Here is a 144179-nt window from a genome sequence, read left to right as displayed (position 1 = left end):
ACTTGGTTATACTGTGGTGAGAATTATTTTGGCCCCTCTCGTCGAAAAAACATGACTAGTATTAATATTGTGTGTGCTGGATGTCTGTGTGTGCGCTAAAATAATAATAATAATGCTGACAGGGTATTTTTGAGGGGGAATTAAATCTTTTCTTTTCCTCTCTTTCCTCCTTTGCTGCGCCTATTCTGAAGCAAAGTCTACATTTTTGTGTCTGCAGGTGACACACTTTGATTGAAACTAAAATTAATAAATCAGCGGAAATGCACACACCTACCGCTCACAGCGGGACCTGCAAACATGTTCCTGAAAGCAGCTTTATGCCCTTGTATAAAGCTGGAATAAATTACAGGAACACTTGTTGCGTTTGGTCTCAATTCTGCTCCGCAGACTGGTATCTTATTTTTTTATTTTTTGAAAGCTTATTCGTAATCAACAGGTCCCTTGGTGCTTTAGCAGGTGACTTTGTTATTAATCTCTTATTTGACCATTCTGGCATATTAATGAGGCAGGCGCCTCTCTCTTCTGCATAAGGAATTAGTTTAAAAGGTGCACTTGTGGCTAAATTGCTTGCAGCTCGCACGCACGCAAGCAATGGTGCGGCAGTCCAAAGGCAAAAGAGCATTTTTCCCCCCAGCCTGGGTCGCGTTAAAGAGTATTTGACTAACATTATGTTCCCAGCTGTGCTTTTCTTCCCCTGCATACTTATTTTTTCACCATGGCGCAGTCTCTCACCCGGTTTTGCCAGTCTTTTGGGGAAGGGGGGGGGCGGAAATCTCTGTATTTTATTACACATTTTCCTTGATGTTTCTTAAACAAAATCTAGAATTCAAGTCCACGCCGAGCCATAATATCTTGTTCAATTAAAAGTCTGCCTCTCCTTCCTCCACACCCACCTCACATTTTTTTTTTGGTTGTTAATTAAAGAGCTCCTCAGCCCATTTGAGGTGGAGTTTTTTAATATCTCAATGAAACACCGTGTGCTTCTTGAGTTCAACATTCCCTTTTCTGAATGACTTTAATAAATATCATTATATTTTGAAAGAAGGGGTTTGGAACTCAACCAAAGCTGTTCCACCTCGTGTTTGGGTTCTGATGGGAGAATTCCTATGGGGTCGTTTAAGAACATTTAAGAAGAGGGGGGTGGAGGCTAAGTCTTAAATTTGTGATTACTACGATCTGCCAAAATATATAATATTATGACTTCAGGCAGACTTGGCTGAGGGAGGAAAAAAAACCCACCTCTTACACTACAGTAAAAACAGTTTTGCTGCAATACAATCATTTACTCATTTCCAAAAAACGCTTCCAACAATACATCTGTTTTTATGAGTGTGCGTGTTTTCCCTTTCATAATTCCAAGGCACCGGTGGAGGCATGCCCTCAGCTTCTGAACTAGAGGCGCTTCTATTTAAATTTGTGATAAAACATTAAAAAGTGTTACATATTCATATTTTCATTCGGAAGAGGAGGAGAAAGAAGCCTGCTTAAAAAAAAAAACAAGCTGTGTTTATGTCGTGTTTCAGGCAGAACAGCAAAAATGGGCTGCTTTGTGCAGATTAAAAAGTCGAGACGATCACGCCATTTCGGGCTCTCTTGGAGGGTCAGAAGGGGTCTCTCTTCCTTTGTCGGAACCATCTTGGTAGAAGGAGGAAAACAAGAAAGGAGGGAGAACCTGCTTCGTCTCAGAGGTTCGAGAGTCAAGGGTTGTCTATCTTCGTTGGCTGGAGAGGAAGCTCCTGATCAGATCTTGGACAGAGGCCGCCATTTTTAGGATTCTGCAGCCAGCGTGGCTGTGGGCCAAATGGGCTGAGGGCCTTCTGGGAACTGTATTCCATAAAATATAAGAGCTCCAAGCTTTGTCTTGGGTGGCCTCTATATTTTCTTTGTCTTGGACAGCATCTATATTTTCTTCTTCCTATTCTGTCTGGACGGAAACGCCAAGGACCGGCTACTCGTAATCCCCAATGGCCTAGGGACTGGCATGATCAACGTAATCGTTAGAGGTGGTATGAGAGAGAACAGTTGTCATACTCTTCCAGTAGTCCTCGATCCATGGTTGAAAACTGCCCGACTCCACTTGTGGCACTGCATAGCGCTATAATAACCCATACAGTATAGTTATAACACATGGCAAAGCTTTCTTGGTGATGGCACCCTGGCCGTGAATGTTCTTTCCACTAGAGAGCCACTTTTGATCCACATTCCTGTCTTTTAGACAGCAATTTAAAACATTTACACAGTGGTAATACCTTTTTGATTGTGGTTGGTAAGAGGTCTCCATGTGATCTCCCCAAAGAAATGAATGGTAGACGGGGGTGGTGGTGCAGTCCTGTACAATATTTGTTAATCATTGGTGCTGCTGTTTTACCATTCAGTCCTACCCCTTCTCAAAAGCTTTTTAGCCAAATTAGAATGGCTATTATGGGGTTGAAAAATGTGGTTTTTTCCCCCCCAACCTCCCCCCCCCCAGTGTAGGACTAGCTTTTTGGTGGACATTGTGGAGCAGAGAGAGAGAGAGAGATTGTCATGATCACAGTGGCTACAGTTTCATTTAATGTTGTTCCATACTGCTTCAGAGGCATGGACTTCAGCTTTCAGGATGTGGCCTTTTTTATAAGGTCTCGAATCACCTGCTCCTTGAGATTTCAGGATCAAACCTGAACCTGGGCTGGATGTTTGTGATATCATAGGTTGTGGACACTGGCAACAGCCCTATCAAAGTAGAGATGTGGTGGTTAATTTAAAGGCCAATGTACAGAGGTGGGCACAAATCGCCCAGTACAAATTTGGTGGTTTGTACTGATTCGTTGATCGGACAAACAGGTGTTCGATGCTTCATAGCTCCGCCTCTTCCAGTAGGCACCCACTCAGAGGCAGCACCCTGGCTTCCCAGCTCCGCCTCCATCAGGCCCCGCCTCTGAGTGGGTGTCGCCCAAAGGAGGAGGACTGCCAAGTGCCAAACGCACATTCGGCCACAAAACGAACTGCCACAAATTGCCAAACCGGTGATTCATGATCATCTCTACTGATGTATAAATTCCAATCGCTATAGAGCAAAGCGAAGTGTACTGCCCTGCAATGTTTAAAGCACCCTCTGGGCAGTTTACAATTTAATTATGCAGGCTACACATTCCCCCCCCCCAGCTAGTGAGCTGGGTACTCAATTTACTAACCTCTGGAGGTGGGAAGCCTGAGTCAACTTTGAGCCAACTAATTGAACCTGTCAGAATCAAACTCAGGTAACGAGCAGAGTCTTCATTGCATTACTGCAGTTTAGCCACGGTTCCCTTATAGCTCTGCAATATGGAAGGTATGAAAAAAAAGACAAGAGTCTTAATGAGTGCATCTAAACGGCATGTTCTGAAGGTATATATTAAAAAGACCTGGGCAGGTTGGCAATATCATACTCCTGGAGATTTTAGGTCCATAGCTGAATACACCTCCTAATATGAATGTCATGGCAAAACTCTAAAACATTGTAGTGATTCACTGCCAGCCAGTGTTCATAGTCCTTTTACAAACTGGTTTGATTTCATGCACATGCACACATACATGCACACCCACCCACCCTGCAAAAAAACTTAACATCCACCATCTCTCTATGTACCTCTTAGGTAAGAAAGATAAACCTAGAGTTATATGTCTGGAACATGACTGGTGAGTTGTTAGGCCTAAAAAAATTGAGTTATGATTCTGGGAGATGTACAATAAAATGTAGGGAACCTTGTCACACATTGTTTTTTCCACGGTATAGATGCATTGTGTACTTTTTTAAAAGGGCACAATATTTGAACATCTGTAATCTCGAGAAAACCCCAAAGGCTTGTATGTAAATCTCTGTTTCACACCTGTTACAGTAAGCAGGCAGAAATCATTACATTGAATGTGTTTTGCTGTTATTATCCTTGTTTGCATCCTTATCCCCTGTTAGAAAGAATGAATGATATACAGTGGTGCCTCGCAAGACAAATTTAATTCATTCTGCGGTTAATGTTGTCCTGCGAAAAATTCATCTTGCGAAATGCGTTTTCCCATAGGAATGCATTGAAATCTAATTAATGCGTTCCTATTGGCAAAAAAAAAAAGTCAGAACAAAGTCAAATTTGGTCTACAAAGGGTTTAAGTGCTCTTTAAAGCCATACATATTGTGCAGATGATTTCAAAAATTTCAGTTAAAAAACTTCAACTTTTTAAACATCCTAGAAAAACATTTAAAAATCAGCAAACATGAGGCAGAAACAAAAAACGGAACACATACTTCTTGCGAAGCACAGCCATAGGAACATTTGTCTTGCGAGTCATCCACCCTCCATTGCCAAAACCATTTGTCTTGCGAGTTTTTTTGTCCTGCGAGGCATTTGTCTTGTGAGGGACCACTTACCTTTTGCTAGGATTCTTTTGAAAATAAAATTAATTAATTAATTAGGGACACAGCAGTGAGCCCCGTCTTGATTATTTCTGTCTCCCACGATTTACTCACAGACTGAATAGAGGTGGCACTGCACATTCGTGATTTTTGGAAGGCGTTATTTTACAGTGGTTGCAACCTCTAGCAATTCGAGACTTATCCTTAAAATGATGGCAGGTACTTCACTGAAGTGGCCCTAACGGGCCACGGTTCTCCAAAAGCATGTGTCTAAGGAAACTTTCCTGGAACAAGGCCTGTTTGTCAACCCTCCGTTACTCTGCCTCGAACCCCTTGGAAGTTTCCAGCTTCCTTCTCGTCTTTTCACGACTGAAGCAAGATCAGGCACGATTCTCAAATGAATATGCAGATTTTGCCTCTTGTTACTTTTTCTAATGAGCCTTCACAAAATCATTTCGACAGTGGCCTTTATCCCCCTTCCACCTTTTCCTTTTCCTAACACGCACCGACCAGGCAAGTATTTCGGGAAAGAGCGGTGCGCGGTTTCGTGGGGTATTAGCAAAACGAAATCGTGACACAGCCAGTTTTCAGAGGATTGGGGAGAGTGTTTCCTTTCAAGAGAGAGGGGGAAGGAAAGTTAACACCAGAGGAGCAATGATCCCCACGGAAGTATGACTTGCAAAAGCATTGAAATGACCACACAATTGGAGTATAATTAAAAAAACACAACCCATACCACCACAATGCTGCTCTCTCTCGTTCGCTCTCTTGGAATGAATAAATCTCTTTTTCTTTACAAGGCTGGACCAGTCAAGACTTGTGTTACAATCCAGTCCCTCCAGTGGGCTCCGGCGGTCCAAGCCAGCAAAACCTGACTTTTGTATCTTGACGGTAGGAAATGAGATCACATCAGCAGGGCGCTTGTTATGTGACTGCACGAAGCCCCACTAGGATTTGGATCGAGGCCACAAGAGCTTGCGTCCACACCATGGCGTGACTTTTGGAGCGCCAAGCCCAGTGTGTACACTTCAGCCTGCAAAATCAACACAAAGAGAGAGAAGGACACACAATTTGCAGCATAGTGCTCTGGGGAGGCCAAGGAGCTGCCAGAAAAAGGGGTAGAACTTGACAGCCTTTATTTGGGAGCTGGTGGGATTAAACTCCCAGAATCCCCAGGCTACCCATGGTTGTGCGTTGTTCTCTAGTTTGGGGAAGACTGAGAGCTGTTAGAAAAAGCAACTTTTGCAAAATCGGAACGGGGTGCGTCAGAATGCCACCAAACCCAAAAGCAGCCACAGTTCCATGGATTTACATTATTATTATTATCGTTTCTTTCAATAGCTTTGGTTTGCTTTTGAACTATAAACGCTCAGAGCTGTTTTCAAGATGAAAACACAGGGCAGGAGAGGTTGAATAGCAATCATAGAATCATGACGTTGGAAGAGCCCCATAAGGCCATCAAGTCCAACCTCCAGCTCCGTGCAGGAATCCAAATCAAAGCCGATCTGATAGATCAATCAATCAATGTAAATTTGCCTTTCTGGACTATAACTTTCTGAGCTCTTTGCAGGCACAGGATTCTATTGCAGAAGCTAGCTGGTAATACAGACTGGGGGAATTCTGGGAAATGTATTTTTTTAAAAAAAAACAAACCCTCTGCCATGTTTTGCAGTGAAAAGGCCTTCCTGGGAGTCCGATAATTCTGTAAAATTCGGGATATTAAAACCAACCTTTATAAAGCAAGGCTGGTTTTGTGAGGAGGAGAAAGAAAAAGAAGGAAGCCGTCCTTTCAACAGAAGCTGGTTTTTCCTCTTCATTTGTCACAAGAGGAAGAGATTGAAAGCTTGTCATTAGAATCTCTCTTCCCCACCCACCTCCCATTCATTCATCTGCATAACTACTGAAATTGTATACAGTAGTTGGATGAATATGCTGGATGTTGGGGTGGTCTGAATATGCTAGCATGTCATAACTTTTAAAAAACAACAACACTCTCTACCAAATAATGAGCACCAACAAAACCTTTCTTGCCCCAAAAGAGATGAAATGCATTTGATTGCAAGTCGGATCAGCATCAGGCCCTTCCATTACAAGTGGCTGCACACCTTGTGCTGTATTATGAGTTTAAAATCCTCCTAACTTTGTCTTATTCCAGTTGTCTGCTCTGTCCAACCTCTGCAACAACCTGTGAATTTTGAAGCAAGCAGGTAGACGCAAATGTCCATGTATTTCCGAGATGCAACTATGCAGTATCTTTCTGTATGTGGGTTCCACTCCTGTACAGAGTTTTGGCGCGGGGTTTTTGAACCCAATTGCAAAACTCTGAAAACGGTATAATCCAGAGGATAACCATATTTTCACACACCCTCCCAGATCGGTCATAAGATTAGAAATGAGGCCCAAGCAAACAAAATCTCGTCCCTTTTTTCTTGCAGGCACCAGAAAGGACCCCTGGCTATTCTGACTCTCCTGTTCTCCAAGCAATCAGCAGAATTTTGTCTGAAGAGCCAGACCTCTAGCAGAAGATTTCCTCCGGTAAGTTTTGGGTTTGCGGGGGGGGGGGGTTGGGGAGGGGAGAGACATGGAGCACAAAATGCATTTTGTTTCCTGGATGCCACTGTCTACAACTCAAGGGGGTAATCCTTCGCTTGTTTCATCCATGTGCGCAAGAGAATAAGGCACTGCAAAATTTATTTTCCTCCCTCTGCAAGAGTGACCCTCTGAACAAAAGAAGGGGAAGGGAAGGAGCAGGGTTTGGTGCTTCCCCTGGCATGTGTTATTGGGGAGGAGGGTTTGCACAGATTAAGCAACCTTGCAGGGAGAATGCTTTTACAGAGGAAACACTAAATGCAGACATCTGCTGCTTTGTTGCATTTTTTTTGGGAACAGAAGCACACGAGGGTTGCTTGCAACTTTTGAAATATCAGTCAGGCCTTATGTGCTTAATATGTGAAGGGTTTATTTTTATTTTTTTTGCTTGAAGCGAAAGAACACTAGTTCTACACAAGGATGATTTGTGCAAATGATGGACACCTTTACGAGATGGGGTTGGGAGGGGGAAAAACCATATTCCTTGTGTGACTTTCTTTCCTGGAGGCAAGCAACATGCCAAAATGAAATTCTTCTTCTTGAAAAGTCTTCATCGGGATTCCCTGTTGACTCCTGAAAGGGCCACAAATCTAGCAGATATCCACGTTTTGGTAGACTTTGTGATTTCCTGATAAGCCAAGAGATATTTAGCTGGCCGGCTCCTGAACTTGTAGAGGCGTTCATTCAAACAAAGGCAAAGGAAGCCGGCGACATTCAATGTAAGAAAAGAAACAAGGAAAGAAGAACCCCATGATGAAGCATCAAGTTCAGGCTAAAGAACATGAAGAGTTTCGACGTTTACCTCAGAAATCCTTTATTTATTGTAGACCACTGAGGGTCTACTAAGAAAAATGATATATTTTTTTAAAAAAATAAACGACCCTGTGTATAAGTTCAGCTTCGAATGCTCCTGATTCACTGCCTGCTATGGACACATGTTGGCCGAACTAAGGGGAAAATAATTTTTTTTAAAAAGAAGACAAAACTACAATGGCACTTTAAAGACCAAGTACTATATTTTAGATGTGGGCTTTTTGTGGACAAGTCCGCTTCCTCAGTCACAAGAGTCTGAGGCACATATTTGTACGTCGTTCGGCCGTCCTCAGCTGAGTGCCGAAAGAGGAAAGGAGATGATGACGACTCTTTTCTTTCTGTGCTATGACAAGGAGATGGCTATGAGGCCGTCGAGGCCAGCCGCTGATTCTGCTCAGGCGGAAGAACAATAACGCCATTGTGGGAGTGACCCTTCCAGTTCTGGAGTCTCCGACAGTCCAAAGAGGATTTGCCAACTCCATTTCCCACCCACCCCCTTATTTCACCTCCTCGCCACAGAGAGAGCTTTTCTCCGAAAGGCTGAAACCACGGAGCATTTTGCAAGCGGACAGAATATTGTTCGCATTAGCGCTCCCAGCAAATGAAAAAAATCACCACAGCGGCAGCAAACTTTTTCACCCTCCGGAAGGTTCCGGCGGCCATTTTTACATCTTTTTGTGTGTGTGTGTGTGCGGCTGTCAGCGATATGTGGGCTATTTTAAGAATGTAGGGCAGAGTTAAGGATTAGCCGCCACATTCTCTTCACTGTGTATCAGAGCTTCTTAGCCATAATTAATTGGGACACAGAGCTTTGTACTCTGTGTTCAGGTCATCTGCCTATGAGCTCCCCAAATCTGTTTCTTCATCATCATCATTCTTCTTCATCATCATTCTTCTTCCTCCTCTCTGTCTCTCTCTCTCTCTCTTCTCCTGACAAAGACACACTGCATATGTTCCTGGGTACCTTTCTGAGGAGGGATTTAAACTTGCTCCTCAGAATTATACTTCCCTGGAAGAGTTTGGCCCCAGGCAAGAAAGCAAAACACACACACACACACACACACACAAAAACCACACGAAAGGAGGGAGTGAAGAAGGAGCGAGAGCCTGCGAGAAAGAATAGGTTTCCTTCCTCAAACCAGCGCCTGGAGCTACATTTCACCCCCCTTGAGTTTGATGCAACTGGCCTCACACCGTCACATGGCAGTGATGTAAGAGCAGGAGCGCCCTGTGTCAGACAAATCTGGATTTAGGGGAATTATAGCAGATGTTGTAAAATGGCAACAGTTTAGCGAGCCCCTTTCATCCCACCGTCAGGGAGGCAGGTCTGCTAAGTGTACCAGACAGAAAAGAATGTTATCTTTGATCCCTAACGCTCAAGGGGAACGGGGGCCACCGGTAGGGCCTTGCTAGTTAAAAATGTACAGAAGGGCTCGGAATATAATAGAGACGCCAAGGGAACAGGCAGCCGTAGTGCAGGGAGGAGGGAAAACTTTCATTTTTTTCCCCAGGAATCCGAATTCGGAGCAGGCTCTGCCCTGGTTCTTTAGAAGGAGTGCACGCAGATCATTTTTTTAAGTTTTTGGAGGGATAGAATCTACACAGCTTTTGGTATCTAGCAACATCAGGAAGCAGAAAACGCTGATCAGGTACCAGAAAAGGCCTGGACGTCAGCTCCGTTTAAGATGGCGGTTTTCAGAGGCTAGAAGGCTAGCCTGGGGTCTCCGAGCCGGATCGGCCCCTCCTGGGTTGTGTTAGGTGGCCATGAGGTGCTTCTCAAGGAGACCCCCCCCCCCAATTTGGTGTTACAGAGGAAAACAAAGTAAAAACACACAAGGAAAAAAACTGTGGTGGCACCTAAAAGACCAACATTTACATTTCTTTAAATGTGAGCTTTCATGGACGAGTCCCCTTCATCAGACGTGAAGGGAACCAGTGGTTTGCTAGCTTTTATAGGGGTATTTCTCCTTCCAAAATGTTGCACCTTCTCTGTCAAAGCCCCGTTAAGGAGAAGAGCTTCAGCCTAATATACACTGGGCATTTTTGATCTCGCCTGTTCGCGTTTTGTTTGTAATTTTGTTTCCTCTGTCCCTTTTTTTGCCTTATTACCAGGATTTCTTGCACCTCCCGAACACCCTTCCCCGAGGCTAGTGACTCTGGTTTCATCCGGGGAGGGGAACGCTCAAGGAATTCACTCTGGATTTTAGCCTGAACTTTGCAGCAGCTAAACAAAAGGCTGGACCCGGGCCCCGAAATAAGTTTAGCAGACTTGGATAGCTCCACGAAAGCTCAACTAAAGTGGATTCATGGCCTCCGTGAAATTAGAGTCACTCCAGCCTTCATTGTGACACACTATGTGGAACATTAAGTTCTTCACAGGGAATGCTTTAAAAAAAGAAAGAAAGAAAGCTTCTTTATATAACAATAAGACTGCAGCTTAGTGGAAGAGGTCAAACATCAACGAGGAGAAGGTCCTCAGCTCAACTTTTGCAATTAAAACATTCCACCCAGAGGAGGCGCCAGTTAAAGTAGATAATTTTGGGTTCAACGAATATGGTATAAAACCTGATTGAATGGGTTTTTGGACACCGTGAGTTGTCTTCTCCCAATAACGGGGTCATCCGTTGGTGGTCTAAGAATGTGCGGTATTTTCTGAGAAATCTGTCACCCTTCTCAGTCCTTCATGTGCTAACCAGATGGTGATGGAGGTGGTGGTGAAGGATTTCTCCTACTCTTGGCTTCTTAGCCATGGGGTCAAGAAGTAGGATCACATTGTGAAAACGATGTTTCGAAAGAGGTGCCATCCCTTCCATGAGTGTTTTCATAGAATGATAGAACAGTGAAGTTGGAAGGGGCCTCTAAGGCCATCCAATCCAACCCCTTGCTCGATGCAGGAATACCAATCACCCTTTGAGCCAGGCTTTCTACCTGCCATTTATTCTGAATGTAATTTCAGCTTCTCACCCTTGTTCGACAAAGGGTGTCAGTTTTCCTTGCAGAAAGTTGTCAACACAGTGGGGACACGTCACTCCAAAATTCTTAATAATCATGCTAGCAAAGAGTCTTTAGGCACCTTGAAATCTAATGTGCTTTATTTGACCTAGGCTTTTGTATACTGCAGTCCAGTTTGTCATAGGGACCTCGGGAGGTGGTGAGTGCTCCAGCGCTGGAGGCCTTCAAGAGAACATTGGACAGCCATCTGTCACATCTGCTTGGATTTGGATTCTTGCATTGAGGAGGAGGTTGGACTCTATGGCCTTATTAGATCCCTTCCAACTCTATTATTCTCTAATGAAAAGAGAATGTTTTAAATGCTTTTTGTTACTGTGCCCCCCTTTTTTTGCAAGGGACTATATCACAACATCGGTATGTGGTGGTGCTGCGGGTTAAACCACAGAAGCCTCTGTGCTGCAAGGTCAGAAGACCAGCCATTCTAGGATCGAATCCACACGACAGAGGGAGCTCCCGTCGCTTGTCCCAGCTCCTACCGGCCTAGCTGTTCGAAAGCATGCAAAAACGTGAGTAGATAAATAGGTACCACCTTGGTGGGAAGGTCACAGTGTTCTGTGTGTAGTCGCGCTGGCCACGTGACCAAGGAAATGGTCTTTGAACATAATGCTGGCTCTACGGCTTGGAGATGGGGATGAGCACCGCGCCCTAGAGTCGGACACGACTGGACTAAGTGTCAAGGGGAACCTTTACCTAGTCCAGTTTGTCAGTTAAACACACTGATCTAGTGGAACCAGAGTTCACAGGGTCAAATCCCCAGGCAGTCTGATTCGTTGGGGCTCTGATATCACCTGCTACTCCCTCAGGCTTTCCTGTTTGAGTTTAGCTGCAGTCCTTATAGTAGCTGGGGAAAAATAGATTCTCCAGGAACTCTATATTGTTACAAGCTCTCTGTGTTGTAATGTGAAGTATCTGAGAGTGATTTTGCTTTGATTAGGCAATTGAGAGCCATTAGCTTTACAAATCACCGGCTTCTCTCTCATTTCTTTTTTTAACGTGGATCGATCCAGCGACCTGCAGTTATTGGAATCTTCCAGGTGAGGGGCTGCTCTGGAGATGATTATTTCCTGGAAATTTCTGAAGTGATAGTAGTAATGATGATAACTGCAAAGAGGAGGGCAAGGAGGAATCACAAACTGAGTCTTGTAGGTTCAAAAGACTGATTTTGAAATATTTTCAAATTTGGTGCATATTTGGAAATACGGTGTGTGTTATGGGGTGTTCTTCTCCACCTTTGCCTCATGTCATCATGCATTCCACAGGACCCATTCCCTGCCATATTAGATCAGCATTTGCAGGAGAAGAAAATACAGAGGCAGGAAGAATTTTTTTTCCTACCAGGGTTTGCTGCTATCAAGGAAGAGATGACAAGAGTTTGGCACGTAATGCCAAAGACAGGACAAAAACAAACAAGCAAACCTTCAGGTGCTCCATCTTGTTTTAAATTACAAAATGAGAAACTTGTTGGATCGAGGTCAAGGCTAGCAGTACATTTGAGAACTGCAACCCTCGTACAGTGGTGCCTCACTTTACGATTGCCCCATATTACAATGAATCTGCTTAACGATGATCTTTTTGCGATCACAATTGCGATTGCAAAACGATGGTCTGAATGGGGGAAGTTCGCTTTGCGATGGTTGGTTCCCTGCTCGGGGAACCGATGCTTCGCAAAACAACGTTTTTTGAATAGCTGATCGGCAGTTTCAAAATGGTCACCAGGTGATTAAAATGGCTCCCCACTGTGTTTAGGGACGGATTCTTCGCTGTACAGGCAGCGAAAGTGGCCGCCGTATGGAGGATCTTCGCTGGACAGTGAGTTTTTACCCCATTGGGATGCATTGAACGTGTTTCAGTGCGTTTCAATGGGTTTTTTTTCCCCTGCTTTATGATGTTTTCGCTTAACGGCGATTTTCCTGGAACGGATAATCGTCATTAAGTGAGGCACCACTGTATGTAGCTTCGACCCGTTTTGAATTTTGGCAGCCTCGCCAATGTAAAGCTTTTGCAAATAAACTGGTCTTCAAAGATGCGGAGGCCTCTGACCATCATGTTACTGAGTTCGGCAGAACACACAGCAAATATGTGAAGCAACCTCCGGCAACGAGGCACTCTCTGGGTCTGTTGGATTACAACTTCCATCAGTTCTAGGCAGGTGGCCTGGGATAATGAGCATGGTAGTCTAAAAAGGAACAGGATCCAAGTATGTCCACGGCCAGGATTGGGGGTCAGCTGGGAATCTTGTGTGTATGTTGTTGTTACTGCTATATGTCCATCATGGAAGAAAAGCAGAATGGTACCTAGAGGTGGAAAGATGAGTCTTTTTGGCTTCCAACTTCCACCTATGCTTCCTGGGGGATTTTAGGATTTGTAGTCCAAAAACACTAATCTGCACATTTCTGCTAGAAACCTAATAAAGAAGAGGAGATTTTCCTGAGCAGGCTCGGATCAAATCTGGGTTAGCCTCTTGCTCCTAATCGGGGACTAGTTAAAACACTCTACCTTTACTCTGTCGTCCTGAGAGATACTCTTTTAAACACCTCTTTCGTCTCCTCCAGGGAGCAGATCAATAGGTCTGGGTTGTTCAGAGGAGCGCCGGGAAATTTGACTCTTGTTTTGGCACTCGGGCCATTGTTGGCTGGGAATTCTGGGAGCGATAGTCCAAAAGGAAAACCGGTGCCAAGCTCTGGCGGAGACGGCGCCTGTTCGACCCACAGTATCTCCCCCTCGCACGCGCCTGCAAACATTTTTGCGACATGTCCAGCTGTTTATAAACTGTGTTCTGGAAGCCATGGCCGATCCAACACCAGCATCTGTTGTTCTCAGGCCTCCTAGTGTGTGCCGTTTGCCAAACTACTAGAGAGCACCAATCCTTTTCATATTCCCCCCACCCACCCACCCCAAAAAAAAGCAAAAAGAGAGCGGGAAGGGAAAACCTGGCAGGCTGGACTTGGAGGCTTCGCAAAAAGTGGTAGCCAAATGTGGGTTATACTGTAGTTTGTGCTGTCAGCTGAAGGGAATCAAAAATAGAGGGTGGTAATAAGAAACACTGTTCTCTCCATATTCACATGCTCCGTTTGGCTAACTGCACATTATCCCTTTGTTAGATGCCAGGGCTTTTCCATCTTGGCCATTCTCTCCCCCCCCCCCGCCACATCTTTCCAAACTCCCTTTAAATTCTTTGGATTTTGGGCTGGAACATACTCAACATTTTTCAAAAGGGTCCCTTTCCCCCCCCCCTTTCTTTTTCTCATCCATCCTATTTATTTATTTATTTAAAATGGTTTTTTTCCTCCCCTTTTCTCCTTACAAAAGGACCCAAGTCAGCTTGCATCCATGAAAGACAATATTTAAGAACAAAATAACAAGCATACAAAGGTAATGTACATCATTAAATGACAATATATCCAGGGGGGGTGGAGGAGGGGGGGCTAGTTTGTTCCATTTTCTGTGAAAATATTTATAGTACACACCATATTCTTCCTATAATGCCACAAATCACTGGGGGGAGTGGGAAAAGCTTCAGTGGAGGAGAGGTAACCCTAAGCCAGATTTAAAGAATCCTTGGAAAATTCTCCCTCAATATAAAGAAACTTCATTCTGAGAAAAGGGCAATAGCAAAACCAAGAATGTATCATTTCTGTCCTACTAGAGGTTGCATGTCATCCTAAGAGAAGTTTCTGCCCTTCTTCCCCCCCATTTTTTTTACCTTGAATGATCAAATGTAACAATCTGCACCATTCTGATTACACGGTCAAAACAGTCTAATTTTCTGCACTGTATGTGTTTTCTGATTTCTTGTTCTTTCTTCAATATTTCTTTGTTGGCCACCCACCCTATGCATCGAATAAGTTCTTTTCATCTTGTGAGAAATCCACATTTCAAATGCTTTTTATCTTTTTCATGGTGGCTTGGTGTTAAGGGCCATGATTCTGTGTCATATGGTAGAACTGTGGATATAGTCTACAATACATGTTTTCAAAGCCAAATTTACATTTTTGCTGCAGATTACATTCTTCCTTTTAAGAAAACTAATCTGGGCCATCTCTATTCCACCTTTTTTTCTCTTAATGATGAACCGACCTATTCCATGAACACCCAATGGGCCTGTAATTTCAACATTTCCATTTCGGAATTTTCACTGACTTTTTTGGACAGCTTTTTCTTTCGAAAAAGCTTTCTTTCGATTCAGCCTTCAAGAATGCAGCTTTTTCTTTCCTTCCTTCTTTCTTTCTTTCTTTCTTTCTTTCTTTCTTTCTTTCTTTCTTTCTTTCTTTCTTTCTTTCTTTCTTTCTTTCTTTCTTTCTTTCTTTTCTTTCTTTTCTTTCTTTCTTTCTTTCTTTCTTTCTTTTTCTTTCTTTCTTTCTTTCTTTCTAAGCAGCCATCACATTGGCTTTTGCTTAACATACAGCCAGACCAAGAGCTCTGTTGAACTCAGAAACGGACCCATTATTTTGTGACCTTCTAAGTGGTCCCAACCAAGATATTACCCTCCTGTTGCCTTGAGGCATTTTCCCTTTCATGGACTGACAAGGTTTACCTGCATTTTTTTAAAAAAACTACATCTGCAAACAAGTGACAAGGGTAAAGAACAAAACTGGTCTTTGGAGGCCTTTCTCAACAAATTCGAAAATATAAGCAGGCATCAGCAAGGAGGGCGTTCCTTTCCCTTCCACCCCCTCACCAAGCACCCTACGGCTGTCCATGGCTTAGACAGCAAACTGTTTTCTTAATTGGAAATGCACCAATTGTTTAAAAAGTGTTGTCGCCGGTGAAAAGATTTAGTGAGGGATGAAGAACATTTCGTGAACCACAGGACCTAATCTGTTGTCCCCAATTCCTGCCACTGTGTTGGTGGCTTCTGAGGAACGCTGGCGCTTCGGGTCCCACCTAGATGATCTCTAGCCGCTGCCCCCCCAACCCCTGTGGCCTTTTCTTCTCTCTGCCTCTCCCCCCCCCCCCAGTTTAAACAAGAGAGGGGGGTGCAGAGGGCAAAGCCAAACATCAGGAGATGGTGTAAAGGCTTGGGAAGAAGGTCAGAGTCTGTCTCCTTCTGCCAACAGTTAAGGGGGGGGGCGTCAGAGGGTTGGTGCCCCCCCTCCACAGTGTTCAAAGCCTTTAGGCAGCTTTGTTCCACAGTGTATAGGGATTAGGTCGGGCGGTCGGAGAATTTGCCTTCTAATTAAAAAGGATAAAAGATAGAAGTAGCATTAGACTAAAACATAGCCATGATACTTCGCAAGGTTGTGTGTGCTCTCTCTCTCTCTCTTTTGGATGACCCCCCCCCACGTATCCCACATGCACAAAACCAGTTGATCACAAGGCAGTGTAAGAAGTCACCCTCTCTGTTGCTTTCTGCCCAAATTTAAAGGAGGTAGGAGAAAAAGAGAGAGTTTTTTTAAAAAAAAAGTTTTGGAAGCTCTTCCTCATTGTTGCTTTTGTGAGTCCCAAATCCTCATTATGTGGGCACAGTGGCCTATCAAGAGCTTCTTTTGTTTTTGAAATTGCTGGTAGGTTCCACGGGGAGGTATTTGTGGCTTTCTCTTTTCTGCTCCCTAGGTGTAACAAGAGACACCTAAAACGGACTGTGACATATTTCCATCCCCCGCTGAAGGTGCCTGCAATGAATTTCATTCCATGCGTCTTTAAAACAAAAACAAGAAGAAGGCTATACCCTTCTTTCTAACGAGTAGTTGCGAGCTGCCGTCTTTTATCCCAGCGGTGTCCCTGAAATAAGGATTAGGGACCACAAGATTCAACAGGAGTTGTTCTTGTGGTATTTACGATTATTTTTGTGTTTGGAGTCGGTGGAGATAGTGGGAGGGAGCAGAACGTAGCTTATGGGAGATGCCTGTATGGTTTCCATCCTGGTCATTCATGCCACCTATCCAGTCTTGAGCTGATAGGATGATCCACTCTGGATTTGGAAAAGGTGGCATGCTTTTATACGTAGGCTTTTTTGGGGTGGGTGGGAGGGAAGGAAACCTTTGTCCACAGAGCAGCAGCCGCTGCTAGACCCATGGGTCACAATGGGGTGTGTGTGGATCCTTCCTTTCCAACATCGTTTTGTTGTTCCAGTTGAGGACTGCTCTATATCACAGATATAGATTGTATTGTATTTCTCAAGGCTTTGTCTGAACGTGTTCGAAAATGCATCTGGAAGGGTTGGATGGCAACTTTTACCTTGCTCCAAAAGAGGAAAGACCTGAGTCAGAAAGAGGGACACAGGTTCGGATAAAAAATTGCATGTCACAAGGTGAGCCCTTAGGGTGAAAAATGTAGAAACCTAGCCCTGTGAGTAATGCCCTCGTTGGCAGGTTACAAACAGAGGTTAGTTCTCTTGCTTCAGCAAAAGGCTTCATTCAATAGCCCGTAGGGTCCCTTCCATGATTCTGTGAACTCTATGAGTTCACAAGCCTGGCTGTAATAAAAGAACAATAGCAAACACGGATTAACTGTTTATGGCCCATTTATTGCACCCAAACCCTCCTGCTTAAAGCAGCTGCCGAGTGGTAGGACTGGCCTGCCTTGACTTTTGCAAGGTACATTTTGATATGGAGAGAGAGGAAGAAAGGAAACCCAGCTGTCAAGGGAGGCAAAATACAATACTGGATAGTCGATACCTTTATTAGACCACTAAATACATACGGTCTACTAGCTTTCATGGATCAGATGTCCACTACTTCATCAGACACTCACCAATGTACGAGCCTGATGAAGTGGGCATCTGATCCATGAAAGCTAGCAGATTGTATGGGGTTTTTTTTAATGGTCTAATAAAGGTATCTTCTAACCAGCATTGTATTTTGTATGGCCCACACGGTTCTCATTGAAATCTCAAAGATTTCTACACATCTTTGTAGGACTGGTGAGATTTTTCACTCCCGCGAGATTAAAATGACAAGCCCTTTTTTAATATCAGCAGGTTCACTAGTAAACAAAACCTCAAGAACATGGCCAGACCACCCAAAAAACCTACAACAAACACAGTGCTCCAAATTCTACTAGTTACATCCATTGTTTCTAACACCGTTAGGATAACTGTTCAGTAGCAAATGACCACAAGTTAAGAAATCTGCACAGGTACTTCCTAGAGCACACCAGTCATGTGACCGGATGCATCGGCTGACTTCTTAACTTGGAACCATCTACCACTGAATATTGCACATTGGCAGTGGGTGCAACTAATGAGATTTTAGCACCTATATGTTCTTTCCTGCAAGAGATTTTGTGCTCTTTTTTAGCAATAAAAAAGGTGCACAGAAATGAAAAGTGCACAAAAGTTCTCATTATCTTGCCCAGCAGGGAGAAGAGTTTCAAGATCTACCATTTTCAATTGTGAGAAGGAAATAAGTAAAGATCTAAGAACTGCCTGGTTTAGTTCTCTGGCTGTGGAGCCAGAGGTTGGCAGCTCAGTTCTCTGTTGTGCCTCCTTGACAGGGGCTAGACTCAGTAATCCATACGGTCCCTTCCAGCAATACAGTTCTATGATGATGATGATATCCCTAACTGAAAACAAGGAAAATCTTTTTTACAGAGTCTGTCAGGATCTGTAGAAGCTTTCGGACATAGACACCAGGATCTATGCAAAGGTGGCCTGAGTCTGGGTGACCATCGCTTTTGACCCCATATCTGTGGAACACAGTAAACCAGTCTTTTCTCAGTGTGGCACTGCCCAGATGGCACTGGACTACAATTCCTATCCCATTCAGTATGGGGATGAAGTGAAAAGTGGTTTGCAGCATCTGGAGCATGCCAAGTGGATGAAGACTGCAGTAAAACACACATACATGCAACACATAAAACCCTCTTCTGGACTGCTCTGTGCTTTGCATATGACACTTTCTACATTATGACTAAGGACATCATGGAAGGACAGATCCTGAAGCTGAGGCTCCAATCCTTTGGCCATCTCATGAGAAGAGAAGACTCCCTGGAAAAGACCCTGATGTTGGGAAAGTGTGAAGGCAAGAGGAGAAGGGGACGACAGAGGACGAGATGGTTGGACAGGGTCATCGAAGTGACCAACATGAATTTGATCCAACTCCGGGAGACAGTGGAAGACAGGAGGGCCTGACGTGCTCTGGTCCATGGGATCACAAAGAGTTGGACACAACTTAACGAATAAACAACAACAAAACATCATGACTGCACATCATGGGTTTGTCAGACTGGCATGCAAATTTCAGTAAACAAAGAGAAAGAACAGGGGGAAAAGAGGGGTGGAAGAGAAGAGAGTGCCCTTTAGGGCTTCATGACGTAACATGAGATGTGTGGGAAAGAAAAGGCCATTCCTTCTGTCCTTGTATGTGGAACCGGAGCTGGGCTGTTCTGAAAGCTTCAAGGGCCCAGGCGCATACCCTCCCATCTTGTCTCCTCCAAATACAACTTCTGTAATCTTGCCAGCAGCTCTTGGAAAAAGACTCACCTCCAGTTCCGTACATACACACACAAGTGGTGTGACGGACCTCTCCTAGGGTCACCATCACCAAAAAAAGGAGGGCATGCTTGGTTGAAAAAGAAGACCGAAAAGATGCGGGAATCAAAATTATAAATTATGGTTCTGATTTAAACAGAATTACTGGCTTTGTGCTTCTCACACTGAATGGGCAATTTCATGATCCCTGATTTCCTTCCTTCTGGTTTTTGATCAAAATTTCAGACTTGGAGTGGGCAACTCTTCAAATAAAGAGAACCTTCAAAAAGAGGACAGTCCTCAGGCAGCCTTCAAATAGAGGACTGACCACCCCAAAGCAGAGAGGTAGCCACCCTAACCTTTGCCGGTGGGCAGCAAGAGCAAACAAATGCCTTAATCAAGGGATATAAGCCACGTTGATCTTCCTGCCTTCACTGGTGGCTTCAGGGAAGGGAGTCACCCCTTTTGCCTTGAGGCAAGCCAGGGTGGGATTCTTCATCAAAACAGCATAGAAAAAAATCCAGATGAATGACAGGTGGGGTCCAGGTCATTCTGCTGCCTCAAGCAAAAGAGAAAACCATATTTCCATATTGTGTTGTTGTTTAGTCATTAAGTCGTGTGCGACTCTTCATGACCCCATGGACCAGAGCATGCCAGGCCCTCCTGTCTTCCACTGCCTCCCAGACTTGGGTCAAATTCATGTTGGTCGCTTCAATGACACTGTCCATTCATCTCGTCCTCTTTCGTCCCCTTCTCCTCTTGCCCTCACACTTTCCCAACAACAGGGTCTTTTCCAGGGAGTCTTCTCTTCTCATGAGATGGCCAAAGGATTGGAGCCTCAGCTTCAGGATCTGTCCTGCTAGTGAGCACTCATGGTTGACTTCCTTCAAAATGGATAGGTTTGTTCTCCTTGCAGTCCAGGGGACTCTCCAGAGTCTCCTCCATATTGTACATGGATATAAGCCAACGTGATAGCAGAATTGTATTTCAACACAGCTGTCCTTTAGAAGGCCAGAAGCAATGTGGGGGAACACAGAGGTGGGTGCACAGCACACATATGTCTGTCCCCCAACATGGCCTCACATGCATCAACATCCTACACATGAGAAACCCTAAAGATAGAACTTGCCTTTTTTTTACTAGAGAGAAGGCGGTTTTCAGAGGTCGCCAAGGACAGCAAAAGCAATGTCTTGTGGTGAGTGGGTAGTTAGCCGTTTGGGTGATTTGTGGATAAATTAACAGTATGCTGTGCATGTGTGTAGAAATAATAGCTGTTACATACAGCACTGATGTTACCTGTCTGTCATGGGTTTGGAGGGAAAGTTCCATCCTATGGGGAGTGGAAGGCGGGACATCAGGAGGAGGGGCTGTACTGTATAAATATGTGATGCCTGTGTGGTAAAGTTCACACACTGGAGAGACACTGGGTTGTGACGAAGCAGCAGCTGGGAAGAAGAAGCTGTTGTGGGAGTCTGTGTGTCAGACAGGGTACTACTGTGTGTCAGAGTACCAACCTGATAGGTTCAGGTGTCTGTTGGTTAGCCAGAACTGATAGGTTCAGGGTCTGTGCTTTAAGTTAAGGGTTCTGGGTGAACCAAACTGTATGCTTGTATGAGTGAGAATAAGCCACGTTACTTTATGTTATTCACCTGATTGTTTATTTTTCCCTGTGTGTATTTAAATAAACCTTATTCTTTTTATTGTTTAAAAATCCATCCCTGGTCTGTGTGACTTCTTATAGGGAATGGTTGGTGGCAGCTTAGTGTAACTGTGTGACATATCCCAGTAGGTCTGGGTTTGTCACATTGATTGGTGTCCAGCGTGTGGGATACGACTGGTCCAGTTGTCCAGTGGTCCAGCAAAGCCTTGGCAGGTGTGCCCAGAGCAAGGGGGGTCTAGTCAGGGACAGTCTGAGGCGCGTAGGTAATCTTCTAGGTGTACCTCACGGGGAGGTGCGCTAGTAGAAGAACGTGCCAACTGGGGAGACTTAGATTAAGGTGCTCTGAGGCAGCCTAGTTTTGGCGGGAAAAAGCTGAGGCAAAACTGCGTAGCAACAGCGAGCTAGCTTGCCAGCTGAGAGGCCCAGCAGAGGGGGGTAGGCTCTGACTCGATACTGTTGCAAGTTTAGTGCTGAAGAACAGCAGCAATCTCTATAGGGAAAGCTGGTTCTGAGGCAAGAGGAAAAAAGTGGTCGTTTTATTTTGAGGCTTGACTTTTAAAGCAGCCTGTTCTGAGGGGGGATTATGCCCTTGACTCGAAGCCAGATGGCCGAAATGAGTGAAGTGAAAGACCCCCAGATTGACCAAGGTTCTGAGGATGAATTTGGCTCAGTGCAAGGTGACAGCACAGGAGAGCAGAACCCAGAACTTAGAAAATTGCTCATAGCCCAACAGCATGAACTGAGGATGAGGCAATTTGAAGTGGAGGAAAGGGAAAGGGAAAGAGAAGAAAGGGAAAGAGAGAAACAGCGGCAATTTGAGTTAGAGAGAGAGAGAGAGAGAATGGAGAGAGAAGAAAGAATGGAGAGAGAGAGAATGGCATTTGAATTAAGAAAACTGGAACTGATGAACCAGAACAATAATAACAATAGGGATTCTGAGGGAGGCCAATTGTCTAAGGCTGACCTGAAGAAATTCCCTGTGTACCACAAGGGAGATTGTCCTGAGGTGTTCTTTTCCCTAGTGGAAAGAGCGTTTGTGGACTTCTCAGTGAGGGAAACTGAGAAGATGACCATCATGCGATCTTTAATCAGTGGTAGCCTGGCTGAGGTTTATGCCGAGATGCCTGAGGAACTGATGAAAGATTTTGCAGAGTTTAAAAAACTGGTGTTTGCCAGACATGGGATAAATGCGGAGCAGCTGAGACAAAGATTCAGGTCCCTCACAAAAAAACCAGAACAGACTTTTACCCAAGTGGGGGCCCAACTGGTGAGGCTGCTTGAGAAATGGCTAGCGCAGGAGGGAACAGAGACCTATGAGCAGCTTAAAGACTTGATAGCACTGGAACAGTTCTATTCAGTCCTGCAGGGGGAATTGAAATTCCAGGTGAGGGAAAGGAAACCGAAATCTGTGGCAGCAGCCGCAGAGATCGCAGATTTTATTTCCCAAATAAGAAAGCCCTTGGGTGAGGGGAAATCTGTAGGTAAACCCAAAGAAACCTACAGCAAGTACTCTCAGGGACCAGGGAAAAGCCAGCAAGGGGGAGGGGCCCATGGTGAAGGGAAGCCCTCAGACATGAAACCAAGACCTCAGATTTTGGAGGGAAAACCAAAACAAGATGAGAGAGAATCAAAATACACCAGAAAATGTTATTTCTGTCAGGGAAAGGGTCATCTAATCTCAGAGTGTGAGAAATTAAAGCAGCTAAAAGGAATGGTGCCTCAGAATTCTAGTGGGACCAAGCCAAAAGCTGTGTTCTGTGTCCAGAAAGAGCAAAGCTCAGTGTCACTGAGGGAGCCTGTTGCCATGGCTACTCAGTCTGGAACAGCTACCTTTGCTGATCAGGCTGAGGAAAATGGTCCTCTTATAGAGGTAAAGCGCTGCTTGCTGGTGAAAACAGATTCTCAGTTGTTTGAGACAGCAGGGGTGGACGTAGGAATACTTGACCGTCAGTATAGGGGGCTGCGGGACACTTGTTCCCAGGTAACCCTGTGCCATCCAGATATTATTCCTCGGGAGTTTATAATCCCAAATGAGAGCATGAAGGTGGCAGGGATTGAGGGGCAGGTAATCTCTCTGCCAGTAGCAGAGGTACCTGTCAACTTTCAAGGCTGGAGGGGAGATTGGCGGATAGCGATTTCATCGACTCTGCCAGCAGCCGTGCTCGTGGGAAATGACCTGGCTGAACATGTGAAACGGGTGCTAGTGATTACACGCTCACAAGCCACCACAGGGACAGTTCAGGGGGGTAATGATGAGCCAGAGACGGAAGCAGAGGGGAGTTCAGAAGCTGTGGTGGAAACCTTAACCACAGACAGCAGATTTGGACAGGAGCAAAAGGCAGACGCCACTCTCCAAAAGTGTTTTGAACAGGTGACTGACGCCCAGCTAACACCTGAAACCCCAGTGAGATTTCTGGAGAAAAAGGGGATTTTATATAGAGAAACCCTGAGGAATATCTCAAGAGGGGGAGATGGGATCAGAAGTCAGCTGGTGGTACCTGAAAAGTATCGCCCCATGATCTTACAAAGGGGTCACTCTGACATGTTTGCTGCACACTTAGGGGTGAAAGGGCCCCTTGATTTGATCAAGCAAGATTGGGAGCAGATCACCCAGGATGACCCACAAGACGTTGTGACATACATAGACACCTTGATGAATGACCTAAGGAGAAATCTAGAGCTGGCAGCAGAAAACCTGCAAGCTCAGAAGGTCAGACAGAAAACATGGTATGACCACAAAGCTAGAGAGAGGCACTTTGACCCAGGGGAGGAAGTGCTTTGGCTTAGGCCCTGCAGAGAGAATAAACTGCAGCTCAAATGGGCAGGACCATATAGGGTCATTTCCAAGATGTCAGACCTGAACTACCTAATAGAGCAGGAGGAGAACCAAGCAAGGAGGGTGGTTCATGTGAATGCCCTAAAACCCTACTACAGAGGGGAACAGAGGGTTTTATTCGCGATAAAAGCAGCTGAGAGTGAGGAAGCTGAATTACCCTTCTGGGAGGGTAGAGGGGAAGTAAAATACAACCCAGAGGAGGTAAAGATCAGTCCTGCACTCACCCAAGACCAGCAGCAAGAACTAAAAATGCTGCTTAGTAAATATCAACAGGTGTTTTCCAACAAGCCGGGGATAGTGAAGGGAGTGATGCATCGGATCCACACAGGGGATGCACCCCCGCAGGCAGTATCCCCATACCGAGTAACGGGACCCTATAGGGACAAGGTGCGGAAGGAGCTGGACGAAATGCTGAGGGAGAACATAATCGTCCCCTCTTCTAGTCCTTGGTCCTCTCCGATAGTCCTTGTGGACAAGCCTGATGGGAGCATTAGGTTTTGTGTCGATTACAGGAAATTAAACCGTGTAACCACTCCTGATGCCTACCCAATGCCCAGGCTAGACAACCTGATTGAAACCATAGGGGGTTGTCGGTTCATCTCATCATTGGACCTGGTAAAGGGATATTGGCAATTAAGAATTGATCCCAGGGATCAAGAAAAGACTGCCTTTTGCAGCCCTTTTGGTCTCTATGAGTTTCGAGTCCTGAGCTTTGGTCTCAGAAATGCACCAGCCACATTCCAAAGGCTGATGGACCAGACCTTGGCAGGGCTCAGTGACTTTACAGTGGCCTACATTGACGACATAGGGATCTTCAGTAATACCTGGGAAGATCACCTGATACACCTGGAGTTAGTGCTGCAGAGGTTAAGTGCAGCAGGGCTAACAGTAAAGGCCAGCAAGTGTCAGCTGGGTAGCCCAGAAATAAAATACTTGGGTCACATGGTAGGGGGAGGAATGATAAAACCCCTGGAGGCCAAAATAGAAGCTGTTCGTGATTGGCCTAGACCCAACACCAAGAAAAAGGTCAAATCATTTCTTGGGTTGGTGGGCTACTACAGAAAATTCATCCCGAGGTTTAGCGAGATTGCGGCTCCGCTGACCGATCTGACGAGGAAGAAGGCTGATGACCGCATCCCGTGGACCAGCGACTGTGAGGCGGCGTTCCAGAGGTTGAAGGAGGCGTTAATCAACTATCCAGTCCTGCGTGCTCCAGACTTCGACCGGGAGTTCATCATCTACACCGATGCGTCTAACAGCGGGGTAGGAGCAGTTCTGTGCCAGGAGGATGAGAATGGTGACCAGCATCCAGTGTCCTACCTGAGTAGGAAACTTCAAAAAGGTGAGAGACATTTGGCAACCGTGGAGAAGGAGTGTTTGGCCATAGTCTACGCGATCCAGAAGGCCAAGCCTTACATCTGGGGAAGACATTTTATTCTGTGTACTGACCATTCACCATTGCAATGGTTAAAGACAATGAAAACCCACAATAGCAAACTTATGAGGTGGGCTTTAAACCTACAGGACTATGACTTTGAAGTGAAGGTGGTCAGAGGGTCAGTGAACTGTGTTGCTGACGCCTTATCAAGAAGACCTGAAGAATGAAGACGGCGAAAGAACATGGACTATGTGTATATAATGATGACAAAAAGTTAAATGTACCTGGTTTTGAATTTGGTTTGTATGAATAAAGGTAAATTGATGTAATGTAGATGGTAAATGTTTAAATGCCTATTTGCTATGGTTTAACTTGGAATGTAAGTATAAGTGAGTATTATATGGTATGTATAAATGTTGTTGTGTGTTTTATCAAGGTTGTTTTTTGGTGAAAAGCACCTTAGCTTTCCCCCTACAAAACAACTTATAAAGAGGGGAGGTGTTACATACAGCACTGATGTTACCTGTCTGTCATGGGTTTGGAGGGAAAGTTCCATCCTATGGGGAGTGGAAGGCGGGACATCAGGAGGAGGGGCTGTACTGTATAAATATGTGATGCCTGTGTGGTAAAGTTCACACACTGGAGAGACACTGGGTTGTGACGAAGCAGCAGCTGGGAAGAAGAAGCTGTTGTGGGAGTCTGTGTGTCAGACAGGGTACTACTGTGTGTCAGAGTACCAACCTGATAGGTTCAGGTGTCTGTTGGTTAGCCAGAACTGATAGGTTCAGGGTCTGTGCTTTAAGTTAAGGGTTCTGGGTGAACCAAACTGTATGCTTGTATGAGTGAGAATAAGCCACGTTACTTTATGTTATTCACCTGATTGTTTATTTTTCCCTGTGTGTATTTAAATAAACCTTATTCTTTTTATTGTTTAAAAATCCATCCCTGGTCTGTGTGACTTCTTATAGGGAATGGTTGGTGGCAGCTTAGTGTAACTGTGTGACATATCCCAGTAGGTCTGGGTTTGTCACAATAGCAACATCTGTTCTGTAAGCCATGGCTTTCCTTAGGACACCACATCTCTGAAGCGGCTTGGGGCAGTTCATTCCTGTCCGTGACTTTTCATATGCGTTCCGTCAAAGGTTCATTCCATCCTCTTTCCTCTTCAATACACTTGTTGAAAAAAAAAAACACTGCATGAAATTTTGCCTGTAAACACAGTAATTGTTCACTGTGATCAACATTTTACTTTAAAAAAGGAAAAACATCTTAGCTGTTAGAGCAGTACGACAACGTAACCCATGACCTCAGGAGGTGGTGAGCGCTCCAGCGCTGGAGGCCTTCAAAAGAAAATTGGGCAACCACCTGTCAGATCTGCTTGGATTTGGATTCTTGCATTGAGCAGGAGGTTGGACTCGATGGCCTTATTAGACCCCTTCCAACTCTATTACAGTGGGGTCTCTACTTAAGAACTTAATCCGTATTGGAAGGTGGTTCTCAAGTTGAAACGTTCTTATGTTGAATCTGCATTTCCCATAGGAATGCATTGAAAACCATTTAATCCGTATCTGCTCTTTTCCGTCCATAGAAACTACAGTGGAACCTCTACTTAAGAACTTAATCCGTTCTGGAATGGTGTTCTTAAGTTGAAACGTTCTTAAGTTGAAGCAAAATTTCCCATAGGAACGGACTGAAAACCAATTAATCCGTTCTGGCTGTTTTTTTGTTATGTAGAGGTGCGTTCGTACATTGAAGCATTAGTTCCCATAGGAACTAATGCAAAGCTGGTTAATACGTACTCTACCACTAGGGGGAGAATTTTTTTAACCTAAGATGACCTAAGGTTAAAAAAAGAGCAGGAAAGGTTTTTTTTTCCTGTTCTTATCTTGGATTTCTGTTCTCAAGTAGAAGCAAAATTTAGCAAATGGAGCTGTTCTTAAGTTGGATTGTTCTTAAGTAGGGACGTTCTTAACTAGAGACCCCACTGTATTCTCTGATTAAAAGAGTATGTTTTTTATGCTTTCTGTTATTGCGCCCCCCTTTTTTTGCAAGGGACTATATCACAAGTCTGTGATATAGTGAGCAGATGAGCACTGGCCAATCTGGCCAAAAATCCTGTTGCACAAGTATGCATGCAGAACTTGAATTTGCGTGCACAGTATCTGTGTTCATGCCACTGTGAAAAGTGCTATCCAGAAAGCAATTGTGCTGGCACATGGAGCAATCCATCATGCAGGGAATCTGTGACTGACTGCTGGGGAATTGCATAGCACCACTCCTTATTGCTGAGGGTTGCGCCCAGCACATGTATGCTAGTATCACTTTACACTACGCTGACATGAGCATGGTACTGGCCTCTGAGTATTGATCTAGGAAATGTTGCTTTCCATTAGCGGTGCACAGATATGTGGTTTCGGCCCACAGCTCCCAAAACTGACTCCTAAATTCCCTGGGATCAGAAACTGTACTATTCCCATATCAGACTGCCTCTCCACTAAGATGTTTGCCATCAAACCCACGGAAGCAGGGTTGATGCCAAGGGCGCTGAGTTGAGTGGGGGATCTGATCATGATCTGATCATGGGGGGGGGGGGGGTACTGAAGCTACCATTCACCAATGGTGCTATGTGTACTAGGGCCAATCCTGTTTAGCATACTTCACTCAGTGGTGAACCTGCTCTGGGTTTTAGACTGAACTTTGAAGGAACCATTCAAGGCGCTGAATCTGTTTTGGGATAGGGTTTAGCTCCTGGCATGATTTGTAGAGTTATGAAAATAGCAGCAACAAATAGTTTACACAGTATGCTGCACTGTCAATGTTCTAAGATAGTCTTCTCCAGTTGTCTTCTGTAGGGGAGATCCATGAAGTATCACTAGAAAGGAACACACCTCCCTCCAGTGAGACCATAATTATTCAGAACGCAATTGTACAATCCTGCGGTTTGTGGTTTCCAGTGCTAGCTAGTAACTGTTGGAGTTTTGTTTGCCTCTCTTCTAAGTAGATTTCTTGGCAGTTGATTGTTTGCTGTTGATCTGTTTGGTTGCTTGCTAAATGTGTTTGCAGTAAAGAAAGCATAACTTCAAGCAACCGTAAGGAACCAAACATTTTTATTTTTTTTTCTCCTACCAATGTCTCAGAGTGAGTTATTCAGAACTGCCAGTTAATATGTTGTTGTTGCTATCTTATACTGTTATTGTTTTTATGAAATTGTTTTGTGTACTTGTTGTTAGCCACCCAGAGTAGACTTTGATCTAGATGGGCAGGATATTAAATAAATAAATAAATAAATAACATTGCAAAAAATTCAAAACTCTGCAACAGTAATTATATGTCCACCCATCCATCTGCCTATCTACTTACCTATCTACCTATGCATATTTTCCCAAAGTGTATGATACTTAAGCATAATCCTATTACTGGTATGCATATTAAAATGTGCATTAAATCACCCCACTCCACTGAGATTATATTGAAAATGGTCATCGCTGGTATAAATGCACTTGATAATCAGGATTCCTGAAATATCATCATCAGAACACGCTGTCCGATGGCAAGTTAAAAGTCTTGACAGACCAGTGTAGTATTTATACCCCCCACTTCTTTCTTTCTTTCTCTCTTTTTTGCTTTCCTTTTTTTGGCTTTCCGAATGTCATCTTGGAAACACAACTGCTCTCAAACAGATTCCTTTCTCCCTCCGCCAGGTTGGAGTCTCGCCACTGGCTCAGATGCTAAGGCACCTTACTCTGAACTCGAAGGCGGCCATCGCTCTGGATGGCAAACAGAGACCCATGTTTAACTCTTTCTCAGAAGTTACGTTTCAGTGTTTGCTTGGCCAAAGAAGCCCCTCCGGGGGTGTGTGTGTGTGTGTTGCCCAATGGCTAGCAATGGGTAGGGAGGGAGCTGGAGGGAGTAAGAGCTGAAAATGGTACGTTGGTGATATGGGCAACTGTCTCCCACCAATTGAGTTGGAAAGGCTGCCACTGTGTTCTCTCCCTTTTTGAGTCCCCAATTTGGGCAACGACCAAGGTCACGGGTTCAACAGTCAAGGCTTTATCCGCTCTGCCAAACCCTTCCTGTTGTGGCTCCCTTTGATGTGAAGAATGTGAGCCCGCTCGCTCTGAACTGGAGTCCAAGATGGTGAGAGATGGAAGTCTTGGCCGCTTCTTCCCCGTTGGCGGGCCTGGCTGGAGGTTAGATGAAATAACGCGCCTGACCCAAGGAGCGAAAACAAAGCCCACCGGCCCCTGCCAGTGGCGTTCGCAAAATTAAAAATAAAAATAAATCAAGACATTATCTCCAGAGCCATTGCAACACACCCACCATGTCCTCGTTTTCTGCTTTAAAACGGAGCCATCGCTTTGAATAAACCCTTGCCTTAAGCCAACCCTCCATCAGTGAAAGTCAGAATCAAATTCTCACATTGGCTTCCAAAATGTTGCAGGCAGGGGGAAGAATCCAACTCGGATTTTCTTTGATGCGACTTGCTTGACTAGTGAGCGCATGGGGCTGTACTCCAGTCAAGCGGGAGGTGCAGGGTTTGACTGCGGGAACACGCTTGGTAGACAAAGAAGCATTTCCATGAACAAAAGCCACCATCAGGAGAGGACAAATTGGTGCAGACAATGTCTGTCTGTGAGCAGAGGCAGTTTGCTCTCTACCTGTCATGGGGCACAGTGGTTAAACTGCAGTAGCGCAGTCGAAAACTCCGGTCATGGCCTGAGTTTGATCCCAACGGACACATGTATCTGGTTCAAGGTTCACTCAGCCTTCCATCCTTTTGAGGGTTATAAATGGAGTACCCAACTTGCTGGGGGGAGGGGAGCAAAGCGTAGCCTGCATCCTGCATTTTCCAAGGCATGTATGATCTTCAGAAAAGAAGACTGAGGGGAGATATGATAGCACTCCTCAAATACTTGAAAGGTATACAGAGGAGGGAAGGGATCTCTTCTCGATCATCCCAGAGTGCAGGACATATAATAGTGGGCTCAAGCTATAGGAAGCTAGATTTAGGCTGAATATTTGAAAAAATGTCCTAACTGTTAGAGCAGTATGACAATGGAATCAATTACCTTGGGAGGTGGTGAGCGATCCAGCACTGGAAGCATTCAAAGGAAAATTAGACAACCGTCTGTCAGATCTGCTTTGATTTGGATTCCTGCACTGAGCAGGGGTTTTGGTCTCAGTGGCCTTATAGGCCCCTTCTAACTCAATTATTCTGTGATTCTATAATTAAACTGTAAATCATCCAGAGAGTGTTTTAAGCTCTATGAGGCAGTATATAAGCAGCACACTTTGCTTTACTTTGGCTCCTCTTTTGCTCTCCCATACTAACCTCTTGTTATCCACCTCTGGTCCAAAGTCTTTTTCTGCACGTGAAATCACTCTCGCCATCCACACAAATTATTGTGTTGCAGAGTCTACAGGGCAAAGGCAGAAAGCTGTGAAGAGAGCCACATTTTTTGAGACCAACAATTTCAACCAGGAGCCCTTCCCTTTGCCCTCTTTTTTTAATTTAATTTTTTTCTGAAGTGAAATAGCGCTCACCTGGTACAGTGCTTTTTTTTGCAAGCATAGTTTAAAAAATTAGAAAATTAGTTTGGAGGAGAGAAGACAACAGAGGCTCAGTGGAAGGGAACTGCTATAACTAGGCACACCCACTGGCACCCTCATGGCCACTCCTTTGCCATCACATAGGTGATCACTTGCACCAGAAAGCGCAGGAAAGCTATGTCAGCCAAACCAGAGCAAAATAAACCATCCATGTTAGCAGAACAAAAAATGGATTAATTCCCCAGTGAAAAACACCGGGGACACCCTCACTTCATTTTGCATCATGTAATCACTGGTTTTTACTTTAATTTGATCTACACAGCAAATGAAACTCAAACTGCAAGGGGATGGTAACAGCCAATGAAGCCCCCATGACAACCTTGTGTCAAGAATTGGTCCACTATGATCCATTTCATTGGCCAACTTTTGCACACATGGAAACTTCAACATTCTTAAGGCCTTTTAGGTCCTTCAGGTGGACTGGGTGGCCTTCCAAGGAGGAGTCTGTCCTCTGACAGCTTTTCAAATAAAGGCCTGACCTTGATAGAGCAGGACACCTGGCCACCCAAAGACAAAATGTGGGCCTTGAAGTCAGGTTGAGGGTAATCTGGGCCCAGGAATCGTGGGATAAATCTAAGTTATTTGAAATCAGAACCCAGGCTTGGAAAATGTTCTTCTTTTGGAACTCTACTTCCAGAACTGGCCATTCTTGTTAAGAGAATGTTGGGACTGACTTGTCCCCCACCCCCAAACAGGAAAGTGGGGAATCTGGACACTGTAGTACCCCCTCCAGATATGAAAACCCTGATCAGAACTGGCAAGTTTTACCCATCTCCTCTTTTTTAAGATGGCAAAGATCACGCTATTTATCTGGCGAATATATATTTTTAAAAAGCTATTTGAAAGCAATCTTGGTCATTTAGAGCCAGCGTGAAAGCGCTCCGTGTGATAATAAGCTGGAATCAAGCAGTAAGTGTTGCGGCATGGGGAGGCAGCTTTATCACAAGGAGACACCTGGGGTGCCGATAAGGAAGCAGGTAGATTGTTCAGCCCCCGCGAATGTTTATCATGCTGCAGGGGGTGGGGGGCTGTAATCGGAATAACTAAAACAGAAATAAGGGTTTTTCCAGGTGCCTCTGAGATCGAGGTTAAGAGGATGGAGGAAAAACCCTGTCTTTGCTCCACCCTGAAAAATCCTCTTAAAAACTTGATGTTAAGGTTATTAAAATTTTGTTATTTAACAGCCAGTGGAGCGGACAGAGTGACAGACAAGGGCCCAGGGTTGAAATCCCTGCTGGACCATGAAAACTCACTAGAGGATGGCATTATAAAAGCCACTGATGAAATATCTCACGTACAGCGAGCATCCTGTTCAACACGGAGGGGGACTCAAGTGGGGCAACGCACTTAAGTTGGACTTAAGTTGGACTTAAGTTGCACCAGTGACTCGACGTGTTTTTTTTTCCCCAGTGGCTTTCTGGATAGCACTTTTCACAGTGGCATTAACTTCAAGTTGTGCATGCACACTTGTGCAACAGGACTCAACTCGCAACTTGGAACCCACCCATCCATCCCTTTTTTTTTTCTCACTCCGTCGTGTGGATTTGATCTTACGTTGGCTGTTCTTCCGACCTTGCAGCACAGAGGCTTCTGCGGTTTGTGAGTAGCAAAAGACAAACAGAAGACATGGTGGCACAGCTCTGCAATGGAGATGGAAAAATGATAACAGAGGACAAAGAAAAGGCAGAGGTGCTCAATTCCTATTTTAGTTCAGTCGTTTCCCATAAGACAGACTATGAACTTCCAAACAAATTGGAAGTGCAGGGGGGGAGGGGACAGGATTGCAGCTGGAGATTGATAAAGAAATAGTCAAGGAATACTTTACCACCTTGAACGAGTTCAAATCTTCAGGGCTGGATGAACTGAATCTGAGAGTACTGAAAGAACTGGTCGAAGAACTCTCAGAGCCACTATCCATTATTTTCTTGAAATCATGGGAAACGGGTGAGGTGCCGGATGATTGGAGGAAGGCTAATGTTGTCCCTGTCTTCAAAAAGGGTAAACAAGAGGAACCTGGGAACTACAGGCCAGTCAGCCTGACATCAATCCCCAGGCAAAATTTTGGAACAGATGGATCATAAAGCGGTCATTGTGCAAGCACCTAGAAAACAATGCAGTAATAACTAGAAGCCAACACAGATTTGTCAAGAACAAATCCTGCCAAACTAATTTGATCTCGTTTTTTGATCGGGTAACCTCCCTGATAGAAGGAGGGAATGCTGTAGACATAATATATCTTGACTTCAGCAAAGCTTTTGACATAGTGCCTCATGATCTCTTGATGAGCAAGCTAACTAGGTGTGGGCTGGATAGATCAAGTGTCAGGTGGATACACAATTAGCTACAGAATCGTACTCATAGGGTGAGGATTAATGGGTCCTTCTCTAACTGGGAGGAGGTAACAACTACTGGGGTACCCCAAGGCTCAGTCCTGGGCCTGGTGCTCTTCAACATTTTTATTAATGACTTGGATGAGGGAGGGCAGGGAATGCTTGTCAAATTTGCAGATGATACCAAATTGGGCAGAATAGCTAATACCCTAGAATACAGAAACAAAATTCAAAATGGCCTTGATAGGATGCAGCACTGGGCCGAAAGCAACAGAATGAAATTCAACAAGGATAAGTACAAAGTTCTGCACCTTGGAAAAGGAAACCAATTGCACAGTTGCAAGGCGGGGGATACCTAGCTCAGCAAAACTATGAGCGAGCAGGATCTTGGAATTGTCGCAGATCACAAGCTAAATATGAGCCAATAGTGTGATGTGGCTACAAAAAAGGCTAATGCTATTTTAGGCTGCATTAATAGAAGTATAGTTTCCAAATCCTGCGAGGTGTTAGTCCCCCTCTCTTCAGCACTGGTTAGGCCTCACCTTGAGTATTGTGTTCAGTTCTGGACACCCCACTTCAAGAAGGATGCTGACAAATTGGAATAAGTTCAGAGGAGGGCGACAAGGATGATCAGGGAGCCGGAAACCAAACCTTATGAGGAAAGGCTGAAAGAATTGGGCCTGTTAAGCCTTGAGAAAAGAAGTTTGAGGGGTAATGGGATAGCACTTTTCAAATATTTGAAAGGCTGTCATACAGAGGAGGGTCAGGATCTGTTCTCAATCATCCCAGAGTGCAGGACACACAACAATGGGCTCAAGTTAAAGAAAGGCAGAATTTGGTTGACTATCAAGAAAAACTTCCTGACTGTTAGAGCAGTACGACAGTGGAACCAGTGACCTCGGGAGTGGGTGAGTGCTCCAACACTGGAAGCATCCAAGAAAAACTTGGATAATCACCTGGCAGATATCCTTTGATGTGTATTCCTGCGTTGAGCAGGGGGGTGGACTTGATGGCCTTGTAGGCTCCTTCCAACTTCACTGTTCTATGATTTCTATGATTCTATGACTGAGCACGCTCAGTAGGCTGGACAGACAGACAGACAGACAGACAGACAGACAGACAGAGAGTTCTCGGGGAGGAAATGATGTGCTGCACCTTTTTGTTGCAGGTCCGAGAATAGAATACATTTATAATTCATGAAGTAGTGATCTTGCCTCCTACTTTCCCATATTCTGTCTAGGGGTAAACTCAAGTCATTGATAGGAACTAGCTCCTTGTTTTATTTTGTTTTTATTTACTTTTATTCTAAACCATGTACAGCTGCGTTATATTTCATTCATATATGATACTGTTGTTGTTGTTGCTGTTGTTGTTATGTGCCATCAAGTTGTCTCAAGATGACTCTATGAATGAGTGATTTCCAAATTGTCCTGTCCTCAACAGCTCTTCTCAATTCTTGTAAACACAAGCCTGTAGGTTCCTTAAGGGAGTCCGACCATCTCATATTTGGTCCTCCCCCTTTCCTGCTGCCTTTAACTTTTCCCAGCATGATGGTCTTTTCCAGAGAATCTTGCCTTCTCATGATGTGCCCAAAGCAAGACAGCCTCAGCTTCAACATTTTTTGCCTCCGGGGAACGTTCAGCCTTGATTTGATGTAGGACCTCACATGTTCACCTGGTGATAACATTAATTAACTCTAAATATTTTAGGCGACCATCCTCCAGTTAGCTCTGACCAAAAACCTTCTGCAAGCATTTTAAATTTGCCACTGAAATCCAACCCTTCATTCTTGAACTGATGTAAACCTGCGCAACCGATTTTATCTGGGCAATTGAAAATCTCGTACTCATTTGACTCTCTCCCACATTCAGATCTCTTAAACTTCGAGGAAGATTTCATCCCTTAAAGCAATTTGCCACTAAACGTTAACGCTGTTTGCGTAACTACACCACAGGATTCTGGCCATCCTGCATGCAGCTCATATGCTCACCAACTCTGTGAAGAAGACAGCAGGTATGAAGAAATGTGGTTCCACGAGAGTCAACTCTGATCTTCAATGAACGGAAAAGAAAATTCTCCCCCATCTGTAATTTTATTGCACACTGACAGAATGGAGATGAAAATATCGAGCACATGTGAAAATATCGAGGAAAACTGAGGCAGGGGGATGGACAAGATGATTGTTTGTTCTGATCCAGCTGGAATTACATGGGGCAAGTCACAAGTCCTCCATACAGAGCACGTTACCATAGTCTTTCGAGATTGAAGGATGCCTAAGGTCAAGTCACCTTACCCTAAATTGTTCTTGGCAATTATCCTAACCATCTTCAACATCTGTTCAAAGCAAGTTGCTTTGGTTTCGCTCAGCATAGCTGACTGAAAGAAACATGAAGGGGAAAGAAACCCTCTTTGGCACATTGAAACCACAGAATGCATGCAAAACAAAACCCAAAGACTTAATTAAAATGCTCTTTCCAAATCACGCTTCTAAAAGGGGGCGGGCGGGCAGAGAAAACCACATCCAGCATTGTTCAAACGCTGCTGGAGCTCAGCAGAACGCCACTCGTCCTATGTATGAGATGGTAAAACATCAAAGGGAAACATTGACAAAAATGGCATTTCTTGTCTTTATCACGGTATGTAAATTGTCCTCTGCTTCGTTTTCCACATCGGCTCTTGATGTATCGGAAGCCTCCTGCGGAATCGTACCAACAAATAGTATTTAAACTTGCAAATGAACTAGATAGGGAAGAAAGGGGATTGGTTCTTCAAGTGCTGAAGTCACGGTCATGTAATCCACACTAGAGAGGGGATATTCTTATGCCTTGGACTATAGATCCCATTCTGGGAGTCCTACCTGTCCAGCCAACACCTTACCGACATCTAGATGTGGTTCACCTGGGAGAGATCTCTCACCTGGAAAGTTCACTTCCAGCACCACATTTCAAATGAATCACATTTTTTTCTGCTCTGTCAACTTTCTTAATGGTCCAGCTTCCACAGCCATACATGGTGATCAGAAATACAAGAGTGTGGATGAAATTGATCTTGGTCTCCAGTGGCTGATCTTTAGACTTGATGATCTTTTCTAATTCCTTCATGGCTGCTTTTCCGAGTCTCTGCCTTCTCACTTCTTGGCTACCCATCTCCATTTGGAGGACCTTGAAGGGGACAGGAAGTGGAAGTAGATGCCGTTTGAAAAATTAAAGTTAAAAGTAAGCCCTTCAGTCTGAAAAGAGGGAAGATCCCCTCTTGGTCTCCAAGTGCAGTTGGGTGCTTTCCATTCAGATTCCTAACAGCATCCCTCCGAGATTTTCCTGCTGTTACCAATCTGGTATTTGCTACGAGCATATCACAACAGAATAAGCACATGAAAAGATTGAGCACGGGGGAACCCACCCAGTGAGTAAATTCTCTTTTTCAGAAGGGATTTTTCCCCCCTCTCCCTTCATTCCCTGAAATAAATCTCCCAGAGCCTTCCAGCCTAAGGAAAGCTTAAAGACAGTCAATGGCGAACAGGCAGAGAAAGTGACAAAACATTATGACAGCAGACACTGTAAAACAGCCATCGTGGAAATGAGCCCAGAGCAGAACAGGTTTGATGTCAGCCACTGGGTGGGAGATGTCAAGAATAAGTTCTTTCTCTCTTCCTTTTCTCCCTCGCAACCCCCAAATCTTTCTTTATTGCAAACAACAACACAAAAGAAAATACGCAGGACAGCTCAGTGGCAGTGGAGAAATTCAACTTGCTCCCAAATTCAGAATCTTCTGCTACATATAGAATTTCAGTTGGGAACGAAACCCACCAAAATTGAACTAATGAAATGATAAAGTACAGTGTGTTTCTGAGCATGGACAGAGTGCTTGTCCTTCACTGTTAGACTCGCAGCTGACCAGATATGAGGAAAAAGTCACAAGGGAGTCAACAAGATGATGGGAGAAACAGATAACCTTTCATCCTCAGTGGATAATGATTAATTATGATTAGAGATTATTATTAGAGCCTTAGAACCTAAGACATCAAAGTCCATTATTTCTTCCTTAGTAGATGTGCATTAGCAGCGGATTGCTTAATTTTTCTGGGGACTAGATCAGCCACTCTCAACCTTTTTTTTTTGGCCACAGCCACAAACACAATATGAAAGAAATATAGGCTGAATCATGATTGTAGACATTGCATAACAAACATTAAAAGGTGGTGTGTGAAGCATCGTTTCCAGTCTGTGGGTCCCTTCAAATGTGTTGGAGCCTCCCTGGGGTCCAATATGCCCCCTGTTGAGAACTGCCTGACTAGATGACTTTGGAGCCCCTTCCAACTTTACAGTTCAATTATTCTATAATTATGTTAAACGTGACAAGAAGTAGCATTTGTCATTTCCCACAATGTTCACCACCAGCAGCATGGATTTCTCAAAAGCTGTCCTGAGTCAGTCCGTCACAGAAATCACCCTTGGGATCATGTTTTGGAGTTCCCTTTGTTCGTCTGAGTGCAGTGATAAATTTGGAAGAGCAGAAGCTTAGCCTGAGATTGTGTGTATACATATACACACACCAAAAAGGCACCAGTGCATAGCATAATACCCAATTTGTAAGGATCAGCATAACTGCAATCCTATGCATAGTTACTTAGGAGTAAGCTTCATTGCACACAGTGGCGCTCGCAAGCTAACTACGCCGGTTCAACTTGCAAAGCCTGCCGGGAGAAAAGACCTTTAGCCAGCTGAGAGGCAGCCATTTGATTGTCATTAAAAATGTAAAAACTTGCAAAATTAAAAGCCACATCAGAAAGAAAAAGATTTAAAATTCTAGAGTGAAACAGAGGCTCCTTTAAATAAAATAAAAGAAGCCAAGCCGGCTATCAGATTCTGGTTGTTGTAGTCTACAAAGGTAACTTTTCTGAATGTTGTTGCATCAGCTAATCATAGACTCATATTGGAAGAGACCACTGAGGCCATCCAGTCCAAACCCCCCCACCCCCCGACATGTCTAAACAGACAGAGGTGAATTATAGGGACCTATTATTGTCCATGGACCGCTCCATAAAGAAAACTGGGATAGGAATGCAGGCCAGCAAGAAAACCACATCTCCCTGCATGTAGAAAACTACCATCCTAGTGAGAGGGCTACCTCAGAGTGTGCACCTGCACTTCAAGGGCGAAAGACGGAGACAGGAATTTTGGATGTAAATAAATCCCATAAATCTTCATTTTGGGAATTCAACCTGATGGACACCTAATGGTGTCTCACCTGAAAGAAGGGCCTCGACTGGAAGGCTTGGAAACTTAGCTAGGCCTAACTCCATTTTAGCTTCCTGTTCACAAGAGGAAGTGCCCAGCTAGCACCAGGGCCGTGTAACATGCAGCTGACTAAACGCTACACATGTGCACAATAAGTGGTCCGGCGTAGCCTGTAGCCAGGCGTGGGGAAAGGAATTAGGCTTCCGAGCATCCCAGCATGGTGCGCTCCAGATGTGAAGTTTTGAACGGAATAATCCTAATCATCCCACCGTCTCGGTTTTGTTTTCCATAATGGCGCCGTGTCTTAGGTGTGGTGCCGGAGCATTCCAAATATTGGTCACACTGTGATGCGGAAAGGTGCTCCGCAGGTAAAAGACCGGGACTTGACAGCAGCATGGGGCAAGTCTGGTTTGCCTCCCTCAGTTTTTCACCAAACTGTGGCTAAACAACAGTTACAGCGGCTTGAAACTACTCTAACTGTCATGACTCCACCCCAAGGCATTTTGGGATTTGTAGTTCAGGAGGTCCAGAAACTTCTCTGTCGCAGTTCAAGGGGACACCGCTTGAGTTCTGCGGCAGGAAATGCAAAGGCTCTCACTAAACTACAAATCCCAAGATTCCTTAGGGTGCAGCTAGGGTAATTATTATTATTATTATTATTATTATTATTATTATTATTATTATTATTATTATTATTATTATTATTATTATTATTATTATTATTGTTGTTGTTGTTGTTGTTGTTGTTGTTGTTGTTGATGATGATGATGATGATGATGATGATGATGATGATGATGATGATGATGATGATGATGATGGGTGTGTTGTCAGGTCAATTCTGACTTAACGGCAACCCATCCCAGTGTTTTCCAGGTAGAGGGTACTCAGAGGTGGTCTCCTTGTGCCTAACTCGATGAGCTATCCGTGTAAAAACAAGGGTGGGCAAACTTTAGACCTCGACTCCTTTACTTTTTCACACGTGGAAGGCCATAGGGTGCCAACCTACCCCCATGTAAGGGATTTCTTTCTCAGATACTGTTACAAGCATGGGGTCTTCATGGACTTCCTCTCCCTTATCCAAGGGAGAAAGCCAGAGAGTTCCAGAAAAACATCTACTTCTGCTTCATTGACTATGCAAAAGCCTTTGACTGTGTGGCCCACAGCAAACTATGGCAAGTCCTTAAAGAAATGGGAGTGCCTGACCACCTTATCTACCTCCTGAGAAACCTATATGTGGGACAGGAAGCAACAGTTAGAACTGGTCATGGAACAACTGATTGGTTCAAAATTGGAAAAGGAGTACGACAAGGCTGTATATTGTCCCCCTGCTTATTCAACTTATATGCAGAATACATCATGCGAAAGGCTGGACTGGAGGAATCCCAAGGCGGAATTAAGATTGCCGGAAGAAATATCAACAACCTCCGATATGCAGATGATACCACTCTGGTGGCAGAAAGTGAGGAGGACTTAACCGCTTAGAGTGGTTGTATAGACCAGATGGGCGGGATATAAATCAAATAAATAAATAAATAAAATTAAAGAACCTCTTAATGAGGGTGAAAGAGGAGAGCGCAAAAATGGTCTGAAGTTCAACATCAAAAAACTAAGAGCATGGCCACTGGTCCCATCATCTCCTGGCAAATAGAAGGGGAAGATATGGAGGCAGAGACAGATTTTACTTTGGTGTGGGTTTTTTGGGCTCTTCGGCCGTGTTCTGAAGGTGGTTCTTCCTAACGTTTCGCCAGTCTCTGTGGCCGGCATCTTCAGAGGACAGCACTTTGTGCTCTGGTGTAGTTTGCTTGGGAGTGGAGTATTTATGGCTGTGAGATAGGCTTTTGTCCTATTCAGGAGATGGGTGATTAGTGTGCCTTGTTGTGGGTGTATTGTTGTGATAAGGAAGAGAGATTATCTGTCCCTGTGATTGATGGGTGTCATTAGCTGGTATTTTGTGTGTAGTGATCTCCGGTCCTTGTGGCTCGGTAGAGGTCATTGACCTTTTGCACGCTGTATTTTTCAGAGCTGGAAGCCATGTTTGGTTGAGTTTCAAACTTTCCTCTTTTTTGTTGAAGTTCTGCTGGTTCTTCTGGATTTCACAAAGCCTTCGCAAATACACAGATTTTACATGATCACTGCAGATGGTGACAGCAGCCACAAAATTAAAAGACGCCTGCTTCTTGGGAGGAAAATGATAACAAACCTAGACAGCATCTTAAAAAGCAGATACATCACCTCTTCGACAAAAATCCGCATAGTCAAAGCTATGTTTTTTCCCGGTAACAATGTATGGAAGTGAGAAATGGACCATAAAGAAGGCTGACGACCGAAGCATTGATGCTTTTGAATTGTGGTGCTGGAGGAGACTCTTGAGAGTCCCCTGGACTGCAAGGAGAACAAACCTATCCTTTTTGAAGGAGATCAACCCTGAGTACTCACTGGAAGGACAGATTCTGGAGCTGAGGCTCCAATACTTTAGCCATCTCATGGGAAGACTCCTTGGAAAAGGCCCTGATGTTGGGAAAGTTTGAGGGCAAGAGGAGAAGGGGATGACAGAGGACGAGATGGATGGACAGGGCCATTGAAGCGACCAACATCAATTTGACCAAACTCCGGGAGGCAGTGGAGGACAGGAGGGCCTGGCGTGGTCTGGTCCATGGGGTCACGAAGAGTCGGACAAGACTTAACGACTAAACAACAAGGAATGAAAAAAGTAATGAGCAGTGCAACACAGGGGTGTTGGCACATCTTTGGGTCCGAGTCTGAGTCTTTGGTAACACGTCTGAGTCCCTACTAAAAACAAGCTTTTTGCACCAGAAAAAAGGGAGGGTGGGTGGTTCTGAGTCATAGTTGAGTCCATGTCATGGGGGAAAAAAAAAAAACAAGTCAAGTCACTGGTGCAAATTAAGTCCATCTTGAGAGCCAGTCCTACAACTCAAGTCCCCATATCAGGTGCAACATGAGTTGCTAAGTTGACTCACACATGTGGCTAAGATTTTGCCACTTCCCTACTCCATCTGACCAAGATCTCTGTGCAAACCTGAAGCTTCTGATGCCACTGTACAACAAAACACAGCAAAACCAAACCAAACCAACCAGGATCTGAGAGCATACTTTTCAACATGAAACGCTGAAGTCCTGCTCAAGCCATTAAGACCCTTCTAGCAAAACCTCCTGATTTCCAACGTGATGTAGTGACCGACTAGGGCTTTGGAGAACAGGGTTCAAATCTCTGTTTCAGCCAAGGAAACTCACTGGGGGAAAGTGGAACGGGTAAATCCACTCCTTAAATATCTCACTGACCTTGAAAGCCCTCTATTAGGATGGCTACAAGTCGGTGCCAACTGGATGGCACAGAACAGGGGCATGCAGCAAAGCTCCCAACCTGTTCCGGGAGTGGGGTGGGTGGGAATAAAAGTTCCCTCCCCTCTATACTCCTGCTTTCCCTTTCTTGCTCTCCCAATTACTGAGAGTTTGCCTGGGCCTGTTTCAGCTCTGGGAGACCTGAACCAACCTCTGCATTCCACCCTGTACGTCAATCACATCTCTCACCGAACAAGGCTGGCACGTTTGCAAAATGCACGGCGCAAGAAGCGCTCTTCCAAAGCAAGGCTGTGGCCTGAAATTCCACAGCATTCCTGCCAGAGGAGTATTGCCTGCTTCCCCCCCCCCTCCCCAGGCCAGAGGCAACCCACCCGCTCACCCTCCACCTTCATCTTTTTCATTGAGTCCTGCCTAGTAGCCAAGCGAATTCTTTCCTTCAACTTACAGTAGGCATGGAAACTGCTCTCTCCTCTTAGCTGACTTTTTTTTTTACAGGGGCCTTTTATTATTATTATTTTGGCCTCTTCCAGGCAGCTAGCGAGCTTGCTTCTCTCTCCCCTCCCCTCCTTGGGAGGACTTAAATGTGTTCCCTCTTATCGCTAGCATCTGTGTGGTGTACAAGCAGGTGTTTTGTGCCTGTGTATGTGTGAGGCATTGCCTAGATAACAGTATAAAGTTACAGTGGAGAGAGCCGGTGCATGCCGTGAGTCAGACTCGGCTCACCAAATTCCTGAACCAGCGATGCTGATAGCTTGCAGGTACCTTCAAGCTGTTCTCAAAACAGTTGCTATGTTGACTTTGTCTAATTGAAGAGGAGGGATTTTCAGGGAGTTGTAATGGGCAGCATTAAAACCCCAGCAGGGTGGCTGAGAAAGATTGGAACCGCCACCAGAAAGCTAACAATCGGGCTGACAAAGCATTGGGTTGGGTTGGGATGGGTGGAGGGTGTCTTTTGAACAAAAAAAAGGGGGGGGACCTAACCAGATCCTCTTCTCTTGCTGTCTCAGAAAGAAAGAAAGAAAGAAAGAAAGAAAGAAAGAAAGAAAGAAAGAAAGAAAGAAAGAAAGAAAGAAAGAAAGAAAGAAAGAAAGAAAAAGAAAAGATGTTGTAAGGGGAGGGAAACGAAGGCTACGTAACTTTACCCCATATTGGATTTTTCAAATAGCTCGTACATGCCAACTTGTCAATCAAAATTAATAGGGCATGGCGTCTACATCTCGAAGAAGCTGGGAAAAAACGCAGGGGGAGGAGGAGCTGGCGGTCGTTTCTCGCCCATCTTATTCATGTATTCAATATGATGTGCTTCCTAAAAATTTATTTAGGGAGGCGAGAGGCAGGATGCTAATATTTGGATTTCGAAAGAGCAGCTACTCAACCGGGGCTAAGAGAAAAGGTGGGGCTGGCTACAGAAGAAGAAGGACAGATGCAGAGTGATCTCCAGGAAGGATAGTTTGTATATATCGGTGTTAAAAAAAATCACAGAAATGCCATCACATCCCTAGCTCTTGAATAATCACACACACACACACACACACACACACACACACACACACACACACACACACACACACACACACACACACACACACACACACACACGTATGGTTTTTCTCCAACCTGCCTAAGAAACCCCCAAATGGATCCACAGTCATGATGACTCATGTCTCCTCTTTCAACCCATGACACCTTGAATTGGTGCGTTTTGGTGTCATCTCTTCGTCATGCACGGGGCTGTTTATGTCAGGCATCGATTAATCTGTATCATTTTTGCAGGTGATGCGGATTGTCAGCGGCATTGATCGATTAAAAAAAAAAGACCTGTTTACAACAACCGATTCTGTCCTCTAACTGCCAGGACCGATAAACATATGGCTGTCAGGTTTAGCTCTTTTTTATTAAGGCATGTGTGCGTCAAGAGTACAACTTCTCAAAAAAAAATCATGCATAGCACCAGCCATTAAAATCTCATTAAAACATTTCGACAGCAGTTTCGGCTCAGCCACAGGCCCACAAGCTTAAGCTAATATTTGATTTACTCATTGCTTCTTGCATGTTTGGTTTGTAACCATTGTTCTGCCTCCCACCCCACCTCAGGATGCAGAGCATCATCCAGTTTCTGACTAACCCCTATCCGGAGCATATGACTTCTACAAACTAGGTACCTAAAGATTTAGCCTTGAGAAAAGAAGACTAGGTAGTGATACAGAGGAGAGACAGGACTTGTTCTTGATCATCCCAGAGTACAAGACATGGGCTCAAGTTGCAGGAAGCCAGATTTAGGCTGAATATCAGAATAAAACTTCTTAACTGTAAGAGCAGTACAACAATAGAACCTTGGGAGGTGATGAGAGCCTCAGCCCTGGAGGCATTCAACAGAAAATTCGACAGCCCTCTGTCAAATCTGCTTTAATTTGGATTCCTGCCTTGAGCAGGGCGGTTGGACTCCATGGCCTTAGAGGCCCCCTTCCAACTCTGTTCTTCTATGATTCTATGAAATATATTCGGCCCAGGAAAAGGAGACGCTTGCTATATAAGGAAATTTGGAAGTGTTAAAGGCTTTTTTATATATAGAAGGAAAAATGATTTATTTTATTTTATTTTCCAAACCTCTAAACCATCCCTCTGACCAATGGTCACTCAACAATAAACAGGATAAACATGTCAGCAAATAATTCATGTCGATTGGAGTACATAATTATTGAGATCTGTAAGTTACAGCTGTGATGCAGTCAGTGGAATGTTTTTCTTTCTCTGAAACCAATTACTGTAGGTATATTTCAGACCAGGAAAAGGACAATATTGGCCCCACCCTTCCCCCTGGTGACATAATATCTGCGGCCCAGGGATGCGGCCTGATAAAGAATTTGGGAAAAAATTAAAAGCTTATCTTTTTAATGTCATCTTGGCATTCCCTAATTCTTCTGTCTCTCTCTTTTTCTCTCTTTTGAGTAATACAGTAGTGCCTCGCTTGACGATGTTAATTCGTTCCAGCGAAATTGCTGTAGAGCGAAAACGTCATCAAACGAAAATTTAAAAACCCATTGAAACGCATTAAAAACCGTTCAATGTGTTTCAATGGGCTGAATACCTGCTCATCCACCAAAGATCCTCCATATGGCGGCCATTTTCTGGTGCCTGTATAGCGAAAAATAAGTCCTAAAAACAGCGGGGGGCCATTTTCTTCAGCCGGTGGCCATTTTGAAACCCGACGATCAGCTGTTTGCTGATCCTCGTAAAGCGAAAATCGGTTCCCAAAGCAGGGAACCAATCATCGCTAAGCGAAATCCCCCAATTTAAGCCATTGTTTTGCGATCGCAAAAGCGATAGCAAAAACCTAATCGTTAAGCGGATTCATTGTTAAACGGGGTAATCATCCAGCGGGGCACGACTGTATTAGTTACATTTTTCAAGATTTGAACAGTCCATGGCTATTACCTATCAGCTAAAATCTCCAGGTGCCATTGTCTATCTCTAAGGATCAAAGGCTTGCATGTTGCCTACTGGGATTTCTAGATCAGGGCCGGCCCAGTCATTAGGCAAACTGGGGCAGTTGCTTTTTATCGCATGGAACCATCATCACCACCCACTCTTTGCTCCCCCTTGTGGCCACCCCCCAGCAGCCCCTTCCTTCCAACAGACAGTTGCCTGCCCTAAGCTATGGGATGACCTCCCCACCCCAAGCCCTAGATGATTCCTAGGAAGTGGGGAAGGAAAAGATGAGGACCACGAGAGGAACCTGACATCTCTGGAAGCTGAGGAACTCACAAAGAGGGAGAAGGGTGTAACAGAAGTGCGGGAAATTTTATTTTATTTTATTTCATTTTTGGCCACTTCTCCCCCTCACACCTCAGCCACAAAGACCTTCAGGCTGAGGCACTGTTTTCAGAATTGTCTGAGGATCGCCTGTCATCTCAGTGATCAGCAGGACATCCTACCCACACATTTCAGGCCAGGCGGCTGAGGACACGGATCCGAGGGAGGACCAGGAAGGAGAAAATAAGGAAGCAGGACTTCTCTGCAGTTGCTTCTCCGCTGTGGAACAAACCGTCACCCAAAATTCACCTGGCCCCCTTCCTGAAGACCTTTTTAAAAAAATGCTTCTAAAACTTTCTTGTTTAGGCGAGCTGTTTAAATTGTTCCATCACTAAACATTCCACTTTAGGTGCCAGCGAACCCCTGATGAATTCTAACTTCGAAATGTTTTTATGCTGTCTTTTGTATTGCTTATTTTATTGAGGCACACCGCCTAGCGTAACCATTAGCCAGATGGGCGGTCTAGAGAGAGAGGGAGGGAGGGAGGGAGGGAGGGAGGAAGGAAGGAAGGAAGGAAGGAAGGAAGGAAGGAAGGAAGGAAGGAAGGAAGGAAGGAAGGAAGGAAGGAAGGAAGGAAGGAAGGAAGGAAGGAAGGAAGGAAGGGTAGATAGAGAGAGAGACGGATGGAGGGACGGACAGAAGGAAGGAAGGGAGGAAGGAAGGGAGGAAGGAAGGAAGGGAGGGAGGGAGGGAGGGAGGGAGGACTGATGATGGAGGGAGGGAGGCAGGGTAGGTAGGTAGGTAGGTAGATTAGACAGACGGACAGACAGACAGACAGACAGACAGACAGATAGATAGATTAGATAGATAGATAGATAGATAGATAGATAGATAGATAGATAGATAGATAGATAGATAGATAGATAGATAGATAGATAGATAGATAGATAGATAGATAGATAGATAGATAGATAGATAGATAGATAGATAGATAGGTAGATAGATAGGTAGATAGGTAGATAGGTAGATAGATAGATAATATGCTATGATATGATGTGATATGATATGATATGATATATGGGCAGGTGGGAAATAGGCTTCTCTCCTCCTCTTCCTCCGAATCCCCTTTGACATTGCTCTATGGACAGAAAACAAACAAACACCTCTTGCAGCTCTTTGTTACTAGAGGTGTGCTGCTGTAGGTTTTAGTACGCTTAAATCCCAGAATTCTCCAAAAATTCCCCAGGCAGAAAAACACGCTGCTTTAGACCCCAACGTTTTGCTCACCTGGCGAAAAGGCCTACCTTTGAGGCCACACGGCTTTCTTCAGACATGCTTCCTATTCTTTATGGGGAAGAAGCGAAAAACCTCCAGGAAGCTGCTGTGCTGCTTCCTGGGATTTGTAGTTCTTTGGGAGGTGCCTTTTATAGACTTTAATGGTCAGTGAAACTAAAACTCTCAGGCAGCACCATGACAGCTTCCTTCCCCTCCCCACCCCACCCCCATTTTGGACATCAACCAGAAGCTAGGGCCAGTGAAGGCAGGTAGGCTCTTCTCCAGGTGAGTGAAATGTAGGTGTCTATAAGTGTCTGTTTGTGCACTGAAATCCACCTCTCCACTCAGTGAAGAGTCCCTTTCCTCAAGCCCGCTTAAACACCTCCCCATAGACCCCCCCACCCCATGCCCCACCCGTGCCCCAGTTCTCCCCCCTCACCTTTTTGCCCCTCTTGCCTTCCTCCTCCCTGACTCACGTTGAGCCCAGCGGCATCTCCCTGCCCAGGTCCCTCTCCCTTCATTGCATGGCAAACCCCGCACCCAGAAGAGCGGGAGACTCAGACTCACTGGAGTGAAAGGCACTCCACTGCTGCAGAGGCGCCAGTTTTCCAATCCTGCTTCCATCTTGGGTATCGCTGTTCTCAGCGGGCACCTCACGCTTGCCTCCTTTAAGCCACTTTGAGTCAGGATAACAATGAGGTCCAAAGGATGGAGATCAGTCCCACAAAGGTGGTTGGAGAGGAGCAGGGAGAAATGAGCAAGAGGGTTAGAAATGATATGTAGGCATAGAAAGAAAACCCGCCAAAGGGGGGTATAGAAATAACGAAGAACTCTAGGTTGCCTGCCGTTCCGGTTCAGATTGGAACGATCTATCTTTGGGCCAAATGGATTAAAACAAAACAGCATTGTGTGTACTATATGTAATATAATAAATATCTGCAACCAGAAATAACCATGGCAACCTCCCCCCTCCAGACAACACTTTGAGACCCCCTTAGGGGTCCTGACCCCCATTTTGGGAACTTGTGACCTAGAGCCTAGAAAAGTTAATAAAACCCCCCAGAACCCCCTAGTCAGCATGGCTACTGGGGGATTTTGGGAATTGTTGCCCAAAGGTCATAGCTGGTGATGGGGCTGGCTTAAGAACTGGGCTAAAAGTTTACATCCTTCCCTTTCTTCCCCAAATTTCCCCCTGCTCGTTTGGATATCAAGTGCATATCATCAGAATACATAGCCATTTGACTGAAGACAGCACCGTCGTCTATCATTTCTCAATCGAGTTCAACCACGATCAATCAAATCCCATTGCATGTCAACGGTTAGACTGCAGTCAAATACTAAATCCCATTGCATGTTAATTGGGCAGTCCTACCAAAGATATCTGAGCTGAAAAGATCCAATGGGCTTCCAGAAGCAGGGATGACTATTTGGCAAAGATCTGGCTGTTTCAGAGAATACCTGGAGAACCGACATCAAAATCCCAAAAGAAGAAAAATAATTTCAGCTGTGGTCCCTGTGCATGCCTTAAAACCAGTACTGTAGACTCTTTTCCCTGCAGCTCCTCTTTTGCGGCCGTTAACGTTGGGTTCACTCTGCCTGGCTCATTATTTGAGCTGAGAAAGTCACTATATGAATTAATAGCAGAGTTCCCAGCTGAAAATAAATGTTTACCAGTTCAATGGGTCCTGCCGCCCCCATTTTTGGCAGGAATCTAGCTTTTTGTCTAACTGACTCTCCTCTTTCTTTCTTTCTTTCTTTCTTTCTTTCTTTCTTTCTTTCTTTCTTTCTTTCTTTCTTTCTTTCTTTCTTTCTTTCTTTCTTTCTTTCTTTCTTTCTTTCTTTCTTTCTTTCTTTCTTTCTTTCTTTCTTTCTTTCTCTCTCTCTGGCTTGTACATCCCAGTGGTGTGTAATTAAAGCAAAAAGAATTTACACATAGTGCTTTACAGGCTTAATGAATAGGAAACGCAGAATATTTCATTGATTTCGTACACGCTATACTATCAGGGAGGTGCGTTTTCCTTTGTAAATTAAAAAGGGGGAAAGAGTGAAAGGGAACGCAGCTATAATAGTATGTTCATTCAACCCAGTTCAAAGGGGTTGGGGGGAGGAGAGAGAGGGGGGAATTGGTTTTTGTTTCTGCATTCTAATTTAAATAAAACACATGGAAAAAGAGCAATTCAGACTGAATCCAAAGGGCTTTGCAACTTTAATATGGAGTGCTATTAAGCCAGGCCTTTGCCACAGATCAAATTTCACTTAGCGGAGGTGTGGATCTCTCTCGGCATAAATCATTATCCATGACATCAAGGGAATATAAGCTTCTGTTCACTAAGAGCGCTTTAACTTTTCCCGCAAAAGAGCAAGAGAAACACAAGCATGGCGGCATTGGCCTCCTCAGCAAATCACCACTGATTAAATGTGATTTCAGGGTGCACGCAACATGTGCACAGTACGATGAGTTCCCGCAACCTTCACAGGCGCACTTGGTGGGGACACGGATGTGGCTTTCTCTGTGGCCGCTCCTGGACGTTGGAACTCCCTCCCACTGGAGGCCAGGCGGGCCCCATCTTCGCTGCCCTTCCGCAAGCATGCAAAGACCTTTCTCTTTAGGAAAGCTTTCTCTCGGTGACTGGCTGCTTGAGGATTTTTGAATGGATGGTAGGTGAAAACAAAATAAAAAGCAAAATAAAAGGACGAAAAGGTGGTGGCACCTTAAAGAATAAGCTTTATATATATAAATGTGAGCTTTCATGGATGAGTCCACTTCATCAGACCTAAGAGAAGGAGATACAACATGGCAAATATGTATATTGGTGCCTCGCTAGGCGACGATAATCTGTTCCACTGAAATCGCTGTTTAGCGAAATTATTGTCTAGCGAAAAGCATTTTCACATTGGAATGCATTGAAACCTGTTTAATACGTTCCAATGGGGAAGAATCGTTGTTGTCTAGTGAAGATCGGCCATAGGAAAGCCGCTTTGCAAACCGTCGATCAGCTGTTTAAATAGCTGTCTAGCGAAGCTTAGGTCCCAAAAACACCCATTTTGCGAGCGCGGAGGGAGCTGTTAAAATCGTCATCTAGCGAAAATCGGTTTGCGAAGCAGGGACCAAACATTGCCCAGCGAGATTCCCCCATAGGAATCACTGTTTTGCGAATCACTATAGCGATCACAAAAAGCCAATGTCTAGCAGAAAAAATGTCATGCGGGGTAACTGTCTAGCGAGGCACTGCGATGGGAGTGCCTTTGTTATGCAGGCACCGGTCTTTAGTAGAAGTTTGTGCTGTAAAGAATGTGAGAACCTCTGTCATAGATTAACCGTGGTAAAATAACAGTGGTAAGAGAGCAATGGTAAAGTAGCCTGAATGTTAATCAGATCTGGCTATTTACAGCTGTTGATAAACTTTTCCCCTACAAGCTTTTCTCTGTAATCAGTTGCAATAATGTGTGAATTACCCCAGACAATGGTGAGATAACAATGGTAGAGTAACATGAATTTTAATCAAATGAGCTATGGACAGTCTGCGACTACAACTTAAATGGATCATGGTACCTTACGGTTTTGAAGGTTCTTGGATGTTGCTTATGTTTTTTTACGGCGTTTGAGATTTTTTAGTATTTCTATGCTCACTGTGGTTAGCTTTTATATTGTCGTTCAAGGATGTAAGCCGTCTTGGGTCCTTTTAAGGAGAAAGGTGGGCTAAGAACTGAATGAATGAATGAATGAATGAATGAATGAATGAATGAATGAATGAATGAATGAATGAATGAATGAATGAATGAATGTGCGTCTTGAAATCCTGAAAGAAAGTCTTTAATCAGAGGTGATTGGTTGCTACTGCTGACATCATTCTCATTATGCATGTAGTGACAGGATTTGTGCCAGTGTGCTGGACCCAGGCTATGTTCCTTGCACTGTGTTCCCTTAAAACTAGTATGACTTTAACTCCAGGGTGATCAACATAATTCCAGTGGGACTTGAGTTCCACCAAGATGACCTGAATCGAACCCAACACACAATCTGCAGTCAGTCATCAGACGTATGTAAGTGGCGTGAAGCAGAATAAAGCCTGGGAGTTCACAGCAGATGCCTGTGTACTTTGCAGTGGATCTTTGAGCTTCTTCTAGTTGTTGTTCTGGCTCTTCTGTTGGAAGGCAGACATTGTCGTATGGCCACCTGGGCCTCGACACCACAACCGTACACAACGAGGTTGCGTTCCCTCCCAACCAGTCGCCCAGGTTATTTGGAGTTCCTGTGTATTACCATGCCTTACTAGTTACAACCTATGCAGCTATGTGAACACTGTCGCGTTTCACAAAATCGCTTTAAAAAGAATGGCTTGTTTCCATTTTGATCACCACACGTGGGGACCTATCCCTGAAGCTCTACCCAGCTTGTGAAAACCAGCACATCTGCATTTTTGCCTACAGTTTCATGTCATTCCCAATTTGAAAAATGTTGGAGTTTTTTACAACTTAGCATGCCATCTGTGGTTTGTTGGACAGGAGGTGGAATTCTCAAGGCGGGAGTGACTGTCAATCTATCCAGCACTAACCCATGGTTATGTCCCAACATCTGGATTCAAAGAAAGCCCCACCTCTCTGCTGAGTGTTTTTCCTTTCCCTCTCTTTAGTCTGTTGAAGTTCATGTTTTATTTGGTTGTTGGTCTGTCCACAACTGTAAGTCATGAAATGTTCTTTATTCTTTCTCCTACCAATGTCTCAGTGTGATTTACTGAGACCTTAAGTGCCAGTTAATGAGAAAACAGTGGGCTATCAAGGGAACTTGAAGCTATCCTTGTCCGTGAATGTCTTCTGCTGTGTAGCAAAGGCGGAAATTCAAAGTCTTGAAACAAAAACTACCTTAGGGGCCCTGTAGTCTAGGGGTCCCCAACCTCTGATCTGTGGCCCGGTGCCGGTCCGTGGGCTTTGCAGGACTAGGTTGCGGAGACAGATCTCCCCCCTCTGCATGCACACATGGTGGGCATGACATGCTTGCGCACATGTGCAGGTAAGCGGGGTGCAAACCCACCCGCAAGCGTGCCACGCCCACCCACAAACATGGGTGGGTGCCCCCATCCCTCCATGCATGGATCCCGTCCCCCCAACTGGCCCGTGGTTCAGAAAAGGTTGGGGTATCACTGCTCTAGTCTAACCTCCTGCTGAAGGGTGGACTTGAAATGCAGCTACAAAAGGCCTGAAGGCTAGCTTTCAAACTTCAGTGTCTCCCTTAAGAAGTTTCTTTAGCTGAAAACTGCATCCTCATGATTTCTACCTCGTCTTCTCCTGTCTTCAGGAGCGACAGAGGAAAAGCCTGCTCCGTGTTCTCAAAGAAAGCTCCTCAGACCTTCAAAGCCTGCTACTTGTCATTATCCCACCCAAATTCCCTTTGATCTAGGCTCAGTACTTCAATGGGAGACCCAACAGGAACCAGAGGACGTCCAGGGAGGGTTAAAAGCCTGGGGAGCCATTGCTGTCCGTCAGCATCGAGGATCCGGAGCTGGACGGAGCAAGGACGGGACATGGTAAAAAGCAACCTCCTGCACTCTTTTATTTCCTGCTCCCCTTTCCTTCTCTAGGACCCTCCGGGCCAAATGGAAGGGAAGGCTGTTTTTGACTCCGTTGGAAGGGAAAGGGTTAAAGGCGAATGGGAGTCTCCACGGGTAAGGGCCAAGGCCCAGGAGGGTGCAAGGTGCAGGGTGCTGGGAAGAGGATGACCTGTGCTATTCAGCTGACTCAGAAAGTCAAGAGAACATAACTTGCCTGATTGGATGCCATAGAAGCGAGAGCCGGGCTGGCGATATGAACAGTCAGCGGGAGTGAGAAGAGCATCCGTGCATCGGGTAAAGCCCTCCACGAACTGCCGGCTGGTAATTAATATCCTATTGTAACCAGACTTCTCCGTTCAGGAGCAGCTGCGATGCCAGAGCTTAGGCTCTGCCTGCTGCTATGAGTGTTGGTTTCGTGGTGCGCACCAGAACTTGCTTCTGAGTAAGCATGGAGGGAGCTGTGCCACTGGAAGGTAAAACCCGATCCAAGGAGTACCACTTGTCCAGAATCTAATTCGCTCTCGAGACAGGTAACAGGGCGCCCTTTGTAGGCCTTGGGCTCCAACTCCCCAAATCCCCAGAAAGACATGGCCAGTAGTCAAGGATGATGGGCACTGTAGTGCAAAAAAAAAAATAATAAAATCTGAAGGGTGCCAAGTTTCTTGCCCTGAGACTATAAAACAGGCACAGCACGGTGACCTTTCCTGCAGGTTTGGGGGAGATGAACCTGCCTCACAGGCCTAGCAAGTCTAGGTCCTCAATCAAATCAAGCCTGAACTATCTCTGGAGGAAGAAATATTGATGCCGAGGCTGTTCTACTTTGGACACATCATGAGAAGGCAGGATTCTCTAGACACGTTCCTGGAGGAGTGGGCCTAAAGATGTCGGTGCCTGGGTTGGTGATCTCAAAGATCAACTACTGCAATGCTCTCTACCTGGGGCTTCCCTTGAGGCTGATCGTGGAAACACCAGCAGGTCCAGAACCTATCTGCCATGTTGATGCCAAATGTGAGCAAACGTGACTACACTTCCCCAGTCCCGGCTTGCCTACACTAGCTCCCTGTAAGGTTCTGGGCCAGGTTGAAGCTTCTGGTTCTGACCTCTAAAGCCTTTCATGGTTTGGGCCCTCGTTACATGTCAGAGTGACTTTCCCCAAGAACATCAACCCGCACCGCCAGATCCTGGCAGGCTGTGCTTCTATGGGTTTCCACACCAATGGAGGCCAGAAAGACATCCGCCAGAAATCGCACCACCTTCTCGGTGGTGGCACCAGCCCTCTGGGACGGGCTCCCTGTTGAGCAGCACCTGCTCTCCTCCTCCTCTAACTTCAAGAGGCTGCCTCAAGTGGAGCTTTTTAAAGAAGCTTTTAGTGGCCTTCTTTAAGAAATCTGCAAAAACGTCTTTGCCTATTTGACCATTCCGGCTGCCCTTGATCCGCTGTTTATGCTGTTTTGTTGATTCCGTTGTTGTTGTTGTTGTTGTTGTTACTTCCTTTACTGTTTTACAAGTGTATTGGCTTTATAGTTGTTAGCTGCCCAGAGTAGTGCCTTGCACTAATGCGGTGGCATAGAAGTGGAATGAATGAATGAATGAATGAATGAACGAACGAACGAACGAACGAATGAATGAACGAACGAGTGAGCGAACTACCCAGAGTGACCACAGGTCAGATGGGCAGGCAGGAATTAATCAATTAATCAATTCATTAATTGATTCATTCATTCATTCATTCATTCATTCATTCATTCATTCATTCATTCATTCTCTGGGAAGGGTAGAAGGCAGCAGGGAAAGAGGAAAACCAAATACGAGACGGACTGACTCCCTAAAGGCTTGAGTCTGCAGGAGCTGACCAGGGCTGCTGAGGACAGGACATGTCAGAGATAGCTGATTCATAGAGTTGATTGAAGGGGCACTCGAACCACACACAGCTCTATCTGCTGCTCTGGGTAAGCTCAGCTAGTACCTCTCTCAGTGCGTTGGGAGCGGAGGTCCGAGGAGTCGGCATTCACACTTCACTGAGCTAAATCCACTTTCTAGATCTCAGTTAAACCCTAGTAGGTACCGTATTTTTCTCTCCATAAGACGCACCAATTTTTTAGGAGAAGAAAACAGGAAAATATAATCTGTTTTCTTCGCTCCATAAGACGCACAGACTTTCCACCCCCCTGTTTTGTGAGAAAAAAGTGCATCTTATGGTGCGAAAAATACGGTACGTATTGCTGCTTTGAAGTGATACAGCCTCTTTCAAGTGTGACCAAACGGGGACGTCCAGAAGCAATGCAGGCAAATAGGTTCCCCCTTCTGTTGGCATCCATGGATATTCAGAGATATACTGCCACTGAATGTGGATGTTCTTTGAAGGCGCCATGCCTAATAGCCGTTGATAAACCCGACTTGCGCATGGAGTCTTTTGTTAGCAGACAAATAGTTTTTCAATCTAAACATCCAGATCACTTTTAAAATGTATTAGTAACGCTCCAGTAATTTATACCCAGCACATCTGTCCAAACTTTGCAGATGGGTATGTAACAGTAATAATGAGCGCTGAACCGAAACAACGGCGCCAGCAAATGAAACCGTTTATCCTCACGCAAACACAGCCACAGCAGGGAAGCCTAATTAAATACCATTCAAAATGAGATTAGAGCAAATATTGAAAACATGTTTTCATTAAAAATTCCTGGGAAAATTATTTGTGGCAGGCGTCAACTTTGAAAAAAAAAACTGCAGAGGGTGGGTTTCAATGAGGATCTTTAACCCATTGGGTTTCTGAGTCCTGGAGACAAAACGAAGAAGGCCCTGCATTGGCGTGTCCCCACCCACCCCCAGCCAAAGCAGCAGGTATGTAGGGAGTGAAATACTTCTTGGAGTTGAGATTCAGTCTCAGAAGTGGTGAATGAATGAGCAATAGAGCTTGCAACTGATTGGTTGGTTGGTTGGTTGGTTGGTTGGTTGGTTGGTTGGTTGGTTGGTTGGTTGGTTGGTTGGTTGGTTGGTTGGTTGGTTGGTTGGTTTTTGAGAACTAGGGGCATGGTTGTTATTGTTCCAGGCAAAGAAAAGACAAGCTAAGAAACGGGCATGTGTGGATAATAGAATCATCACAGGGTTCAAAGGGACTTTGGAGGTCTTCTAGTCTGACCCTGTGCCCAAGGCAGGAGACTTCATACCATCTCGGACCTCATACCCTCCCGGACAGATGGCTGCCCAACCTTTTCTTGAAAACCTCCAGCGATGGGGCACCCACCACCTCGGGAGGCGAGCTGTTCCGCTGCTTCATGGTTCCCCCCCGTCAGGAAATTCCTCCTTATTTCCAGGTTGGATCTCCCTTGGACGAGTTTCCATTCATGGGTTTTTGTCCTACCCTCAGGCACGATGGAGAATAAATCGATGCCCTCTTCCCTGTGGCAACCCTTCAGAGATTGGAAGACGGCTCTCCTGTCTCCCCTCCTGCCCCGCCAAAGGTGAATTCTCCCTCGACCCACCCCCCACCCCCAGTCAGGGACAGGTTTTTATTCTCACCACGAGGGTAGCTGCCGATGCAACTCATCCATTTCTCCACTGAAATCCTGTTGCTTAGTGTAGAGAGTCACAACTCAAGTAGACCCACTGAATCACTGAGAATTTGGTGAGTCAACACCTCTGGAAGTTCCACTGATTCCATGGATCTGCTCCAGTTGCAACTTAGCACCAGGTTGCAGCCATTACTGGGAAGACTGGGAAAGCTGGTAACTGGTGGCACCACTGGCCACTGGAGCCAAATGCACCCTGAACAAAGCAGCTGTTTCTGGAAGGGTAAAAATTCAGTGGCAAAATAAATAAATTTTTGGTGTCTCAAGAGGGTGACAACCAGAGATGTCGGCAAGTATTCCGGTCTGAGTCCCAAGTTCAAGTCTTAGGTCTTTGGTATCAAGCCCAAGTCGTTTTATTGTTTAGTGGTACCAAAGACTCAGACTTGGTCCTAAGATGTGCCGTCTTCCCTGTGTTGCACTGCTCATTACTTTTTTCATTCCTTGTTGTTTAGTCGTTAAGTCATGTCCAACTCTTCATGACCCCATGGACCAGAGCATGCCAGGCCCCTCCTGTCTTCCACTGCCTCCCGGAGTTGGGTCAAATGCATGTTGGTTGCTTCGATGACACTGTCCAGCCATTTCCTCCTCTGTCGTCCCCTTCTCCTCTTGCCCTCACACTTTCCCAACATCAGGGTCTTTTCCAGGGAGTCTTCTCTTCTCATGAGATGGCCAAAGTACTGGAGCCTCAGCTTCAGGATCTGTCCTTCCAGTGAGCACTCAGGGTTGATTTCCTTCAAAATGGATAGGTCTGTTCTCCTTGCAGTCCAGGGGACTTTCAAGAGTCTCCTCCAGCACCACAATTCAAAAGCATCAATTCTTCCGCAGTCAGCCTTCTTTATGGTCCAGCTATCACTTCCATACATCGCTAATGGAAAACCCATAGTTTTGTCAGCAAGGTGATGTCTCTGTTTTTTAAGATGCTGTCTAAGTTTGTCATTGTTTTCCTCCCAAGAAGCAGGCGTCTTTTAGTTTCGTGACTGCTGTCACCATCTGCAGTGATCATGGAGCCCAGGAAAGTAAAATCTACACCCCTAAAAATCTCATCTCAAGTGAAGCTGTTCAGACAAATTATGACTCTTCCTTCTGGCGCTCCCCGTTCACCCACTTACACTCTCAAAAATATCATATGCCAAGGCAGAAGAAACAGGGCATTTAATGAAACAGTGAACGCTATTTGCTGCTGATGATTATTCAGCTAAAAGGCTTTGAAGCCACCCAATTAGCACTTCACTACAGTAAACAAGATCTCGAGATATGCCGGTATCACAAAAATAATGTATGCCAGCTGGTTTGGGCTCCTAAGAGAAACCAAACAGCACAAGCTCTTTTCTGCAAACCATCATAGCATTTTCGCATTTAGATTCCTCTGCCCTTATTGTTCCCATGCCCTGATTCTGAAGGGCCATTTTCAGGAAACAAACAAATGCCAAGCTGTTTTTGATTTAGGATAAGCCAAGCACGACCCATGCCAAAATGTGACATCCAAGGAGCCGGATGTCATGAAGCTGGCCACAGGTCACACAGAGGACTCGGGGAAATTGCTCTGACTTAGAATGACAATCCCAAAAACTTTTGTCACAATCTCTAGACAGAAGATGTGAGGGAAGTGGATTTCTGCTCAGGCCGTCTCAGGCCTGAGATTAAAAAGAGAGTTGCAGAATTATAGCTTCACCGAATTCTTGATTAGGAGGTAGATGAGATGAAAACGTGCAGCTACAGAGCCAGAAAGGTGCCCATCCAATCTCTGATTAAGAATTCTTTAATGAAGGAGAAGTTGGCTGAATAGCTCAATGAGCAGAGCCAGAGGTTGGGTGTTTTGAGTCCCTACTATGACTCCCAGGAGAACAGGCAGCCTATGTAGCCTTGAGCAAGCTGCACAATTCCAGGGTGACCCCAGAAGAAGGGAATGGTAAGGCCGTTTTGTGAGGTGTTTGGTCTACTGTCAAGTGAGGCAAGGTGTTTGGTCTACTGATGCTGGTACCATCAGGATTGTCCTCCTACTGCTTCATCCAAAATTTCCTTTCTTATTATTAAAGGAACCAACACATTTTGCCATGTGTGGACTATCAGAACAAATCGCCCCGTTATCTATGTGACAAGACAGACCTTCAAGGATTAGAGGATGGCTACCTTATCAACTCTCAGTTGCCTCTTCTCCAGGCTGAACAAGCCCAAGTCCTTCCGCTTGTTTTTCAGGAGAACGATGGGTTCTTGACACACATTAGCAAGCCATAAAGTCAACAGCCTTCACGGGGAGATGGGGAAGTGTTTTTTTTTTCCCATATTAAAGTGGCCATGCTGACTGGGCTCTTATGGGAAGTATAGACCAGAAAAGGAGGTGAAGTAATATATCACATTTAGCGCTGATTCACTACAGCGTGCATGCTCAGCTGAGCATTTCCTGTTGCTTGATGGAGATCTACTCTATATGCTGTACTCCAGTTTATTAAAAAAAATAATCCTATTTAATGCTGATCCATTCTCTTGGAACAAATTATAACCCGAGTGCTAAGTGGGGTGGGATTTCTTCATAGAATCATGAACCTGGAAGGGGCCTAAAAGGCCATCGAGTCCAACCCTTTGCTCAAGGGAGGAATACAGATCAAAGGAGATCTTCCCTCAACTCTAGTTTGCCCCAAGCATCTTCTGCAGGTTCCTCAGAAAACTGATTTCCGATGAGTGATTATGATGCTTGATCACAGCCAGGACACAGATATACCACATTTTTTGCCCACAAGGGCTATCTCTGTTCTGATGGATAGTCTAGAAGAAGCCCATACATGCCCAAGCACATGTGCTTGGGAGAGCTCCATGTTCAACCTCACAGATCTGTTTCTGACAACACACCCTATAAGCTTGGCCCACGTTGACCCAGAAGCAGAAAAGGGCCAATGTCGTGATGCAGAGAAGCTGAAAGGGAAACCATAGAATCATAGAATCGTTGAGTTGGAAGGGGTCTATACGGCCCTCATATCCAACCCCCTGCTCAAGGCACACATCCAAATCAAAGCAGATCGGACAGAGGGTTGTACCATTTTCTCTTGAATGCTTCCAGTGTTGGAGTGCTCACCACCTCCCGAGGTAACTGATTCCATTGTCGTACTGCTCTAACAGTTAGGCTGATATTCAGCCTAAATCTGGCCATGCCAGATTGTAGACTGTGGGAATTGTAGTCCCAGATATGATTCTTGCACACCAGCCAGTGGAGTATGGGGGTTGCAGTTGGACATTTATCTGTGCTGACTGGGGTATTCTGGGAATTGTAGTCCTTCAGGCGGATCAGCTCCAATATAGCTTGAACGCTATCATGAGTGTCAACGGGCTAGGAAACAGGAAATGGGGACTCGAGTCACAAGACTTGCTGTCACGTCGGACTTCAGTCACACTGGTGACTTGACTTGGACTCCTCAGTTTTTTGTTTCTAATGACTCAGAGTCAACTCACGACTCAGAATCCACCCATCCCTCCCTTTTTTTCTGGGGGGAACAAACCTTGCTTTTAATAGGGACTCAGTAGCAAACTTGGGACTTGGTAGCAAAGACTCTGACTCAGACTTGGGACTTGGACCCAAAGACTTGGACTCAGACTCAGGACTTGGACCCAAAGACTTGGACTCAGACTTGGGACTTGGACCCAAAGACTTAGACTCAGACTCGGGACTTGGACCCAAAGACTTGGACTCAGACTCGGGACTTGGACCCAAAGACTTGGACTCAGACTCGGGACTTGGACCCAAAGACTTGGACTCAGACTTGGGATTTGGACCCAAAGACTCTGACTCAGACTTGGGACTTGGACCCAAAGACTTGGACTCAGACTCGGGACTTGGACCCAAAGACTTGGACTCAGACTTGGGACTTGGACCCAAAGACTTGGACTCAGATTCGGGACTCAGAGCAAAAGACTTGCCAACATCCCTGCTTGGAGATTCTTTGAATTGTAAAACTTTGTGGAGGGCCGGGGAGAGAACTTATTCCAAGCTCTACCTATAGCTAGCCAGGTGCCCCATAACTAATCCCACTAAAGGAACCATTGGGGCAAACTTTGTGACCCATTTCATCATTAAGTAGTCATTTTGGCTATGAAAATGCCAGGATTGTTCGGGGGGGGGGGAGAGGCCAGGAGAGGTGGGAGGTGGGGAGAAAAATTGAGCAGGAAGGAATCATGACTTATCTGAAAGGCTGTACACACACTGAGCGCGTCCCCCACCCCCTTTCTTGCCTTTGTTCCAGTTAATTCTACTTTTTAGTGAAATTATTAAAGCTAATTGCATTATTTAATCCCCATCACATGCAATTCTCCAGTGTTTCCCTAATCAGTGTAATCAAGCCAATCGAAACAGATAAAGGAGATCTTTTAGCAGGCCTTGATGAGATTTTATCATCAAGCTCTGTGTGTATTGCATAGCTGGGACACACTTAGAAGGGGGAAAAAACTAACTTAGGAACAGAGAGCTGTTCATATAACAGCAGGCGGGGGGGCGGACGGGGGCCTTCGATATTTTTGCCTGTTGTATGCTGGCAAGGAAGGCAGGCAGGCTGGCTCAGACCTTACTCTGGGGGGTGGGTCTCACTCCTTTACAAATTCTCCAGAAAAGGAAAGAACTGTTTGTTTGTTTGCTTGTTTGCTTGTTTGTTCGTTCATTCATTCATTCATTCGTTTGTTCATTCGATCGTTCATTCATTCAGTCATTTGTTCATTCGTTTGTTCATTAGTTCGTTCGTTTGGTCATTCGTTCATTCATACATTCGTTCATTCGTTTGCAGCCTTTCTCCCCAAAGAGGCCCAGGGCACCTCACAACAGGTAAAATAAGAAATTTTAAAACACTAAAATATAACAATAAAAAACAACAGCAATTAAACAGACATTCAGGTGAAAACAACCAAGTATAAAAACCATTTTAAAGGATTTCAAACCTATCAGTTAAAAACCTGTTAAGTACCATATGTATGTATGTATGTATGTATGTATGTATGTATGTATGTATGTATGTATGTATGTATGTATGTATGTATGTATGTATGTATGTATGTATGTATGTATGTATGTATGTATGTATGTATGTATGTATGTATGTATGTATAAAATATTTTTATCCCACCTTTCTCCTTAAAAAGGACTTGAGGTGGCTTCCATCATTAAAAGACCATGCTTAAAAGCTAAAAATAGCAAACACACGACTATTTAAGAAGAATCAAATAAATACCACACTAAAAAGTGGTAAACAAAATCAATACCAAACACAACGTTTGAAAGCAAGGAGGCACACCACTCCATTTATAAGCTCTTCTCAGGCAGGCAGTTAGTAAAGAAAAGCCTGCCTGAAGAGAAAGGTCTTGGCCTGCTTGCGGAAAGACAACAAAGACGGGGCCAAGTGGGTCTCCAGTGGGAGGGAGTTCCAGAGTTTAAAGGAGCAGCCACAGAGAAGGCCTTCCTCTCCTGTGTCTCCTTCAGATGCACCTTTGAAGATGGTGGGACTGAGAGAAAAGCCTCCCCTGATGATCTTAACAGCTGGATAGGCTCATAAAGGGAGATGCAGTCACTGAGATAGCTTGGACACAACCCATTTAGGGCTTTAACGGCTCGGACCAACACTTTCAATTGTGCCCGGAAATGGATTGCCAACCCCTGGAATGGCTGTAACAAGGGAGGGGGGGTTATGTGGTCCCTGTACATAAAAGCCCTACACATAAAAGTACCCACTTATGGACGATCAAAAAAGAGAACAAAGCCAAAGTGCATGAAACTCTCCAAAGCAAAATTAGAAAGGATTTTGAATGTATTTTTATTATTTTTCTTTGCAGTGGAAGACAGCGAGCTGGATACCTGCTGAAGGGGCTTGTTCAGGTGCTGCTCGCTGGCATCGGATAACTCCAAAGGCTGCCTTCCCCCTCCTTTAGAGTGCTTCAGGCCAGAGGTGTACTGGGTGGCCCTGCTCAGAGAGGTAAGGCATAGCCAGCCTGAGTAATCCTGGGCTCAAATCTCCCCCTCCTCGTTTTCTCAGTTCCATTCGTCTCTCATAAAAGAATAGGATGGTCAGGTCTCAAGGTGCCATCTGGAGCCTCAGGAAACGGGTGTCCTTCCTCATGTTTCTAGCCAGGAAGACACATTTTCAAGGCAGGGGACACTGAAGGAGAAGACAGTTTGATTTTTCTATATGGTGATGGGTGTTGCAGCTTTGAGTTTTTGGTTAAATTCCTCTAGTGGTGCAGGGATTTAAAGAGCAGAATGAGCTTCACATTTCCCCAAATGAGTCCACTCCTTTTTCTCATCAACAGGCACTTACTGTTACAGTAACTTACTCTGAGACATTAACTGGAGAAAGAATAAAAAGTTGCATTACATACAGTTTAACAGATCAAATCGCAGAGCGACAAAACATGACTGCTTGCAGCAGGCCAAGGAGAGAGGGATGGGAAACAGCTGACCCACAATCCTATAAACAGGCATCATAAATACAGGCACTGAGATCCTCAGAAAGCCCACTTCCTCTGTTGCTATAAAACAGTCGTCCCACCCAGTAATGAGGTCCAAACATCTTCCCTATTAACTAGAGATGGGCATGAACCGGTTCGTCCCAGTTCGTAATGGCGGCAGCACAGATGCTGCTGTTCCCCTGCCCCGCCTTCTCTGGCTCCATCAGCCACTCAGCAGGCCCGGCATGGTAGCTTCCGTCACCTCCTCAACTGATATCCCAGTCCTAGCAGCAGCTCAGGTTTCTTTGCCCCGCCTTCTTGGTTGATCTCCCAATCAGAAAAAAAGGGCGGGGCAGAGAAGTCTGAGCTCTTGCTAATGACTGGGAGATTAGCTGAGGAGGTAGGGGGGGAAAAACAAGCCAGGCGTGGTGAGTGTCTGGATCAGCTGAGGAGGCGGGAGAGGGGAGCCAGAAAGATGTACAACAGAAGAATGGTTCAATGAAAGGGGTGTGTGTTTTTTTCCGATCCAAACTGCCCACAGCGATCCATATGCCAGCTCTATACGCCTGTGTGGACAGGCCCTGAAGGTGTATCAGTTTTCACCAAAACAGGGAGAAAAAAATCCTTTCTCAAAAACCATTCAGTTGCCAAAAGTCTGCCGAAGGGGGAAAAAAATCCTTGTCTATACAAGGGTAGTGAGTGTACAGCCAGCCTACCTGCCTCAGGAGCCCCTCAGCCTGGGAACAGCCAGGGAAAAAGATTAATGGGAAAAGATTAAGAGTTAATTAAGTCTCGGTGAGCTCCACGTGTGTCTCAAGAGGAATTCGTTAACAGTTAAATGACTGTTAACTTCCCACACACACACACACACTAAGTTTACCGTATTTGGAGCGACTACCAGGGAGATCCTTCTCTTGTGTTTTCAGCAAAAGGAGGCGGTGATAGGATGACAAGCAGGGTCTCCCTGAAGAACTTAGAAATCTGGGCTGTATCAAGTGGAGAAATGGGTCCACCAAATTGCCTGACCTCACGTTCTCCAGGGCTTTAGACATCAAAACCAGGCTAGAGATGGGCACGAAGCGCTGGTTCAGCGTTCATGCCATTTAGTATCTCAGCTGAACAGGTTTCGATGTTGCCCTGCCTCCCCCAGCAGGTGTCCACTCAGGGCTTCCCTGCCCTGCCTCCTTGAGGGGCACTGCTTCTGAGTAGGCACTCACCTGAGGAGGCAGGGCTGGGAACCACTGAACACTTGTTTGCCCAAGAAATTAGTTGGCATGAACGACCGAACCAACAGTTCGTGCCCAAATGGAACATTAGCCAGTGAAGCTGTTGTACCAAGAAATTTGGATTCAAGGAGCTCCCAAATTAATCTTCCCATGTTCTAGAATCCAAATGTACTTACTTACTTACTTACTTACTTACTTACTTACTTACTTACTTACCGGATTTCTCCGTATATAAGACGCCCCCATGTATAAGACGCCCCCCACTTTTCTAATCCAAAATTAAGAAAAATAACTGGGGCTTAGCAAGTGTAGGGGAAAAGGGATCAAAGCGCTACAGGATCGCTTTGATCCCTGCTTGTTTTTGTTCTCTCCTCAGCTTACTTCCGTGTATAAGACGATCCTCAATTTTTAGTCTAAAGATTTTTAAAAAAGTATAGTCTTATACACAGAAAAATACGGTGCTTACTTACTTAATTATTTTGTGGGAAGTTGTAGTCCAAAACCACAACCAACGAACCAACAAAAATCTCTGCTTTGCTCTCTGTTCAACTGTCCCATCCTCAAGTCCATCGATTTCTGGAGGTAACAAGGTTTGGCCCCTTACTGACCAGCTGCCATGGCTTGCTCTCACTTGTTACCAAGATCTTGAAGTACATGATGTGCTTTTTGCAGGTGCTACGTACATCTTTTCTTCTGAACTCAACCCATCTTTTGATTCTCTCAGGGAGACAACCTTTTAGTTCCAAGTTTATTTTCTCTGCCATTGTTTTCATGGAAGAGGAAAGATTGCTCGAGGGCTCAGGTTTCCTAAAGTCACAGACTGGGAAAACTGGGAGCATGCAAAGAAAACTCATCACTATCATCCACTTTTGTAAACGCAACCACAGGCTCTGCACACAATCTTCCAGTCTAAGAGATTGTGTTGAAAGGGCTAACCGGGGGGGAGGGAGATGTGTTTATCATCATCACAAGTGTGAACAGAAAACAGTGAAGTTACCAAAGGCTTTGGATCTCTCCTCCAGGCCCCAGGTTTCGGACCTGAAATCTCAGAGGCGGAGAACGTCTCATCCTAAAAATCCTACACCTTGGAGTTTGTGGTCATGGATTCACGATATGGCCGTTTGGACAGACTCAGAAGCACACTTGTCTTTTTCATTATCTAGAGCTCCTCGTGGTGGAATTCCAATGTTCGCTTTAAAATTCATCGTAGGGTCTTTACATGGTTTGTCTGTTGGACATGCCTCATTTTACACTTCTTGCGGAAATTTCCAACCCTGATGACCACCGAAGGAAGTGGTATTTGAAAACAAAAGGTGGCTGGGCTCCTGATTCAAAAGCCAGGCTAAAGCAAGGGCAGACAGATACCAAGGCTTCCATCAGACTTCTCCAAAGAGGGTAGTTCAGACGTGTTGAACGACAACGTCCATCATCCCTAACCAGCCAGTGTGGGCGATGGTTGGGGAAAAGTTATATAAGTATGCCTAAATGGGCCCATGGGCCTAACAGTGCAGGTCAGCAGACCTTGGAAAAGTTGCTCGCTTGGACCACATCTCCCAGAATACTGAGCTCCAGAATAACCTGAACCTGTTAGCCAGGGAACTCTGGAAACCATAACATTGGTTGGTTTTTTTTTTCAACCTTGTATGCTGCCTCTACTACATGTGGCTGTTGCAGGCAGTAAGTTTGTTGAAGTCTGTTGCCTAAAGCAGCCAATCATGTTTGTCAGTTTACTGTTTGATCTGGTCAATTGCTTGCAAATGAAGTGAGTTGTTGAAATGTGTGAGTCCCAGGTAATGAGGAAAGGGGTGGTCTACTCTGCAGAAGTTGATGTTATTCTGCTCTGTAAATCCCTGCACTTCTTCTGCATAGCTAGAGGAATTTAATCAAAATTTAAAAATTCTTCGACATGAACTTCATATATTATTTATTTATTTATTTATTTATTTATTTATTTATTTATTTATTTATTTATTTATTTATTTATTTATTTATTTGATTTGATTTGTACCCCGCCTATCTGGACCAATGGGCCACTTTTGCATGAGATCATACCTGGATCTGATAGCATTGCTCACTTTTCCCATTAACCCTGTTTTTAGGTCTACCCTGTTTCTGTCCATGCTGGCTGCGGGATATTGGGAAATGTGATTTTGACACACCGTTTTTAAACCCGACCAAAGAATGCTCATTCAACCTTAGGAAACAATCCATTTGGCACTTTACACTTGTGTAATTGGAATAGCATAAATCACAGCAGTAAACCGTCTTACCCAGTGACTTTCGATTCTTTTCAGCCTGTAACGCCTGATTCCGTCTCCAGGGTGCTTGACCGCTGCCGAGCCACCTCCTCCTCCTTGGACCCTTGCCCGGCCTGGTTAATCAAAGCAGCCAGGCCAATAACAACAGAATGGGCCACAGTAATAATAAATGAGTCTTTCCTTGAGGGTAGATTTCCATCCGCCCTCAAGGAGACACTCATTAGGCCCATAAGAAAGAAACCTAGTTTGGCGGTGGACGAAATTGGCAATTATAGGCCTGTCACCAATGTTTCTTTCATGAGCAAAGTGGTTGAGAGGGTGGTGGCCGATCAGCTCCAGGCTCACCTGGACGAAACGGATGCCCTGGATCCATTTCAGTCGGGCTTCAGGCCGCGCCACGGTACTGAGACGGCATTGGTCGCCCTGTACGATGACCTGCTGAGGGAGGCCGACAGTGGCAAAATCTCCCTGCTGGTCCTCCTCGACATCTCGGCGGCCTTTGATACCGTCGACCACGGTATCCTCCTGGGGAGGCTCTCTGAGTTGGGAATTGGTGGCTCGGCACTTGCCTGGCTCCGTTCCTTCTTGGGAGACCGTCCCCAGAGAGTTCAGCTTGGGGAGAGCGTCTCGGCCCCGTGGAGTCTCAGTTGTGGGGTTCCACAGGGGTCGATTATCTCCCCAATGCTGTTTAACATCTATATGAGGCCGCTGGGTGGGGTCATTAGGGGATGTGGGGCTTCGTGTCATCAATATGCCAATGACACCCAGCTCTATAATTCCTTTTCACCAACTGCAGGTGATGCTGTCCTTTCCCTTCAGCGTTGCCTGGGGGCTGTACTGCAATGGATGCAGGAGAACAGACTGAGGCTGAATCCGGATAAGACGGAAGTTCTGAGGGTGGGTGCCCCCGTGGTAGGTGGCTTGGGTGGCTCTCTCACATTTGGGGGGACCACCTTGGCCGCGAAGAGTGGGGTCCGCAGCCTCGGCATATATTTGGACCCGACGCTCACCATGGAAACTCAGGTGGCGTCGGTAGTCCGCACCGCATTTTTCCATCTTTGGCGGATTGCCCGGCTGCGACCCTATCTTGACATGGGGGCGCTCACTACCTTGGTGCATGCGCTCGTAATCTCAAGATTAGATCACTGTAACGCGCTCTACGTGGGGCTGCCTTTGAGGCTGACACGGAAACTTCAGGTGGTGCAGAATGCGGCGGCCAGAGTCCTTACTGGAGTGAGAAAATACCAACACATCTCTCCAATGCTGGCCGCATTGCATTGGCTGCCCATCTGTTTCCGTGTCAACTTCAAAGTTTTAATGCTTACTTATAAGGCCCTAAACGGTTTAGGACCTCGATATTTGGCGGAACGCCTCCTCCCACCAAGGTCTACCCGGATCACCCGCGCGAGTCAGGAGGTGAGCCTGAGGAGCCTGACGCCGAGAGAGGCCCGGAAGGAGAAGACACGAAACCGGGCCTTCTCGGCGGTGGCTCCTCGCCTCTGGAACAATCTCCCTCCGGCGATTCGCGCGGCCCCCACGCTGGGCACCTTTAAAACCCAATTAAAAACATGGCTGTTTATTCAAGCCTTCCCTCCAGCCAACTCTTGATTTTTTTTCCTTACTTTTCCTTTTTATCTTTACTGCTGTTCTTGTTTGATTATTATGTATTTGTCTATGTTTTATTATTTGATTTTATATTTGGAAGCCGCCTAGAGTGATCCGGTGGGCCAGATAGGCGGGGTATAAATTAAATAAATAAATAAATAAATAAATAAATAAATAAATAAATAAATAAATAAATAAACTGGGCAGATAGATAGATAGATAGATAGATAGATAGATAGACAGACAGACAGACAGACAGACAGACAGATAGATAGATAGATAGATAGATAGATAGATAGATAGATAGATAGATAGATAGATAGATAGATAGATAGATAGATAGATAGATAGATAGATAGATAGATAGATAGATAGATAGATAGATAGATAGATAGATAGATAGATAGATAGATAGATAGATAGATAGATAGATAGATAGGCTCACTCCTTTCAAATGACCAAACTTGGTATAATCATGAGGTCTCCTTCAGTTGTCTTTTTTCTAAACTAAAAAGGCCCAAATGATCAGGTCTCAGTTAATGTCAAATGTTAGCTGCCTCTGCAAAATCTTTGCCACTGTAACTAAGAGATTCACAAAATATTTACCAACATTCAGAAAATATGTGAAGAACTTTCACCATCAGAACTCTGGAGGAATTTTGGTGCTCAGGTCCTCGCCTGTGGTTAACAGAAGCTTCTGGACAAGAGCCTCTTTTTATTCATATAAGCATTTAAGACTTCCCACCAGTGAACCCCATAAAAGTCACAACTAAATAAATTAACACAGTAAAAAATAACTTTAGAAGTCTCCTAAATGTCCATTAACATTGTTATCCTATAATTCAATACTCCTCTTTACAAATGATGTCTCCCTCCAAAACAACTTGGATTCCTTTTAAAAGAAACAGTTAAGCCGAAGTAACTTAATTATGTTTCCTCTTCTTTGAAAAAAAAAACCAAATTCTTATAGACGAGATACATCAATAGAAAACAAAGTTAACCCTTTTGCCTTCCTCTTTTAAAGCCCTCTTGAACAACTGTGGGTGTTTTTGGCTAAGTTTTGATCGCATGAGAAAGTTCTAGGAGATACTTTTTAAATTGCTTTCTCTCCCCCCCCCCAGCTTGAAACATTAGCAAGAGGCAAGGATGATTGTAGTAGGGTTGTGGCATTCCCTTCATCTCTGCAAGCGACGCCACTGCTTTTTTTTTTGGAAGGCGTTCAGAAATCCTGGGCATCAAGCTGTGGACTTGTCTTCCTGAGCATCCAGAAGCATCTGGCCCATTGGCAAAGAGAACGAGGAGTTTTAGCAGCTGATAGTGGCCGTCGCAGTAACGGTGGGAGCCTTAGAGTCGCTTCTGGGTCTGTCGCACAGTTTGGCTGCCACGGATCCTCCCCGAGCTGTCCGTCTTGGCTTAAAAAAAAAACCAAATAAATAAAAGCAAACTGTTCTTTTTGATGCCCCCTTTGTGGCACAAAATTCACTTCCTACTCTTGGGGGTGGGGGTGGGCAAGGTGCCAACATGATCAGGTCTACTCACCTGGAGCCAGTGATCAGGTGATATTTCTATCCTCCGTTCCTCCATCACCTTAGTGGGAAAGGTTGGTTGCCTGTCCCTCTCTCTCTCATTGTGTTGACGCGTATAGGGCATCTCTACAGTTAGACAGGGTGGAGCAGCCACCTCCGGCAGCTAAGCTAGCCCAATAGCTGTGGGTCTGGTGGAGGAGTCTGTTCCACTACCTGTAGTAAAGAAAGGTTCACCAGTTGCACCTGTTGACTTTTGTATGTGGAAAGATGGGGGCGCCATCTTCTCTGACTCTGGTCAAAACTTTACTGGGAAGGCCCTTATCCACATGCCCACCAGGCTGGTGTTTGAAATCCTGTGGTAATGAACAGCTTTTTCCTGCATTAACCTCGCTATGCGGGGCACCACTGTAACTAGTTACTGGTGATAGATAACATGGTTACTCATGGATAGTTACATTTGCATAACAAGTAATGTGATTAGTACTGTAGTTACAATCTTACATTTTAGGTGTAACAAATAACAACTAAGTTACTTTCAAAAGTGATTTTTTAAAGAGCACTTTCATGCATTTCAGGGACATTTTGACAGGAATTTTTTATCAAGTTTTATGACATTCTATTATGAACCCTCTGTGTAAGATAAGCAAGCATCTTTGGTTTTCTCTTCACACTTTATGTATTTTAAGATGCAATATCAGAATCTGTCATTAGAGGGAGCCCCAGAGCATTTCCTTGTGTTTTCTGGCCCATGGTAATAATAACAATCTTAGAACTGCAGGGCTGGAAGGGACTCACAGAGTCCAGCTCCTGTCAAGGAGGCACTGAGGGGAATCAAACTCCTAACTTCTGGCTCTGCAGCCAGATCCCTAAGCCACTAAGCTATCCGTATCTCACAGCATAGCAAATTACTTGAGAAATCAGAGCAAAGATAGCAATGGAATAATTTTGGCTACAGAGAAGTGATGCATAACATTCCCTCCGACTGTACATAAACTTCTAAACATTTCTGTCTGGCTTTTCATCTATTCAAAACTGTGAGTAAATGGAACTTTTATTCTTTCTCTTACCAGTGTCTTGGAGTGAGTCATTCAGACAGTAAGTGCCAGATGAGGAGAACAAACAAAAAGGGGTGGTCTACTGTAGGGAGACTTGAAACTAATTATGCTCTGTAGATCCCTGCATTTTTTTTTCTGCTGCATACCTTGAGTTTTTAGCTGAAATCTCACACTCTGCCAAGACTCCATGGGGCTGGGAGCCAGTTTTACCCATCCCCACTCCCAGTGCAGGCCATTCCACCTGAAGCCAACCTTTAGGGAGGCTTTGGTATTCCAGCTCTTCCACCACCACTAAACAAAGCCGAAAAGTAAACAGAAGTTCACTTCTCATTTTGAGAAAAAAAATTGCAGGAAGGAGAAGAGAACCATCCTGTCGCGTAACTCCGCATGCACAAGGGAGATGATGTCACCAGCAACAGCAAATCGCATGGATTAAAGGAAAGGGCCACTAATTCAAGGTGATTTGTGAGGGCCCATGGTTCAAATTCAATGCAACCAACTCATGCACATACTGAAATGTTGAAAAAAGAGAGTTTTTTAATCAGCAGCAATTTGCCATCACATGCTTGCAGCTGTTACGATCATCCATCAGTCATGAAAAGCAGAGGGAGACTGGATGCCCCTGTCAGCGTATGAAAAAACTAAGGCATAGAAACACACAACAGCGAGTTCATAACATCCCTTCAGGCTCCACGTCTGATGCTACAAATGTCATTACTGAAGAGATGTAACCAACTGTTTCCTTGTAAAACATGCAAAAATGCAAAACCTTGCACCCCTGAGTCACCCCAGAATCACACCCATGCTCCAGTTTGGCCAATTTTGGTACCTAAGAAAGCACACAACAGCTCCCCAGTCTACAAGACTTTTTTTATTATTATATTCTAGAGAGGTTGTGGAATGCTTGATCCAATTAGCCTGAAGACAGCAACGAACGAGGGCTCCGGTTTAAGAGCTGAAACATATTGTAAATGAAATGTGGTGGGGTTATTGTTGTTGTTGTTAGTTGGAAAACTGTCCTAGAACTGAGTATGCAATTGGTTAAGCACAGGGTTGAGTTCTTCTTGATGAATCAGGATAGGAGTGCTTCTAGTCTGTGGAACTTCTTTCCACAAGATGCATATCTGGCCCCTCCCACACTTACCTTCCGCTACCTAGCGAAGAATGTTTTAACTGGGGGGGGGCAAACTGTTTATAGGTTTTAATGTAAATAAACAGAGTGTGAAATTCTCTGGAGGAATATTAATAACACACAGCCTGAAACACAAATTTGAGCAGAAAAAAAATATATCTACTGAGATGTGTTTTTTTTTTTTTTTTTTTTTTTTTTTTTTTTTTTTTTTTACAAACACTCTCCTGAGGAGCTACTTGTACTCCTGTGAAACTCGGATTGTTTTGTGCCTGGAAAACCGGAATCCTGCCACGGGTCTCTAACGCATTCACACCGTCTCCCCACATGAACATGCAAACCCTTATAGGAACACCGTTTTTAGTTTGGTTGCCTCCACTTGTCGTCTGATGAAACCTACAACCCGATTGTGAGGATAAAATTGGCTGCCAGGCCTTCCACGCTTCTGGGGTGAGGGGGACCCCCCAGCTCTCCATCTCCGACAGGGCTCAGCCAGGGTCCATCTGTATGTGAAAAGGAGCTAATAATGGGGACCGCTGTCAGTCGGTCGGTCTGTCCATCTGCAGGGAGGAAAACAGCTTATCCTCTCTGTCTCTCTCTCTCTCTCTCTCTGAAGGGCAGATGGCTTGCAGCTTGCCTCCCTCACAAAGGGACGTATTAATTGGGGCATTACATCTGCCTGCTCGCTGATCCGCCTCTCTCTTTCTGCTGGTGACCCAGCTACTGGGTGTTTTCGTTTCTCTTCCACTCACAGGACTCTGGTGACCTCACTTCCAATGGCCCTGCAGACAGAAATTCAGCCGGTGAAGTTCCTCCGCAGCAATCCTTTCGGAAACGATTCCCTGTGGAACAGCTTCCTGGTCAACCGGCAGTCTGACTGGCTTTGAATATCTGTGTGAAGCCAAGGAGATGTAGAGTTAGTTGTCATCAATACGCAGATGACACCCGTCTCCATCTTTCCTTCATCTGCAGGTGAATGCAGAGTTCAGAAATCCTGCGCATCTGCTGGGAGAGTCATCGGACCTGTTACAAGAATAACCCTTGTCAAGGTCACACACTCCCCCTGAAGGTTCAGGTTTCCAGCTTGAGGTTGTTGATATTTCTTCCTCCAATCTTAATTCCGGTTTGGGATTCCTCCAGTCCAGCCTTCCGCATGATGTATTCTGCATATAAGTTGAATAAGCAGGGAGACAATATACAGCCTTGTCGTACTCCTTTCCCAATTTTGAACCAATCAGTTGTTCCATATCCAGTTCTAACTGTTGTTTTCTGTCCCACGTATAGATTTCTCAGGAGATAGATAAGGTGGTCAGGCACTCCTATTTCTTTAAGAACTTGCCATAGTTTGCTGTGGTCCGCACAGTCAAAGGCTTTTGCATAGTCAATGAAGCAGAAGTAGATTTTTTTTTTCTGGAACTCTCTGGCTTTCTCCAGCGCATGTTAGTAATTTGGTCTCTAGTTCCTCTGCCTCTTCGGAATCCAGCTTGTACTTCTGGGAGTTCTCGGTCCACATACTGCTGAAGCCTGCCTTGGAGGATTTTGAACATGATTTTGCTAGCGTGTGAAATGAGTGCAATTGTACAGTAGTTGGAGCCTTCTTTGTCACTGCCCTTCTTTGGGATTGGGATGTAGACTAATCTTTTCCAATCCTCTGGCCACTGTTACGTTTTCCAAACTTGCTGGCATATTGAGTGTACCACCTCAACAGCATCATATTTTAAGATTTTGAGTAGTTCAACTAGAATGTCATCACCTCCACTGGCCTTGTTGTTAGCAAAGGCTCACATGACTTCACTCTCCAGATGTCTGGCTCAAGATCAGCAATCACACTATCTGGGTTGTTCTGGACATCCAGATCTTTCTGGTATAATTCCTCTGTGTATTCTTGCCACCTCTTCTTGATGTCTTCTGTTTCGATGAGGTCCCTCCCATTTTTGTCCTTTATCATGTCCTTGCATAAAATGTTCCTTTAATATCTGCAACTTTCTTGAAGAGATCTCTGGTTTTTCCTTTTCTGTTATTTTCCTCTATTTCTTTGCATTGTTCATTTAAGAAGGCCCTCTTGTCTCTCCTTGCTATTCTTTGGAAGTCTGCATTCAATTTTCTGTAACTTTCCCTATCTCCCTTGCATTTTGTTTCCCTTCTCCTCTCTGCTATTTCTAAGGCCTCGTTGGACAGCCACTTTGCTTTCTTGCATTTCCTTTTCTTTGGGATGGTTTTTGTTGCTGCCTCCTGTACAATGTTACGAGCCTCTATCCAAAGTTCTTCAAGCACTCTGTCCACCAAATCTAGTTCCTTAAATCTGTTCTTCACGTCCACTATGTATTCATAAGGGATGTGGTTTAGATTATACCTGACTAGCCCAGTGGTTTTTCCTACTCTCTTCAGTTTAAGCTTGAATTTTGCTATAAGAAGCTGATGATCAGAGCCACAATCAGCTCTAGCTCTTGATTTTGCTGACAGTATAGAGCTTCTCCATCTTTGGCTGCAGAGAACATAATCAATCTGATTTCAGTATTGCCCATCTGGTGATGTCCATGTGTAGAGTCGCCTCTTGTGTTGTTGTAAAAGAGTGTTTGTGATGACCAGCTTGTTCTCTTGACAAAACTCTATTAGCCTTTGCCCTGCTTCCTTTTGAACTCCAAGGCCAAACTTTCCTGTTGTTCCTTTTATCTCTTGACTCCCTGTTTTAGCATTCCAGTCCCTATAATGAGAAGAACATCTTTATTTGGTGTATGTTTATTTTAATGTGTGTTAAGCTATGTAAGCTGCCCCAAGTAGATATACTCTAGAGAGCTGGGGTAAAAATCAAATCAAATCAAATCAAATCAAATCAAATCAAATCAAATCAAATCAAATCAAATCAAATCAAATCAAATCAAATCAAATCAAATCAAATCAAATCAAATAAATAAATAAATAAATAAATACATACATACATACATACATAAATAAATAAATAAATAAATAAATAAATAAATAAATAAATAAATAAATAAATAAATAAATAAATAAATAAATGTCAGTTTTGGAAAATGTTGTAAGTCTTCATAGAATTGGTCAATTTCAGTCTCCTCGGCATCATTGGTTGGTGCATAAACTTGGATTATTGTGATGTTGAAAGGTCTGCCTTGGATTTGTATTGAAATCATTCTATCATTTTTGAGATTGTATCCCAGTATAGCTTTTCCCACTCTTTTGTTGACTATGAGGGCTACTCCATTCCTTCTACCAGCTTCTTGCATGTCAATGTTTATTCTTGCCATATCCTGTTTAACCACATCCAGTTTACCAAGGTTCATAGATCTTACATTCCAGGTTCCTATGCAATATTTTTCTTTGCAGCACTGGACTTTCCTTTCACTTCCAGGCATGTCTGCACCTTTCGGCTTTGGCCCAACCATTTCATTAGCTCTGGAGCTACTTGTGCTTGTCTTCTGCTCTTCCTTAGTAGCATGTTGGACGCTTTCTGACCTGAGGGCTCATCTTCCAGCATTGTATCTGTTAGCCTTTTGTTTCTGCCCATGGAGTTTTCTTGGCAAAGATACTGGAGTGGCATTGCCAGTTCCTGCTCCAGGTGGATTGCGTTTAGTCAGAACTCTCCACTATGACCTGTCCATCTTGGGTGTCCCTGCATGGCACAGCCCATCGCTTCTCTGAATTACTCAAGCCCCTTCGCCACGACAAGGCAGCAATCCGTGAAGGAATCCATAGCATATAGGAAATTCCTATATGTTAATAGAGGAAATTGTAGATAATAAAGTGGAAACTATAAATAAAAATAAATAATATCTGTTGTCTCGCTGTAAAAATCACCTAAGTTCTCGCCAAAAGAAGGAAAAAATTGCCACCCTGACTCGCTAGGGCCTTGTCAGGTTGCTTGAAGGAGCAAGTCGCCTCACCGGTGACATTCATACCACTGGTGGAATGAAAGAGTCATCCAGATGGGTACGGAAATTTTTCTTAAGAAACAGAAAGATCCCCTTGTTTTCCTTCAGCTGTGGCATGTGGTGCTGTCTTCACACCTTATGTTTACTTCAGGAATAGAATTTGCCCTCAAGTGATCCAATAATTCTACTAACAGAATTGGGTTATATATATATATTCTTTTCTTCTGTTTGTGTTTATTCCTAGCAGTTCTACTGCAGTTCTTAGTGCCCTTGGGACTTGTTATAAACTATGGCTATGAATACGTTGTGCCTGAGTGTACCCCTGCAAAGACAGATTAATAGGCCTTCATGCAGGGGGAAACGAGCCTTTGGTCCACATGGAAGTGAGAGTGTGAGTTTATTTCATTTATTTTAAGTTGTGCGGTGTGTGTGTGTTTTTTTTTACACCGCCTTTTAAAAAGGGCCCACGTTCTCGGTCGCCCGAGGATGTGACGTGCCGTCTGCTGAAGAACACCCCACCCCCGGTGCACCAAGGGGTTGGCGCCTTTCCACCAATGTCTTCGAGGGGAGCCAGCTTTGTCTTTGGAAGTCTTTGCTGGATGATGGGGGGGGGCTGTTCTCCTTTGGGCCCCCCCTCCCGCTCGAGAAAGAGGTGGAAGGAATGGCCAAACCGGGCAGCCAAAGTGGCTGTGACTCAGCCTCCAAAATGGACAATTGCATCCAGATCACTGGGCATGAAGTGGGCAGGAAGGGAGGGAGGGGGAGAAGGAGGGAGGGAGGGAGGGAGAGAGGGCCAGAGGTCTCTTTGCTCCTGCCTCCCACCCCCACCCCACCCCTCAGAGATTAGCCTGGCTGGAATTTGCCTTGGCAAAGGCTGGGAGGAGGCTGCCCGCTGCTGTTGCCTTTGTGTTGCAAACGGCAGGGAGAAAAAGCTCTGGAGCCGGCATTGTAAGCCCCCAGACGACTTGTCCACATGGTTCCCTTCTTTTTAAGGTGTCAACAAGCTGACAGGGGGGCTTCCCCGTGGCGCTCGAGGCCTGGAGGCTCAGGAGCCCGGCCAGATGGGTCCCCGAGCCGGCGGGACAGGATGGAGGAGATGAACCCACCTCCGGGGATTTGAGGGGCCCAGGTGTGGCCCACCTCTTCTCCCCACCCCATGACCCAGATACTTTGGCCTCCAGCCCTTCCCCTCTCACACACCCCCATCCGTTCGTTTGCGCACTCAGCCATTCCTCGCTCGGGATCTGGATGGAAACATGGTCCCCACCGTCGTTCATGAACCTCTTTGGCATGAAAAGGGACCCGCTGGTTTGCAGTGAGCAGCACCTGGAGAAGCTACGCGTTAGAGCCACACATGAATGAGGCCCATACAAAGAATTTTGTCTGGGATCTGGGCCATATTTGCAACTGAGGAGGAGGCAAACTCACCCGACCTTGTTGTATCCCTCTTAATTCCCGGGGAAAGCTGCCACCAGCCTTCTCTTCCAAAGAAATCTGTTTGCTTACCCAACAGGTTAAAGACTTGGGTGTAAGACCCTTTACACTCTGCACATGCCCCATGAAGTCCATTTAAGTCTGGTCACATGACTTGAGCAGCTTGGGCTTCTGGATCAGTTCAACCAAAGGCAATTCTGCAAGAAATAGACGCCTCCCAAAGAGGAATATTTCTAAAAGCTGAACAGAAATGCAGAGTGAGAAGGGATCTTGAAGATCACCTCATTCAGCCCACTAATGGTGAAGGAAATCTATTGCTACAGGACTGCTGTTAATTAGCCATCTCATCTAAAAACCTCTGTCGGGAGAAATCAAGAATCCATTAAACACCAGATTATTGACAGCTGGTTTTTCAGGGTTTTCCAAGCAGAGAGTACTCAGAAGTGGTTTACCCTTCCCTTCTTCCCAAGACTACACAGGCCGACTTTACTCACAGGAGGCATAGTGGGGAATCGAACTCTTGGACTCTGAACCCCAGTCCTATTCTGCCCTTACAAACCAGGTGGAACACTTACTTTGCTTTAGTTCTCTCCCCCTCCGTATTTGCTGTGCTTCTACCAGTCGAGGGTAACAGGTGTGAAGAGTGACAAGTCTAAACTCCATCGGGGTGCCTCACGTGAGTCGGGAGTCTGGGCCCTCCCTAACTCATGAGGAGAGCTGCTACGGACAGTGGCACTCAACCCCTTGAGGCTCACCACCCTCCACGTGTGGGAGGGCAGTCGAAGTGACATGGGAAGAAGGAGATAAAACACACCACTCTTCTTGTGTACGTTCAAGAGGGTTTGTAACAACTGAATAGGGCTGTAGATTCGAAGAGCTGGAAATGCATCTCAGACATTAGCTGAAATCCTGCTGTGCCGTTACACAAATGGCATAACTTTTGGAAGTGAACTCCCATCAGTTAAGAAGTCTCCGTAGATGTCTGTAGACCTCATCTGTCACACACCAAGTCACGTAATTCAGTATGCAACAGAAAATGTCTGTGGAAATTTCTTAAGTTACGGCAGTTCACTTCCAAAAACTACTCTGTTTGCGTTACCACCTAACAAGATTTCAGCATCTATCTATCTATCTATCTATCTATCTATCTATCTATCTATCTATCTATCTATCTATCTATCTATCTATCTATCTATCTATCTATCTATCTATCTATCTATCTATCTATCTATCTATCTATCTATCTATCTGTCCGTCCGTCCGTCCGTCCGTCCGTCCGTCCGTCTGTCCGTATGTCTGCCAGTCCGTCCGTCCATCTGTCCGTCCACCCACCCATCTACCTTCCTTCCTTCCGTCCATCCGTCTACTTATCTACCTACCTACCTTCCTTCTCTCTCTCTTCATCCATCCATCATCAGTCCTTCCTTCCTTCCTTCCTTCCTTCCTTCCTTCCTTCCTTCCTTCCTTCCGTCCGTCCGTCCGTCCGTCCGTCCGTCCGTCCGTCCATCCGTCTATCTATCTATCTATCTATCTATCTATCTATCTATCTATCTATCTATCTATCTATCTATCTATCTATCTATCTATCTATCTATCTATCTATCTATCTATCTATCTATCTATCATCAGCACCGTACCACCAGTACCTTCAACACTTTTATAGAGCATATATTTAACAATTGTGTTCACAGATCATGAGGCCAAGGACCATTTCACTGGAATGGTGACTTGGCTCTTCAGCCATAGGAACTGCTTGAACAAGAACAGCAGAAATCGGTAGCAACATCCTTCATCTGCCACTGAGCCGCTCTACGCTGCGTATTGGCAGCCACAGATTATTTCTGCCGTAAGATTACAAGTGATGGCCTATATTCTTGAAAGAGCAGTATGTAAAAGTTCAGTGTTCTTTCTGTCTGGGTGGCTTGGCGCTGGCTGTGGAAACAGCACCCCTCAAAATAAAATAAAATAAAATAAAGTAAAAATGAGCCCCTATATTGGGGGGAAGAACATGAAACCTGTCACAATGGTTGGGACTCAATCCTAATGTCATCTAATTAAGTTCCAACTACTATATTTTTCCATGTATAAGACTATACTTTTGTCTAAAAGGCATCTTATACACGGAAAAATACGGTATTCATGAGCCAAATAACATGTTACTTTAAAGATTTTTTTTTTTACTGTAGAGCTGTAGTGATTTGTGTTTTGGGCCAAAACTCCTAGAATTTTCTAAGGACCCATTTTACCATGGATTGAGGACCCTGGGGGCACCCCGGCACACTCATCAACATTTGAATTTTTTTAAAAAAACTTTTCAACCACTAGAGGGTGCAATAAGGCTTTTTCCAGCTAAAAAACCTTTTGTAAGGGGGGGAAACCAGGAGGGAGAACGCTGGAATGGCTGCAGCCCACCAAGATCTAGGATGAGTTGTGTACAACCCATCCACGGTCTAATCCAAATATGTGTATTCTGATTGCCAGCAACTCCCTGCAATCTCGTCAAAATCTGCCTGCGCCTCTCTAAGTAGAGAAGCTATGAACTGAAGTTGGGATCACTTGCAGGCAAAACCCCGCATTCTTTCCTGCTGAACTATTGTCCATGTTGAAGAATCTACCTTCAACTAATCCAGCATCTCTTTCTAGGACTGTCCACCTTGGCTTTCCCCAGCCAGGTACCTTCCAGGGTTTTTGCTGTTCCTATGATCCCCAGGCAATGTCTGAAGGACATCTGGTCGTGGGAAGACAGGTCCACTATGACTAGCAGAAGCCTTCCAATACTGAATATGTATTTCCCATCACTTTTCGGGGGAATCATTTAACAGATGCTACCAGGTATGAAACTTGAAACCTGCTTTAGACTAAATTCATGCTCTACCGAAGCTGTCATCTCATCCTAGTTATCACGACCGCTGTTGCACTGGGAAAGTCATGGTTTTGCTAGAACCAAAGCAGAGCTTGGGGGGGGGGAATCTCTGGTTTGGGGGTAAAGTTCCTAGATTTCTCCAGGTAACATGGTCAGTTACCTGGGGAACCAAGATCATGGCCACTGGTCCCATCACCTCCTGGCAAATAGAAAGGGAAGATATGGAGGCAGTGACAGATTTTCCTTTCTTGGGCTCCATGATCACTGCAGATGGTGACAGCAGCCATAAAATTAAAAGACGCCTGCTTCTTGGGAGGAAAGCGATGACAAACCTAGAAAGCGTCTTTAAAAGCAGAGACATCACCTTGCTGACAAAGGTCCGCATAGTCAAAGCTATGGTTTTTCCAGTAGTGATCTATGGAAGTGAGAGCTGGACCATAAAGGAAGGAAGGAAGGAAGGAAGGAAGGAAGGAAGGAAGGAAGGAAGGAAGGAAGGAAGGAAGGAAGGAAGGAAGGAAGGAAGGAAGGAAGGAAGGAAGGAAGGAAGGAAGGAAGGAAGGAAGGAAGGAAGGAAGTTTAAACTCCACATACAGAACAATCCTATACATGTTTACTCAGAAGTAGCCCACTGAGCTCAATTAGGTGTATACTTCTGTATGCACACATAGGTCTTCAGCCAAACAAGGCTGAAACACTTTGGTGTTGAAACAGTTGCAAGAAACTGGGAACTAAATATTCAGAACTAAATAGGTATAAGCTTAGCCAGCAAAAAGCACAACCAGTCTCTGGGTGGGAGGAATGTTCACCCCCTTCTCAGTTTTTGCCTGTAAAGGAGAGCCTTCAAAACTAATGCTTTTCGTTGTTATTTTTTTTTTTTTAAATGCACTTCATTTTAAAATCTTCCTTGCTGTGTCTGTTGGAGGCATAACTCCATGGGTTCTGTATCTCCACATTTCTCATGCATGCTTCCAGTAAAATAATATCACGGCCGGGAATTTTTATTCAAACTAAACACGAGTCAGAGATGGGATGCAGGGGCGAAGAATGCCATTCAAAGCTGCATCCGCAGAAATTTGCTGCCCAGAGGATGATGAGACAGGATGGTAGTGCCGTGTTGTTAAAAGCTCCCTTGGAATATCATGTGTTTGTTTGTTGTTTGTTTGTTTCCATTTTAATATAGCACTCCACTCCCATTAGTGCACGGGCAGTTTAAAGAGGAGATATTTTAAAGAAAAAAGTCGATGGAGTTGATTAAGCTGGAGAGGAGACAATGAATTTATCATTATAATATATTTTAATAGCCTGTATCCAGTGTTCGAAGGGAGATCCCCAAACATAATGGGTTGAATTGGTTTTTGCTTGCTCCTGACGGTGAGGGTCAAATGGACACACTCAAGTTATAAGCAGATTTCAAACAGAAATTTGGGAGAACTTGGTAGAGTATGGTGGTCTACGAGAGCAATGGATTCATGCTCTCTCTTGACAGAGCTGTTTAGGTGTGATGGCTTATTAAGAATCATGCTGTAGTAATAGGTTTCCTTCATTAGTGTGTTGAATTAGATGACGTTCAAGGCCCCTTCTAACTCTGCAGTTCTGTTGCATCGTATCTCCTTAACCTTAGCAGCCTCTACAGAGGGCAATGCGTGGTTCTTCATGTGAAATTATTCTAGCTCACCGAGGTGTTAAAACACTTCCCGGAATGGCACAACATATTATCTGTATCAGTACAGAATTGTTCCTCCTGTTTTGTTCTATTTTTTTTAATTCCCCCAAATAAAAAAAGAGAGAGAGCAAGACATTGTATTAAAGAGATAAGCCCCAACTTAGCCTTCTTTCTGATATTCACATTAAATTAAGAAGGCTGCATTTTTTTTTCTTGTGAGAGGCGCCTCCTCTTTAGTACTTTACATTAAATACACAGAATAGTGAATGCCACGTTGGTATAACATGATCCACTCCGTGGTGGAAACAATGCTCCCCCTCACCGTTTCAACTTCCATGGACATTTTAAGGCAAATCTGGAAAGATGCCAGTGTTCCTGGCACCAGATGAGTGAAGCAGGCATCAGAAAGGAGATTCTCTGACAATGAAATTCTCTTTAAAAAATTAAAAATCTCCACTCCTCTTTCCTTACAGCATTTACCTATCTGGGACATATTCCCAAAAGTGAAATGTTTTGCCATTGCTAATAGCTATTAGGCAGAGATGTGGGTGCTAGACCGAATCAAGGCGGAACCAGAAGCTAAAACGACTGAACGGAAGCATCGTACTTTGGTGTATCAGCTGAAATCCTGTTGCTTAATGTAGTAAGTCGTCAACAAGAGAAGGACCATTGAATCAGTTAGTGAGTTCACGCCTCCAGAAACGTCATTGATTCCAATGGGCCTGCTCTAGTTATGATTTACCTTAGCATTATAAGTTGTATCTAGGGTGGGCCCATTGGAATCCATGGGATTCTGGAGGAGTTGACTGACTAAATCTCCACTGATTCAATGGGCCTGCTCTGCTGCAATTTATTCCAGGAAGCAACAGGATTTGAACCATTGTATGAAATCAAGACTCACCAGAAAATATAATTTTGGGGAACATTAAAGGCATATGTTGGATTGTCCCAATTAAGGAAGACATGAGTTTACAAGATTTAAGCAGGGTTGTTAACCATATGATCTTTAAGAAGTCACTAATTTGTAGTGACCATATAACCTCTGAAAACTGACTTGATGGCATATTATTATTATTATTATTATTATTATTATTATTATTATTATTATTATTATTATTATTATTATTATTATTATTATTATTATTATTATTATTATTATTATTATTATTATTATTATTATTATTATTATTATTATTAAATACAAATGCAGTCAATAAAAATTATAAAAACATTGACTGATATTATATATACAAGTTTTAACCTAAAACCTAAGTATCTGTTAAATATCAGCAATGTATGTTCCCAATATTGTCGTGTGTTTTTTTTGTAACTGTCAGTGTTATTTCGGAGATCTGCAACTGCTTATAATGCTATGTGAAATTTCTTGATATTGTTCCCAAAGCCCCAATGACTATGGGGACTACTGATGGGTGTTTCACCTGCAGGTGAGATATTTCAGTTGCCAAGTCTCTGTGTTGTTGTTGTTGTTGTTGTTGTTGTTGTTGTTGTTGTTGTTGTTGTTGTTGTTGTTGTTGTTGTTGTTGTTGTTACAAAGTGGCTTATAACAAGAAGGTCCACTAGAGGAGGAAGTACCTAGAAAGCTTATGAAAATATATATTTTTTTCTGTGCACCTTATTGTAGATCAGGGTGCATGACCATCCAGAGATAGATGGGTTCCATTTTCCATCCACCCTAGTCTGCCAAGAATTGGTAAGGCTCATGGGAATTGTAGTTTGTCAACATCTGGAGAGGGGAAGGTTGCCCAGCCTTGTCCTATCTGGGAATTCCCATATTGAAATATCTTAGTGTATAATACAGGAAAAATCGACTATAGCTTCCTTTTGACATCCATATCCCAAATCGCTTGGGGGACCCTTCCATATTATTGACCACTGTCTCTTCAGAGGGAGGGAAGGAGTGGACAGATTTTTCTGGACTTTATGCCTGAAGCAGGCAGGGTGGTAGTGGAATGTCCCTTGAACTGCTCTCTGTCTTCCACAATAACATCACCCAAAAATACTGAACGAACATGCCTTTGCATCCTTGATAAACATTTTTATTTCACAGATTTAAACAGTTATTCCTCCCTATGTGCACACCCATGCGTATATACATACAGCATATACTCAGCCTGAAAAGATAAAGTAGCAAGAAATGTCATCATCCTCATCATCTTAAAACTGCAGAGCTGGAAGGCACCCATCAGCTGGAAGGATCATCAACTCCAGCTCCTCTCAAGGATGCAGAGTGGGCATTTCAACTTTCAATCTCTGGAAGCCACTGAGCTGTGTCCAGAAGTTCATGGTGTGGTCCAAGAGTATGTAGCCCTCACGTTTGCTTCTTGTCTGAACCGACCAATAATTAGTGGGGTGGGTGGGCAAGATTGGCCCAAGATATTTTGATGCCTGAGGCACAGCAGCAAATTTCACCCTTCTCCCACCCACATCAGCCATATTATTAGGCAGGAAAATCTCACAAACACCTCTTCCCCCTCCGTGACGGTAAAAGCAACAACAGCCATAAACCACATCATCAAACATCATCTGACCCTTTCATGACACTTTACTTAAAGGTAGGGCTGGACCTACATATGCACCGGAGTCAAGGAGAAGAAACAGCCCCCGTTGCGTGAGATCAGGGGATGCGCTGACATTTTTATTTCGTTCGCCGGCCCATTTGTCCGATAACAATTTCGTTTGCTAAATGAAATTTGACTTTTGGAGTTTGTGGGACACTAGTCTCCCCAGTTAGCCGCATGACAAAAGCCCAGCCCTAATAGCTGAGGTGGAAATCCAATAATACGTTGCTCACGTTTTGCTGCCAGCAGCAAGACCCCTTCGGAGATGGCCTGCCTGCAGCCTTCATTAGATGTTCTCATTGACCTAGAAGTCAATGAGGAAGGTTTAGAAGGTTCTGTTCCTGAAGAGGGGTGGATGTGGTTTTAATTAGCATTTGGTGGGCAATTGTGGGGGGGGGCTGTGTGTTTTGCCTACAACTCCCGTCAGGCCTCGCCAGCCCGACCAAGGGTGGAAGTAAAAGATCCTGGGGAAAAATAGAATCCAGCTACACGTCTTGCCCCTCTTCCAGAAGCTTTGGAAAAGAAAGGACATTGACAACAAAAAGACAGGCAGGCAGGCAAAAAAAAGAGAGCAAGATCCCTTTTGATCTGCTTGTAGAAAAATCCCAGGCCGAGGTTCATCTCCACATTAAAAAAAGGCTGAGTGACTGGGAAAACTCATTCTAAATACAGTGGCTACATTGACCATTGGTATAACAAGGGCATGTTTTCTCCAGCAACTGCTGTGATCTCTCCCTTTCTTTTTCTGGGTGTTATTCTCTCAGGTCCTTCCTATTTCTCCTCCTGTTTGATTTCACATATTAGGTCAGTTTGCTGCATTTAAAAAACTCATTTATGTCTCTAGGAGGGCGGCCTATTAAAAGGACAGTTTGGGAAGGTCCCTGCCTTTCTTTTAAGCCAGGAGGCAGTGCCAAAGCAAAGCAGCAATCTCTTAGGGAGTGTGCAAACACAAACACACATTTAAAAAAAACACACACACACAAGAAGATATGGCTCCTTCCCCCCCCCATCTTTTTTTTTACAGTACCTGACTGGGCTGAGCTAACTATAGATGGGAGACGAAATGAGGGTATCCCAGCCATCTTTCAGCATTACCAATCACAAGAAAAGTTGACTTAGGAATTAATTTATCCTGTGATTTCTCAGAAGACCCCCAAAGGAAGATCAGGGTGATTTCTAAGTTTGGGGGAGGGAGAGAAGAGAGTCCTTAAGAAGCAAGTTGTGTGGTTGTTTTTAAAATTTGTCGTAAGTTGTCCTGCACCAAAGTGGGCTGAAATCCAGAGAAGCTGAATGCCCATCGAAAATCTTGAAGGCCCATCTGTAATATTTACACAACATCATGTTTTACTGGTGGAAGGAATACTAAATTTAAAAAATGGTTAATAATAGTATATTAAGAGGAAGAAAAGGAGGAGGATGGAGGGAGGGTGAAAGAGAAGAGTAGCAAAATGGGAGATTTTTTTTTCTTAAATTGGCCATTGAGGGTAGCTTTATCTTCGGAGGATTTCGTCCTCTCTCGCCACGTATATGTGTGCGTGCGTGAAAGAGAGAGAAAGAGGGTGTTTTAAAAGTGCACAAGCGCAAAGTGCATAGTCCATTTCCTCCTCCTCCCACCCACCCCCAATCTTTCTGCATCCTCTTCTGAGCTCCCTGGGCCGACGTCCGCCCCCCCCCCCTTCGCCTGAATGGGTTCTGAATTCCAGTTCAGCGGATGTTTACTGGAAATAGGACCATGCTACTGATCAGTGCGGGGCTGACGCGGGAGAATCCTTCTCAACTTAAATCCGTTTAGCCTCCGAAGTGTCTCAAACCTGAACTGGCATCGCCTGCTTTTCCATTTATTCCCATTTTCCACTCTACTTTCCCACCGACGTTCACCTGGCTTAGTTGAAGTTATATATATATATATATTAAAAATCCTTGTTGTTATATTGTTAGTATTTGGAGACCGTGCGTGGCAAGGAAAACTTTGAAAAAAAATTAAACCTGGACAATCCTCATGTAATCTTCACAGCAAAATTATACTTGGCGGGGGGGCTCTCCTATGAGACGGACGCAGCCATGAAGCTAAACAAGGGCACCGCGTTCAGGCAAAAGAACTCACAATTTAAAAGGCACTTTTAAAATTATATATACATATATTTTAAAAATCCGGTCCTTTTTTTTTAAGTGGAGGACATTATCCGTTGGTTAAATGTACACGAAGCCCCGAAGCCCCAGCACTTGCGGGAAATCCACAGCTGGGAAAAGCAAAGGGTGTGTGTGTGTCTTCGTCGTCGTTGTTTTTATGGGATTTTGCACAGTGAGAGTTTTCAGAACCCCTTGGTCCCAAATGCAGAAAAACCAGATGACTTTACCATTTCCAGACTGGGGGGAAAAATGTTGTCCTTCGCAAACACTCTTACATGCGCGGTTCGGGAAGACACCGGTCGCAAGCCCCGCCAACATTGGCTGCATCAATCTCATCGAAGTCAAGGGGAAAGGCGCAGAGATGCGCGGGACTGGATTTCTGCTCCTGTGGGCGTCAGACCGTTCCCATAGGTTCTCTAAAGGAGCCCTTTTCTGAAGCGGAGAAAATCTGCTGAAGTTCAGGGAAACTCATATCTCATGCATAGACTTCCTGCTTCAAGTAGGCTTAGGATGGTGTCCGACCTCCCTAAGAAAGTGTTGCGAAAGGGGCGCACGTTTTATTTCATTTCATTTCATCCTTAAACCCGGCGTTCACAAACAGTCTGAATTTTCAAGTCTTAAGCTCGGGTTTGTAAAGCTAGAAGCCTTCCTGAAGCTTCGGGATCGGACTTGGGCCGGTATCCCGGGAGACGGAGTGACTCGGAAAGAACATTTCTCCTCTCCGACTCCGACCTCAGCTTTTAAGGGGCATCGCAGTCAGAGGGAGCCGGTAAAAAACACAGAAGGCGAAGGAATATGGGCTCCCTTCTTCTGTGGGTTTAAGAATACAGGACTGGGTCCCCACCAATGCATGCGCACATGTTCTCCAAGAGAGTTTGATGAGCGGCTGTCTGCCTTGGAGGTACTGTAGTATCCTTTGCAAAAAAAGAAGTGCGAGGGAGGGAGGGAGGGAGAGAGAGAGAGAGAAGGAGGGAGAAACCGGTATTGCAAAAGAGCAAAATCTCCCTTTAAGCTGTTCTTCTCTGGAGCCGAGAAACTGAGAAACTGGCAAATAAATAAATAAATAAATAAATAAATAAATAAATAAATAAATAAATAAATAAATAAATAAATAAATAAATAAATAAATAAATAAATAACCCCTTCCTCCTTTGAAGACGGCAATGGACCGTATGCTAAAGCGAAGGCCACCTCCTAAAGATATGGTGACCCTATCCTAAAGAAACAGAGAAACAGAGCGGGAAGAAGTGGCAAAAGCGAAGTGCCTCCTCCTTGGAACACGGCAATGGACCGTATCCTAAAGATAAGGCTACAACTGACCCTATCCTAAAGCTTTGACTATGTCCTAAAGATATGGTGACCGTATCCTAAAGAAACAGAGCCGGAAGAGGTGGGGAAACAAAAAAAAACACCTGGGCGCTTCCTCCTTTGAAGGATGCTATGGACCATATCCGAAAGATAAGATCATATCCGAAAGATATCCTAAAGATTTTCGTTGGTCCGGGTGTCCCGCGTGGGAGAATGTTTACCGAGCTCACGTCGAAGATGTCCTTTCCTTCCACCCCCCCAACCCACCCCCACTCCAGGCTGATATTGCTGCACCCACATTAGGGTTAATGGCTCCACTCTCCCCCACCCCCCCAACCTTTATTAATTGACTCCTTGTTTGGATAAAGTCTGTAATCTTCCCCGCAACCGCCCCATTAAAACAGGTCGCCTTCTCTCTCCCCCCCCTCTTTTTTTCAATTAAGAGCCGATTGCAACTGGAGAGGTCCATTCTCCTAATGACAATACATTATATTTCCGGGAGGGGGCTCCTCTTCTCTCCCTCCCCACCCCCACCCGGCCCCGAATTCCGAAATAATGGGAAATCCTACTTTTTTTTTTTTCAGGCGACCTGATTAAGGAGAAAGTCCAGGAGGGAGGGAAAGAGGGAGACTTGGGGGGGGGGGGAGAGAGGGTCCGAACTAAAAGCTAAGGCCTGTTTTTTTTTTTTTTTGTTGCGGCGGCCGCTGTTTTATTAAACCACCACGCTTTTAAATAAATTGAAATGCCCTACAATAAGCCCCTCTGAAAAGCAGAGGGGGGAGGCAGAAAAAAAGCCTGAGTTCCGCTTCTTTCAGATTAAAAGGCAAATATTTCTATATTATCGATCATGTTATGCCCAATGCTCAGGCTCTTTGGCCAACCCGGATCGGGCCCCAAGGTAAAGAAAGGAAATTATTAAAATAGGGAGGTGGGGGGAAGCAAAAACCGGTGTTCTTTCGCGGCGGTGGCTTGGCGTCCTTCGCTCTCCTTCCATCTCAAATCCCCGTTTCGCTTCCAGGCAGGAAACCCCGAACCCAGCCTTGGAAACTGACCCTCACTTTTGCAGGAAACGGGGCTTCGGGGGGAACAAACGAAACCCTTTAATCAGGGGAGCAACGCGCGAGAAATTAGGAAGATCGCCGCGTTCAAAGGGGGGGGGGGGCGGCTCCGCGAGATGGTCTTGTATTGGTTTCCGATCAAATCACCCAACCTCGCCCCCCCCCACACACAAACACACACACCCCTCCCTGTAAGGCTGGGAAAGGTTCGTTTCCCCCCCCCCCCGACCTGACCAGCAAAACAAAAACGAGGTTTTCTGATGGTTTTCGACAACGGGGATAAGCGAATTCCTCAAAGGCAAGGATTTCCCCCTCCCATGAATTGCATTAATTAATTAAGTTGATTTCATTCGTTTCAAACAGCTCTAAAAGAACAGAACCTTCAATCCCATTTAATGTATTTATTTATTTATTTATTTATTTATTTATTTATTTATTTATTTATTTATTTTCTTGTTCCTTTCCTTTCTTTCCCTCCTTTCTTTCTCCCCTACTTTCCTCTCTGTCTCTTTTCTTTCTCTCTCTCTTCCCGCTCCCCCCTTCCACATTTCATTTCCCAGAGGAGGTGAAAATAATTCTGTGGAAAGCCTCGGAGAGATCGATCCCTCACGACAACCACTATCCCTCCTCCTGGGATCAAAACTTTTTTTTTAAAAAAAGTTGTTGTTGTTCAAAATTATCACCTTTCACAAAGCAGAGGCCGTTTCCCGTAGAAGGAGGAAAGATTCGAAACGGTTTACGGTGAAGCCGGTGGCAAATTTAGGATGGACGGAAGACCAACTGCTAAGAGAAATGTGTGTGAGAGTGTGTGTGTAAAAATAAACTAGTACTCTATATGTACTTCTGTGAATGTGCATCTGTGTGTGTGTGTGCGTGCGTGTGTGTGTGTCTATAAATGTGCATGTGTGTGTTCATATACATGTATATATAATATGTGTACATATATATGTATATATAATGTGTGTATGTTTGTGTGTGTGTGTGTGTACACACACACACACACACACACACACACACACACACACAGGCAAACGCGCACGACTTCTCTCCGCTTTCGTTTGTGTCCCGAAAAGTATTTTTGCTGTTGTTGTTATGCGTGTGTTTCGTGTTTTTTTTAAAAAGTCAGCGTTTGACTATTTGTAAAATAGAGGCTTTTTAAATATATATTATATACAGTATACTGTACATGATTATTTCAACTTCTTCTCTCTTCGATTTATACCTTATCCCATCTCCACCCCGAGTGATATAGTATCGGTTCTCCAAAATAATTGATGGTTCCTAATTTTTTTAAAAAAAATATGCAGTGTGTGTATATCTATCTATCTATCTATCTATCTATCTATCTATCTATCTATCTATCTATCTATCTATCTATCTATCTATCTATCTATCTATCTATCTATCTATCTATCTAGGAAACGGAAGGAAGAGCAGAGAAAGTTCTTTGCAGCGGCTCTCGCCGTAGAAAGCAGCTGTTCTGAAGGAGAGAAAGGCGGCAGAAGGGAAGGGCTCCAAACGAAAGCTTAGAGATTGTCTCCAGCGACTTTTAAAAGCCGCACCCGGGTAGCTTTCTTCTTTTTTTCTCACAACCTCCCGACACCCGCCCGGGGCTGCCGAGGCCCCCTCCCTTCCCCTCCCCCCTCCTCTTCTCCCCACCCCCCCAGCTCCCTGCCTGGCCCATCAAGTTTGCCAACACACACAAAGATTGTCCGGTAATGGTTATTTCATAAGGGGACTGGGTTCTTGAAAGTGGCCGGCTGTAGGACGAGGGATTGGGGGGGGGGAGAGAAGAGGGGGAAATGGCACATCTGTCTGAAAGCCCCCAGAAATCCCAGTGGGGGCCAGGCTAGTGTTAAGATCTGATCAGATGACCCTAGAAGCCGGCAAGCTTTCGCGTCCGACAGCGCTCTTCGTCAGAGCAAAAGGTCTTGTGGGGAAGAAGCCAGGGACAATGGAGAGCACCCCGAGAGATTTCAGGCCCACCCTGTCGGGATCAGGTCCTCAGCCTTCCATCCCTCTCCCCCCCCCCTGGAAAGAAGAATCCTCTCCGTTTAAAAAAGCCTCAGATCCCCACCCCAATCCGATTACACACGAACAGGCGTCCCGAATTCGGCAGGGGGGGGGGAGTCTCCGGAGAGCACAGGGATCTCTCTCAACCCCCGGATCCTAACACCTCGGGAGTAAAAGGCTTGGATGGGACTGTGGGGCTTTGCACGTCTAGTTCAGGACACCTGCGTTTAGGGAGGTCACTACCATTAGTGTGCTTCGGAGTTTTTGGTGGTTGTTTTTAAAAGGCTGTTGGTGATGTTTTGCCCGTCAGTTATAAATAAAATAAAATAAAGATATTGTATTTGGTCCACCTACACTGCCAAGGGATTGCGGCGGGGGACATGGGGGGGGGGACGGCTGCGGAGGAGCGCGCCCCCGACTACGCGCGCTCCCGGCCCCTAGGATCCGTCGTCGAATTAGGCACTGAATGTTTGAGACACACAGAAAGACAGACAAACACACACACACACACACACACACTACACAAGAGGCGTCTGGGACAAAAGTTGGCAATTTCAATCGGAGGAATAGGAGAACACAACGGGGGGGGGAGAGGAAGAGAAGAGGCGGGCGTTGAAGCGAAGAAACCATCACCTGGCCACCTGAACCGCTGCTTCGGAATGCAATGGGTTAAAAATAAACCCGAAAGGTTCTTTGATCTTCAGCCAAGATCAGAGCATGGGGCAAGATGCTTTGCGGGGGGGCGGGGAGGGACTACAAGTCCCATCATCCTGGAAAAGCGGACCCCGGCCGTGAGCAAAGCATCCGGAGTCACCACCCTTCAGCCACAAAAGCGCTTTTAAATAAGACGGAAGAACTTTTAGGAAATGCCCGTGGGGTTTTGGGTTTGGGTTTTTTAAAAAAAAAATAAAAGAGGGTGGGCGTTCGTTCAGTTCGTGCATCGCTTCACGGGAAGAGCTCGAAGGCGTTTGAAGAGGCTCCAGAATTCGGGGGATGATGGGAGCTGGGAGTCTCCAGAAGTAACTTTCCCAGGTCCTGCCCCCCCCGCTTCACACACACACACACACACACACACACACACACACACACAGAGGGAGCTCGCTCGCCCTAATTCTCCATGTGAGCCACTGTCTTTAGGAAACCCGTGTTTCTCGGAAAATAAGACAGGGTCTTATATTAACTTTTGCTCCAAAAAAACACATTAGGGCTTATATTCAGGGGGTGTTTTATTAATTTATTTTCAGGTACAGCTATCTACATTTATTCAAACACAGTCCTGTCATCTTCTGTTTGCTGCACAAGGGTGGAGGGCGGGGTTTTACTTAACTGGTGCATATTGGGGGGGGGGGTTTAGGGCTTATATGACGAGCATCCTGAAAAATCCTACTACTGTAGGGCTTATTTTCAGGTTAGGTCTTATTTTCGGGGAAACAGGGTAGGACGGGCTGCATCTGACCACACAGCCTCAGCGATCATCATCCTCATCATCTCCACCACGGCTCCCCTTCTGCTTCTCTTTCGGAGAAGCGGCTTTCCTCCACCAGAGTGATGATGGTTCAACATGGAAACACCGGCAAACAAATATACGCCTAAGAGTGGCTGAAGTTTTTCAAAAGAAATTCTCCGGCTGTTTTGGCCTCGCTCCGGCTCTGCTCGCTCCCTTCCCTCTTTGCGGCGGCTTGCGCCGCTATTTTTTGCCGTCTTTACTCCCCCCCCCTTCTTGACCCGCCACTTTATTTTGGCCAGAAGGCAGGCCCGAGGCGGCCAAGAATTTCTGTAGTTTTGTTGTCGTTTCCTAAGGGGAATGGTGTTCTATTTTTTAAATTGTGTGGGCGAGAAACGTCCCTAATGAGATTTAAAAGAAACAGGGGGGGAAAGGGGAAAAAAAGGAAGGAGAAGTAGTTTTAAGCCGGTCAAAGGAGGGAGCAAGAACCAGCTGGCGGAGCCCGAATATGTGCAGGGATCACAGTTCGTAACAGAGGCGATTAAAAAGGGGGAAATGCTGAAAACCAGCTTGAACGGGGCTCTAGACGAGAGGAGTGGGGGGTTAGAGGCGGGGGGGGGGAAGAGAGAGTAGCCCAGGGTGCCCTTCACCGAATCGGGCCCCTTCCTGCTTCATCACCCCTTATAGTTCCTCACCAGCCCTTTTTTTACAGGTAACAAAAGTTAAGGAAAACTTTTCTTCAAGGGAAAAAAAACAGCGGCATCAAAAGAGAGATGGGGGGGGGACTGGGGAGGGGGAGAGGAGGGGGAGAAACAGAAGAGCGATCGAAAAGAGGTGTGTGTGTGTGTGTGTGTGTGTGTGTATGTGTAAGGAACGGAGCTCTCAAACAGGGGGCAAGAGAATCGCAAAGTAACTTACGGCACACGAGGAAGGGCGTCCGCGCCGCCGCCTCTCCGCTTCCACGTCCCTGGAGGTTCCCCTGCTCCAGCCACCCCCAAGTTTGATCTTGTCGCCGGCGGCGGGGTCGGTCGGTTTTGATCGCGACCCGAACTCGGTTTCTGGGCTTGGGTAGATTTCCAGCTGGACCAGGAAAAACTTTGCGGGGACAAAAATCTGATCTCTCCCCCCCCCCCCCCATGACACATTCTGACACATAAGGAAAAACGACTCCCACTCGCTCCCTCATCTGCGGCTCGGATCACGCTCGCTTTGCTGGTAAATCCGAGTGGATGCTCTCCCTGAAGGATGCCCAGCCATATACAGAAGGGGTTTCTCCCTCCCTCTCTCTCTCTCTCTGTCTTCCTTCCTTCCTTTCCCTTCTCTACCATTCAGATCCAATTTTTTATCCTCTTCCTTCCTTCTTTCTTTCCTTCTCTGTTCTTTTTTTCCTTCCAACTCTGGCTGAGCGTAGTTGGCGAGTGAGGTTTTTAAAACCTAAATCTATATTCAAATCTGGCTGAAGGTGTGTTCTTGGATTTATGAAAGCCTCTTAAAGGGGTAAATTTACCAAACCGTGACAAAATCATCGCGATCTTGCTTTTTTTTTTCCTTCTCTCTCTCTTTTTTCCCACCCCTTTCCCCGACAATCCGAGGTGGAGGGAGAAGGCTAAAGAGAGGGACCCGTTTTCCTTTATTGGAGGGCGCCCAGGCGCACCCCACACACCGCGGCCCGGTCGCTTGGCCGGCTGGGTTTATTTTATTTTATTTTTTTATTGGCCGCGCGGATTATGCCGCAGTTATGGGGCCGGTGGGGGGGGGGAAGCAAAGGGGAAAAGGAGGGAGGGGGTCAAGGGAAAACAGGGGTGGTGGGGGAGTCTTAGCCAGCAGCCGGCTGTGCGCCCACTTCTTCCACCACTTTCCACTTCTGGCCGACTTCATGACCGCCCAGAGGCTGGTTTCGGCTCTCCGGGTGCGAAACGCGGTCCTGATTTATTCTCCCAAGAGCCCCGCCGTCAAATCTTCTCCCCCGTCCTCCTCCTCCTCCCCCTCCTCCTTTTCTCTCTCTCTCTTTTGGCTCCCGAAATTGCCCCGACTCTCCATCCGACCCCAAACCCTGTGGCTTTTCCTTGCCTTGGGAACAAGGAGCAGCATGGAAGGATGCTTTCTCTCTCTCTCTCTCTCTCTCTCTCTCTCTCTGTGTGTGTGTGTGTGTGTGTGTGTCTCACACACGCACACCCAGGGCGTGACACACCAGTGCGCCCACAAAAATACACAAGCACCCTCTACAGCACCGGTTACATGGGATGGATCATTTATTTGGCGGCGGTTTTGTGGGCGCCGGAGGGGGGGTTGGGGTGCTGAACGGTGGGATCAGCTGGAAACCGGGGATTAGGAGAGAAGGACGGGTCCTCCTCCGCTGAAAGGAAACCCTTCCTCCATCCCCTTAAGAAACAACAACCCACAGACACACCAGCATCCCTTTTAGGAACACTAGCGCGCCCGGCTTCGTAATTCTTCCCCTACGTCCACTGCCAGACGCCTTCCACTAAATCCGGGGGGAGAGACGCCGGGTGCCCTCCTCCCCAGACACCCCGTCCGGGCAGGTTTTCCTGCTCCGTCTGGTCTCCCGCTTCTCCCCCCCTGCCCGCCCCCCCGAACCAGCCAAACCCCTTTAAAAGACGGGGAATGAAATGGACCGCCGGAGGAAAAAAAAAAAAGGATCAAGGGCCACAGGCAGCCCAGCTGAGCGCTGGTGCCTTTAAAACACACACACAACACACACACGCACACACACACACAAAGGGGGGAAGAGAGAGAGCAGAAAATCGAAAGTAATGGGTTTGGGAGGGCCAAGTTAGGATGCGTGGCGATAATTCGTTAATTGCCGCGGGAAACTTGTCTGTTTCCCCACACTCTTTTGGAAAGCCGTGGAAAGTGACGATTTAATGGCTAGAACTGCAAAAGTGTTTTTTGTGTGTGTGTGTGTGTCTGTCTATCTTCAATTGTAGGCATCCTTCCTAAATGGAAAAGAAGTGTCCAGGCCGGGCGGGGGGGTGGGGGCTGTGGAGAAATTTTCATTCCACACCTAATCATTTTTGTAGGCTTCGATGTTAAAAGGCCGAAGCAAAACGCGGGGAATCTCTCATGCTGTTAGAGTGATCTGGAGCGGGATTGGGAGAGAGAGAGAGAGAGAGAGGTGGCGAAAAGAAATCCCATTTCAGTCTTCCCTCTCTTTCCACAACCGCAGGTTCGTAGGGCGACTTTGGGCTTCCTTACTGAAGTGTAAAGCTACTCACCTCGAGCCTTCGGGACGGAGAAGGCTGTAAGTTGAAAAACCCCTTCCTCTCTCTCTCCAAAAGACAAATAGATTGATTCTTGGTTTACTGCTTAAAAAAAATAGATATTGCATTTGTTTATTAAATCTCTCTAATATTTCGGAACTGGGAGGATGATGTTGATGATGACGCCTCCCGAGGAATGAAGCTGTTCTAGAGGGATACAGCGCCCGTCCCTGGGATAGAAGGGTTTCCCTCTAGAAGTCCTTTCCCAAACAGAGACATGGACTCTTAGAAAATGGGGGGTGGGGTGGGACTCAGTGAGGACCCCAGAGAGGACCGACCACCCCTTGATTCCTCCGGCTCTCTTTTGCTCCTTTTCAGCCTGGCCATGTCCCTGGTGAGGTCACCCCAGAAATCCCACCACCACCACCGCTTAAAGTGCTTTCAGCTTTATTGTCTTCTAATGATCTAAGCCGCCTTGGGTCCTTTTTGGGAGAAAGGCGGAGTAAAATCATTTCATGGTCTCTGTGGCCGGCATCTGCAGAGGACAGGAGTTAGAACTCTTGTCTGTGTTCTCAACATTTCGAATAAATAAAAATAAGAAGTAAATAAATTATTCCGGGTTCTTCCAAGCAGGCCTTTCTAGAGGTACTTCCTGGTTATTTCCAAACTCTAAAAGGCTTTATTTGAACCCTCCTGCTTGCTCTCCGCACCTTGTCTTTCTTGGACCCGAAGGACTTGCGTGACCCAGGAATCCTCGTCCTGACAACCCGCAGACAGCCGGGTAGGCGTGTTCGAAGCCCCACCCCGAGCACGTGAGAAAGGCCAGGGCAAAGTCATTCGCGCGGGGCCAACTTCGCGAGATGGGCTTCCGGCTTTCCTTTCCCACCGCGACTTCGTGGGAGAAGAGGGTCGCTTTTCTCCCGGGAATCTGTTTCCGTTTGTTTTGATGCCCATCGTCGGGTAAGCCGCCCTGGGTCTCCTTGCAGCGGGAGAAAGGCGGCCTAGAAAGGAAATAAGGATATGCATAAAAAGTTGTCGCAGGACTGGTGGAGCGGCGTTACTTCGTCATCCTCATCCTCATCGTAGTGGTCCAGTGTAGAAGCAGCCGCAACACTAAAAAAGGGGAGAAGAAATCTCCCCGTCTTTTCTTCACGACCCCCCCCCCAATTACGTGGGAATCATCGGGAGGCCCAAACCCACCTGCTTTTCGCTCCCTCTTTTCTCCCTCCTCTTTCCTGATCCCGTATTTACTAATATCGCCCGGAGGCCAAACAATATCCCTTCTTCTCTTGTTTTCCCCACCCCACCTGACTCTCTCCGCGCCCCCTCCATCCTCTCCTGTTCCCCTGCCCCCGAGCAAGGAGGTTGACCTCCCTCCCTACCCTGAGCACCGCTGGTGTAAGGGGGCGAAGGGTTGGAAAGACCTCCACTAGAGAGAGAGAGAAAAGATTATATGTATACAGTTGTGTGCGTAGTTTTGTGTGTGTGTGTGTGTGTGTCTATACAGTATACACACACACACATATACATATATACATACACAGAGAGAGAGACTCATGTATGTATATTGTGTATATATCTATATCTACATCTCTCTGCCTACACAACTCTCTCTATCCGTGAGTTTTCCTTGCTATATGGGCCCACGATTTTGCGTGTGTGTGTGTGTGCGCGCGCGCGCGCGTGCGTGTGTTTCTCTCTCTTGGTCTCTTTCTTTTTTTAAAAAAAGTAGCTGTTATTTGTCGTCTGAATGTCCCCCTGGCGAAGCGGTGCCCTGTTTTCCCCTTCCCCCCCCAACGCCCCCCCCACCCCTGTTGTCTGTTTTTATTCTCCCCCCCCTCCCCATGGCTTAGATGTGTCAATCATTCCCTCCTTGCCATTGGTTGGAGAGCCGGCGTCAAAAAAAGTTGCCCAAGAGGTGGTTTTGAAGCAAACCAACCCGGGAGAGGGAGAGCGAGTGAGGGGGGGTGGGATCGGGAGAGAGAGAGAGAGAGCGAGAGAGAGAGCGAGAGAGAGAGAGCGCCTTGGAACCGCGCTCCGCCACCATTATCCCCAAAAGTCACCAGCTCTCGCGCAACCTGCCACGGCGCCCCTCCGCTGGACCAGAGGAGGGGGGGTTTGTGGGGGTCTCTGGTGAGGGTTGTGTGGTTCGCCTTAATTTCATTTTTCCGACCGTCGTGGAAGAGCCAGGTTGGCACAGCCTCCCCCTCCCTCCCTCTCAAGAATAATAATAATATTAATAATTAATAATAATAATTAATAATAATAATAACAAATCGCAATAACCGCCGCCGCCGCCGCCGCGATAGGTCACAGTCGACTTCAGAGGAGACGGAAGACGCTTGCCTCTAACCTTCTTCCTTTGTGGTTTCTTTCGTAGGAGAACCGAAATCGCACCAAACCCCCCCACCCACCCACCGACCCACCCCACGCCCACCCCATCCGCGCGGCTTCGGAAAAACTCCGCCGGCGCCTGGCTGCTTTCGCCTTCGCAACGCGCACGTTTGGGCGACGGCTTGAAGGTAAGGGAGAACCTGAACCGACCTCTAGAGACCGAGAGGCGGGTTGCATCCACCGGACGACCGTGTGTGATTGTGTGTGTGTGTCTGTGTGTGTGTTTCGTTGTCTTTTAAGGATTCGGTTAGCTTTCTTTGTTAGAGAAAGTTGTGGTGGAGTTCTTGCTCAACTATATATCTCTATATATTTATATATACTGTATATATATTTCTAGAGAACGTGTTTATTTCGTGATTTCTTCGCCTGTTTGGAGATGTTATGGACTCGTTTTTCCCCCCACTCCGCCACCCCAGAAACATACAGCAAGAGGCGCGCGGGGTGTTTAGAAATCCTATTTATTTTAATTTTTTAAAACGCTTCTTTGCGCTCAGCGCAGGCCCTCAGAGCTCACGGCTGTCCTTTTCACTTACTTCCCCCCCCCAAAAAAAAAACAACAACACCAGGACAGAGTTTTCCCTCCCAATAAAAATGCCCGAAGATCAGGATGGCGCGGAGCTGGGGGCGGGGGAGCAGCATTCGTTAAAACGTAGCTTCGGATGCCGAAAAGCTCGATCCACCAGCCACTTAAGGAAAGTGCCTTGAATTCCCTTCTTTAGGCGGCCCAATCCTGTGCTTGTTTACTCACAAGTAAATCCCACGGAATGCAGAGGGACTTTGTACCCTGAACTCCCTGTGGAATGAGAAGCAGAAAGGTGATTTAAATGTTGACTCTGGTTGAAGTGGATTATGGATCCAGGAGTTCTTTCTTTCTTTCTTTCTTTCTTTCTTTCTTTCTTTCTTTCTTTCTTTCTTTCTTTCTTTCTTTCTTTCTTTCTTTCTTTCTTTCTTTCTTTCTTCCTTCCTTCCTTCCTTCCTTCCTTCCTTCCTTCCTTCCTTCCTTCCTTCCTTCCTTCCTTCCTTCCTTCCTTCTCTCTCCTCTTCCTTCCTTCCTTCCTTCCTTCCTTCCTTCCTTCCTTCCTTCCTTCCTTCCTTCCTTCCTTCCTTCCTTCCTTCCTTCCTTCCTTCCTTCCTTCCTTTTTTTTCTTCTTTCCTTCTTTCTCTCTTTCTTCCTGGGAGAGGAGGGGGGAGAGTGGAATGAAATCCAATCAGCTCAATGGTTATGAATGAACAGATTTCTGCCTGAGAGTCTCAACCGATAGCCTTACGGGTGTGTGGATTTTTAAGGAACAGAGGGCTCTCTTCCTTCTCAACCCTCCCCTCCCCCGCATTTACTTGAACTAAACTCAGTCGGGAGAGATAGATTAGAACGAGGGCGAGAGAGTTTGGGGGAAAGGTGTTCAAAACCGGTTCCGAAGTGCACGGGAGACTTTTGTCTTGAGTCAAGGATGTGGCGAAGGAGGCAAGCTTCGGTGCTTCACGGGTCTCTGAGCCGAGGGGTGGGAGAGAATGAAAAACGAGGAGGCCGTTCTGGACACGGGATGTATGGAAAAGCAGAAGGAGGGAAAAGGAGAGACGGCTTGGGCCCGGCTGGGCGAAGACAGCCGCTTTCCTTTGCCATTTTCGCCGGCCCAAACTTCACTTTCCCATAAACCGGTTTGTGAGTTCGCGCCCGACCAGGACCCGCTCCGGAGTGAATCCGAAGACGGTGCCGGGGGCGATCCTAGCCTCTTTGGCTTGGAAGGAGGGAAACCCCATCGGCCGGAAGGGGATGGATTCCCGAGCGTGGAAGGGAGGCGACCATTAAATAAACGTATCGAGAAAGCCGCTCGCCTTCCTTGGCCGGTGGGTCGTCCCTCCAGACACAGAAAAACCTAAAAGATACTTAATGCACTTTTTGGAGAGATGTCAAGAGATGGGGAAGGGGGGGAGCGAGGCGAGATTTCAAAAGCAGAAAAGTTTCCGAATTATTTCCTCGCCAAGAAATATAGAAAGCCACAAGCATTCTTAACCAGAGCCGAATAAATCTAAATAATAGTGGTACACTTCTTTTGCACACTGTATATACACCGTGCATAAACAGTGCAGACATCTCTCTTTCGGCCTTCTTCTGAAAGAAAGCCCCCAGTGTGTGCAATGCGCAAAAAAATATTTTGTTTACTTTGGGCCTTTTCTGTTCTTGTCGGTTCGCCTGTTTTTATGTATTTTAACTTTTCTTCTTTTTTTGAAACAAAGGTTACAACGGAGCCCTCCTCTTAATTGTCTGGAATATTAACTTGGGGGTTTGCCTAAGTTAATATTCAGGCAAAATGCGCCTGCGGGTTGAAATCTAGTTAGACGCATATATTTATATACGTCTACCTATAATTTTCAAAATAATGTATCGTGTGCTCCACGTAAAGTATAATTCGAGAGTATGTGTACTCTTTGTGGTGTGTCTTGAGTTTTTAATTCGATTTCTATCTAGATGTGATATGTTTGGACATGTGCAATGTCCTCTATCTAGGTAGAGAAAAATTAAATTAAATGTCATATGCATACGGATGCGTAACACATACTCAGACACATCCGAGGATAGGTGTGATTTTTTTAAAAAAGTGTATTTATTAGAAGCTAGTTGTAAATGTTGGTATACTTTTATGCCAATACAAAAGTTAGCGCAACTGTGGTATTCCTTCGCACTAATCTGTGAGTGAGCATTGTGTGTGTTAGTTACCAAGAAAGAAGCAGAAGGTGGTTCGGTCTTTCTTACCCCGCTGTTTCCTCCTACCGTCGCCTATCCAGCCCACGAGTCCTTCTTTCAACTAAAGGATCTGTCTCACCAAAAATAAAAATAAAAACAATTAATTCTGGGTCCCACCGATTTCCCTGTCCTTCGCTGCGGGGAGAGGTTCCTTTGCGGGGGGGGGGGGGGGCAGGAGAAGCGTTTCGGATCCGGGCCCGAGGCCTCTAGCAAACTGGTTTCAAGGCCCGGACCCTAATAACTGCCCTCTCTCTGCAGCGGGGGCCGTGAAGTAGATGGCATTCCGAATTCCCCGCCCGCGATACTGCCGCCAGTCGCGATCCAAAGGGCAGGAGGAGGCCCAGCCTCTCCGCCTTTGTTGTTTTAGTCGTTGTGTCCGAGTCTTCGTGACCCCATGGACCGCCTTTACTCGGGAGTAAATCGGGGGAGAGCGTCTGACAGCTTCCCCGGCAAAGGGTGCTTAGCAGGTCTGTAAATTTGGGACGGCCAACCTGCAGGCCAGGCGAGGGAGACCCCTCCAGGGGAGACACCCGGAGGCAAACGCTGGACTCGATCCGTGAGCATCCAGAGGTGCTGCAGGCCGAGATACAGCACTTAATAAGATTCTTTGTGGACAAGAGCGGACGATGTCTTCCCGAGAAAGTGGAGAAAAGTTGGAGGTTGCTTTTGGAAAATTAAATGGAGGCTTTTTAAGGAGACCACTTCAGACTTCGGCTTTCCCTTCGCTTTCCCGCGATATTTCGCGGGCTGGGGCTCTTACTCCTGAGTAGGCCTGCCCAGAACTGTCCGCCCAACGCAATCCGTCCCAAACGCGCCCCTGTTGTGCCGCTGAATTTCAGAATCGACACGAAAGATAGACAACACCAGCCCCGTGTGTGTGTGTGTGTGTGTGTGTGTGTGTGTGTGTGTGTAAGGAAGGAAGGAGTTTTCGAATTGTCCCCCCTCCCTTTCTTCCCCTCCCCAATAATTTGTGGGATTGGGTGGAAGGAAAAGAACGATGCCAGGGCGAAGGCCGAGTTTTTCCAAAAAACCAGCCTGCTTTGTAGTTGAGTTTGCAAAATCCAGAAGGCACTTGGAGAACGGAGGGACGGAATTAAAAAGGAGAGAAAAGGGAGGAGGAAAAAAAAACTTTCCATAGTCAAGTTATCCTTTTTTTTCATGGCTGCCCAGTAGGTTTTCTAGCTCGGAGAGGCCTGGAATTATTTGGGATCGCCGAGGGTTCAGTTGGATCTTTGGAAAGCCAAGACCCCTGTTTTTTCGCCCGTTTCCCCCTCTCCCTCCTCGCTCTGCGCTCAGCCCTCTCTGCCAGTCTATATAATGTTTTCTTTCATCGCCATCATGCAGAAAATTAATCAACCCAAATGATTCTGAGAGCTGTTCCAGGCGTCCCGTAATTAGGGAACGTGTGCCGCCCGGATTATCTCGTTAGTTTATCAAGAAAACATTTATTATAATTAATTCTTGGACGGGGTAATTATAATTGAGCGGGGGACGGAGCAACTGGTAGATGGGGTCCTTGAGGGGAGGGGAGGGGGGGTCTGGAGAGGGGAAGTGAGGGCGAAGCGACAGATTGCGCCGAGCAGCCGTTATAGGGGCAGGTTTTCCGCGGAAAAGGGGGGGGGGGGAAGGCATCGCACGCGCGCCTGCCTGCCTGCCTCCCTCTCTTCTTCCCGGCCCTCCAGAGCTTTGACTTCGGACCAGGTAGGAGGCTGCAAGGAAAAATACACTTTTTTCTCTCCCTCTTCCCTTTCTGGGGCGCGACTCAGCTCTTTAAAAAAAAAAGTCCCTCCCCTCTTTTCTCTCTCTCGAGAAGCCGTTGGAATTGTGCTGGTCCTGATCTGGGGAAATCCATCGATTTCCGAGGAACTGACTTGCAATTTAAACTAAATAAATAAATAAATGGTGGGGCCAGCTTGAGATTGTTTTGGGGCGAGGCAAGACAGGTTGGCTGGCCGGCCAGGCCGCCGGCGGGCAGGCCTCTTTCTTGGTTGATTTTAAGCAGAAGCTCTGAGACAGGATGTCTCCTGTTCTCCTCCAGAGGAGGCAGGGGGCGGAGGGAGGGAGGGAGAGAGAGATCTTGGGATTGGATCGGGCCCAAAGTTTGTCCTCCGCTTTGCAGAAGAAACTCGAGGAGTTTGGTAAAGCTGGTTTTCTTTTTAATTGTTTTTTTTTTAAAATAGCAGTAGGACGCTGGGAGGCAATTTTAAGTGGTTTCCTAAACCCAGAGAGACAGAAAAGTAGATCTGGGAGGGGTTTTTTTCTTCTCGAAGGAAAGAGCAAAAGAAGTTCTTTATCTGTGGAAAGTTAATGGTGCCCGATCCTATATGGAGGCAGAGTAAGCGCAGGCTAATCCTGTGCGTGGTTACATGCAAGTAGATCCTGCTGTGTACAATAGGGGTTAGTTCTTGGAAAATGTGCCTTTAAATCCTAAATTCTAAGGGTCAGTGATCCTAAATCAGCAATCCTAAATCAGAAGTGAGAGTCTCTTGGAGCTTACTCCCAGGTAAGTAGGTATAGGATTGTAACCTTAATGAACTAGTCCTTGGTCGGGGGCCCATTTGAACGGATCAACGGCCTGTCCCCTTCGTCGTGTGACTTTTCATAGGCGTCGGATTCTCTTGGGCAGAACAGATGGTCGCGCGCAACGCGCCGCAGAAAACGAAGTTCCAGCAGGGTGGAACGAGTTACTGCAAGGTTGCAGCTGTTTGCCTTTAAGGAACAGGCCTGGAGGCCCGATCCTGGAGCACGTTGGCCCCGGAGTCCATCGCGCTCGGTGGAATGCTTTGATTTTTATACCTCTAAACTCAGTGAGGAAACTGAAATGGGTTTGAATGGATCCCGGTGAGGAAGGAAGGAAGGAAGAAAGGAAGGAAGGAAGGAAGGAAGGAAGGAAGGAAGGAAGGAAGGAAAAGAAAGAAAGAAAGAAAGAAAGAAAGAAAGAAAGAAAGAAAGAAAGAAAGAAAGAAAGAAAGAAAGAAAACCCGCCACCCGTTTTTCTGTATTTAAAAAACGAGGGTTGCCTTTCACTTTCTCAATTTATTTTTTTTAAAAAATTAGGTAGATATATCTCTTTAAAAAAAGTAATCGTGTTTTTCTTTCTTTCCGTTTTCCTTAACGAGGAATTCGTTTCATATTTATAAATCTCCTTTATCAGGGCAAACCCCGATCGTGAAGGCATTTCTTAGCCTAGAAATCCTGAGTTCCAAGTAAGTTTAAAAACTAGTGAAAGGGATTGCCTTCGGAAGCCAGTCCTTCGTGTTTCCAGCCCGATCCTATATGCACTGAGCGCAGGTGGGGGGGGGGTTTGCTTTCTTCTGAGTAAACGTGAGTGGAGATAAAAGTCCAGGTCCGCCTGATTTTAAAACCCAAAGGATTCGAGAAAAGCGGTTAGTTTGGGTAAGTCCGAACCCAACGGTATTTTCGGGGTGCCTTCTGATCCCCTGCCCCTTCCCCCCCCCCCAAAAAAATCCTTACAAGTAAGGACACGTCTCAGGGAAGAAAGGACGGTGCGTGTTTGCAATTCCATTGATTCACTCAAAATTAATATACTGAGATTTCTTATGGTAGAGGGGCGGATAAATCTGCTTGGCTCACGCAGACATTTCTGCCTAAATGTTTCAGGAGCGATCCGCGATCCTAGCCCTCTAAGAAATTTCTTCCAAGTAATTTCTCTTTTTACCTGCGATCTTTGTTCACTTTGAAGAAATAGGGTGCTAATTTTATTTTAAAAAATATTTTTGGCTGTTTTTTTTTGGGGGGGGGAAGAGCGAATAATGGAAGCCGTATCTGTATTCCTTTTTTTAACTGGGAGTTTTTGAAATGCTGCTGGTCTGCTAGAACGGACTCTCTTCTGCTTGACACAGGAGCGGGGGCGGGGGGTTGGGGACGACACCTGTAGGCATTCAGACGTTCACGCCGGAGTAGACCCGAATATTTCCAGAAAAGGACTGGCTTTTTGAAACTGAAATTCTTGGTTGCAAGTAAGCCTCCTCTCCCCTCCCTCCTCTGGATCCGTTCGGAGTGACTCCCATTTGCACGTAAGGTGGGTTCAGACAACCATCTGAGCACGCATTTGACCACAAAGTGTGTTAAAACATCCCTTACCTCTTCTCAAGACGATACAGAGGAGAATTAGGGTGGAATGAAAGGGATATTTTCCCCCCTCCCGGGATTCTTTGATTCCTCCCCCAGGCTCTCTTCCTTTCGAGTAAACACGGGTTGTGTGAACGGGGTTTAGGATGGCGGTGAGGAACAAACGGATGCTTCGGCATCCTTCGCCTTAGGATCGCCCTTTTGTGACGTCATCGGCATAAACACAAGTGTAGGTCTTCTGGGACGGGGTCCCCCCTGCTTCATCCGGATCCTAAACCGACTTTGACCAATCATGTTCACAAAACTCCAGAACAAGGATTGCTTCACCCCAAACAGCCTTAGGTGAGCGTTGGAAGGCGGTGAGACAAGGAGGAGGCTGAAATACACCTGCGATCTGGATTTATGCATACTTATTCGGGTGTCCCACAAACTTGGGAGGGTTTAGTTTTCTCCCTAAGAAACTTTTCTACTTTAAAAAAAAATTAATCATTGAATTCAAATCGGAGTAAATTTGGACATTTAAATTTTTCCCCGCGCACGTCTCCCCAGTTTTCTAAGCCCATTGAAGTCAATGGGGTTTGAGTTTGAACGGGCCCATGGATCCGTGTTTCTCCTGGGAAGAAAGTGGAATTGTCTGAATGCCTTTTGCTTCCGAGTTACGGAATTATGGAATGCTTTCGTTGAAAATAATATTTCCATTGGAAATCCGGATTTCCTTTCTCAGCGGACAGGCTGTGCTACGTCCTCATGTTTCGGTAGAAAGAGGACACGCGGGTGCCTCCTGACCTAGGCTTGAGAGACAGGGAAGTGGTCGTGTAGACGTGAAGAAAACAGGTTTCAAAACTCTGTTCTTTGTGTATGCGTGTGTGTGTGTGTGTGTGCGCGCGAGCGCCTGTGTGTGCAAATTTCTCATAAGATCCTCAAAGGTGTAAAGCTTCTCATGGGATTTTTGTGAACAGGGTAACCTTTCCGGGAGAAAAGAGATTTTTAAAAACGAGATGCATCAATAAACCTAATAATAATAAGTATTAGAAGCAGTATTATAAGGAGTTGCAGAGTCCAGAATTAACACTTATCAGAGCTACAAAAAAATATATATGAGGAACAGCATACGTACTGCGCCAATATTGAACGGATATTTAGGATTTGGGGTAAAGCTTGTATCTGTTATATAATGCCAGTCAATGTTTTTATAATTTTGATTGACTGTTCGTGGTATTTAATAATAATAATAATAATAATAATAATAATAATAATAATAATAATAATAATAATAATAATAATAATAATAATAATAATAATAATAATAATAATAAAGCATCCAGCCCCTGACAAGGAGGCCCAGTGGGGAATCGAACACCCAACCTCTGGGTTCGGAGATTGAAACCACTGAGACATAAGCCAGTTTCCTTCCTTCCTTCCTTCCTTCAAGCTCATTAGGTCCTTGGAAAAGTCTTCGACACCCCCCCCCCCCGGTTTCATTCCCCAAATGCTCAGGGGTTTCATCTGTCAGGAGCGGTTAGCTTCACCCTTAGGCATCCTTGCAACGGTTGAGCGGGGGGGGGGGTAGCGAATCAATAGAACTTTGCGGGGACGGGAGGGGGGTTCAAAGGGCAGGTCCCCTCCAAACTGGTGTTAAAATGAATAAACACACACCTCTGAAAGATGGCTGGAGCGGGGCGAGGGTGTGTGTCGGAGACAGGGAAAAGCTTCTCCCTTCCCCCGAACAACGAAGTGGTGCTGAATCCTTTATCTTTTCTGGTTTGAATCTCGACACCACGGTTTTGTTCCGGTTTTCTGAAATCTCAAACTAAACGGGGGGCGGGGGGGGGAAGAGTCGGTATTCTTTCTTAGGCTCAAGTTATTGTCATCTCCTCAATTAAGGTAACCTTCCCCACTCCAAAAGAATACTAATAAAAATAATAATAGTGGAATTGTCTGATTAAAAACAAAAGATTCTCCACTTCACGGGGGGGGGGGGGGTTAATGGCTTGTTTGTTTAGCTTTGCTACAACCTCTTCCCCCACCCGCGCCAGTGTTTCTAAAAGTCTTAGAAATCTGAGGATTAAAAAAAAAAATCAACCCACAACTTTTTAGGCCTCTAAATCTAATTAGCCCAAGTGCTAATTGGGAGGGGGCGGAGGAAGAGCTGAAAGAAATAACTTCACGCAGGCCAAGAGGAAAGACAGAGAACCGGGGGCAGGGACTTGCCCCCTCCCCCCCCAAATATCCCCCCTCCAATTTAGATCTTCTCTAAAATGAGCATTTTAATTCTAAACTTTGGGGAGAGGGAGGGGGAGTTTGCCTGGCTCGGGGGAGCGGGGGTGCTGGTTTTGCAGTGGCCAAATCTAGGGGTAATTAAAAAGCTTGGGTGTGTGAGTAAAGGGAGTTGGGGAACCCAGATATGTTTCCTTTGTCTGGGGGGGGGAAGAAGAGTTGTGCCGAGTGGGGGGGAGAGGTGGCGAGAAGGAGGCTTTGTGAGCAGCCTTATTTATTTAGCTGGAGGAGCCTTTTGTGTCTGCAAAACGGGCCCCCCTCAAGTTTTGTTGCAGACCATTAGGCGCTTGCTAAGCTAAAAGGAGAAAACTCTTGCAAACCGCTGCCCGCCCCCCCCCCGCCGCCTCGAAGGCGAGGGGGGGAGGCGGGCATGGGGGAGGCCTTTGCGGTACCTATTCGCCCTGTAATTTTGGGAGGAGGAAGAGGAAGGCATAAGCGGCTCTCGCCCTGCCTCGGTCGGTTTGCATCCCCGCGATTTTGCGCAAGCCGAGCCTCGCTTTCCTCGCGTCCGTTTTTCCGCAGAGGGGAAGAGGGAAAAGGAGGGTCGTGGGGAGAGGACGACCCAGGAATTTTCCTCGGAACACCCTGGCTGAGCCGGACTTTTAACTTCTCTCATCATTTCTCTCTCTCTCTCCCATCATCCTCCCCTCCCCACCTTCTGTCTCCAAGCTTCTTCTCCAGACCTCAGTTGCGCAAAGCCTGGAAGAGAGGACCCGCAAGAGAGACACACGCAGGAGAAGGAAAAGGGGGACCGCCAGAGATCTTCCTTCCTTCCTTCTTTCCTTCCTTCTTTCCTTCCTCCCACCCGACCCCCGCCTGGGAGATTTGAGTCCCCACTTTTGAGAGCCCCCTTCGCTCCTCTTCGCCCCAAATTTAGCATGATGTCGTATCTCAAGCAACCCCCTTACGCCGTCAACGGGCTGAGTCTCACCACTTCGGGGATGGATTTGCTCCATCCCTCCGTCGGGTATCCAGGTAAGACCCCCCACCCCCCACCCCCCCAAATGGAAATCGTGGCCGGGGAGGGAAGCCAAAAGAGGCAGGGGGGAGGGTCGGTAGGAAGGGAAGTGACTTGGATTTTTTTTGGGGGGGGGGTAGATGCTGGCACAGGTTGGGGCCGGCGGCAGGTTGAGAAGGTGGGAGGGTGGTTTCTGAAGGGGGCGGACGGGGCTCAGAGCTTCTCCAGGCGGCTTTTGGTGTGACCACCTACCCCCCCCCCAGCCAACACAGTCGCTGGCGCCCCCAAAGGCAGTTGCTTAGGTTCTGAACAGAACTTGGTTGTGATGGCAAAGATGGAGAAGGCTTTTGTGGGGGTGTGGGGGTGGGAGAGAAAACAGGCTGCTTTCTCTCCTTCTTAGATCCGACACCGCAGCCGGTCCACCCCACCCGCCTCAAACTGGCCTCACTTGTATGGCGAGAGGGACCCCTTGTGGGTTTCCTCGATGGGGTGTCTTAGAACGGGGAGGGGGGCTACTCTTTGGGCTTGGGAAGGCTGGAAGGATGAGGAAGCCGGGGCTTTGAAAAGCATGGAGAGGAGGGCGCGTCCCTCCTGTGGTCACACGTTGTTTAGGTGGAGAGGAAGGTAAGGTTGAGGCAAGACTTTGGGCGCTCCACTTCAGCACCCTACTGATAGATCCAGGAACTATAGGGATGTTCTTGGGGAGGCTTGCTCCGGTTTCAAGCCCCCTTGCTCCGTCCGATGTGTCTTACTCCCCTGTTTAGGGTGTGTCTGTGTGTGCGCGGGGGTGAGGATAGTGGTCTTGGGTCGGAGCCATGTTGCCCTGCGGAAAGACAGCCTGGATTTCCTCCATCTAAGGAGCTCCTTTAACATGATTGGGGTTTTCCCAACATCTAAGAGCTTACTCTCAAATAAAGGTGTTCAGTCCAGTCAGCCAAAACATGGGCTACCAGATTCTAGACATCGGTGCCTGAGAGTAAATCTTACTCAATGCGGTGGGGCTTACTTCTGAGTGCATAACTTCTCTTCTGAAGATTGACATTTGAGTGTAAACCACACAGGTGGGTCTGCGGCATATTTCTTATTTGGAAGTTAGGGCTATTCCATTGAGGGGTTAAATCCCGGAACAGCCCTGCAGTTGGATCCTGCCCATGTTGTTACCCCAAAGAAAGCCTCGGTTGCATTCAATTGGGTTTCCTTCTGAGCCCAGTGTAGAGCTGGATGCCTTCAAGATTTTTCGGCTTAAATCCTTGGGACCCCTCAAGAAGTCCTTGAAGAGCCTGTGCGAGACTTACTCCCGAGTAAACTTCTCTATGGGTAAGGTGCATTGCCTTGGCAGGAAGTCCTAGTGAAGGTCAATAAGGTTCACTTCTGAGTAGACTTTGCCCTGAGGTTTACTCACGAGGAACCCACCCCTGCAAATAGGCTTTTTGGTTTTACTTTCTGAAGGGAGAGTCCAAGGTCTCTGGCTTAACTGCCTTCTAAATCTGTTTGCATGTGCTGCCTTTGGCTGATGTGGGCCCTTCTCCTCCTGAGTCCTTTCGGCTTGCTTTTTCCCCTCTCCAGCTACCCCTCGGAAACAGCGGAGGGAGCGCACCACCTTCACCCGTGCCCAGCTGGATGTGCTGGAGGCTCTTTTCGCCAAGACCCGCTACCCAGACATCTTCATGCGTGAAGAGGTGGCCCTCAAAATCAATCTCCCAGAGTCCAGAGTCCAGGTAAGTTAGAGACCCTAAAATTTCAGGGTTCTCCATTTTCACTCGGCTTAAAACCTGATTCTATGGGGTCCACTAGAGAGGGGAGAGGTGTTGAGTCACCCCGGCCTGCGCCGAGCTGTGTTTCCCTTAGATCAGTGATTCCTGACCTTGGGTAACTCAGGTGTTCTTGGACTATAACTCCCAGGCAGTACAGTTGGTGGTGAAGGTTTCTAAGAACTGCAGCCTAAGAACACCTGACTTGCCCAAGATTGGGAACCACTGCCTTAGATGTATCTAACTCTAGCTTCCATCATCTCCAGGTATGTTGGATTTAATCCCCATCCCCTCCAGGTGAATGTGTCGAACTCCAAATCCCATTACCCCCACCAAAGCAGACGGATGTGTTCTGGGAGTTGTAGTCCAATTATTCCAGAGGACAGCAAGATGGGGGGGGGGGGGGAATCTGAGACTAAATTGTAGAGGGGATTGTCACTTGCCATCATTCCAGACATTCCGGCTGGGTTGAAGACGGTGGAGATTCAAAGCCACATCAGATCATTTCTATGCTGATCTTTGGCCAAAAAGAGCAGGGATGAGATCTCCCGGAGAGTAAAACAAACTGGAAACAGGGATATCTTTCTTCCTTCTGAAATTGACGGAAAGCAAAACGGTGAAAAAGAAGACCTAGCTGGCGTGCCCAGTGTCTTAGAATCTCATTTGGATGACATTTCATGGGTTAACTCATTGCATTAAGGAATCACCAGAGGCGGTGGCAGTGAAGATCCCAACCTAGGTTAGAGAGCTTTAGAGGGAGGTTTGGCAGGAACAGGAGCAGAAGGAGGTGGTGGTGATGGAAAGGTTTGCCCCCAGTTAAGAGCTGAATAGAATTCCGTGGCTCAGACATGGTAGATCATTATACCATAGTGGGCTTTCCCCATCCAGGAACCATGACTTCTGTTTGGTCCCTCTGGATCCTGAAGCTGGGCCGGATAGGCCTTTGGTCCAAATCTGTAAGACTTTTCTGCAGATCCAGTATACTATACCCTTTCTCAGAAGACCTGCTTTGGTGGGGTTTCTGGGCAGGATCCCACCCTTCTGGCAGATTTCCAAATGAGCCCAACGTGGCTGTGGCAGCTGAGAAGGTGGCCATTCTTTCGTGAGGCCAACCTACAGCATTCACTTGTGCCCCATCAAGTGACATCTAACTTATTCTCGCCCAATGGGATTTTCATGCTAGGTGAGATGTTCAGGGAGAAGTTTCAGCCCTCTCACCTCCCAGCGAATGTCTGTGGCTGAGCCAGGAGTTGAACGCAGGTTTCCTGAGCCCCTAGTCCATCACTCTGTCCACTCTTCATGCAGGCTTCACTCATCAGCACCTTGGAATACTGTATAACTTATTTTTCCCATTTCCCAAACTCCTGGAGTCTACTAGACTCGGTGTGAGCCTTCTCTCATCACAACAAGCTTGTGTAGTTGGCCATGTGGTTCTCCTTCAGAATCCCTCTTTCCCATCCACCCACCCCTCTCTGCTCTGCATGTTTCCATGGTTGTTTGTGATATGCATTTTGATGCAGAGGGATTTCATTTTGGAATGAAGTGTATGGGGCAGTGAGAGAAGGAAGAAGACACTCAACAGGGATTAAGGACCTGCCTTTATATTCTGTGCTAAACCCTTCTGTGCCAAGAAGAAAGTACTCTCAAGGCAGTAGCTTGATTTAACCCCACTCCTCTTTTCTTAATATGATTGCAGTAAGTTTAAGTTGAGAAATTGAGCAGTTTCTCTCTCACACACACACACACACACACACACACACAAACACACACACAGAGAGAGAGAGAGAGAGAGAGAGAGAGAGAGAGAGAGACATTTCAACAGAAAATGACTCACAAAGCTTGGAAATGTTACCCTTTTAGACTTCAAGTCTCAGAATCCATTTAGCCAGCGTGGGGTATTTTGGAAACTGTGGTCCAAATATGGATTGTTTTGAAGCTTTGGTGTGGCAGATAACAATTTATAGCAGCCCTTAGCCTGAAATCTCATTGCTCCGGATAGCTAATCATGTAGGCTCTAAAACGGAGATGGAATGAAGGAAGAGAAGGGTAGAATGCCATCTCCCACCCCCACCACTTCCCCTCAAATGCCTTCCTAAATGTGGAGAAAGGCCTTTAAGAGACCCCGACCCCACATGCTGTTCCCCAAGCTGTGTCTCTACTATTACAGCCCCCATTGGGGGAATGACCTAACACAAGACATATTTTAAAGGTGTGTATTGATGGTGAATTAGGTGTATTTTGAGCGGATAGAGAATGACGCATAAGAATGCATTTGGTGTGAACGTCTAAGTCTGTGTCAGCTAAGAGAAAATGTTTGGGGGGAAAAGATATCATGGGTCACACAGATGATGCACCTTTGTTGGGGGCTTCAGATGGGATTTGAGTTGTCACCTTTCAAAATGGCCTTTCTGAAGCCCTGGCTTTGTTGGTGTATGTAATGTACAGAAAGGCCTTTGAGAGACAGAAGCAGAAGGCCTTAAATCAGAGCAGGAAAAATGTGCACGGGCACTCCTCGGTTTTCAGAGCATTCACACCAGGATTCCAGATAGATTTGGATTAGAATCTAGCATTGTTTCCTTTGACCTCTGAGTGTGTGGCTCCTTCACTGGGCTTCCTTCTGCTTCTCTTTTGATTAAAACAAGAAGCCAATCTTGGTTTTAATATGTCACAGACTCCACTCCTCCATGTACAGCTTTGAGCCGACACCAGATTCCTGGCCGATCTAGGGTTCTGTTTGCAAAATAGCAATGATTACCTTCTGTTGTAACTTTATCCATTTCAAATTGCGGACTACAACTCCCAAAAGCCCTCAGCTCACAATCACGTTGGCTGGGATGCTCTAGGAAATGTTGTGAAAGCAACACAACTGAAAGCTCTTATCCCAGCATTGTGCTTCTTATTGCGTAATCAAACCAGGTAATGAGGTTTATTAGACCCAGTGGAGGTTTTTGCCATTCACTTCAACATTGGGGGGTCAACGGAATAAAAAGGGAACCTATGTTTTGTTCTGTTCTCTGCCAGGGACTCATCTTTACTGTCCCATCAGATGAGGACGTAACCATGAACTGTGGTACAGAGTCTGTTTCAACAGCTCACATTTGCTAACGAATGTTGGTGAATGTTGTCAGGAGAGAAATACTTTCCCCCATAATATGTGACCTCTTTACCCAACCAAAATTACAGAGTCACCTCACTAGTTATGAAATCCCTGTAACAGAGACCCTTTCCCAGATGAACTAAAGTGAAATCCCAATATAGACCACACAATAGGGCACCACCATACAATATCTTCTGAAACAGTTTTCTAGGCGCTGAGCTATAGCTATACACAATCATACACATCTTATCTAAATGCCACCACCCCTAAAACTCCAATAGTCTCCCACCACCCTATGTCCACCTCCCATTTTGGTTTCCTTGCTGCTTTCTTGCAGTATTTAGGCCAGGATGTAGGATGTCCGAAGTGGCCCTTCGGAAAAGCAAACCGCCACTTATTGCAGTGGCATTTGCTTTCTCACAAGCGTGAAAATCGTTGGGCTGCCTGAATCTGTCCTCTAAAAGGTAAAGCAGATTTGCAAAAAGAGATGGCCTCAAGGAGTGTTTGTTGACATCACATCTGGACCTGGGACTGCAGTGTCGATAGATTTCAAGCCGGAAAAGCTGCAAGGCACATTTTACACCATAGACCGAAAGTGGTTTAATAGCTTTTCACTCTCTCCAGGGAAACCCTGAGAATTGACATACTGTTGGGTTGGGTTAAGGATCCCTAAGAGAGAATTCTCAGCACCCTTATTAAAGTACAGTTATGGTGATTCTTGGAGGGCTCTCATGTCTCATAAATAGGTGCAGAACCACTGTGTGTTTGGAATAGAGCTAATTCCATACTGGAAAAAAAGCTGTTGTAAAATCTATTCCTCCCTCCCTCCATTCCTACCTACTATTCATCATTAGCTCCTTCCTTCCTTCCTTCCTTCCTTCCTTCCTTTCCTTCCTTCCTTCCTTCCTTCCTTCCTTCCTTCCTTCCTTCCTTCCTTCCTTCCTTCCTTCCTTCCTTCCTTCCTTCCTTCCTTCCTTCCTTCCTTCCTATTCCTGCTAAATCTAATATGAAGGACGTTGACCTAAATCCAACAATAGTTTTGCCTAGAGCAGACTTACGGACATCCATGGACTCAATTAAGTTATATGAGCCAAGCAAGGCCCATTCAATTCAGTGGATCTGCTGTAAGTAGGACTAATGTTGGATGTAGCCCCTCACTTGAAGATGCCTTTCGTTTTGGTGGAAAAAGCCTCATGGGTTTCTCACTCCACACAGAAAGGCACTTGGTCGAATGTCAACCCAACAAGTAACCGTAGCTAGATTCCTAGTCCATCTATCCATATCAAGAGAGCTGTTTATGACTGCTCTATTGGGGTGGAGGAGACACAGATGTTTAAAGGATCTTCAAGACACAATGCAAGGTGGCCTTTAGCACTTTTTGAAATCAGTGGGACCTGTTGTCTGTCCACAGTCCACACCTCAAACCGGAGCATTTAACTATGTACGCAGAATTCTGAACATGTGTTTGCCCCGCACAAGCCAATATAGACTCATATGTACTTACTGTTTTAAAAGAATGGCGCACACCAATGTCAAGTTCACAATGTGTGAGGCAAGATTGAACCCTTTGTTAGCTAGGCGTGTAAACTATGGCAACCCGGTTTATGTGTTTTTATTTATTGCAGCCAGGGTTGTAAAGCCCATCTTTCCTTTTTAAAAAACTGATCAATACCTGATAAATGGTACTGAAAGTAAAAACTTTATTATAAACAACAACAGTAGGGTTTTTAAAACAAGCTGGACCTTTGAAAAGATAACAGACCAGAACAATATTAAACAACTTTTTTTGGTTGAGGTTGGTGGGAGAAACAGTGAAGGATAGAACACCTGCCTCTTACTGTAGTTCGTTCGTTCGTTCGTTCATTTGTTCGTTCGTTCCTTCCTTCCTTCCTTCCTTCCTTCCTTCCTTCCTTCCTTCCTTCCTTTTCCTCCCTCTATCCTGCAAGCACCCCCCTCCATATTTAAAATGAAAGGAAACAGAGATAGCCTTCCAATGTGTGGGCATTACTTTGCAGATGAAGTTTTTAAAAAGCATATGGTGTCTGGCATCCCAATGCCAAGAAACTACCCATCTCAGTCATGAAGATGTCTGTGCTCATAGGATACCTTTAGTAGATGAGCTTCATTCAAAGTGGGATGCAAAATGGAACCCTTGGCTGTAGATGTTCTCAGAAGCTGAAGGGTATGCCTGGCACCAGCCGTGAAATGTTTCCCTGGCATTGCTGGAGCTTGGCTGGGAACAGAGTGAAAGGATGGTCTCAAAAAAGAAAGAAAGAAAAGAAAAGTGGAAAAAGAAGAAAACTTAGCCCTTGTTAGGTGCCCTCAAGTTGTTGTTGTCTAGTCATTTAGCTGTGTCTGACTCTTTGTGACCCCATGGACCAGAGCCCGCCATGGGGTCCTCAAGTTACACCTGATTTATTGCGACCCTAATAGGATCTTTATAGGATGTGAGATATTTAAGGGTTGGTTTTAGCATTGTCGAGAGGGACATGGTGGCGCTGCGGGCTAAACCGCATAAGCCTGTGCTGCAGGGTCAGAAGACCAAGCAGTCATAAGATCGAATCCACACGACGGAGTGAGCGCCCGTCGCTTGTCCCAGCTCCCGCCAACCTAGCAGTTCGAAAGCATGCAAATGCAAGTAGATATATAGGGACCACCTCGGTGGGAAGGTAACAGCGTTCCGTGTCTAAGTCGCACTGGCCATGTGACCACGGAAGATTGCCTTCGGACAAAACGCTGGCTCTATGGCTTGGAAACAGGGATGAGCACCGCCCCCTAGAGTCGAACACGACTGGACAAAAAAAAAATTACTTTTACCTTTACCTTTTAGCATTGTCATCTTTCAGTGAGTCTCCAGGGCCAAGTTGGGATATGAACTCGGGCCTCTGGAGACCCAGTCCATTACTTTCCCTGCTACACCACACTGCCTCCCATTGACTAGCCACTGTATAATATGTAGAAAAGCATTTTCAGTGGGGCTTCCCATTGACAGGATGTGTTGACAGTATATTGAAGTGGTAGAACAAAAGTTTCCAGATGTTCTTTAACTATGAGTCCAAGAAAACCTGGCCATCTTATCTCTCAATCCATCCATCCATCCATCCATCCATCCATCCATCCATCCATCCATGCATCCATCCATGCATCCATCCATCCATCCATCCATCCATCCATCCATCCATCCATCCATCCATCCATCCATCCATCCATCCATCCATCCATCCATCCATCCTTCCATGCATCCATGCATCCATCCATCTTATCTCTCAATCCATCCATCCATCCATCCATCCATCCATCCATCCATCCATCCATCCATCCATGCATCCATCCATCCATCCATCCATCCATCCATCCATCCATCCATCCATCCATCCATCCATCCATCCATCCATGCATCCATCCATCCATCCATCCATCCATCCATCCATCCATCCATCCATCCATCCATCCATCCATGTGCTACAAATTTTCACGTAGTTTAATTTACATACTATTTTCAAGTTGGCTTCAACTTTGTGGTGAGCCTAGAAGACAGTGACCTTCAGAAGACTCTGTTATTAACAACCCTCCTCAAGTCTTGCAAGCTCAAAGTTGTGGCTGTTTTTTTTTTTAATGAGTCAGTCCATCTCATAATTGGCCTTCCACTTTTCCTCTTGCCTTCAGATTTTCCTAGTCTTCATGTATTTTCTGGTGAGTGTTTCACAAGGTGCCCAAAGATCAGAGTGCATTCAAACACAGTGCTTGCCCACTCTGTAATCTAAGGAGATACCATGGAGGCTGCCACCTTCAGACTTACATCAGCTATGCATGTTCACTTAGTTTTAATCTTATCATAACAGGTGGTTCAAAGTCTAAGACAGAGGTGGCGGATCAGTGCTTCCTTCCAATGTTTTTATTTTTAACCACAACTCCCATCATTCATAGCCTGCATGGCCAATGGTAAGCCCTGAAGTGAATTAACCAATAATTTCTGTACAGCCTCACCTTGCCCTTCTTGGTAAAATGAAGAATGTCACTTGGATGGCGCGCTGGGGAGATGTGTAGTGTAGTCTTTGCAGAATGATGCCCTTTGTTGTTGTTTAGTCATTACATCATGTCTGACTCTTTGTGACCTCATGGACCAGAGCATGCCAGGACCTTCCTGTCTTCCACTGCCTCCTGGAGTTGGGTCAAAGTCATGTTGGTGTCCAACCATCTCATCCTCTGTCATCCCCTTCTCCTCTCGCCTTCACTCTTTCCCAACATCCGGGTCTTTTCCAAGGAGTCTTCTCTTCTCATGAGATGGCCAAAGTATTGGAGCCTCAGCTTCAGGATCTGTCCTTCCAGTGAGCACTCAGGGCTGATTTCCTTCAGAACGGATAGGTTTGTTCTCCTTGCAGTCCAGGGGACTCTCAAGAGTCTCCTCCAGCACCACATTTCAAAAGCATCAATTCTTCGGCGTTCAGCCTTCTTTATGGTCCAGCTCTCATTTCCATACATCACTACTAGAAAAACCATAGCTTTGATGTCCCTTGGAAGACCGCAAATGTCCTATTTAAAGAAGACTCAGATTTGACACCCCAGTCTGAAAGACCATTACTTAAGTGTAAATCCCATTACTTTCCATGGAGCATGCTTTTGCACATGTCTGTGCCTGGGATAAAGGTCCTAAATGTCATCTCCGTTTTGCTGGAACCAGTGCATATGTGAGGAAAGTTATTCTTTTGGAATTAACTGGAGAGGGTGGGGGTTGGGTGAAGTAATCCAGAAAAGAACCTCTTCCAGACACTGAACGAAACGCATCTCAAGTTGCTAAGATTTCCTTCTCATCCAGCTACTTTATTTTCAAAGACTGGATCCTGCCCCTGAACTGGCAAGGAAGAGAACACGCGGCCCCACTTAAAAAGAACAAGAAAGCTTCCTTCCCCACCGTTTTCCCCCCTCCATAGCTGCTCCTCTTCTAATACTCTGTGCTTTTCAATTAAGGGCTTGACTTCAATAGGACTTAAGTGGAGGTCCTTGGGGGTACTCTAAGCTGGCAAGCTCACAGACTTGGGAGGTGCTTCCCCCCCACCCCATTTCCCCAAAGTGCCTCTATTAAGCAATTGGGTTTGCTTCGTTCTACGGGGGAAATCCTTGGGAATAATCCTGAGGCTGTAGGGAAGCCATCCAAGCCAGTTCCCATCCATGCTTCATGATGTCAAAGGCACATATGGTGAGGGGGGTGATCCCTGGAACACAGGAAGGTTGTAGCGACACCATTGCAAAATAAAAGCAAAAGAGACTTTTGACTCCCCATCAAAAGCAGTACAAAGTGCCATGAAGCCTAGAGAGGCAGGCCAACCGAGATGGGGCAAACCTAGAACCATGCCCATGGATATGAGCAAAAACTAGGTGTCCATCTGCAACTGGATGAGTTCCCAAGCTGGACCTGTGTGGGGTCCACTCCACAGAATCCCCATGCTTCCATGGTGCTGTAGCAATGGAGGCTGGTGACCATCCATTGTGAGTTTGAGTCTAGATTTTGAAGAAGCTGACCAAGACACCTGAGCTCTTTAGGGAGATGGATCAGCACCTTCAAGAGCTTCTGTAAAGTTCAGATCAGCAGACTCTCTGTTCCTTGGGAACTGGACTCGCTGGCCTCCACTACGCTGCAGTATCACATACAGCTAGAGCTGTTCCCAAGTTTCACCAATGGCAAGCCATGTAAGATGAATTTGGAGCAACATTAATGGGTAAAACATGAAAAAAAAAATGGGAAAGCAAGCTAGGGACTTTCAGAAGACTACCAACCTATAGCCCAAGAAAATTTGATGGAAAACCATGTGTTATATGGCTGCTGGCTGCTTCACACTCACAGTGGGTATCTTTTTGAGAATTTAGGGACACCAAAATATCACTGAAGGTATTATTTCCATGAAATGAGCAAAGCTGATCCAATTTGGAATTTATAATACAGCCAAAGAGAGATGTTCGAGGCAAAGATGATCTTTGTTCCCAGCTACAACTCATCCGACATGTTGTGTTGGCCAACTGGGGCTGGATCCTCACTTGCTTGAAGAAGGCATAGAAGAAATGTGGAGGGAGGAAAGGAAGACATTGGGCTTGGCTCATGGGATTTCTTCATGGAAATCCACCTGCCCTTAAGTGCTGACATCTAACTCGGTCTCCCCTCATCCCAACCGAGGAAGCGCCCTCCAGATGTTGGGGTAACACACAGTGTTGAATTGCCCATAATTCCAACATCCCTTCCCAAAGTAACATGCAAAGATTGTCCACAAGTTCCGTACCAGATGCATTGGCATGAGTGGCTGGGCTGTTCTGTATATGGCGAGAGTTGGAGTCCGTGTTATGGAAGACAACTAGGGTTGTGAAGGCTGATCTAGCTTCCAGCAGTTGTTGCTGTCTGACTTGTCCTTGATATGATGTATGATCAATGTGGCTAGAATGTGGCTAACAAACACCATTCCTCCCTCCCTCCCTCCCTCCCTCCCTTCCTCCCATCCTTCCTTCCTCCCTCCCTCCCTCCCTTCCTCCTGTCCTCCCTCCCTCCCTCCCTTCCTTCTTTCCTTCCTTCATCCCATCCTCTCTCGCTCCCCCTTCCTCCCTCCCTCCCTCCCTCCCTCCCCCTTCCTTCCTCCCATCCTCCCTCGCTCCCTCCCCTTCCTCCTTCCTCCTGTCCTCCCCCCCTCCTCCTTCCTTCCTTCCTCCCTCCCTCATTCCCTCCCTCCCTCACTCACTCCCTTCCTTCTTCCCATCCTTCCTTCCTCCCTCCCTCCTTTCCTCCTGTCCTCCCTCCCTCCCTCCCCCTTCCTTCCTTCCTTCCTTCCTTCCTTCCTTCCTTCCTTCCTTCCTTCCTTCCTTCCTTCCTTCCTTCCTCCCATCCTCCCTCTCTTCCTTCCTTCCTCTCTCCCTTCCTCCTGTCCTCCCTTCCTCCTCCTTCCTTCCTTCCTTCCTTCCTCCCTCCCTCATTCCCTCCCTCCCTCACTCACTCCCTTCCTTCTTCCCATCCTTCCTTCCTCCCTCCCTCCTTTCCTCCTGTCCTCCCTCCCTCCCTCCCCCTTCCTTCCTTCCTTCCTTCCTTCCTTCCTTCCTTCCTTCCTTCCTTCCTTCCTTCCTTCCTTCCTTCCTTCCTTCCTTCCTTCCTTCCTTCCTTCCTTCCTTCCTTCCTCCCATCCTCCCTCCCTCCCTCTCTTCCTTCCTTCCTCTCTCCCTTCCTCCTGTCCTCCCTTCCTCCCCCTTCCTTCCTTCCTCCCATCCTCCCTTCCTCTTTCTTTATCTTTTCCTCTCTCTTTCCTCTTGCTCTCCCAGGTATGGTTCAAAAACCGCCGGGCCAAGTGCCGCCAACAGCAGCAACAGCAGCAGAATGGGGGTCAGAACAAAGTCAGGCCAGCCAAGAAGAAGAGTTCTCCGGCCCGAGAGGTCAGCTCAGAAAGCGGGACCAGTGGGCAATTCACCCCTCCGGCCAGCACCTCCGTCCCAGCCATTTCCAGCAGCAGCAGCAGCGCTCCTGTGTCCATCTGGAGCCCGGCGTCCATCTCTCCCCTCTCCGACCCCCTGTCCACTTCTTCTTCTTGCATGCAGAGGTCCTACCCGATGACCTACACTCAGGCTTCTGGCTACAGCCAAGGATACGCTGGTTCGACCTCCTATTTCGGAGGCATGGACTGTGGATCTTACCTGACCCCTATGCACCACCAGCTCCCCGGACCTGGGGCCGCCCTGAGCCCCATGGGCACCAACGCGGTGGCCAGCCACCTCAACCAGTCTCCAGCCTCACTCTCCACCCAGGGCTATGGCGCTTCCAGTTTGGGGTTTAACTCGACGACCGATTGCTTGGATTATAAGGATCAAACGGCCTCCTGGAAGCTAAACTTCAATGCTGATTGCTTGGATTATAAAGATCAGACGTCTTCATGGAAGTTCCAGGTTTTGTGAAGAACCTCCTAGGAGCCCAGTTTCTGATTTTAAACCCTAAATGATGATGATGATGATAAATGATGATGATGTTAAATGATCATGATAATGATGATGTTGTTGAGACAGACAAGACCATACCTGTGGTGGGTGGAACTTTGCAGTGATTCTAGTCAGGGGCTTCGTTGGACATTAAAGACAAACGTGGACTGGACACCTAACTAAACAAAAGACTGGAGAGACAGTATCATTCTCCCAATTTCATCTCTTGCTGAGAAGCTCTGGAAAGGAAGAGGAGAAGGAAGGACGCCTTATGGGGACATGGAAACAGGCCACTTAACTTGGTTCTTTATAGTTTTAGCTAAATGTTCAGTTTCTTTGTCTGGATGGGAGGGAAGAGGATTCCAGCAAAAGGCCAGTTTTTAAGGGGTGTGTGTGTGTGCTTTTTTTTAATTTATTCCTTCTTTTCTTAAAAGAAAACTCTCTAGATTTTTTTCTTTTCTTTTCCTTTTCTTTAGCGTGTGTGGTATGGAAGCAACGCACCCCTTTCCTCTCCCGTCTCCTCCATTTCCAGTTTGCCATCCAAACCTTGGTTTTGAATTATTATTTTTTTTGTTTTAATGGACAATGTCTATATATCTCTCTCAAGCTCCTCCAGTTGCTTCATGGCCAGCATTTGGCAAAGCTGGCCTGCAGGAGAAACAAGCAAACAAGCAAAGAGCTATGTGGGGGTGTGGGACTGGTTTTCTTAGCTGCACTATTTTATTTAAGAGGGAAATAAATAAATAAAAATAATGTCCATAAGGAGTCAATATGTAGTTTTTAAGAGACAATCAGTGTGTGTCTTATATAAATGGTACATCTGTGGTTTTTAATCTGTGCTAGACTTTAAAACTGTGATCTCCTGTATTGTATGCAACTACAGACCCCAAACCAGCAGGGGGTTCTGCTGTGATTTTAAATAGGTTATAATTAACATTGAAATTTGAGCAACTGAGTTACATATGACCACCTCTCTCTCTCTCTCCCTTTTTCTGTTTTCCTCTCTCTCTCTCTCTCTTTAAATTGCCTTTCACCAGAGGTAAACTGCACTGAAAAAAAAAACTTTTTATGACAAACTGTCTCTGAATGAATGAACCACCGAGATTTTTTTTAAAGCATCAGTCAATATATAGAAAAAACTACACAAGGACTTTTAAATCCACCTGTAATACAATAGCGTACTGTTGGGAAAGCTAACAGCAAAGGGGAAACACGAAAAATTATATATATTTAAGACGTTGGTCAATTGCTCTGACCCCTGAACAGAGAAAAATCATCGTTGTTTTTATGCTTGCAGATGTGAAATTGGAAAAAAAAAGAGATATATATGCATAAACCTTTTCTTTTTCTGGATTTGGCAGATATGTATAATTATATTAAAATGGTTCTAGCACAAGCGCTGATGTGGTCTTACCGTGTCCTTGCAAAAGGAACTTTCTAAGAGTTCAGATCAGTTTCTCCGGGGTGGAAAGTTAGGAGCGGATGAGTTTTCTTTTTCTTTCTTTCTTTCTCTCTTTCTCTCTCCCTCTCTTTTGTAAGGTTGAGGGGCTTCCCCGCAAAAAAAAAAAAAAAAAAAAAAAAAAAAAAAAACTATTTGCAGGTCCTCTTTTTGGTTTAAGTCGGGCGGCTTTTGTGAAGTTCCTAAGCAAGACAGAACTCAGGATCTCTCCCCGCCACCCCGGACTTGTAAAAAAAGAGGATAATTTAGAGTATTAAGGGGACTGGATGCGGCCGACATTGCGATGGGATTTCTGGATTTGGTCAGACTGTAGAAAACTCTGGTGAGTCTCTTTTTGGGGTTGAAAAGGAAAGGAGAGAAAAGCGGGGGGGGGGGTTTAAGGCTTAGGGGGGAGTGATCGAGAGGGCGTTTGAGAACAGATCTTCTCAGAAGGGGGCTACGATGCTCTCGGGACAGGAGGCGCAATCACGCGGAAGCGATGACGAGACAAAGAGGGTTGTGGGGGAAAGTTTCTGAAGGTGGCGATTTCTGCAAAGCCGCACAAAGGCCGCTTCGCCCCGCTTTTCCCTTCTGCTCTCCGCCTCCCCGGGTTTCAAAAACCAAGGGAGGAAAATCGTTTCCTCTTCCCTGGGGGAAATTGTGCTCGTGGGTTTCCCTACAACTCCCCTACCCCCTCCGCGACCCTCCACCCACCTCTGCAGGGAGAACCAGACAGACCCGGAGTCAGGGAAAAAACCGAAAGGTGCTATTTTCGCATTAACTGCATTTTGCAACGACGTTACTTTTCCCAGTTTCTTTTCTCTTTTTAATGGCTCTCCCAGATATTCTCTCTCTCTCTCTCTCTCTCTCTCACACACACACACACACACACACACACAACACACACACAGACACACACACACACAGAGAGAGAGAGAGAGAGAGAGAGAGAGAGAGAGAGAGAGATCTTTGCGCTCTCTTCCGCTGTGTCTCCTTTCGGGTTTCGACCCCTTAGTGCGTTTTCTCGAGAGGTAATCGGATTATTTCATTTATTATTATTATTATTTACTCCGTCTTCCTCCTTGAAAAGGACCGAAGGCGGCTTACAGCAATGAAAGACAATATTTAAAGTTGAAAACAAAACAATGTACTATAACGGGGGATTAGCATCATTAAAAGACAATATTTAAAGTTGAAAACAAGGAGTGTACAATGATGGTTAACATCATTAAAAAGCAATATTTAAAACTACAGAACGATCAGTAAGGAGGCGTCTTACATCATTAACAGGCAATAGTAAGGCAAAGATCAGTAAATATACTTTAACAATTTAAAAAGTCCCTCTGAGAAAGGGAAAACGCAAAAATGGGAAAACACGGTGACGCTGCTTTATTCTCCCCACCGACAGAATCAGAGGACAGTAGAGTTCACTTTTATTATTATTTGGATCTCTTTAAACGAGAAACGAGCTACTGGCCCGAAAAGGCAGGACAGAAAGGAAGGAAAGGAAGGAAACTCGAGTTCTTTGCTGCTATTATGGGTTGTGAATGGCGCTGACATATATAATACACTTAAAGGCAAGCTCATTAGAAGTCCTGCTTTTTTTAAAAAAAAAGGGCCGAGAAGGGGAACCTGCTCACCTTAAATATGTTTACTTGGAGAAGCGGAGTGGTTCCAATTCAAAGAGCTTTTCACCAGATGTCGCGACTCTAGTAAACCGCTTTGGAACAATGCAAATGTAAAAATTTAAAATCAGTGGACCTCACGCTAGAGTTGGTTAAGGCTGCAACCCACATATTATATTTTAATTTCACCTGTATTTATTTATTTATTTATTTATTTATTTATTTATTTATTTATTTATTTATTTATTTATTTATTACCCCGTCTTTCTCCTTAAAAGGACCCAAGGCGGTTTACACCATTAAGGCTTCTGTACCCTCCCCGGGTTTTCCTTCCTTCCTTTAGCAACTTCTCCCCTCCAATTTATATCCAAGAATCTCAGATCCGTGAGTATGTGTGGATGGGAAAGGCCCGGATCCTTCTCTCACCCTCTCCTCAAGACGCAGGATCTGTCTGGGTTCGGGCGGTGCGTGCCGCGTAAATTAGAAGCCAGATTATCTTTCCCAAATAGACAAAGCCTCATCGGTCCATCGCAAACACTCCGAAGCTCGCTTCCATCCTCATTTTTAATTCCTCCTCTTTCCCCCCCACCCCATTTTTAACCAGGGTAGGGCGAGGAGGAAAGAACCAGATTGGGAGCGGAAGATAGTGTTTGGTGTTATTTTAATTTAGGAGGGTTGGAAAGACAGCCGAAAGGACGCGGGTCTGTCTCTAAGCTCAACACAATGAAAATCTTTCCCTCTGCTTCCCTAAAGTTTGCTTGGGCTTCCCTTCAGGGCAATTTAAAAGCGCTGCAGATCCAGGGCACGTTTTCTGGGGGTGGGGGTGGGGGTGTTCCCTCCTTGTTTGGTTTATTCTTTAACTCTCAATTTTGCGTTGTTGGGGGCGGGCGAGACCCGAACCTTCCATAAGAAAGGTTTTCATTTTCCCCCTTTTTATTATATTTTTATTTTTATTTTTAAAATCCTCTATACTCTTGAAGACCCTTCCAGGACCACTAATAATAACATTCTGTTCTTCCGATGCTAGCAGGCCAGCCCGATCCTCTGCTTTTCTCTACTCGGGAGTAAATTCCCCGTCAGGTTCCTTCCCAGCTAATCGCCTGAAAGGATGACAGCTTTGCGCTCGAACCGGAATAAGAATCCCTCCTCTTTATAAACTGATTTTTTAAAAATTATTATTATTATTATTTGGGGGGTGGGGAATAACCGAAGCGGAGCAAATCCTATCTAACCCCCACGTTCTTCTCTTTGAGAAGTAAATGGCACGGTCAACAGCCTTGAAGCTGGCGCCGCCGCGGCCACGGAGCCGGTGTCTGGACGTGCCTGGTTTGGCCTCGCAGTTATAGAGGATTTGGCTTCGGCTGTTTCTCTGGCCTTCCGTGGCAGGAAAGTGGCCTCGTCTCCCGTGGATTCCTCTGCCAGCGATCCTGACGTGTAGAGAGAGGTGTCCTTCGCTTGAATCAGGGAGGGAGCGCAGTTCAAAGGCAGGTCTCGGTGCGGGAGACCCACAGATCTCAAACCTGCGAGATCTATTTGATTTGGGGGGTTTGCTTTTCGTCCCTGTTTTCTTGTGGGTGTCGGTGGGTGCTTCGCAGAACCGCCAGCCGGTGATGGATGCAAAAATTACAATGGCAAAGAAACCACCCTAACGTTGGCCCCGAGTTCTAAAGTTGCATCCAGTGGCTAGTCCTTAAGGGAGGCGGGGGAAAAAAAAGGAAGCCGAATTTCATCAAAAGCGTCCTCCGGTCTCCAACGAAGGGGAGCAGCGAAGAGGTGGCGTTTTGCGCCTGCTGTTTTTAAGCCATTAAGGGCAGCGGGCCCCCAGGGAACCCCCCCCCCCCGCTCTCGCCTGTAGATCCGGTTTTACATCATGCCTACCCAATCTATGGATTCCCACGCAGTACTTTTATTTTATCTTGCTTTATTTTATTTTCAGGGATCAGAATAAGTTTGTCAGTCCATCAGATTTTTAGCAACACAATTCCGCAGCTGGGCGTTGCCTTTATGACAAATCAACACACATACACACACACAACTCAGTTGTGTCTCCTTACTGCCTTCTACTTTTTCGTGAAAGAACCTTTGCTTCGTTGGGGAAAAAAAGGACCCGTTGCCGAATAAAAAACTTCCCAAGAAAGATCGGGGAAGAAATGTTTAAAGCGATCTATGGGGATTGCGTGCAAGGTGTAAAAAATAATCCATATACTGTAGATTCGGCAGGGAAACGCCCGTAGTCAGATGTCTTGAATCGGGCCCCCATGGCATACATTTGTACTACTTGGGAGTAAATCTCATCCAACCGAGCGTGACTCAATTCGGGAACAAGCCGGGATACGTTTCAGAGGTAGGGGAGTTAATTGTCAGCGGACATAACCATTTAAAACAGTTCTCTCCAACTGTGGCTCAGCGCACGTCTCCTCCTTAGGATCGGGCGCACTAAAGAGCGCAGGAAAATAAAATTCTCCCACGGCGGCCCAAATTCCTTAGGAGCCATTCTTCGCATTCAGCCCCACCGGCGAGGACCCTCGAATCTAATAAAATCGAGCCATAAGGGACCCTTGCAGAGAGACGTCCTGTGTTTTCTTTTTGGGGGGGGGGAAGAGCACACGATTATGCGCTGATGTATTTACAGAAACAAACACCACGTGCCAAGCCTGCTTTTCGTTCTATTTCCAAGCACCCCCTTTAAAAAAAAATCCCTCCCTCTCTTCCCATCCTTAACCTCCAGTCCCAAACTGGGCCGGACGGAAGTGCTGCCTTGATTTCGCGCAATCTAAGGCGCAAATGCGAAAGTCACCTGCAGGTGGTCCCTGGCAAATCGCGCACAGGGGCTTCCCCAAGCGCACAAAGAGGATGGCCTGAAACGAAATCCGAAAAGGGAGGCGAGAGCACACACACACACACACACCCCGAAGCTCTGCTCCAGCCTTTAGGAAGAATTCCCACTCATTTCCACACAACACACACACACACCCCTTCTCGCCCGCTCTCTCTGCCTTTCCCTTTGCTTTTTCCTAATATCGTTTGTTTTCCTTTGAAACAAAAGAGGCACAAATCCCTTCGCCCCACCGAGCGCTTAAGAAGTATTGTCCGTTTCCAAGGAGACACGAAGAGCAGCTATTTATTTATTTTAAATCCGGTGTTATTTACTCCCCGGCTGCTGTTGCCTTCTTGTATTTATCCTTCTGATCAGAAACGGGAGTCCAGGCCGGGACTGAAGCAGGGAAAGAAGACGAGCAGAGAGGCTGGTTTGGTGTTGAGAAAGGGGTCTCCGCCTCCCACCTTCCCTGCTTGGAAGATAAAGAAGAACGATGAAGAAGACATTGCTAGTTTGAAAGGTGGCTGGATAGCCCAGTGATTTAGGCATCTAAGATGGGAGTTCGATTCCCCCACGGTGCCTCATGGGGGAAGAGCCGGCCTGTGTTGCTCTGGGCCAGCTGCACAGTCCCAGGGATCCCTATCCCTCCCCAGAAGATGGGAAGGATATACCACTTCTGAATCCCTTCTTCCTCTAAGAGGCTGGAAAGGGTCTCTTGGGGGTCAGATTTGACTTGATGGTATATGATTATTATCCGTTCTGCAGGGAATCAACCCTGAGTGCTCACTGGAAGGACAGATCCGGAAGCTGAGGCTCCAATACTTTGGCCATCTCATGAGAAGAGAAGACTCCCTGGAAAAGACCCTGATGTTGGGAAAGTGTGAAGGCAGGAGGAGAAGGGGATGACAGAGGATGTGAGATGGTTGGACAGGGTCATCGAAGAGACCAACATGACTTTGAACCAACTCTGGGAGGCAATGGAAGACAGGAGGGCCTGGCCTACTCTGGTCCATGGGGTCACAAACAACAACAAAATGCTGTAGAAGGGGTACCCGTGTTAGTCTGTGCAAGCACTATAAGTGAAAACAAAATAAAAAAAAACAAAAATTAACAACTAAAATAGACAAAAACGTGAGAGCACTTTAAAGACAAACGTTTACATTTTTTAATGGGAGCGTTGGTGGACGCGTCCATCTCCTCCAATGTAAGAGAAGGAGAGAATCTCCTTATTTATTTTGTTGTCACCTATAATATTATTAGGCGTAAGGAAATAAAAGGCAACAGACCGGCGAAGGGATCCGGATTCCACTGGAAGAAAGAGGGATAAATTAAGAATGCTGAGGCTTTCCAGTCAGCACTGAGTGACACTGAACCCTAGGAAGACTTTAAATGATATTTGAAATAAAGGGGGGGGGATTTGTTTTGACCAGGTAAAATCAACTCCTGCCTTTCAGAAATAGACATATTGTATTATTCTGGCAGTGAAATAAAGATTTTCCGAAAGGCAAATCTAATGATCTATCTAATATTTTGTATCTCGCACAGGCAATGACGTTCTAGCTTAAGGGGAAATGATGGATTATGATCTCTGCCTCCAAAGGCTGACCAGCTTGGCCTTCCTTACAGCACAAGAAACACCAGTCCAGACATTTAATTCAATTCATGACATCAAACGGCGTCTCCTGTAGGGTGGCGTCGTCCAAGCCAGTTATTTATTCATTCATTGTATCTCGATTTAAAATATTTTTACTCCGCCTTTCTCCTTTAAATGGACCCAAGGCGGCTTACATCATTAAAAAAACAGTGCTTAAAGCTAACAACACTGACAACCAATGATACACCAAAAGACGGAATACAAGAGGAACACCAAAAACACATTCAACATAGCAAGGTATGGCCATCCATTTAAAGACCCCACTCAGGCAGCCAATCACTCAGGGAAAGCCTGCTTGAAGAGAAAGGTCTTCACAGAAGGGCAGTAAAGGTGGAGTCAGCCTGGCCTCCAGTGGGAGGGAGTTCCAGAGTCTAGGAGCAAGAAGAGAGCTGAACAAATGCAGAAAGATTAGAACCCAAAACCACAGAAAGAGAGAGAAGGGAGGAAAAACACAAACACGAAACTGCTGAGTTGTTCTGGCGGCTAGTTTGTTTCCTGTTTGTGAGACATTTTTTGAGAATTTCCCTTTTAAAGATTAGACCCAAATTATACTTTCTCAACTATTGGGTTGCTTTATGGAAATATACCCCCAACCTAAGGCTGTACTCATCCCACGCCCCCCAAACAAGCACATAGGTAGTTCTGCTTCCATCTCGGATGACTTCTTCATCATCATCATCATAGAACCACAGAGCTGGAAGGGACCCTGTGGATCATCAAGGAGGAACGGCGGGGAATCGAACCCCCAAGCGAAACCACTGAGCTGTCCAGCTTCCATACCTGCATCCGCTTTTCTTCCGTCCGGTCAGCTCGAGACAACTTCCACTTGCCTCTCACCCAATTAGGATTGCTGCGAAGTCGTCAGCGGGACATGACAACCGGGCCCGCTTTGGGCCTTGAACAAGCGCAGTACAAATGTTCAGAGTGAAGACGTATTGTTTCTCCCCCCCCCCCCGGTCTTGTTGTGTGTATGGCCATATTATGGGTTGGAGAAGGTGACCGAGAAGAACAGGCGCAGCCCAGAGGCCTTCCTACTAGTCGCTCCACACAACTCTCTCCAGGGGACACACACACACACACACAACCCTCCGACTGCCACACGGAAGCGTGGGCTTTGGGTGCTGAAGCAGCGGGTGATAAAGCAAGCCGGCAGTTTAAAGGGGAAGCCTGGAAGGCTGGGGGAGCAGCGGTGGATTTAAGGCGGCGGCGTGGTAAGGAAAGAGAAGTGGGTCCCCTTAGGATGGCAGCCATCAGAGTGATGGAGTAGGATTCTGGAGATCCGAGTTCGAATCCTCACTTGGCCGTGGAAACTCACTGGCGGAGTGGAACTGGTCGAAACGCTCCTGTCTCACTCACTTTGCCAACCTTTATTAGGGTCGCCATGGGTCGGTTCCAGCTTGACAGCACAGAACATACAACGGCGTACCCGGGCGACTCTTTTCACCAAGCACCTCCCAGTGTCCCGAGTTCAATTCCGCACTCGGCCTTGGAACTCCACAGCTTGACCTACCTCACAGGGCTGTTGGGAAGACGGGGGAGGGAGAGAGGGAGGCGAACCCTCCAGGGCGCCTTGAGCTCGCTAGAGGAAAGGCAGGGGGAACGAATCCGTGGAACAACCCCCGGCGCAGCTTCGGGATAAAAACCGGAGCAAAGAATCCGTTCTCTTTCCCGTTCAGAGCAAACTGGGGGTGTGGGTGGGGGCGAGGAGTCGTGCAGTCGTAACGGGGGCCACCCAGACACAAGAGAGAAAGGATGAAGGAAGTGAAAAAGGAAGAACAAGCGAGACGAGAGATGCAAAATTTCCGAAAAACTGATTCCCACCCCCCCAGGGGGGAAAACCGCTTTTTTTTCTCCCCCCAAAAATGGAATTTTATTGAATAGTAGAGATGTAAAATTCCTGGAAATTTCCATTTTTTGAGGGGCGGGAAAGGGGTTTTCTCTGTTCCCCCCCCCCGAAAAATGGAAATTATCGAAAATTTTACATCTCTACCAGAGACTCGGAGAAAGAAAGAGAGAAAAAAAGAGATTATTCTGGGGGTGGAGGACCCACTGTGGCAGAACACTACAAAATACAACAAAACAAGAAAAAAGAGGAATTTTTAACCCACCCACCCGCTCTCGGGGAATGCTGTCGACCCACTGCGGGAGAGCGGCTGGTTTCGAGAGAAGAGCGAAAGAGTCACCAGCGTGGAATCCGTGCGTTCTCTCTCTAAGCGACCAGAGCCGGAGGTGTCCGGGTCCGATTAGATGACCCGCGGGGTCCCCTTCCAACTGGTCAGTTCTATAGTTCCACCAGTCCGTTGCCTGCTTGCGAGAGCCGCAGAAGCGGCGTCCAAGCGCTTCGTCGCTGGCCAGGTCACCAACGAAGCAAGGGAACTGAGGCCCTCCCAGGCATACATTTATTTATTTAGAATATATATATTTTTTTACCCCGCCTTTCTCCTTGAAAGGAACCCAAGGCGGTTTACAACAGTGAAATACGACATTTAAAGTGGAAAACAGTAGACAACCTCGGGAAGGATTTGAACCAGGGACGCCTTTCTCGAGAATGCTAAGGCAGCTCAGGATCCGGAGGGAGGGAGGCCGGGAGGGCCTCAGGCGGCAGATTTTGGGTGGCGTGAAGATGAAGCCAGCTGTGAAATGTCTCATTGGTATATGTTCTTTTAACCCTGGCCGAGGGGGTGGCGGCTGAGAGGCATTAACGGGGCTGTTGTGTGTACTCTGAGTTAACCGGGGGTGGGGTGGATGTCGGTTGCTGATTTGCTTCAGGCGGCAAAATACCGTTGGTCGACTTGGGTCCGGAGGTACAGAATGGAGAGGGCTTGAAGGCGTTTTCTTTCGAAATATGAGCGCAACGCTGAGAAAAAAGTGCCCCCCCCGCTTCCTCTGCCTCTTGGTTCAGGCGCAGTGTTGAGAGAACCAGACGGAGGCTTCCAAAGAGACGGAAAAGGGGGGGGGAGAGCCGGGCTTTATTGCAAGACCCATCGGCAGAGGTGATGATCTCTGGGTTTACGTCTTTCAAATGCCGAAACCGGGCTGGCTTCCGAGTCGAGGAGGACTCTTTTACTTGCAGGACTGCGGGGAACCCGAGGGACGTGCAAAGCCCCCCTCCCCAATTATCCTAACCAGATGTTGTGGACATCAGGATCAGCGTTTAAGGAATGTCCCAAGAAGCTGTTCCTAGGTGTCGTCGGGTGCCCTTCGGAAATAAAGGCGATCCTATGGATTGATAAGGACGCCCTGTGTGGCGCAGTGGACGGAGAAACTAGGACTGGGACTCAGGAGGCCTGAGTTCTAATCCTGACTCAGCCACGGAAGCTGGCCGGGGGGTGGAACGGGGAAAACCACTCCTCAAGTATCTCACTTACCTTGAAAGCCCTCTTAGAGGTGCTGTAAGTCGGTTCAGACTTGAAAGCCCATAACAACACATTAATTAATGGTGCCCCAAAGTAAGAGGTCTTGCAAATCCAAGCCCATGGCTTCCCATCTTGGGTCAGTCCATCAGATGTTCGGGCTTCCTCTTTTCCTGCTGATTGCTGATTTGATTCAGGCGGCAAAATACCGTTGGTCGACTTGGCTCCGGAGGTACAGAATGGAGAGGACTTGAAGGCAGTTTCACCCTCTGGCAAATTCAGCTGCTCCTGCTCATGCTGTTTGGGGACAATGGGACATACTGCCAAACACAGTGTGTCAAGTGAATGAAAGATGATATAAATGGTCATTTGACAATCATTCAGTTCATCCACCCTTTTATCCATCCTGCTGGTTTTTACTTTGGCTGCTCCCAGGTACTGCGGAACTCCCTGCCACAAGAACCCAAGCCGGTCCTCTCTTTGCTCTTTTTTTGGGGGGGGGGGAGCAAACATTATTTCAGCTAACTTCAAAATTATTTCTGTTCAGGCACACTTTTGGCCAATGGTCAACTGTCCAGGGGGAAAACTTTTAACAGGGAATTTTGCCCTTTAAAATATTGTTTTAAATGCACTTTATTCAACAGCACACAATCATCATCATCATCATCAAACAGGGAGTTAAGGGAAGCATCCAAAATCTTCCAGACACATAGACAAAAATTTTATTGCACAATTAACAAATCATTGCAATACTAAAATAAGATTAATACATCAACTTAATACGCCAATAATATCATACCAAGTGTTTATCCATAAATATACTATGAAATAAAATAATCCTGGTATTTATACATACAATTAAAGTATAAAATATGGTAATTGTTTGATTATTTAAACCAATTTAACTGGGGACCTCAAGTAAGTACAATAATAAAACTCTGAAATCTTTAACCTATAACATGTGACTTACGATCTCTGAAGTTGTATTCATACCTCTAAATCATGATGAGAATTTATGCCGATATTATCCAAATATTTAGCTCTACATATAGTGGATTTGACAGCACACATTGCAACACTATTTATAACATGGAATCCAGATGTTTGTAAGAAATAACTCTATTTCTCCGAGTTGCTCCTATTTTTTTACTTTGTTTTTTTAAAAAAGTAAATATTTTCCTCTTGTTGTTTCATCGTTAAGTTGGGTCCTACTCTTTGTGACCCCATGGACCAGAGCATGCCAGGCCTTCCTGTCTTCCACTGCTTTCCTCTTATATCCATACATAAAGGGCATTCAAGCACACAATGAGCTGGATTCCCACATAGGCACAGTCTGTCTTCTATTGGGACGCTCTGAAACCAACCCCGTTCCATCATTTGTTCAAATCTTAAATGTGTGCATGCTTTTCTGTGTTTCCTGATCCATAGTTTCCATATTGGTGCAGTCTTTTGTATTGGCCAGCTGTTTCGTTGCGGCTGTCAAATCCGAACCGGACACTGTCCAGATAGGATGCTGTGTGTTCAACATTCCCAGGCGGTCCACTGTTGGGATATGTCATCCACCACGATATTTGGGGGGCAACAGGTTGGAGGATACTGATGCAGTCAAGAAGTGCCTCCCCAAATTCAGTACATCACAAACAGGAGGAGGAGGAGGAGGAGGAGAAGAGGAAGGCTAGAGTTGTGCACATGCGAGGATTTCTGGACTACGGCTTCCAGAATGCTCTGATGACCTGATTGACAGGAGGGCCATTCTGGGATTTGTTGCTGGGATGGGAAACGGAGTTGTTGAGAGTTTGATGGGCCAAGCAAAGGACTCTCGGGATCTCACGGTTTGGAGGTGATGCTAATTTTCAGATCCTTTCCTCCAATTCCTTCTCACTCTTACTGAATGGTAAGTTAGCTATCCTTTTCTCTGTGTCCGAAAAAAGTATTGTCTCATAAGGTTTAGCTAATGTATAAGTTTAGTGACATTCAATGTAATCCGCCGGGCCTTCCACGGTTCAGCTGGTTGATGACCCTTGACTCCATGGAAAGCCATCAAGCACGGCTACGGAGACACAGAAAACTGGAAGCCCTTTGGCTGACCTGTGCTGAGATGCTATTATTTCAACCTACCTCACAGGGTTGTTGTGAGAACGCAATGGGTGGGCAAGACCCATGGTCACGATTGTGCCTTCTTCCATGGAAAGACCAGGAGGTGGTGGTGATGATGATAAAACTCCTGCTAATAATAATAACTGTGTGCCATAAAGTCAATTCTGAGTTATGACAATTTTTTTTCAGGGTTTCCCTAATGCTTAACGCCGAGGGAGGTCCTGAAGGAAAGAACGAGGAACCGGGCCTTCTCGGCAGTGGCCCCTCGCCTCTGGAACAACTTGCCAGTGGAGATCCGCCTGGCTCCCTCTCTGGGTGTCTTCAGGAGTAAACTTAAGACCTGGTTAACAACCCAAAAAACCCACAACAACCATTAAGACCTGGTTATTTGGGCAGTCTTTCTCTCCTGCCATATCTTAAAATCTATATTTTCACCATCTTGGATTTATGTATATAGGATTATCAGTCTAACTGTTTTTAAATTTGTAACGCCGCTCAGAGTAGACCTTTGGTCTAGATGGGTGGGGTAGAAATCTAATAAAATATAAATAAATAAATAAATAAATAAATAAATAAATAAATAAATAAATAAATAAATAAATAAATTCCCTTCCCCCCCCCCATAGAGAGGACTCAGAAATGGTTTCCCATTCCTTTCTTCTGGGGGCAGCTTGCCCAAGGCTACCCAGGCTGGCTCCCAGCCTCTGGCTCCCCAGCCAGAGACCGAAACCACAGCTATCCACTGATCCATAAAACTCACTGGACCATCTCAGGCTCGTCACACTGTGCCACAATAAATCCATCCGTCCAGTCTTCTCCAAGATACAGTCGAGGTAGACTACCCTTCTCAATATGCTGGCTTCCTCCTCAGAAGATAGGGGTTCCCCATCCAACCCAGCTGGACGGTGACAGTTAAGAAACAGCCAGCAGTCTTTCCATTGCCATTCTAAGCCTAGAACTGTAACCCTGTATGTACAAGTGTTTCAGGGCATAACCCCTCTCAGAGGACGGTAGGGCTGGCTCTCACGTAAACATCCAGGAGAGTCCTGAGAGAATCTGCCCATTTTTACAAACGGGGTCGTTCAGAAAAAGGTAGGGTTTATTTGTGGGGTGGGTTGGTGCTGTTTAGTTTAATTTAGTTTAGACTTTCTGGGTTACAACTCATGCAACGACATGTTGGTTAGGGGATTCTGGGCACTGTAGTCCAAAATGCTGATCTTTCCCCCAGCTGTTACATATTTTCTCTTACGCCAGGCACCCTCCACCTCTCGTCTCACCCTAGTCCAGGTCAATGCTGGCAGATCTCTGGGGCAACTTATTAGGTGTACAACGGTCTGAAAACTAGACCCCCCGCACTCTCCCCTGGAGGGAGAAGCTGGTGGCCAGAAGGTGGCCCTTAGCATCCCGATGTCTGGACGGGCAGGAGCCCAGGTCTTGCTTGGAGCAGAGGAGGAGAAAATGAGAAGAGGCAGCAAACGGTGTTTGCCGTAGCTGGTCTGCCACTGGCCTCCCCCGGCCACTGGGTGCCTGGGGTTAGAAACAGACCCTCGGCCCAAAGAGCCACCAGCTCTGTCTTCCTACCTGGCTCCAGGCGTGCATTCATGGCTGGAACCTGGGTTTCAAACTGTCTATTTTTTCTAGCTTTTCCCAACATAGGAAATCACCCTTTTCTGAGACAAGACGGTTTGTCCATCTACCCAATGCTGCCAACTCTGACTGGCAGCCATGGAGCTCTCTGTTCTCCCATCCACATTCTGATAAGGGCTGCCTCTGCTTAGATGCCAAGATTGATGGGGCTCATTGGAAGCTGCTCTTTAAAAACCTTTAAGCCATCCAGTCCAGTGCTGGCAGCTCTGACTGGCAGCAACCGCTCGCTGTGGTTTTGAACAGGATTTTCTCCAAGTCCTACCTGGAGAGCCTTTGATGGTCAAGGTGGCATACAAAACATTTTCCTAAGGGGTGGGAGAAGCACAGTGGTTACAGGAAGCAGGATTCATAGTTCTCTAGATTTCCAAACCAAGCAAAAGTCAAGCACAGTCAGTGTGGTGCAACAGTTACAGCAATATGTAGCCAGCATAATTCAACTGTAGAACACTCTAAGCACTATGGTGTGGTATATAAGCAGCACGCTTTGCTTTGGCGAGAAAATTCATCTTAATCAGATGATTTTACTTCTGATTAAGTAGAGGAGTGCATGGAGATTTTTCATAATTCCTTTGTAGGATCTGGCTGAAATATATAAAGTACCCACTACAGTATATAGGAACACATATAGAGACAGACCGGACTCTGATCATCGCCTTCAATTCTAGAATTGAATCAGGGCTGTTTGGTAGGAAATCATAGGTATTTTCTGCCATTTTGCTGTTTTTTTTCTTTGTTGTCTAAGAATAGGGACCTGCTTTCAGTGCATGTGTGTGTGTCGGTGTGTTATTCTTCCTTACACTTTCCTCTTACAAAACCCTCTATTCACAACCAGGAGAGGCCAAAGTGCAGGAGATTTAAACCTTGAGAAGCCTGGAGCTTCTGTCCTGAACTTACGCATTGATCTTTTCTATATGTGTGTGAAGTTTATCGGCGGTCTTTTTTACAACTGCAGGAGGGGAGGTAAGGGCTTCTGAGGGGGCCACCCCCAAATGGAGGTCGCCGAGAACAATGGCGACTCGCCGTCCAAAAAGTAATCTCAAGGCCGTTGTGCATGTGTGGAAATGATTTGATGGAAGAAGGAATTCACTTCCTATTGAGTTGTCCCTTGTCTACAGCCTGAAGATCAACGTGGGTCATTTTGGCGCGAGGAAGCACATTTTTACATATTATATCAAGTCTCTTGTACATGTTTTCCTTTCAACAGAAGCTGGACAAAATTTAAATATGTGGCAAACATTTCTTAAATGTCCAACTAAATAAGTTTGAAAGACTATTCTCTCTTGAACGTGAGGTTCTTCCAGATCAACAGAACCTACTACGCTTGTTCCATTATTTCCTCCCCAGATTATACAGAACACACAGCTTAGCAGTGCTGGATAGCTCATTGATTTGGAGCCAAAATTGTGAGTTCGATTCCTCACGGTGCCTCCTTGATAAGGGCTGGACTTGATGATCTATAGCAGTGGTCCCCAACCGTGGGCCTCCAGATGTTCTTGGACTACAATTCCCAGAAGCCTTCACCACCACCTCTGCTGGCCAGAATTTCTGGGAGCTGACGCCCAAGAACATCTGGAGGCCCAAGGTTGGGGACCACTGATATATAGGGTTCCTTCCAGTTCTGCAGTTCTAAGAGGACGATGTTTATAATTTTTGTTCACTTCTTTCATGACTTTTCCAGATCTCTTCCAAAACTTTTTTTACCCCCATGCAGAATTCTGGGATTGTAGTCCGAGGAGTTAACATTCAGAAGCCTTCATCCCTAGCAACAATATCACCGGGAGTGCAAGCGTGGGAGGAAGAGCAGAAGCTGTTGGCCAAACCCTTCTTGCACGTCGCTCAACCGGTGGACAGAACACCTGAGCACAACAGTGAAATACTGCAGGGGAAAAACCTCTTGATATGGAAGTACACTCCTATCAAGTTTTCTTTTCCCCTGCTCACGTGCCTTGTGAATGCATACACAGACATAAGCAAGTAGATAGGAAAATCATCATTATCATTATGGGAAGAATGTTTATAGATAAGCAGATGAGCCGGGAGGAGACCAGGTTATTGTACCTCCAATAGTTGTGTGGGGTGGACATTTCAGGAGGTGTAGCTTGTATGAAAAGCTGCATCTGCGGAAATGCCCTCTGCTAAACAACTATAGAAAGTACAGGAGCCCAAACCTCATGTTCATCTGGCCACCACACTAGGGGGTCTCTTCTTCAGAGAGTGTGAGGACTAGAACCCGGGACCACAAGGAGCGGAGCCAGGTTGTGCATCCTGCACCAAGAGGTAAACCCACAAAATCTAAATGGATTTGGTCCAATGGAATAGGACTACAGGGCAAACTTAATGTTACAGTGCTTGATCTTTGCTAAAGCTGGACTGGGAGAGACCTACGTTTGGCCATTGATGGTTATGTTTGCTTAATAGCCAAACTTCTGTTGTTTGACACTAGAGGAGGCCCATTGAATCAATAGGGATTTGGTAAGCCACCTCCTACAAAGGTTTTATAGATTCAAATGGACTTACTCTAACTGTGACTTACTTTACCATAATACAACAGCAAAGGGAGGTGATACTTTTTGACCTATACTAGTCTTCAGTAGTGAAGATTGTTGTTGTTTAGTCGTTCAGTCGTGTCCGACTCTTTGTGACCCCATGGACCAGAGCACGCCAGGCCCTCCTATCTTCCACTGCCTCCCGGAGTTTGGTCAAAAGTGAAGATTAGTATAGGTCAAAAGTTAGCTTTTCTTTTTAATTAGTGGTCCAAATAAAGTTATCATTTGCCTTGTTTTTGTTGTGTGTAAAGACTGCATGGCCTTCTTTCTTTGTTTTTACTTTAATGTAGTAAGGTAAAGGTAAAAGTTCCCCTTGACAATTTTTGTCCAGTCGTGTTCGACTCTGGGGGGCGGTGCTCATCCCCGTTTCGAAGCCATAGAGCCAGCATTTGTCCGAAGACAATCTTCTGTGGTCACATGGCCAGTGCGACTTAGACACAGAACACTGTTACCTTCCCACCGAAGTGGTCCCTATTTATCTACTTGCATTTACATGCTTTTGAACCGTTAGGTTGGCGGGAGCTGGGACAAGTGATCTTACACAGTGATCTTACGACTGCTTGATCTTCTGACCCTGCAGCACACAAAGACTTCTGCGGTTTATCCCGCAGCGCCACCACGTCCCTTCTATTAATTTAATATAGCAAATTGCAGTAAAAGTAAGGCCATTTGAATCAATGGAACCTTTAGAGGAGTTAGCTCATCAAATCCCCATTAGTTCAGTGGGCCTATTCTAGTGTGATTTACTATGCTGAGCAACAGGATTTTGGCCATTGTGTTTTTGCTTGTCAGATGCAAAAGAACCAGCTACACCAGTGGGTCCCAGTCCAAAGACAAACTGGAGCAAGTTCAGAGGAGGGCAATCAGGAGACTTTCAAATTGGGAGAGGCCATGATGCACTGCCTACCTCCAGGCTGACTGCTCAGATGTCAATGTTTCCCATCTGTTGACGTCCATTTCCAAGGCCTTCAGATCCCGCAAGACTGAGAGGAGAGATGATAGCACTTTTCAAATACGGAGGAGGGGCAGGATCTGTTCTCCAGCATCTCAGAGTGCAAGACATGTAATAATGGTCTCAAGATACAGGAAACACAATTTAGGCTGAATATCAGGAAAAACTTCCTAACTGTGAGAGCAGTACGTGACCTCGGGAGGTGGTGACCGTGCTCCAATGCTGGAGGCCTTCCAGAGAAAATCGGACAAGTATCTGTCCAATCTCTTCTAATTTGGATCCCAACTCAATCATACCATGATTCAATCACACGTGGTTTCCCAAGGTTGGGAGCCACTTGGCTAGAAGGCTGTAGTCCTTAAAATGCCCTTCAGTAGAAAACTTGGCTGGTGCTTTTTTCTTCACCAATAAACAAGCAGCTGGACCTGAGTGTGGAGGGGCAAGGGGACAGAAGGGGCCGTACCCAGTCTCCCTTCTCTGGCCTCTCGCCCTTCCAGTCTACAAGTTACTTCTTCTTCCAGTTTGTCAGCTTCTCAGCCAATTGCCCCAGACTCTTGGTGGTTCTTAAGGGGCAATCCGTGGCACACGGCGCTCTGAATAATAGGCTCCATTCAGCATCCCAGCGCCCAGGGTAAACATGTGTTCGTTGGCACAGAATCCCTTTCGGTGACACCCGCCATTTGCCAGGATGGAATCATTGTATGCGGTGGATAATTGCTCAGCAATTAAACAATTTGGAAGCCACAAGACAGAATCATTAGCGCAGAGACAAAGGGAAGGCGGGCTGGCCTTTACAAAAACAGCCACCACCCCAGGAGCGCCCGGCAGAGTTGCTTTGGGGAAAACAGACACCGTTCTGTTACGTTTGTCTGCTTGTTTATTTGTTTGGGTCTAGATTTTCGAAGGAGAAGAAATGCCTCCTAGCACCAGGTCCGATTTTCTAGTCTCATTTGGGAAATGAGCTCGGTTTTGCCTACCAGAAGGCAACTGAATAAGAGTGTGCCATTCCCATTTTTTTTTTTTTTTTGACAACAAATCCCATAATTCTCCATTCTGGGAGTTCCACTTGATAGCCACAACACCTGAATGTGGCTGGCAAGACAGCCAAAGCTGGAAGACTTTTTATCCTGGTGTAGACCTAACTCCCTGTTCAAAAAGGAAGTTGCCCATGGCAAGCTGGGGGGGGGGAGTTGGGTCTATACTAGACCAAGAGGTCTTCAGCTTAGCCCTTTCTCCCAAGTGACCCACATCTAGATGTCTGTAGATTCCCCCGCTGCGCCTCCTGGCAAAAGACCCAGCCTGTGTAGCCTTGGGCAAGCTGGACAGTCCCAGAGCACCCCTAGAGGAAGGTAATGGTAATACACTTCTGAGTACTGTATTTATTTGGCTGTTGTGGGTTTTTCGGGCTCTTTGGCTGTGTCCTGAAGGTTGTTCTTCCTGACGTTTCGCCAGTCTCTGTGGCCGGCATGCTGTCCTCTGAAGAGGCCGGCCATAGAGACTGGCGAAACGTCAGGAAGAACAACCTTCAGAACACGGCCAAAGAGCCCGAAAAACCCACAACAACCATTAGATCCCGGCCGTGAAAGCCTTCATGAATACACTGTATTTATTTATTTATTAAATTCATATGCTGCCCATCTAGACAATGTCTACTCTGGGCAGCTCACAGCAATTAAATTCAAAACAATTAAAATAACAACACTATCACAACAATAGAAGGTCATTCAAGATGAAGAATAAGAGAATAGATTAAGTGGTGCCCGGAGGGAAGGCCTGCCTGAACAGCCAGGTCTTACTCTTCCTGGAAAACCCTGGAAAGGATTTCCATAAGTCAGAGTTGACTTGACGACACACAGAATCATAGAATAATGAAGTTGGAAGGAGCCTATAAGGCTATCGAATCCAACCCCCTGCTCAAGGCAGGAATCTAAATCAAAGGAGATCTGACAGACGGTTGTCCAATTTTCTCTTGAATGCCTCCAGGGTTGGAGCGCTCATCGCCTCTCGAGGTCATTGGTTCCATTGTCGTACTGCTCTAACAATTAGAAAGGTTTTTTCCCCCTGATTACTCTATCTGTTAAGTGGAACTCCCAGAATGGAGAATTATGGGGATTCTAGTCCCACCACCACCACCACAAAAAAGTAACAAATGGCATATCCCAACAATTGAACATTAGTGGAGAGCTGTCATTTTAATTAGCTTGCCTATGTGGACACAGTGGGAGGAATCCACAGGTGCACCCAAGGAACAATCCTGTGTCCTTTCCCTTCATCTCCTTTAATGCCACATGCCTTTAACATCGTTATAACGACCATTTTAATGTCTCTGTTCTACAGCAGAGGCTGTTGCTGGAAAGGGGCAACATTACAGTGGATGTCAGATCAAAAGGTCAGCTGGAATAAGTAGAATAGAGGAGGATCTTAGCATCTGGCCACACTGTTAAAAGGCAGGCTTGTGTTGTTCTGAATGTGACATTTTCCTATAGCCTGTTCCCTCACTCCCCATAAAGGGAGTCCACATATTCAGGCAGCTAGATTGGTTTGTATCAACGAATGCAGAGCAGAACTCTTGTAAAGCTAATGGCTCTTGATTGCACATTCAAGACCAAACACACTCTAGAGAGGATAGCCTGACAATGTGTAGTTCCTATGAAACTCTCTGTTTTTTTCAGCTGTTGTGAGGGTGAAGTTCAGTTGGAACAAGGTGACAAATACCATTATAGTCTCTGTAATTCAGAAAGTCTAAAACCTTCAACTCTGCAAATCCTGATCGACGACATGCCTGTTGATCATTCTTGACCACAATCATTAATGACTCCAAGTAACTGAAACCAGGGCTGATCAAAGATTCCATAAGCCTGAAACTCACCAACTATGGTCTAACTAAAGCAGAGATGTGGGTTCGGCTTGGTAGGTCAACTAGAACCCTTAGAGGACAACCTCTAGAGGCAAGTTGGTAGATTGAAAAGACACACAAGCAAAAATGCATTAAAAAACAGTGTGTCTCTGAGCACAATTTAGCACAAAAGTTGTTTGGAGAATCCCAGAACTGAAATGAGCTAGCTCACAGTGTTTTCACGCGAGTATTTATCTCATGTTATCCCTAATCTTTCTTAATTTCCTCATTCAGTTGGAAAATGCCGTTGTCACTCTCATGAAATAACAGACCATCGGTAATCTGTCCGGCTTTGTGGCAAATTTTCCAGATCTCTCCCAGCTGCTCCCAATTCATTAGTGTGGTGATTAGATGGTTGAGCTGGGACTCTGAAAACCTGGGTTCAAACCGCACACCGAGCTTAACAAATTCACTAACTTGTAAGTTTGTTGTGAAGATGAAATGAAAGGAGGAGAGCCAATAAGAGAGAACACTGCCTTGGGGTCACTGAAGGAAAGATAGGAAATTGATGATGTTGATGATGATGATGATGATGAAGAAGAAGAAGAAGAAGACTACTGCCGCCACCTCCACAAATTCAGTTTGCCTCTGATTTAAAGGAGCGCACCAGATTTTCAGGAGAACCTAGGTAATAGTCCATATAAGAAATGTACAGGTATGCGTTTTGGACTAGCCATCTCTCTCTCTCTCTCTCTCTCTCTGTGTGTGTGTGTGTGTGTGTGTGTGTGTAAATGGTAAACCACTCCGTGAACATCTCATGTACCTTGAAAATCCTGTTACGGACCCTGTAAGTTGGACACAACGGAATGGCACCAAACAGGCACATACATACATGGAAGATAAACTCAAATACGCAACTATCCAACAAACAGCAACGGAGCATGGACAGAGTTCCTACTCCACAAAGATGCCGGCCACAGAGACTGGAAAAACATCAGGAAGAACAACCTTCAGAACACGGCCAAAGAGCCCAAAAAACCCACAAAAACCATCGGATCCCGGCCGTGAAAGCCTTCGAGAATACATAAACCAAACAATTTGTCCCAGAGCCAAAGATTCCAGATGTGGCCTGCTTATTTTTCCTTTTGTCTCGCTTTGTTTAGAAGCGCCACAGTGGAATTTGACAAGGAGGTTCTCACACGGGCTACCCTTCCCACACCCCTCAAATACCGGCAGCTCTCCCTCCTAGGAAACACGATCGCTGAGCGGCGTCCCAAGAATGCCTTGGGAATACTTTCATCTCTCTTTTCCAGCCCCACCTTCTTCATTCTTGTTGCTTCAGGTGCTGCCCTTCTCACAGTTTCTCCGCCTTTTGCTGTGATATTGAGAAGTCTTTGTGGGCAGGTGCGCACATTTCCTAACTCTCTCTCTCTCTCTCTCCTGACTGAAAAAAACGCAACAGGTAAGGTCAAGGTCAAGTTTTAGTAACAATGAAAAAAGCCTTCTGCTTCTCACCTTCGCCGGATTATCTGTAGCCATTGCTTAGTTGGTTTTATCAATTAAAGCTAGATTTTAAAAAAAATCAGTAGATTTTTTTTCTTTCAATTGCAATGAAATTTTGATTGCACACTTATTAATTTTTGGATGCTGTTTTGATTCTGATGCGTTACTTGATGAGTCTGTGTAAGGAAAAGATGAACAGGTTAGGTAATAATAGCAACTTTGCATCATCGTCATAATGTGATGTCAAGTCAATTCTAACTCTTGGTTACTTTTTTCAGGGTTCTCTAGTAGAGAGTACAGTGGTGCCTCGCTAGACAGTTACCCCGCATGACAGTTTTTTTCGCTAGACATTGGCTTTTTGCTATCGCTATAGCGATTTGCAAAACATTGATTCCTATGGGGGAATTTCACTGGTCAATGTTTGGTCCCTGCTTCGCAAACCGATTTTTGCTGGACACTGATTTTGACAGCTCCCTCTGCGCTTGCAAACAGGTGTTTTCGGGACCTAAGCTTTGCAAGACAGCTATTTAAACAGCTGATCGGCGGTTCACAAAGTGGCTTTCCTATGGCCGATCTTCGCTAGACAACGACGATTCTTCCCCATTGGAACGCATTAAACAGGTTTCAATGCATTCCAATGGGGAAATGCTTTTCACTAGACAATGATTTCGCTAAACAGCGATTTCAGTGGAATGGATTATCATCATCTAGCAAGGCACCATTGTACTCAGAAGTGGTGTACCATTCGTTTCTTCTGGAGGTACCCGGGATGCTGTGGGTCGCCCAAGGCCACATAGGCTGGCTGTACTTTGCACGAAGCACAGTGGGGAATTGAACTCCCAGCCTCTGGCTCCATAGAATCATGAAGTTGGAAGAGGCCTTTAAGGCCATCAAGTCCAACCTCCTGCTCAATGCAAGAATGCAAATCAAAGGATATTTTCTAGGTGGTTGTCTAAATTTCTCTTGAATGCTTCCAGTGTTGGAGCACACTCCCCACCTCTCCCTGAGGTCATGGGTCCCATTGTCGTACTGCTCTAACAGTTCAGAAGTTTTTTTCTTGATATTCAATTGAAATCTGGCTTCCTGTCACTTGAGCCCATGGTTGCATGTCCTGCACTCTGATCGAAACAGATCCTGCCCCTCCTCTGAATGCCGGCCTTTCAAGTATTTGAAAAGTGCTATCCTATCTCCTCTCTGTCTTCTTTTCTCAAAAGGTAAACATGCCCAGTTCATTCTGTCTTTTCTCTTTCCAGCCCCCTGATCATCCTGGTTGCCCTCCCCTGAACTTGATCCAATTTGTCAGCATCCTTCTTGAAGTCAAATACCTAATTCACTGAACTATTCAGCCAGTGATTCATTTGCTTATCAGCGCATTATTAATTATTATAGAAGCCAGAAGGTCTTGAAGAGCCTTTAAGACTAAATAGCTTTTATTTTTCATAACCTTCCGTGTATCCCTGTACACTTCTTCATATGAAGTGTACAAGACGTCTGTTTTCTTCTGTGCTACAACAGACTAACACGGTTACGAGCTTGATTATTAATTACTGTCATTCTTGTGTGCCACCAGGTTGTGTCCAAATCAGGGTGACATTAATAGACTTTTTTGCTATATACTGTATGAGATATTGAAGGGGTGGTTTAACATAGCCATCCTCTCTTAAGTGTCCATGGCTGACTAGGGATTCAAACCTTTGTCACTGAAGGCATAGGTCGACACACCATCCATTAGTACTGTGGTTCCCAAGTTTGACTCCCCAGACATTCTTGGACTGCAACTCCCAGAAACCCTGGGCAGTACAGCTAGGGGTGAAGGCTTCTGGGAGTTTTAGTCCAAGAATATCCGGGGACCCCAGGTTGGGAACCTCGGTTCTAGACCACACTATCGGCATTAGTTGTCACCTTTATAGGCCACCTTGCCTGTGAA

The 144179-nt window shown here is 45.8% G+C and overlaps 1 protein-coding gene and 1 long non-coding RNA gene across 4 annotated transcripts; one reads left to right on the top strand and one right to left on the bottom strand.

The window, feature by feature from the left end:
• Window positions 1-68682: 68682 nt before the first annotated feature.
• Window positions 68683-93409, bottom strand: LOC140703280 (uncharacterized). The gene is made up of 2 exons (XR_013540926.1): window positions 92228-93409; window positions 68683-68956 (listed from the first exon to the last, which is right to left on the bottom strand). It is a non-coding gene; the product is annotated as an uncharacterized LOC140703280 (long non-coding RNA).
• Window positions 93410-96513: 3104 nt separating this feature from the next.
• On the top strand, window positions 96514-121179 carry OTX2 (orthodenticle homeobox 2). 3 transcript variants are annotated; one of them, XM_072986844.2, is made up of 5 exons: window positions 96514-96663; window positions 96911-97052; window positions 106706-107011; window positions 108561-108712; window positions 119136-121179. In XM_072986844.2, exons 3-5 carry the CDS (start codon window positions 106915-106917, stop codon window positions 119760-119762), a joined length of 876 nt encoding a protein of 291 aa, XP_072842945.2. In that variant the 5' UTR covers window positions 96514-96663; window positions 96911-97052; window positions 106706-106914; the 3' UTR covers window positions 119763-121179. The 3 variants fall into 3 exon arrangements, with proteins under 3 accessions (XP_072842945.2, XP_072842944.2, XP_020658167.3); XM_072986843.2 differs by having other exon boundaries at window positions 96514-96720; XM_020802508.3 differs by lacking the exons at window positions 96514-96663; window positions 96911-97052 and adding an exon at window positions 101303-101368.
• Window positions 121180-144179: the final 23000 nt, after the last annotated feature.

This window comes from Pogona vitticeps, chromosome 1 (genome assembly GCF_051106095.1).
Source record: "Pogona vitticeps strain Pit_001003342236 chromosome 1, PviZW2.1, whole genome shotgun sequence".
NCBI classification, from domain to species: domain Eukaryota; kingdom Metazoa; phylum Chordata; class Lepidosauria; order Squamata; family Agamidae; genus Pogona; species Pogona vitticeps.
Note: the sequence above shows the minus strand (reverse complement) of the source record. Positions and strands in the feature narration are given on the sequence as shown.

Coding starts and splice junctions, on each gene's coding strand:
- OTX2 (XM_072986844.2), top strand. CDS start 106,915: ATGATGTCGTATCTCAAGCAACCCCCTTACGCCGTCAACGGGCTGAGT. Junction 107,012..108,560: donor TCCCTCCGTCGGGTATCCAG/GTAAGACCCCCC, acceptor TCCCCTCTCCAG/CTACCCCTCGGAAACAGCGG. Junction 108,713..119,135: donor TCCCAGAGTCCAGAGTCCAG/GTAAGTTAGAGA, acceptor TTGCTCTCCCAG/GTATGGTTCAAAAACCGCCG.